Raw genomic sequence first — 137,500 nt, 5'->3', positions numbered from 1 at the left:
TTGCTTTTCCCGGTTTCTTTGTTGGGAGAGCAACACTTTGGTTTTGTCGTGGTTATATTTTCCTAGCAACCCGATTTCAGCTTATTCTTAGAAATGTTAGGGTCTTACTCTGCAGTTCTTACGGAAAGTGTGGACCTTAGGCCGGATTGATGAATATGACTTTTGAATTTTGGAAAGCTTTCTAGAACACTTGCCTGGGACCAAAAAGGATAGTTTTTGCTTGTGTTTCTAAATATTTCTGTTCGTAATTTCAGCTGAGTTTATCATCTGGTTCTTCATACTTGGTATTGTGGTAGAAAAATAGTATCAGATGTGCCTCTTAAGCTTCAAAAGTTCTCTCATTGCTAAGGAAATTAGAGTTTACCCTTTGCTCTTTTCTGAGTAATTACGTTAGAAACTTGATCTACGGCAAAAAAGTCAGCTTTTTGAACTAAGACAGATATATTTTATGACAGCAGTCGATAAGTCTTGATGGGCTGATCAAAGTATATGTCAGACATTTTTTGGTAGAAAAATTCCTTCATGAGATATAGCAGTTTTAAGGTTTAAAGGGGTTGACAACTTCACTAGTAAGGTACATACTGAAACCAAAAATTGGCCGATACCAATTGTGAGACATATAGGGGAGTTTTAAGTAACAGTCAGCTGTTAGCCTATAGTCATCTTCGGCAATAAGGGGTTCACCAACTTTTTCTAATTGGTGTACCTATTACTTTTTTCAGTGTATTTGATGGTATGACCAATTTGGTTCCAGTAGTAAGACATTAGCTTTCATTGACTTTCGTTCTGCCTTTGATACTGTTGACAGAACCTCTTTTTTGGCTAATCCTGAAATCTCGGGGCCTACCCGCAAAGATAGTCAGCCTATTCAAAGAACTTTACTGCAACACAGAAAGTGCCGTCCTGGTTAACGGGAAGCTTTCTTCTTCCCTTCCCAATACAAAATGGAGTATGGCAAGGATGCACTGCTGGACCTGAGCTATTTAACTGCTCCATCGACCACATCCTGAATGAGGCACAACATGCCCACCCTTTTGGCATCAGTTATGCTGGGAGGACTCTGTCTGATGTTGCCCTTCGTGGACGATGTAGCCGTCCTTAGTGACAATCCCGACCAACTTAAGTCTGCACTCAAGATACTCTCCTTCACAGCCTCTACAGTTGGCCTGCAAATCAAATGGAAGAAAACAAAGATCATGCCCATTGAAAAGACTGTATCAGCACCACTCTTAACTGTTGAGATTAAGGGCCAAGCTCTCGATGTCGTAAGGCAGTTTACGTATCTCGGATCAATTACATCCTCAAGTGGAACACTTGACGCCAAAATCTCAGCCAGATCAACCAAGGCAAGCTCTGTGTTCAGACGACTCCTGAGAGCAATCTTTCACAGACCGCAAATTAGCCGCTATACCAAAGCCTGAATTTACAACGCCACAGTCTCAAGCATCATGCTGTACTCATCTGAAAAAATGGCCGATAACCCAGACACAGCTAAAGGTCGATGCTATTGAGGCTAGACACCTGCGCCGAGTCGAAGGCTTCGTATGGTACGACAAGATCCACAATACTGAGATCCTCAAGACCTTCAAGCTGACGAACCTTTCTACCCAAGTAGAAGTCCACTCTCTAAGGTGGTACGGCCACCTAGTCCGTCTCCCGCTAAGTACCCCTGCAAGGGTCACCTTGGATTTCAATCCCTCGGAAAATGGCTGGAAGCGCCCTCGAGGAACACCACGCACTAGACGGGCTGATGTAATAAATCAACGCCTGCTTAATCGCAATATCAACCCAAAGAGGCCCCATCCCTGGCTCTGGACAAGGTTACCTGAGGAAGATTGACGGCATTATCAACCAGTTCCCTCTACGCTGGCGACCCTGCTGAGAAAGAGCGATAAGTCAAGTAATTCAAGTCAAGGTAAGACATGTAGGGGACTTGTAAGGAATAATCGGCTGTTAGGCTACAATCATCTTTACGATGAGACGTTTGAAACTTTTGCTAGTTGCAATGAGGAGTTTACAACTTTTGCAAGTTGCCAGCCCCTTTAACATATTCAGCATTTAATCGAAGCGAGAAAACAAAAGCGGAGTGTTGCTATCACAACACTTTACTCGGTGAAGCCAAACAAAGGTTTTCGCAATGCCTCACGTTGCCCATGCAACGCAGATCTAGTAAACATTGTATTTTTGTTTCTCTGACTCTGTGTGTTTGTCAGCGCTTTTGTGTCTCTCTTACTCTGTGCCTGTGTGTTTGAGTGGATGTTCGCTTTTCTCTATTTCTGTCTTTGTCCGTTTGAATCCGTGAGTTTGCATGTGTTTTACCCCTCTCTCTCTCTCTCTCTCTCTCTCTCTCTCTCTCTCTCTCTCTCTCTCTCTCTCTCTCTCTCTCCTCTCTCTCTCTCTCTCTCTCTCTCTCCTAGTGTGCCTGTGTGTCTGAGCAAGTGTTTGCTTGTCTCTGTGTCCGTCTTTATATCTTTGTGTCTGACTTTCTGTGTGTTTTTAGGTGTTTTCACTCTTTCTGTGTGTCGAAGAGGATGTTTGCTTTTCCCCATGTCGGTCTTTTTGTGTTTGTGTGTCTGACTTTGTGTGTGTTTTAGGTGTTTTTTTGTCTCTCTCTAAGTGACTGTGTGTCTGAGTAGTTGTTTGCTTCTCTCTCTCTCTCTCTCTCTCCTCCTCTCTCTCTCTCTCTCTCTCTCTCTCTCTCTCTCTCTCTCTCTCTCTCTCTCTCTCTCTCTCTCTCTCTCTCTCTCTCTCTCCTCTCTCCTCTCTCTCTCTCTCTCTCTCTCTCTCTCTCTCTCTCTCTCTCTCTCACTGTCCTTGTGGTTCTTAGCGGATGTTTTCTTGTGCTCTAGTCTCTCTTTTTGTGTTTGTGTGTCTGGCTCTGTTTGTTTGTATGTGTTCTCTCTCTCTCTCTCTCTCTCCTCTCTCTCTCTCTCTCTCTCTCTCTCTCTCTCTCTCTCTCTCTCTATCTCTCTCCTCTCTCTCTCTCTCTCTCTCCTCTCTCCTCTCTCTCTCTCTCTCTCTCTCTCTCTCTCTCTCTCTCCCTCTCTCTCTCTCCCTCTCACTCTCCCCCTCTATCTTTCTCTGTGCCTGTGTCTCAGCGAGTGTGTTGGCTGGTTTCAGTGACTGTCTTGCAAGTTTGTTCCGGAATTCGTGTGTGTTTGCTGTCTCCCCCTCTCTCTCTCTCACTGTGCCTGTGTGTCTGAGCAGATTTTTCCATGTCCCTGGGTCTGTCTTTTTCTGTTTGTGTATCTGACTTTGTGTGTTTTTTTGTCTCTCTCTCTCTCTCTCTTCTCTCTCTTTTTCTCTCTCTTTTTCTCTGGACCCGTATGTCCGAGTGACTATTTCCTTGTCTTTCTGTCTCTTTAGCTATGTTTCTAAGTGTTTTGTTTCTATTGTTCTCGATGGCAGTGTGTCTGAGCGGATGTTTGCTTCTCTCTCTTTTTCTCCCTCTCTCTCTCTCTCTATCTCTATCTCTCTCTCTGTTTCTGTGTTTCTGATTGGCTCTTTGCTTGTCTCTCTTTATCTCACTCTGTGCCTATGTGTCAGAGTGGTTGTTAGTTTTTAACTTTTTCTCTGTGCCTGTGTGTCTGACTGACTCTTCGCTTGTCTCTCTCTCTATGTCTCTCTGTGCCTGTTTTTCTGAGCGAATGTTTGTTTGTCTGTGACGATTTGGGAAAACAATTTTTAGCATCATCTAAGATCTCACTAGTAGTATAAATGTCTCTAAAAATACTTTTCTTGCATCTCCAAATTTTTAATCACCATTTTAAATATTCAACTTGCTAGCGTACCCTAAAAATAATGGAACAAAGGAATGCCAAGAAAATATTTTTATTGAAATAACGCCATTTAGAATATTGTAATTAAAATTAAATAAATTACTCTAGTCCCTTGCCTAAAACACTTCATTAAGTTCTTTTGAGATGATACTTATTTCAGTTTGGGGAAATACATGAGTTTTATCATGGTTTCCGCTATAATCCCTTCACACATTTCATCATTGGTATTGTTGGTTTCATTGACTATATCTGTTAGTGATAGCATCAATGTTCACATGTGCTTTGTTTTTCATCAAATCATCTTTATATCCCGTTGTTATATTTTCTCTCAATTCCATTATTATTATTCTTTCGATTTCATTGTAGATTACCACATTGTTTTTACATAGTTTGCAGTTTTGTCACATAGAGAAGATATGCATTATGAGATTAGTGCAGCAGTAGGTCTTTCTTTTTCCCTTTGCTTTCATCTGAATGCTATTACCAGAAAGATGGTGATAGGATCTATCAACAGACAACTTGCTACTAGAGCCATTAACAAGAAGCTGAGCCTCATCGTCAACTATTAATTATAGGCTTGCATTACCTTTGAGCGCTAACGTCTCTGGAAATACTACTTTTGCATATCCAGAAAACAAAAATAAGTATTTCAAAAATAAGTTGCAAGAAAATCAAGGAACTCCTGCAAAACTTGGGATACTATAAGCAATAGATTTAGTAAACGATGTGGTCTAACATATTTTGGAAGTAAGTAAGTGAGTGAAGTCAACCATACGAATTAAACTTAATGATGGAACTTTTAAACAACGCCTACCCCCACCAAGTAATAACAGTGTTTTCTTTCGGCTGACTTCGATGCATGACGTGACTGAAATAGTTAGTGACATGCGAAATAGAGCATCGGGAGAAGATTTCCTATCATTTAAAGTAAAAAGTCTTATCTTACATGTTATTCTTCCAGATTATGTGTCATTATTAAATGGTTGTCTCAAAGAAGGGGAGTTTTCTAACCATTTTGAAAAAGTTAGAGTTGTACCTTTGCATAAATGTAACCGAAGTGATTTCAACAACTATAGACCAATTTCACTCCTACCAATTTTATCACGGGTTTTGGAAAAGATAATATATATCTGAACATATTAATTTCTGGAAAATAAGATTTTAGTTCCACGAATCAATTTGGATTTTGGAGAGCAACGGAATATGCTATACTGTTTCTGACAACTAAAAGAAATGATGCGCTTGATGACAAGCTTAAAGTTACAACTATTTTTGGGATATCCTCAAGGCATTTAATACCGTAGACCATGAGATCTTGCTGAAGAGCCTGGAAAAAGCTGGAATCAGAGGAAACGCCCTGAATATCATAGCATCGTTTTGAAGACATGATCACTATATGTAGTAGTGAACGACGCTGAGTCGGGAGATTTTTCAATAAACTGCGGAGTACTCCAAGGCTCCCCTCTTGGCCCCTCGTTGTTTGTGATTTTTATAAATGATCTTCAACACGTACTTTCTTACGTAGTGACGGATTTGAGTGAAGAGACTGCCAATTTGAAACCAAGAAAATCATTTTTTTTCTGCCAATGACACCAGCCCTTCAGTTATGGTACTTACTGAGTGTCAACTTTTTTCATTAACGAATGAACACTTAGAGAAATGGATAAGACTTAATCAGCTAAAAATTAATTACAACTAGTCTGCCTTTATTGTTTTTGTTACATTGGCAGACTATTACTCGTGGCTGATTACTCGTGGCTGAAAGAGCTTGATATTGGTGAATCGGTAATATCACAAAGAAAAGATGTGAAATATTTAGGCATTCTGATTGATGAAAAAGTTTGTTTTTCAGAACACATTTAGTGCACTTCCTCGAAGATTGAAAGATCCGTAAGATTGTAAAGAAATATGAATTAACAGTGTCCTCAAAAAGGGCTACGGCTGCTGTATTTCTCACTAATTCATCCATACTTATTGTTCTATTGTTCGATGTGCTCTAACTTATTTTTGACACATTTTAAACAGCTGCGGTTATTATAAAACCAAGTGATGAGAGTAATATATGTGGTGGAGAGCCGAACTTCTTTAACATGTCTCTATTTTCGCGTCCAAATACTGTGGTTCGCTGGATTAAGTAAGTTTTATAAGATTTTGATTATGTTTGATAATATTAATCATATTGATTCGGTTTGCTTTCAGAATATGTTTTCTACTGCTGCGGATCTTCACAGTTATGGAACTAGACAGGTAAGTCAGTATAGAAGACTCCTGAAGGTGTCGACATGGTCGGTATTTTCCAGTCTCCATGCTCTTCCAGCGCTGTTGAATAAGTTGGCTTCTTTGTTGAAAAAAGAGTTAGATAGGACTGATTTCCGTTGCCAGTTGAGACGTCATTGCCTGTATGAACATGAGTTTTGATTTTCTTTCTCTCTCTCTCTCCCTCTGTCTCTCTCGAGCAGAATTGTAAAGTTATGTTGGTATATTGGTAGATGGAAGGGGTGGTAAACCAATGCATATGTGTAATGTAGAGTATTCTAGAAGTACACATACAAGCCCAGAGTATTAGGCCTCGTGACTTTTCTGTGTATATTAGTTATTTAATAAAGATCTCTATTATTTAAAAAAATACTTGTCTCATAGTCAAATATTTGTCTTTGTCAGCATTCAATGCAACGATAACTATATCATGGGCACATGTTTTCTTGGAATATAATCATCGTCACTTTTTTTGTCAATATGATGGAAGTATGTATTATCCCAATGTACAAAAAAAAACTGATTGAAAACCTACAATGAACTAATTAGTGTCGATGAGCAGCCTTAGAGCACCACTGGGGTGCCACATAAAAAGAAACAAAGAAAAACATGTTCACCAGCCCAAAAATTCTAAGTTCAGAAATTCCAAGTCCTAAAAATTATGATTCAGAAAAATGAAAGTCTCAATTTTTTGGAGGGAGAGCTTCGAGTAGGGGTATTGGTGTCCTTGGAGGTAGGGCATGGATGATCATAAGTTCTCTCTAAAAGAAGTGTTGATAAAAGCACTCATTCCCATGAATATGATTATACAAGCTGTTGCACTATGCCTATGTTATAGTTGCTGTCATTTAAAGTTATATTAGTAACATAAATTCTATACAGTCAAATTTGAAATCAAATGAAGCGGTACCTTCGTTTGTTAATCTTGCTCAGACAGGTATTTGAAAATGAGATGGTGGCTGGATTACGCTAATAATATATCTCTATTGCAGTGCGGTCATCTAAGTAGTTAGTGCCCAAATAAGGGTGTAAGTTCCAGACTGTGTTTAGCTATACTACTCAAAACCATTAGTGTAATCTCTATATTCTTATCATTGCACCATTAAATTAAAGATTTTAATTGCATGTGGGGCGTCATCGGAACACGTTATGTACCCTCCTTACAATGTTTTTTTGCGGCAAAATAAAACTATTTTTCAGGGCAATTTCAAAAATGATATCTTAAATCGTAAAAAAATTCTTTCATAGGAGAACCTATTTTTTGTGCACATTAGTCAGTTTGGTCATTCGCAGGTCCATTGAGATTAAAAATTTGGCATAAAAAATGTGCTCGCAAGTCACATGAAGAACAGGCAAGACAATATAAGAAACTTGAGCGCAAAAATTAAATTTTTTGGACCTAGTCAAAAGAATACAAAATACACTATTACTACTATTCCTGCGATTCCCTTAGACATTAGAAATAAGCCACCAATATCCTTATCTGCTTTCTCAACAAGCTTAAGCGCACAAAATAAACTTACAAAACTATCCGAATCAACCTTTAAAGAATAATTGTTAAGCATTTCACTACTTCTTTTCAATTTCTCAACAAGAGTTCTAAATCTCTCACACAGTCAGTTGATAGGGTTAGAAATGTGTTCTCGTAGATACAGAGATTTCAGTATTGGCTGCGCGCAGAGCTTCATGAAGATACTTTCTCTAATGACTTTGATCATGAAATTAAAGCCCTGGCAATTGCTTTGGTAGTTTTTTGCTGAATTTTCATATTGTCCATTAGCTCGCATTATATAGAAGTTTAAAGGTCTGGGCTTCTTTGTTGGGTGGAGGCGGGGAATTTACATTTTCCCGGCCCCCGCCACCCCGTCAACACTGTAAATGCTGTAGTTTTCGTTTACTTTTTTTTTAATTCAGTGTTTTTTCAATACTGAATAAGGATGCAAAGACTAATTGAAATCCTGAGTTTTTTTTGCTTTTATAGAATACGACTTCTTTTGCTTCTCTCGGTGAAATTTAAGTCAGTGCTTTGATAATATTAAGGATTTTTTCCATATTTTTTGAATGATAAGCAGGATGAGGGCAACTAATAATCACCTCAAAAGTGCTTTATTACCTTTTTTGGAGGGATATAGCAAATTGACTTTTCCGTAATGCCCTCAAATTCAGCTAATATCAAAACTTTGATATGGTGATCAGTTTATTAATTTTTAAAGAGAAAAAAATATTATTTATACTTTATGTGTTGCATAATGCATAAGTAGCATTTTTGCAAACTTTTTTCAAATTAATCTGTAAAATAATCACTGATTTTATAAACACATTGTTTTTTTTAAATAGTACATTTATATTTTTTGAGGATGCTTTGTTTGAATAAATTTTAAAGTACCTTATCAACGAAATTTTTTTCGGAAAGTGTAATTTATAGTTATAGTTAACAATTCGTGGTAACGAACTAGTAAGGAGCGACCCGGCTCAATAGTAACAGAACCATAAAAACCGGAATTTTGATACCAAGAGTTACATCAAAAGAATTGCATTTTAGTGGTGATTTTAAATATATAAATTCCATCAAGTTTTGTCGTACCCATCAAAAGTTACCAGGCTAAGAAAATGTGCCTTATTTAGAAAATAAGGTGAAACACATCCTAGAAGTCATAGAATCTTAACGAAAATCACACCATCAGATTCAACGTATCAGAAAACCCTATGAGGGTTTTAGCAATGAAGGGTAATGGTCACCCACCAATTATTTTGGTCCCTTAAAATGGTTTTAGAAATTCAAAATTTTGATTGAAGCAGCACCTCTCTATGTCTTTAAGACTACCACTGCTATATAATGTGGCAGAGGGGGGTGGGTGATAAGAAATAATGCATGGGAGGAAAATTGCTTTTCATAAAGTCAATGCAACTGTATTGGTGTTTTTGATGTTAAGCCTTGGCAGTTAAGGCAACGCGGGATATATAATGGGCTTTGATTTTGGACTTCTATTAGCGAAAAGGCTTTAAAATCCAATTTTGCAAATATAAAACAGCAAATGTGAAACGTTCACTTCGTCTGGTTTTAGTTTGTACAGTCATGCTGTGGTCAAACGATGTTAACGTCCAACCGTTTAGGACTTTTTCCTAAATTATCACTGAATGGCTCGAAAAGGGTAATTCATCTTTGTGTGTACACAGACTTAAGGCTACGTGTTGGGTGGGACACAGGCCAGAGAATCTTAATTATTAGCAGGCAATCATATAGGTTAAAATCATTACAACACTACAACTTTGATAAGCTATGAAGTTTCCGTAATTTGCAAAAGCTGTGCTTAATTTATTCTCTTCTTTTTGTTTTCGTCCATAAATAATCCAGTCATAAGAGTAACAACAATTTTATATTAAAAAGTTTGGCTGGAGAGGGGTATTTAGAAGAGATACAGACTCAAAGGTCTAACTCTGAGCCAAAAATTCATATAGATTGAAATTATCAGATATCTTAATTATACAGTATTTTGATATTTTAATTATACCTAGGTACAGACTGGAAAACGAGCATACCAAATCATTACAATTGAACACACAAGAGACTTATATGCATTCATGTCCAACAATGGACTTTCGTCAAAAGTCAATTTTTGCATCTTAAAACTAACTATTAAGTAACGCCGTAAAAAGAAATTTCTACTTCTCTAGCTTCGTTTCAATTGAAAGCTTATTACCAACAGTTATGTTTAAGATATGTATAGTTAAAATATTAAGATAATTTCAAAGTGTAACTCTGATTTGAATAAAGTGTTGCGTGTCCACCTTCCTTTAAATTGTATTTACTGTGTTGTTGTTTTATATGGACAATTTCCAGAATCGTGAGACCATTTTCCAGGAGCCATACTTTCCATTTGACCTTGAATGGACAATATTTGGACTTCTGAAAGTTTTGTTAAAAGTGATGTCTTAAAGCTTCAGCCTGGTGTCATGCAGAGCTGCAAGGAAATCAGGGGGAACAAAGGTGTAAAAGCAGCATCCGGACGCGCCCTTTTTGTAAGATTTTGTCCAATATAGGAACACTAAAAGGAATTTCAATAAAAGGAACTTGTTTGTTTGAAGTTTGAACCGTCTCATTTTTTTCATTATAGCCCTTTAAAGTGGGATGGAGCCATATTTTTCTCAAAGCTTGTTGTTTGACATACGGTCAGTCAAACGGGCACCTAAAACTATCCTTTGACAATGCCTCTGATACGCGTTTAAAACACAAAATAATCAAAACTAACAATACCGGATGAGCTTTGTGTATAACCTAAGACTATATCTAGTCCCATCCATAAGATGGTACACTTTCAGGGATACAAATTAGCATATTTTTAGCGTTTAAAGGCAAATTGAGTGATATGCTCCTTTTTTAGCTTGTAAATTAGTTGAAAAAACTGAAAATGTGCCTATGGAATGTTCCTATGCCGTACACACTACGTATTTTTAGGGACTATAACATATATAAGATAAAGTTAATTGCAAGAAGTCTGCGGGCCATAGCAAAACAGAATACAGCATACAAACAAAACTCAGACACAAAATACAACTTTAGATAGTATAAATAAAAAAAAAAAAAATAACGACAACAAAAAGACAAAAAAATAAACACAATAAGGTTCAACATTTTAACCGACAAACAACAACCATAATAACATTCAATTCCTAAAAACCGTAGCAAGCTATCCCCTCAAACAGGATTCCCTGTATTTAATCTCTAAACGAAGAAACTTATACAACCGTTTTATAGCACATGTGTTCCTCTCAGTCATCCACTCAATTAACCAGCATTCACTCGCAAACAATCTTCCAAAACATTCGTTTTGCCACTCAGACAGCTCTTTACACTCGGATGCAAAATGAAATAAATTATCATTCTCACATCCTTCCCAAGAACATATTTTTCAACTCCTCTTTATTCAGCCCAAATTTACGATTAACCTCCTCTGACAATACTTCTTAGCTCGCGAGTAAAACCCAAAAGACATAGATTATCCTTGTGAGCTTACCACTCTTGGATTTCTTGGTCATTTAGGATTCGCTGGACTTCCTTCCCTACTGACACAGTTTCATCCATCGGGCCTTCTCCTTCATTCCGCATCTCCCAAAGGCCACGATTTTATATGCATTATTTTATTTCGATTCTGTACAAAAATCTAGGACTTTTGTTGCAGCCCATAATTACGCTCTGCGTACCAAACAACTCCATTTAGTGGGCCTTCTAACGCAACAATAGTGGCATCTAAGATATTTTATATATTTTGTAAGATGTCGCCAAATTACTATTAGCTAAAACTTATCAATCAATAATTTTTCTATAAAAAAAAGAAACATAATGCTAAAAATACCAAGAGGAAATAAGCTGTTTATTGCTGTACAAACAGTTTGGAATTACTAACTTAAACGCTACAATAAGCAGTGACTTTATGTGGGGGCTGCGCCTCTGTACTCCGAAATAAAGACAATGCTAAAAAAAAGTAAAATTCCATTTTTATAACAAAATGAGCAGGATTATCAAGAAGCAAAAGAAAAATAAAACATGCATTAATATTAAGAAATGGTAATTATAAACTGCTGTAAAGCCAAAAATCAATGTTTTTCTTAGGCCAAGCAAAAAGTTGCTCGTCCTCAAAATGAGGAGTGAAGAGATCATAAAAAGAATTTGATGGCAACTTGGAATCCCATGGGAGGGAGTAAAGAGTCACAATTAGATTGGCAGGGAAGAAGACCGTGTGCAGCTGGGTTTCAGGTGGCTTGGTGTTAATATGATTTATTATTATTGTTATTATTAGTATTAGTGCCAATCTTTTTTTTTATAAATTATTTCTCATTTTTTCAGTGCATCAAGCGTTTATCAAACATACTTTTCCAACACAGCATGCATTTTAAGGGAGATCGGATGAACAAAAGAATGCTTTTCAGGTTTTCTACAGCTAGCTTTTTTCAGGGACGCTACGGCAAAAACGACATTGTACATTTAAATAATTTATAATATTATCTAATATCATAATAATAATATTTTAATATTTTAAATAATTTCTCACTTTTTCAGTGCATCAAGCGTTTATCAAACATACTTTTCCAACACAGCATGCATTTTAAGGGAGATCGGATGAACAAAAGAATGCTTTTCAGGTTTTCTACAGCTAGCTTTTTTCAGGGACGCTACGGCAAAAACGACATTGTACATTTAAAGCTGCATCTCTCAACTATTACTCTAAATAAAAAATAGATGTTTAAACACATTTTAGAAGTTACTGGGACTTCTAGGGATCTTGAAAACAAAATCAGATGGGGCAAAATTACTTGATTCAACAGAAAAAACTTGCTTTCAACAGAAAAAACTTGCTTAGTTTAAGAGAATGGTGTGACTGTAGCTCTGATATTATTATTAAATAAAATCAGTTGTGCTTAAATTACCGTCATTTTCAGACTTCACCAACAGTCAGCAGAGAGTTTTTGGCAATTGATAACACATTATGGTGTAACACCGTTCTTGCGTCTGGTACTGCCATTGGCTTTGTGATTTATACTGGCAAAGAGACCCAAAGTGCTATGAATAATTCAGAACCCAGAAGTAAAGTGGAACTTTTAGATTTGGAAGTTAATCAGCTTACTGAGGTAAGTTGTTTCTACTGAGCTAATCATTATGAAAAAAAATGCGTTGGAGAAGTAACCACTTCTAGAAACCAATATTGGGAAGAAGGGAGCCCGTATAAGCGTGAGAGAGGATGTTGTCTGTAAAATGGAGAAGAAATTAAAAGGGTTTTCTTGCATTTTAAAATCGAATGAGGTTGCAACAGGAACAGGTTTTTAAGCAAATTTCGTGCGATTGAGAAGGCGTAGTTTATCTTGTCCGGGTTTTCAGCTTCTCGAAATTTAGATAGTTAACTAAGAAATATAGCGAAAATAGGCCCGCTGATATGCTTGCCCTTTCCGAAATAATTCCACCTTATTGGTGAAGTAAGTTAGTTTTGCTTGTAAACACGATAGTTATAGTATACTTCTTCAAAAGACTTGATATTATGTGTTGTTTATTTGTTAATTTATGTACAGATTAATGGAAATTTTAGCAAAGTACAGTATTTATGCAGTGCAAAAGAAAGAAAGAAAAACAGAAGAAAAAGTAAGAGTAAAGCATTTTATATTTCTATACATACATGCAAAAAACAAAAATATAAAATAAATAAATAAATAATTTAATTGCCCATTATAAATGAAGATGAAATGTCACACAATGGAGTATCAAAAGATACTAAAAAGAAAAAGCTTATACGAATGACACACAAAGTTAAGAGAAAACAATTAAAACAAAAATAAATAAAGAGTACATTCAAAAACTCTGGCTACTAGCTCGAAAAAGACTACGCTTATGATCAAATGATGAAGCAGGCCGGTACTTTCGTCTCATTGCTATCATTAAAGGGTCGTATAAATTATACCTGGCTAAAATTCTACTGTTACGTGTCTAAGGTGGTAAACCCAAACACTAGCTGGATCAAATTAATATTTGGCTCGTAAGATGACGGAATAATGAAATATGAATGATTTAATATTAGTAAAATATATTGATGATATTGAAGTTCTTCTAAAAAGCAAGGAACAGTCATAATGACATACTTTGTATTTATTTACCATCTTTACACGTAGCATTAACCATGACGGAGCATAAAATTGCTCACCTCGTGCAGGTTATCAGAAGAATGCTGATTGCCAGAAAGAGACTATGTAAAAATAACGAGTTGACTTATGAAAGATAGCCATGATTGTGCCATCTTCACAGTGGCACGAGTTAGGAAGCTGAACTCTGAACAGCCTAGATTTTCATCAGATAAAATTTTCTAAAACCTGTAAGAATTTTGTTTCACACTAAAATAAAAGTGAAGATGAAAAGTGAGAAAGAGATAAAAGAGATAAAAAGAAATAGATAAAAGTGAGACGTGAAATGGAGGTAAGGTGACACAGATTCATGACGCGCTTCTTCCCAAAGTTTGATAACCTGTGCTATATGTTTTCTATTTAGTTACGTTTGTACCTAAAGCGCGGAATTAGCCCTTGGTATACACAAAGGAAACCTCGTTTTAAACGTTTTAAAGGAAACCTCATATTAAAGGCAACCTCATATTTAAGGGAACCTCATGATAAAACGTCGTGTGTTGGTTTTGTACGTTTCTACTTGAAGGTTACCCAATGCTAAACCTACATTGTTTACAAATCGTTGTTACAAATCTACGTTGCACGTTATCCAAGATTAAAAAGCATCGTTTTTCTATTAAAAAGTGCAAATTTTGGAGAGATTTACGAATTGCCTGAATCAGTCTGTGTCAAACTATGTGTAGACAATGGACAAAATCCATATTTCCAGTTTATACTAATTCCTGGTATCATTCTACTAATAATGAAAAAGAATCTCTGAGTTCCCTATTATCCCAGCCATACCCCCTTCTTGACTGTCAGAACCGTGAGGTAGTTTCATGTTTATATTTGGAAAGAGTCTTTGAATTACCTAGAATTCCAAAAATAACTACTCGCAGTTAATTGGGATCCAACAAAGTTTAAGGGATGAACTCAAAACACTTTTGAAAAAAATAAATTCAGAAAACTCAGCACCTAGAGGACTACCCTATTCTTCTAGAAAGTAAGTAAGTAAGTTTTATTGCGTATAACTCAAAGGGCCATGCCAATGCAAAACAAAAGGAAAATTCGCTTTTAAATAAATGTCCCACAGTACATAACATAAAAAAAGAGACACAAACATTTTTTGCAGTGGTATTACGTAGTATTACGTGTGGCATTCATTCAATTATGCCACCTTATTTATGTATCTTTGCCGTTGTTTTTATCAATTAACGTTAAATAGATCGTCAATCAAGACTTGGCATCTTATTGTTTGTATTCTGAGATGGATATTGGAAAATTACTCGATTAAATCGGTTTCCTGGTCATTTTCAAATCTGGATGAAAAGAGATTAATAATTGATTTTAAAAACTTGAAAGGAGAGGGGCATTTTTATTTTACCAATTGCTGCTAGCTATTTGTATTATTCACCTCTTTTTTAATAGCAATATACTCTATACAGCTTCAATGCATTCTTTCAACCGTCTTTGTCTTTCTTTCAACCGTTCACTATACAATTACTATACTCCGTTAATATAACGGAGTATAATATACTCAGTTAATATAACGTCCCCTAACCATTAATGTACTCTATACAGCTTCTATGCATTCTTTCAACAGTCTTTGTCTTTTTTTCAACCACTCACTTGTCTTTGTGGCTATAAAGCAAGCTTTCTCACATCTTACAATCAGCAAACTTCTCGACTGGGTTTCGTTGAATTAACAAATACCGGATTTTATACTTTCATAATCCCTATGCTAAACATTTTTATGTTTCCTGTGTAATTTTTTTGTAGGCTATTTTCATATATTTCTGGTCTTCATATATAAAAAATGATACAGTTTTATAGCTGACATTCAACTACATTCATCTGCCAGAATTACATTTTAGAAGTTTGGTGTATGTATTTTTTTTAGATTAAAATACGTTGAAATTATATCTTTAGAATTGGCCTTCAGTTGCGAAGTCGTGGTTAATAGATAATAAGGTTGCTAAAATATAAGGTTGTTAAAAGTAGCCACGGGATCCTCAAAGACAGGAAGTGCCATTTTTTTCGTAGCTCCTGCATTTACTAAGGCTAAGATTGATGCACCCAAGAGAAATTTTGGCAAAAAAATTTTGTATCTTATCTTAAACTTAGATACTCCTAAAGGCGACTGTTTCATTGACTATTGTGACAATCCATGAGATTCCAGTTAGAGAAATAAGGCAATCTGTTATTTTATTCGTTATACATGAAAAGAGACCATGCCAGAAGGGTTTAAGATTATTTACCTCTTACCAATTATTTTTCCTAAATTTCCCAGAAACTTCAAACATAGCAAGATTATCTTAAATAAAAATCTGTTACATATTACATTTGAAAATCAATGGTCAAGACAGGTGAGCCTACCACGACGGATTAGCAGTATTATTCAGTATTTAATGTCATTATTTACTTATATAAAGGTTTACCAAACATTATCTTTCAAGAAAATTAATGATTTGAATCGTTCTTAATTGGTAGCAAAATTAAGAAACGTTTTTGAAAGAAAGTATTTTAAGTTCCTCTTTTACATTTTTTTTAGTTTTGTTCAACAATACTTGTTTACATTAAATATTCTTGGTTTGTAATAAGAGTTATTATAGGTGACGTCGCAATTTGACGTATTAAGTTTGCTGAGAAGAATATTTTCCAGTATCCACTGGCATCTGTAAAAAGCCAAAAATTAAATAGATAGCGCTAAATGAACTAATAAATCTATAAAAGGTGATTAATAGGAAAAAAGAAATCCAAGCGTTTGATGACTAGTAGTGAAAAGTCATGCATTTTTTAGCACAATTTGTTGCTATATCTCTGTATCATCGAAGTAACCTTGCATATATCTTTATTATAAGCATGAGATACAGACAAAATTAGTGATTAAAATGTATACTTCCTCTGAGACGTAAGGTTTTTCTTAATTCTTGAACTATATACAATGAAATGAGGCAAAAAATTAAAATAAAAAGGGTTAACAATGTACAGTTCGGCTGTTGTGAAACAAAAATTATAAAATTTTGAAAAATATTTTTAGAACCTTAAAATATTTATTTATAGTGGCCTAAATGTATTTTACTTTGCCCCTCAATCCCCTTTAATGTACAAATATTTAGACCAAAGTATATTATTCCCTGTGTTTATTTTCGTTTCTTGGTTATGGAACGCTTTTGTTAAAATATAATTAACGGCAAGGAAGCAACGTCGACGAGATCAAGAAACGGAAAATAAATGGGAAATATGTAACTTGGGCTATACATGTGTATATTAGTGGTGGGGAGGGGGGTAAAATAAAACGAGGCGTTTTTAGGAATGATACAAGTACGTATTCTAGAATTTTTTAGAGCTTTTTTCGAATTTTAGTGGTTCTTTCTCTACTGCCTCAACTGTACGCTGATACCGAAAAAAGGTATATTTTTAACAAGTCTGTCAGTCAAATAGAGAAACTAGATAAAAGTAGACGGCTAAATATATGCAAAATACAAAATAGAAAGAAATCCAATGAGTAATATTATAATTATATTTATTTTACGCAGACTATCACTATTAAAAATAAAAATTATCATTTTGTATATTTATATAAAGTAAATATAATTAAGTATTATTTAAAACACATTTGCTGCTTAAGAAAAAAGTGTAAAAATGAATTATATTTGAAATAGTAGAAATAATAGAAAAAATTCTAAAAATCTTATGAATTTTAAGTTGTTCCTACTTATTTTGATCTATAATATGAGTTTAATTTTGCTTGTTCTATCCCACAGTTAAAAAGTTACTCCCTGGTTCGCCCTCGCATTTTCTTTTTTATTTTGAAAATGAAGGAACCGAAAGATTTATTTTGCATAAGGTTTCCGGGAAAATCCTCTTGGCGTTCAATTTACGGCTGTTTTTATCAGTGCATAGCAGGAAAGGGAAACTAGGCGATCCAAAGTGTGTGGGGTCCCGCGATGCGGGAACGGTACGCTTTTCCAGTTATTCCCGGAAATTGCTTAGAAGATAAAGTCCTTGATCTTGTAATTAATTGCAGGGTGTGATGAAAATCCAAGAGCAATTAATCTTAAAGTTGATTATCGATGGAGAAGCGAAAATGCTTCGGCTGCCGTGACAAGGGTGTCTTTCGACATTAAAGCTGATGGATTTAAACACATCAGTGAAAAAGCTTTACCATCTTTTTATTATCTTCTCTTCTTCGTATTTTTACGAAATGCAATAATAAATGACAGTAGTTTTATAACCTTCTATAAAGGTTTAGTTATAAACAAAACGCTTATTAAAAAATATTTAGGCTATAAAAGAAATAAAAGTACAATCTGGGCTGTTTCTTGGAATGCCATTTTAATAAGCCCATTTCAAAAATGAGAAAAAAAACACCCCAGCTAAATCAAATGTACTCCACCATCCAAAAATTAATTGCTGTCAAATTCAACTTCAAGTTCCATAAAAAACAAAAAACAAAACACACGTAGGTATGTGGGGTGGATAGATTTGCTCAACTAATAGTGATGAAAGTTGAAGGACTGAAATAGAGACTAAAACTTGTGACTAAAAGATAGCGACTAAAAGATGAAGTAGAAGGTTAATGTCAATTGACTGTTCACTATAAGGTGGAAATGCCTCATAGGCATAGTCATCAGTTGCACCATTTATACTTAGATTACCAGCCTCCCTCTGTTTATAACAGTATCGTCGACAATCTTGCACCAGCCTTGCTCCAAGTGGTAGCAATGTTATGGCAGTCTATGAGATGATCCTTAGGCACACGCAATTGGATAAATTTTATCAGCTCAAGCTTTTGAAAACCCAAAGAAAATGGTTGTTTGAAGTTAGCAGACCCAGACGTTCTGAGCAGATTAAATATACAAAAAAGATGATTTAGGGGGGGATTACAATGACACCATATCTCTTTAAGCATTGACGTCTCGGGCTATCATAGCTACACTTATTCCTCCTAAATACCAATTCATTGAAAGAATCCCTATTTATACCCTCCCAAGAAGTTTCAATATCAGTTAAATTTTTCCGTACAACCTCGTCTCACCCTATTCGGGAACGATCTGCTTTTTTTGGGCCCTATAAGGTTGGCCGAAAAGGACGATCTTTGGATGTTATCCTTTATCTACGGATCGTGTTGTAGTCAAGTCAACCTTTGTTTCATTATAGTCCTAGAAAGCGGGTTAGAACCACATTTTTCGTTTAAAACTTACTGTTTGAAATAGTCAGTCGGACGGGTACCCAAAAGAATCCATCGACGATGTCTCTAGGAGTCATCTAATATAATCATCCTCCTCCATTTTACATGGAGTGCCCAAGTTTTAGTTCCATACTCAACCATTGTCATCACTGTAGCTTCTAGTATTCTAATCTTGATTTGCATACTAATCTTCCTATTCTTCCAAGCATTTTCAACTGTGAAAACATCCTGGGCCTTGGCTGTTCAAATTCTGACATATTCAATGTATCCACCATCTTTACTAATAATATTGCTTAGGTAGGTAAACCTATCCAATTGATTGATGACATCTTCACCTTCACTTAATCTCAGTCTGTGACTTAGTGTTCTTAGCATTAATTTTCGAACCTATTCTTGTGCCTTGCATTCTCAAGACCTCCAAAAAATCACTCATTTTGCTATCATTTTCATCTAGGCTATCCAAATCATCAGTATAATCTAGATTGGGTAGGATTATGCATCCCCATTTGATTCCCCTCTCTTTTGTAGCCTTTGCTGTTCTCCTTAGGATAAAGTCGATCAAAATGATCCATATAAATGGGGGTAAGACGCAACCATGCTTAACTTCTGACTCACCCTGAAATCAGCCCTTAACCTCATTTCCTTCCTTAGCTGCAGCACCATTATTATGGTAGATAGCACTAACCGCTTTAATTTATTTATTTGGTATTCCATAGAAGGATAGGACCTCCATATATATATATATATATATATATATATATATATATATATATATATATATATATATATATATATATATATATATATATATATATATATATATATATGTATATATATATACTAGCTGTTGGGGTGGCGCCAACACCTTGTTGGTGGGGGTGCTTTGCCCCATATATATATATATATATATATATATATATATATATATATATATATATATATATATATATATATATATATATATATATATATATATATATATATATATATATATATGTTTTTAACTACGTAAAACTTGCGAATATACAACATCCTTCGCTGTCCCATTGTCTGTGCATATAAATAGATTATCAGGTTTACCGACTCTTGAACATGCAACATATAATTGTCCATGGGAAAAACAATCCGTATTCAGATCTATACCTCATTATTCTAATGAATTACCCTTGAGCTTTGTTGATGGTGATTGCTAATCGAACATTCCCTGTGTCCCCGTCGTCATTTATATATCCCCCTGTGCCCCCGGCGTCCCCGTTGTAGTTGTGTCCGTGTTTCCCACTCGTCATTTGTATTCCCTGTATCCCGGTCGTCATTTGTGTCCCGGTGTCCCAGTCTGTAATTTCTCTTTGAGTTTCCCGGTCGTCATTTATATTCCCTGTGTCCCGGTGCCCGGTCGTCATTTGTGTCCCGGTGTCCCGGTCTGTAATTTCTCTTTGAGTGTCCCGGTCGTCATTTATATTCCCTGTGTCCCGGTCGTCATTTGTGTCCCAGTGTCCCGGTCTGTAGTGTCATCTTATAATGACGTCATATACAAAGCCTTATATACTTATAATGACGTCATATGCAAACCCACAAACAAACAAACATGCATACCTACAATTTGTTTTTATATATATAGATATAGTTTCTTTTTTGGTTTTTCTTTTTTTTAGTTTTGCAGCTTTTTTAGTTTTCTTAGCTTTTTTTCTTTTCAGTTTTTTACCTTTTTTATTTTTTTCCTATTTTTTAAGTTTTTCCTTTTTAGGTCTTTTCATTTTTTAGCTCTTTTCGCGCCATATTAGTTACGCGCCATTGTAGTTGTGTCCCCTGGTCGTCATTTATATATCCCCCCTGTGCCCCCCGGTGTCCTCGTCGTAGTTTGTGTCCCTGTGTCCCGGTCGTCATTTATATTCCCTGTGTCCCGGTCGTTATTTGTGCCCCGCTGTCCCAGTCTGTAATTTCTCTTTGAGTTTCCCGGTCGTCATTTATATTCCCTGTGTCCCGGTGCCCGGTCGTCATTTGTGTCCCGGTCTGTAATTTCTCTTTGAGTATCCCGGTCGTCATTTATATTCCCTGTGTCCCGGTCGTCATTTTTGTCACGGTGTCCCGGTCTGTAGTGTCATCTTATAATGACGTCATATACAAAGCCTTATATATCTATAATGACGCCATATGCAAACCCACAAACAAACAAACATGCATACATACAACTTATTTTTATATATATAGATATAGTTTCTTTTTTAGTTTTTCTTTTTAGTTTTTCTTTTTTTTAGTTTTGCAGCTTTTTTGGTTTTCTTAGTTTTTTTTCTTTTCAGTTTTTTACCTTTTTTATTTTTTTCCTATTTTTTAAGTTTTTTTCTTTTTAGGTCTTTTCTTTTTTTAGCTTTTTTCGCGCCATATTAGTTACGCGCCATTGTAGTTGTGTCCCCCGGTCGTCATTTATATATCCCCCCTTTGCCCCCCGGTGCCCCCCGGTGTCCTCGTTGTAGTTTGTGTCCCTGTGTCCCGGTCGTCATTTATATTCCCTGTGTCCCGGTCGTTATTTGTGTCCCGGTGTCCCAGTCTGTAATTTCTCTTGTGTCCAGGTCGTCATTCAGAGTGTCCAGGTCGTCATTTATATTCTCTGTGTCCCGGTCGTCATTTGTGTCCCGGTCTGTAATTTCGTCAGTCGACAAACATGAAGTTAGTCGCCAAACAACTTCATGACGGAATAATGCTCAATCCTTATAATGAGGCCAGTCGACAAACATGACGTCAGTCGACACACAAACATGACGTCAGTCAACAGACAAACAACCAACTTATTTATATATATATATATATACTAGCTGTTGGGGTGGCACTTCGCGCCACCCCAACACCTAGTTAGTGGGGGCGCTTTGCTCCCCCCCCAAGCCCCCCCGCGCGCGTACGTCGTTACGCGCCGTATTAATTACGCGCCATATTAATTACGCGCCATTGTAGTTGTGTCCCTGTGTCCCACCTGTGAATATAGAAAGAGATATATATATATATATATATATATATATATATATATATATATATATATATATATATATATATATATATATATATATATATATATATATATATATATATATATATATATATATATATATATATATATATATATATATATATATATATATATATATATATATATATATATATATATATATATGTTTTTAACTACGTAAAACTTGCGAATATACAACATTCTTCGATGTCCCATTGTCTGTGCATATAAATAGATTGTCAGGTTTACCGACTCTTGAACATGCAATATAAAATTGTGCATGGGAAAAACAATCCGTATTCAGATCTATACCTGATTATTCTAATGATTGCCCTTGAGCTTTGTTGATGGTGATTGCTAATCGAACATTCCCTGTGTCCCCGTCGTCGTTTATATATCCCCCTGTGCCCCCGGCATCCCCCTTGTAGCTGTGTCCCTGTGTCCCGGTCGTCATTTATATTCCCAGTATCCCGGTCTATATTTGTGTCCCAATGTCCCAGTCTGTAATTTCTCTTTGAGTGTCCCGGTCGTCATTTATATTCCCTGTGTCCCGGTGTCCCGGTCGTCATTTGTGTCCCGGTCTGTAATTTATCTTTGAGGGTCCCGGTCGTCATTTATATCTCCCGGTCGTTATTTGTGTCCCAGTGTCCCAGTCTGTGATTTCTCTTTGAGTGTCTCGGTCGTCATTTATATTCCCTGTGTCCCGGTTTATAGCTTTCTTTTTCTCTTTTATTTTTCAGTTTTTTTCCTTTTTTTTTCTTTTTCAGTTTTAGTTTTTTTAGTTTTTTTTTAGTAGTTTTTAGTTTGTTTTCTTTTTAGTTTTTTTGTAGTTGTTATTTTTTTTTTTTTGAGTTTTTAGTTTTTTACCTTTTTTTTTTTAGTTTTTTAACTTTTTTAGTTTTTTAGTATTTTATTTTTATTTTTTTTTGTAGTTTTTACCTTTTTTAGTTTTTTTCTTCTTTTGTATTAATGCACCAAACGACGTCATTTGGAAACATGAGTTATATTTTCTGATTTTTGAAAAAAAAAACGCTTAGATTCTGACGTAGTTCCAGTAAGCAAAGTCTTCAATGGCTCTGGGGGTGCAGCCAGTTGAGGAAGTTAAACTTTTCCTGAGGCGCAACACATTGCCATTGTTTCACCATTAAATTTCAAGGCCTTGCAGTAGGGACAAATTTTAGACATAGTCCCGATTTGAACACATCTACTATAATCATCGACTGGGCTGTACTTGAATGCCATGCGATAATTTTCGCATTGCTCTTGTGATTCCTCGGCACGCTTTCTTTTGATATTATCTCTTGAAGCCGCAAGCCTGTTTTCACGTCGCTTTTGTGATTCCTCGGCACGCCTTCTTTTTTCACTTTCTCTTTTAGCAGCAAGTCTGGTTTCGTGTTGCTCTGGTAGTTCCTCGACACGCCTTCGTTGACGGAAATTGCACATTCCTAATCTGGCATTATCTCTTGAAGCCGCAAGCCTGTTTTCACGTTGCTCTTGTGATTCCTCGGCACGCTTTCTTTTCTTACTTTCTCTATCAGCAGCAAGTTTTTTGGCATAGACTCTTTGAGCAGCTTCCTCGGCTGTTGCCATTGAAGGTTCTTCAGTCATTTTACAATTAAACATTTGACCGTCCACGATCTTCTTACAATTAAAAATTTGTCTTTGAACGAATTTCATAAATATCTTTAATGACGTCATCGTCATAACAAACATGACGACAACTAACTTCATGACGACATGATGACATTACGTCACTTGACAGACATAACCCACAAACAACTTATTTTTATATATATAGATAGATACTAGCTGTTGGGGTGGCGCTTCGCACCATCCCAACACCTAGTTGGTGGAGGAGCTTCGCACCCCCAAGCCCCCCCGCGCGCGTGTCTTTACGCGCCATATTAGTCACGCGCCATTGTAGTTGTGTCCCTGTGTCCCACCTGTGAATATAGATAGATATATATATGATTTTAACTACGTAAAACTTGCGAATATACAACATTCTTCGATGTCCCATTGTCTGTGCATATAAATAGATTGTCAGGTTTACCGACTCTTGAACATAAAACGTAAAATTGTCCATGGGAAAAACAATCCGTATTCAGATCTATACCTCATTATTCTAATGATTGCCCTTGAGCTTTGTTGAAGGTGATTGCTAATCGAACATTCCCTGTGTCCCCGTCGTCATTTATATATCCCCCTATGCCCCCGGCGTCCCCGTTGTAGTTGTGTCCCTGTGTCCCGGTCGTCATTTGTGTCCCAGTGTCCCAGTCTGTAATTTCTCTTTGAGCGTCCCGGTCGTCATTTATATTCCCTGTGTCCCGGTGTCCCGGTCGTCATTTGGGTCTGGTCTGTAATTTATCTTTGAGTGTCCCGGTTGTCATGTATATGTTCCGGTCGTTATTTGTGTCCTGGTGTCCCAGTCTGTAATTTCTCTTTAACTGTCCCGGTCGTCATTTATATTCCCTGTGTCCCGGTGTCCCGGTCTGTAATTTCGTCAGTTGACAAACATGACGTCAGTCGACAAACAACTTCATGACGACATACAGCTCAATCCTTATAATGACGTCAGTCGACAAACATGACGTCAGTCGACACACAAACATGACGTCAGTTGATAGACACACAAACTAACAACTTATTTTTATATTAGCTCTTGGGGTAGCGCTTCGCACCCCCCCCCCCCCAACCCCCCGCGCACGTAAGTCGTTACGCGCCATATTAGTTACGTGCCATATTAGTTACGCGCCATTGTAGTTGTGTCCCTGTGTACCACCTATGAATATAGATAGATTTATATATGTGTTTTGAACTACGTAAAACTTGCGAATATACAACATTCTTGGCTTTCCCATTGTCTGTGCATATACAAAGCCTTATGTACTTATAATGACGTCATATGCAAACGCTCTTTTTACAAACAAACAAACATGCATACACACAACTCGTTTTTATATAGATAGATAGATAGATAAATACAATACAAATTAACTGCGTAAAACTTGCGAATATACAACATTCTTCGCTGTCCAATTGTCGCTGCATATAAATAGATTGTCAGGTTTACCGACCCTCGAACATGCAACGTACAATTGTCCATGGGAAAAACAATCAGTATTAAGGTCTATACCACATTTTTCTAATGATTGACCTTGAGATTTGTTGATAATGATTGCAAATGCTAATCGAATTGGGAATTGCAATCTTTTACATTGAAAAGGCAGATCCGTTGGAATCATGGGAATGCGAGGAATAAGAACAGCCTCACCCTCAAAAGGCCCTGTCAAGATTGTTGCCTCTATTACGTTTTCCATTGTTTTTTTTTTACGGCAAGTCGCGTGCCATTGCAAAGCTTTGGTGGGTTTATGTTACGTAACAATATTATTTGTACGCCTATTTTTAGTTGTAGCGCGTGTGGTGGAAACCCTGAACGATCCACGGAATTTAAAAAATTCAGATGGATAATTAACCGCCTCACTTGGTTCCAAAACTGTGTCGACTGACTTGTAAAGGACTGCCTGGTCTCGAATCTTGGTCAAAACAATATTGTTGATTTCGTGGACGTCTATATTTTTGGGTGCAAGAATCGCTCTTTCACTTAGCCATTTATTATTTTTATAATTGTTTAGAATATTCGGAAATACTTTTTCAATCAGTTCATTTTTGGACGTCACTAAATTACAGATTTCAGCAGGTAGTTGTATACGTCCTGAAATTGAGTCTACTGGGAGCTTTCCGTTTCCAATTGCCAGCCAATTGATCTGAAAATGTTTGACCAGAGTTATCGTTTTGCAATCGGACACGCATATTTGTAGTTAATTTTAATGTCTTTATGTGCCCATAAATTAGAATTTTTCAGGCAAGCATTCATTTCGTCTGCAGGGGTTGATCTAGGTATTATAGGTAAAGTTTGCCTGAAATGTCCCGCAAGCAATATTAATGTGCTGCCAAAGGGTTTCGAATTCCCTCGCAAATCTTTCAAACATTTATTCAGAGCCCCGAGCGATTTTTTGTGTGCCATTGTGCACTCGTCCCAAATAATAAATTTGCATTGCTGCAATACTTTACCCATCCCAGATGATTTGGAAATATTGCACGTGGGAGTTTCTGTAGAATGCAAATTCAGAGGCAATTTCAAAGCGGAATGAGCAGTTCTTCCACCAGGCAGCAACGTTGCGGCTATTCCGGACGACGCAATTGCCAACGCTATATCATTTTTTGATCGAATTGATGCCAGAATCAGTTTTATCACAAACGTTTTACCAGTACCTCCTGGCGCATCCAACACAATGCATTATCGTATCATAAATGTCTTTTTGTTCCGACGTTAACTTGGAAATGTTATTTTGTACATACGACAATAGATCACTCGTACTGTAACTTTGTTCACGATCCAATTCTACACATGTCGAAACAGCAGCGGTACGATTAGGTGAAGGCATTCCCAAATCCTGAAGAGGTTTGTTTGCCATACATACGCACAAATCTTCTATAATAACTAAAGTGTAGTTATAAATTTCTGATGTAAAATCAAAAGTCATATCTGACGTCTCTAACCGTTTTCGATGGAGTATATCTTCGGACATTTTCGATCTATATTTTCCCCATTACTCTGTAGGAGCTGAAGGAGAGCAAGTTGTTAGAATGATTCCAAACAATGCACGAATTTGACTTGGAGTTGACGTTTCGCACGGGTCATTGATGCAGTTATCCCAGTGTTGGTCATTCTCCAATAAATTCAGAGCTTGACATGCACTACGGTAAGTGTCATGTATAGTACCGTTTACAGTTCTCAAATACTCAAAGGACGTCGGACCAGGTACATTCACCAAAAGCAGGCGTAGAAAGAAGCATTCATGTTGATTGGGGTGAACGGTGTAGAGTCTTCCTATCGTGATATCTTTGAAGATGGTAGGTTGGCCGTCTACTGACTTACCCTGTTTTCGACGTTTCAAACGTTTAATACGAAGGCACTTCAGTATACAGCAGTTTTTTTGCAAAAGAATCATTTTTGCATAGCGAAAAGAAAGCAGTTAACGTTGTATCCGGTGGATTCAGGGCTCTTTTGATAATAAAGGGGAATATGGAACAACCCACTGGCTATCTACTTCGATGGTGGTACCGTTACGCTTCTTTATTATTGCTGTTTTACCTCCATCTTCAGTAGATCTTCTTCTATATTGTGGGTAACCATCATTGCCAGTAATTGTGTTGGGTACTAAAAGTTAAAGATATTGCTTTGTGCACCTTCCTTTGGCCATGCATGGTGAATTTTCGTTCAGTGCACCGCAAGGTCCATGTATCACATTTTTTACAACAATATCATATAACCCCTTATCGACATTTTCATCAGGTATTTCAGCGGAAACCACATCATCAATTTCATTAGAAGTAATTTTATAATGTAGCCAGATTAGTATATGGTCGTGTGACACTCGTTTTTGCCATTCCAATGAGTACATCCAGCATCGCACTGACCCAAACACTTCAAGTTTTACTTTGTAGTTTATCAGTGATTTCAACTTTTGCCGGAAGACACGGGCCGTAATGTCATGTCTATGAACCGCCGATTGTCCTTGAAGTAAAAGGTGCTGTATCTCGTCCCAAGATTGATTACATGTAAATGTAATCTATATATATATAAATAAGTTGTATGTGTGTTATGTCTGTCTGTCTGTCTGTCGAGTGACGTCATTACATGACGTCTGAATTATTTCATCATATACCAATTCAAAAACGAAAGTATTCAAGCCAAAGTAGCTGAGTTGATAAAGCGTTATGTTCCAGGTTCCAGGTTCGAGAGGTTCCAGGTTCAAACCTTGGCTTTAGCATTAATACCAAAGAAGAAGAAAAAACTAAAAAAGGTAAGAACTACAAAAAAAAAACTAAAAAGAAAATACTAAAAAATCTAAAAAATCTGAAAAACTAAAAATAATAAAAAAGGTAAAAAACTAAAAAAGAAAAAACTAAAAAAAAACTAAAAAAAGGTAAAAACTACAAAAAAAACTAAAAAGAAAAAAAACACTAAAAACTAATAAAAAAACTAAAAAACTAAAAACTGAAAAATAAAATAAATTAAAAAAGGAAGATGAATTACAGACCGGGACACAAATGACCGGGACACCGGGACACAGGGAATATAAATGACGACCGAGACGCTCAAAGAGAAATTACAGACTGGGACACAAATGACGACCGGGATACTGGGAATATAAATGACGACCAGGACGCAGGGACACAATTACAAGGGGGATACCGGGTGCACAGGGGGATATATAAATGACGACGGGGACACAGGGATCGTTCGATTAGCAATCGCCATCAACAAGGCTCAAGGGCAATCATTAGAATAATCAGGTATAGATCTGAATACGGATTATTTTTCCCATGGACAATTTTATGTTGCATGTTCAAGAGTCGGTAAACCTGACAATCTATTTATATGCACAGACAATGGGACATCGAAGAATGTTGTATATTCGCAAGTTTACGTAGATAAAAACATATATATATATATATATATATATATATATTCAAGGTGGCTTTCTATATTCAAAGGTGGGACACGGACACAACTACAATGGCGCGTAACTAATATGGCGCGTAACGACTTACGCGCGCGGGGGGGCTTGGGGGGGCGAAACGCCCCCACTAACTAGATGTTGGGGAGGCGCGAAGCGCCACCCCAACAGCTAGTAAATAAATATGGACGACCATAGAGACGAACATACGCAATAGCATCTTGAGTATATTCATTCATGTGACGGGGACTGCCTGCATATGACGAAGGTAAAATCGTTAATCTTCCAACGTTTGTGGTATTACCGTCATTTACAGCTGCATCTCGCAAATGAATGTATTGTTCAGAGCAGAGCTTGGTCTGATTCAGACGAATAAATAGTAAACGTTCTGATTCAATTTTTGCATACATATCAACGATGTATTGGTGAAACAATTGACGGCATTTTAAAATATAATTGTCTTCATCCTGCCGAATCATTAGTCTATAGGAATAATAATGCATTGCACTGCATTTCTTATTCATTTTTTTGTTAGTGGCTGGATTTATCAATTTAATATTAAAGTGATAGCCGTCGGCTCCATCCCAAAAAATGATAGGATATTGTAGGGCATCGTAGCATCGATGAGTTTCAGCAATTCTTACCAATTGAGCGTTTCGCTTACGAAGAATAATATCTCGAGGTAAAAACTGATCACCAACCATAACGATTGCCACTTCGTCGATGTCAGTGGAAATAACAATTTTATGCGTATCATTAGGTATCAAATCGATGGCTGTTTTGAACAGACTCACTAAATTATTATTTTCGTGGAAAAGATGTTGCAAGTGGGAAACGATTGTCCTTTCAACGTCGGGAGAAATTTCGCAATGTGTATTCAATTCAGAATTTCTATCACTGATGAAGTACAATTGTAAAAATTTACGATTCTCGCCTGAGAATGGTAGAAGGGACCCTGCTCTATGATAAATTTGCCCTTTTACTTTGAAAGTAGGCATAAATTGATCTGGATTTTCGATTTGGGCACCAAACGACGTCATTTGGAAACATGAGTTATATTTTCTGATCTGTGATAAAAAACACTTAGATTCTGACGTAGTTCCAGTAAGCAAAGTCTTCAATGGCTCTGGTGGTGCAGCCAGTAGAGGAAGTTTAACTTTTCCTGAGGCGCAACACATTCCCATTGTTTCACCATTGAATTTCAAGGCCTTGCAATAGGGACAAATTTTAGACATAGTCCCGATTTGAACACATCTACTCAAGCTATAATCATTGACTGGGCTGTACCTGAATGCTAGGCGATAATTTTCAGGTTGCTCTTGTGATTCCTCGGCACGCTTTCTTTTCTTACTTTCTCTAGCAGCCGCAAGCCTGTTTTCTTGCTGTTCTTGTGATTCCTCGGCATGCTTTCTTTTCTTACTTTCTCTATCAGCCGCAAGCCTGTTTTCACACTGTTGTTGTGGTTCCTCGGCACGCTTTCTCTTCTTACTTTCTCTATCAGCCGCAAGCCTGTTTTTATGCTGTTCTTGTGATTCCTCGGCATGCTTTCTGTTCTTACTTTCTCTATCAGCCGCAAGCCTGTTTTCTTGATGTTCTTGTGATTCCTCGGCACGCTTTCTTTTCTTACTTTCTCTATCAGCCGCAAGTCTGTTTTCACACTGTTGTTGTGGTTCCTCGGCACGCTTTTTTTTCTTACTCTCTCTATCAGCCGCAAGGCTGTTCTCTTGCTGTTCTTGTGATTCCTCAGCACGCTTTCTTTTCTTACTTTCTCTATCAGCCGCAAGCATGTTTTCTTGCTGTTCTTGTGATTCCTCGGCACGCTTTCTTTTCTTACTTTCTCTATCAGCCGCAAGTTTTTTGGCATAGACTCTTTGAGCAGCTTTCTCGGCTGTTGCCATTGTAGGTTCTTCATTCATTTTACAATTAAACATTTTTCCGTCCACGATCTTCTTACAGTTAAAAATTTGTCTCTGAACGATTTTCTTAAATACGTTTAATGACGTCATCGTCATGACAAACATGACGACATCTAACTTCATGACGACATGACGACATGATGACATGACGTCACTCGACAGATAGACAGACAGACAGACAACTTATTTTTATATATATATATATATAGATATACTAGCTGTTAGAGTGGCGCTTCGCGCCACCCCAACACCTAGTTAGTGGGGCGCTTCGCGCCCCCCCCAAGCCCCCCCCCGCGCGCGTAAGTCGTTACGCGCCATATTAGTTACGCGCCATTGTAGTTGTGTCACTGTGTCCCACCTGTGAATAGAGATTGATATATATATATATATATATATATATATATATATATATATATATATATATATATATATATATATATATATATATATATATATATATATATATATATATATATGTATATATATATATATATATGTTTTTAACTACGTAAAACATGCGAATATACAACATTCTTCGCTGTCCCATTGTCTATGCATATAAATAGATTGTCAGGTTTACTGACTCTTGAACATGCAACATATAATTGTCCATGGGAAAAACAATCCATATTCAGATCTATACCTCATTATTCTAACGATGTGTCCCTGTGTCCCGGTCGTCATTTGTGTCCTGGTGTCCCAGTTTGCAATTTCTCTTCGAGTGTCCCGGTCGTCATTTATATTCCCTGTGTCCCGGTGTCCTGGTCGTCATTTGTGTCCCGGTGTCCCGGTCTGTAATTTCTATTCGAACAATTCCTGTTTGCCGGTCGTCATTTATATATCCCGCCTGTGCCCCCGGCGTCCCCGTTGTAGTTGTGTCCCTGTGTCCCGGTCGTCATTTATATTCCCTGTGTCCCGGTCGTCATTTGTGTCCCGGTGTCCCGGTATGTAATTTCATCAGTTGACAAACATGACGTCAGTCGACAAACAACTTCATGACGCATACAGCTCAATCCTTGAAATGACCTCAGTCGACAAACATGACGTCAATCGACACACAAACATGACGTCACTCGACACACACACACAGTAAACTTATTTTTATATATATAGATAGATATGTGTAGATATGTATCTATATGTATATATTCCAATTATTTAAAGTAGTTAAGAAATTCAAAAACAAAGAGAGAATTAAAAATCTCAAGATGAAGAAACAAACGGCACTACGGCTAGTAAATGGGAAAATACGAGCTCAAACTAATCTCAAGTCTCAAACTAAAAACAGAAAAAAGAAATAAAAAACAAACCAATATCTAGATCTATATATGACATGTAATATCCATCTATCATGGTTGGCCAGTTCGGCTTTAGATCTTCTGTTAAAACTGTCATGGCCCCAGAAAAAGTAAGGGGTCATACTAGTGCAGGTCAGAGAGTAATTCATCTTTTCAAGCATACACAGAGCACTTAAACCGGTACATAACTGGACGGCAAGTACTTGTTGGGACTTCCAGTTGAACAGAGACTTTGTGAAATCCTGGACCAATAGCTGTCGCTACATGTTTTCCACACTTGGCGATGCTTTTCTATGAATAAGGGTCGACGTCCTGTAAAAGCGCAACTGATGTATAATTACTCTAACCAGTCCCCCCTTACAGGACAGCCCGCTAAATATAGCCTAAGTTGGCCGTTTTTATTAGCCACGAACGTAGTCAGGATTACATTTTTGTGTGAATAAAGGGGGTTCGATAATAGCTCTATAGGGTGTGGTGCTCACACCAAGAGAATTTTTTGCAGTCACTACATAGGATTTTCCAAACGTTAGTACATATTTCGTGAAATGAGATGCTATTGATTATTTTGGAGGGATATTTGTTTTAGAAAGCCAATTTGAAGAATATGATAGCGAATCAGTGATCTCTAATAGGACCCAGCATCGCTTTATGAAGTAACTGAAAAGTTTTTGTGACTGTATCTGTAAGGCCTCAACTTCACGAACAAATACTTAGCGTTCGGTTTAAAAAAAATACGCAGTGACTTTTAAAATACCCTGCTCTATTAAAAATATTCTCCTTTTGGATTGGAGGTCTGAGCATCTAAAACCCTCAGTTCCGCCCCTGTCATCAATAGGAATCTTACTATCTGCTAAAATGAAACTCAATCTGTCTAATTCCTTCCTCAACAGGGCCCTCAGCGTGACGCCTTAAATGAAATCAAAAACCAATTGTAATCATAGGAAGCAGTAGAAGTCGGTATTTGCACCTTTTTACTCTACCGCCTTGATAATTGACGAGAGCGTTAAAGTAAAAAATCAAATTTGTCCCTGTCACTTCAACACTCAATCAGTTTCTAACGGCAACACAAAAAAGGGAGAGCTACCGAGCTACTAGTCCGGAAAAATATGGGAAATTGTTGATGGAAGAACTTTTCTTCTTTCAAAAGGGAAACTTTAAATTCTCTTCATAAAGAACAATAAAGGAGATTGAAAAGAAAAAAGAAATGACCGATTTGGGGCTGGAAATGAAATGAATTTCTTACTCTCCTTGCATTGTTTTGTGAATGGCTGTAAATTGTTTTCTTTTATGTTTGTATTTTTAGTTATCCACAAAACAGTTCCAACAACAGAATAATGTCAAAATTATTTCTTGCTGCGGAGTCAAAATGGGAGGCGATTATATTATGTCTCAGTCTAATAGCTTCTAGATTATAATTTACAAGCCGAAGAGCTGGCTTCATCTACACTTTTTGTTATTATTAAACAAAACAAAAATTTTTTTTCACCTGAAAGTAAGAAGCATCATAAATGATATAAAAGGAACAGAAGGTACTGCGAATATGAGGAGGGTTACTCCCTAATAAATACCCAACTCTTTACGCTACAGTATTAGTAATTTAAAAAAAGCTTCTGATTCTAATTATCGGCCCTTGTGTTTCATGAATCGCTCTTAAAGAATCGGGACAATAAGTAAAACTTTAGCGTAAAGAGAGGGGTATTTAGGAGGGGACAGTCTTCCTCATATTTTGTATAGTTTCTGTTTGTTTTAAGTTTTAATGCTGCTCTTTACCTTAAGGTGAAAATAATTGGTTTTTTGTTTGATTTCTGACTGTTTTTTTAATCAATTCCTGGAAATCCAACTCCCTTTTCTATGGAAAAACTCTTCTTCTGTGAAAAATGCCTTCATGGGAAGACTTTTTCAAGTACCCCCCCCCCCCGAAAAGTGTCTTTATGCTTCCCAATAGTCGATGCTATGTGTAAACGATGGGCAAAGCTCATAGCTTGTACCCCTTCCCCTGGGGGCTGTGGGGGGGGGGGGGTCATGGTATCCTCAAAAACATAGTTAGGGTGTTAGATTTTGACTATGTCGATTATGTTACATCATAGTCGACCGTGCTCAACAAAATGGCTATCTCAAAATTTCGATCTGACTACTCAGAGAAAAAATGGGAGTGGGAGGAGGGCTAGCTCTTTTTCCAATATTTTTGGTCACTTAAAAAGGGCACTAAAACTTTTCATTCCCTGTCACATGAGTGCTCTTCCGATCTTCTAGGATAACTGGTTAGACACGATCACAACTGGGAAAAAGATATAAAAAAAATAAAGACGCATCCGTGATCTTGCTTCTGACAAAAAATGCGAAGTTCCACAATTTTGTATGTAGCAGCTTGAAAGCTCTACAGTGAGGACCTCTGGCATGGTGAATCTGATGGTATGGTTTTCATTAATATCACTTGATGTTTGATGGATTTTGTATGTTTTCAATAAAGCATCAAAATTCGATTCTTTTGATGTACCCATTGTTACCAAGACTCTGTTTCTAAGAGTTTTGGTTACTATTGAGCCGCAACACTCCCTACTTACAGTTCGTTGCAACAAATTGTTTGAAACATAGCTTTATACCAAGTATTTAAATGTATCTAGAGCAAACAGACTTATTGACAGCGTTCAATAATGCACTCTGTATATAGTGTCATACCCCTGTTTATTGCAACTTATGCATCTCTAACATTTTTTTTTCTGGAAGCAAAACTTCACTAATGTGTCCAAGAGCACCGGCAGAAAAGTTTCCAGGGGGGGCAAACGCCCAAATATCAGTGGTGATTGGGTGACAAGAACTAATATTTCAGAAAAAGTTTTTCGTAGGAATACGTTTATTTTAAATACTTTTGGAAAAAAACTCTCAAATAAAAAGAACAATAAATTGTATGCAAAATGAAACAAAATACAGCAAATTTTAAACGACAAAGATTCCTGGTAAAGGGATCAATTTATTTCATCAGTTTAATTATTATGCATTTAATTTTAAAAGAAAATCAAATTCAAATCGAATTTACAGAAAGATTTATTGCTTCTGTAGATTATAACAGATGCAGACTTGTCTTTATGCAATTTTCTATTCCTTAGATAACTCTACCATCGAGGTTTCAAACTCCAACCTTCAAAATGTGGAATTTCGCATTTTTTTTTCAGAAGAAATATTGTTAATGCATGTTTATTTGTTTAGTTTTTTTTCCAGGGGTGATTGTATCAAACTGAAGGTTCAAAATAATTGGCAGGGAGCTCATTCAAACATAAATTTTAAAGTTCTTTTTCAAGTGACCATACAGATTGCGTCAGGGGAAGTCTTGTTTTCTCGTTATTTTGGGGGACCCATCTACGACTTTACCCCAAAGAAGATAAACTTGCCATCAATTTCAAATTCTTATGAGGCAATTGATTTAAAAGTATCAATAACTATATTTTAGGCTTCCCAATTCCAAAAGAAGTAATGTCACACGGTGGCAGTACTGGAGTCAACCAAGTTGATTCGCTTTATTTGTAATGAAATTAGGCTAGGTTTGGTAATATGCAATTGTGTAGCTATAGTGAGGGTGAGAGTGAGTTATTATTTAGGTGGGGTAGGCTAGATTCCTAAAAAAGTACATTTTAATAAAAAAAAACTGCTTACTCTTCATGAGGTTTCAGATAAATGTTGAAAGAGGTAGGGTGGGAGTATGGAGTTTCCATATCTACTAGCACAGAGGTGGAAAAGGCAAGGCAGGTCATCATTACCCCTCCAGGAGACTTCTTGGGGTGGCAAATACTGCTAGGAACTAAGTTGTCAGCAATTTTTAATGGTGTTATTTTCTTTTTCTATTTATACGAAGTAATTTAATGTATTTAAAGAAATGCATGTAATGTATTTATCAATAAGAAAATCCTTTTGTAGAAGTTGTGATGGGTTCAGTTATGTAGAAGATAAAATGTCTCACAGAATTTACGTCCATACGAACAATAGTACTCATTTTCATCCAACCAAAATTCTTTAGTAGTAATATTAACAAGGTCTTTTTGCCAAAGTTACTGTTCACCGCTAATTCTTTAAGTATATTCAAATTCTATCCAAAATTGATATTGTAAATTTAAACGTAGTACGGTAGGCCTACTAATCACCGTACATTTATTATTTACACATTTTAAAAGCAATTAACCACGGATTTAAGGGACCGGTACTTCAAATTACATCTTGGTTATGCCTGGGTATGATTTGGAAAACAATAATAAACTAGACCTACGTTGCCTGGGCAACGTGAAGTGTTGCGGCAACCTTTGTCCGGCTTTGCCGATTAAAGTGTTGCGAGAGCAACACTTTGGTTTTGTTTCTTCGCTATCGGTTAAATGCTGAAGTTGTCAAAACTATCAAAGCTTTCAAAACGGCATATTCAAAGAAGAACACAATCAGTAATCACATGATCACACCCCAGCGTTGAAAAAACAACAACAAAAGAATATTGAAAGAAAGGACTAAATTGACTTTGCAGCCAGTTGAACATTATCTTTTTCAATCGTAGACATCGTAACGGATGAAAACTAGGAACAATATCTTGTATAATCTAGTTGGTATTAATTATAAAACTATCCGGAGCTTTTCAGGATCAAAATACCATAGATGACATTCTATTAATTATTACGAAACTACCTCATTGTTTTGTATTATTGTTTGTACCCGTTGCGTAACATCTTAATTCTAGGTTACAGTGATTGATAGACCATCGATATGAACTTTCTTACCGACAGATTTACAGGGATCGAATACAATGTGCACCAATTTGGACAAATTTCTAGCCTAAAGTGAACCGATTTTTACTTACAAGTCCCTCTCCCGAGATAGACATCAAGTTCAACCGGAAACAAATAATGGGTACACCAACAAGCAAAAGTTGCAAACTCCTCATCTCTGAAAATGATTGTAACCTAACAGCCGATTATTACTTACTAGGCCCCTAAATGTCACTTTGCAGCCGGTTGAACTTTATCCTTTTCAATCGTAGACATCGTGACGGATGGAAACTTGGAACATTATCTTATGTAATCTAGTTGGTATTATAAAGCTATCTGTAACTTTTCAGGATCAAAATACCATCAGGGACCCATAAATTTCCTGTAATGACTCGCCATCCAGGATCGCTTATTACTGGATGGCGAGTCATTACAGGAAATTTATGGGTCCCTGATTCCATAGATGTGTACCAATTTGCACAAATTTGTAGCCCCTCGTGAGCCTCCTCTTGCAACCGATTCTTACTTACAAGTCCCTCTCCCGGGATATACATCCAAGTTCACCGGAAACAAATAATGGGTACACCAACTAGCAAAAGTTCCAAACCCCTTGTCGCTGAAGTCATTGTAGCCTAACAGCCGATTATTACTTACAACTCCCCTACATGTCTTACAATCGGGAACCAAGTTGTTCTTACCATCAATTACACCAGAAACAGATAATAGGTACACCAATCAGCAAAAGTTGCAAACCCCTCATTGCCAAAGATGATTATAAGCTAATAATCGACTGTTGCTTGGAAGTCCCCTACATATCTCACAATTGGTATCGGCCTATTTTTGGTTCAAGTGTGTACCTTACCACTGAAGTTGTCAACCCCTTGAAACTTTCAAACTGGTGTATGTCATGAAGGAATTTTTGTAACAAAAAATGGATGACATATACTTTGATCAGCTCATCAAGGTCTATCGATTGTCATTGAAAAAAAAATCCTATCTGTCTTAGTTCAAAAGTTGACTTTTTTGCCGGAGGCCAACTTTCTAACACCACCACTTAGAAAGGAGCAAAGGATAAGCTCTAATTTCTTTAGCAATGAGAGAACTTTTAAAGTTTAAGAGGTATATCTGATACCATTTCTCTATTGCAATCCCAAGTAGAAAAAAAAGAATGGTAAAGTCAGCTGAAATCACGAACAGAAATGGCTAGAAATAATAGATGGCAGCACTTTCGGACCCGTGGGAAAATCGCACTTTTTTGTTTCTGTAAATTTTTCTATTTATCACTCAAAGAAGATATATTGGCTGTGGGGCCGGGGAACTACCGCATATATTTAACACTTATAGATTTTAGTCCATCTTCAATTTGAAACTGGTGCCTGCCTGCTTGCCTGCTAGAACGGAGCTTTCCACTCGAAAGCAGAAACATGGTTTGATGAAACGAAAGCTTGGCTGCACAACTTCAGATACTCCTCTCTGACATAGGCTATATAACTCCACTTCACTTCGCACACCATAGGCTCGAGGACAAGTAAAAACCTTCCTTTTTGGCCCCAGGCAAGAGTTCTACGGAGCTTTCCAAAATGTAATGTCATATTCATCAATCCGGCCTGAGGTCCACACTTTCCGTAAAAACCGCACAGGTTAGACCCTTACCAGTTTCCAGGAATAAGCTGAGATCGGCGGCATAGGAAAAAAAAAAAAAAAAAAAAACCGGGACAAAACCAGTGTTGCTCTCGCAACACAATTAAGTGAAAAAAGAGCTTTTCAAATGAAAGAAAGGAACAGATTTAAAAGCTATTGGAACAGATTATTCTTTATATAAAGGGGACTATCTCCTCCTTAGCTCCTTACTATTTACTGTGAAGTTTGCCTATTTTCGAATTTTTAAAGAAAATTTGCAATTGGAAAGATACGATTTTTCAAAGCACTAAAAAACTTTTTTTAATGAGCAAGGTGTTGAGAAGGGGGCAGTCCCCCAAACAGAGTAATTTATATTTGTTTTAAGTTTTAAACTTGCTCTTTACTTTAGTTGAAAAACTTTCCTATTTGTTTAATTACATTAAACTGTAAAGTTTTATGAATACATTACTTTTGGTAACGCATAGAAAACGATCAATATTTAAATGATGTCGATTTGGATTTTGATGGGTAATCAAACAGTTCGTGGTGACGAAGTGTAAGGAGCGAGCAGGCTCAATAGTTATTAAAACTACCCTAATTTGATACCGAAATTTTGATGCCAATAGATACATCAAAAGAATTAACTTATTATGCTGATTCCAAATACACAAGTTTCATTAAGTTTAGTCTTGCCCATCAAAAGCTACGAGCCTGAGAAAATTTGTCAGATTCTCAAAAAAGGGGAAAAGTACCCCCTCCAAGCTATAGAACTTTAATTATGATCATACCTTCGGATTCAACGTATCAAAGAACCCTACTTTAGAGATTTCAAGCTCATGTCTTTCATATTGAAAAGAATGCAAACATTTTTCGGGTAGGGAGGGGAAGACGAATTTTCTGCTGGAAGGATTTTGCACTGAGAGATTTTTTCATGGAGAGGGAAATTTCTAGGGGGTGAATTTTTCAGGGGGAGTTGTACACTGGGTGAATTTGCAAGAATTCCTATACGAAATTTCTTCACATGTCTTGCTTTCTCTTTACCAATTCAATTTTAGGCGTGGAGATGCTAAGGGTAATTGTCCAGGGTAAATTTTCGCCAGGATTGACTTGCCCAGAGGATATTTCCGTGGGGAGGGGGATTGTTCCGTGAAGGTGAAGCTATGTATTTTGACGTTATTTGAAAACGATCAGAAATTAAATTTAAATAAAAAAGTTTTTTTCAACTGAAAGTAAGGAGCAACAATAAAAATTAAAACAAACATAAATTATTCGTATACGAGGGGGCTGATCCCCCCTCAACACCTTGCTTCTTACGCTAAAGTTTAAATTTGCTCAATTCTCTAAGTAGCTCCTGAAACACAAGACCAATTAGAACATTAATTAGAACAATTAGCAACCTTTTTTTAAACTACCTAAAAACTGTAGCTTGAAGATTGAGGTGTTGAGGAGGGGGGTAACACCCCTTATATGTCTAATAATTTCTGTTCGTTTTAATTTTGTTTTGTTGCTCCTTACTTTCAGTTGAAAAACTTGTTTGTTTTTTTCATTTAATGAAGCTTAGAGACAAACGTTTTTCTAAAGGTAATGGAGAAAGTTTGTCAATTAAAGTAGATAGATAGATTTATTTATTCACACAAAAGCCTAATTAGGCCCTGGTGACATACACAAAACAAGCAGAAAATTCAGCAACAAAACATAAACTGAAATACACTGAAACTAATTATTTAAGAAAATCGTCACGATACCTCATACCTACCCGGACAAACTTTCCAATATTATTTATATTTAAGTAACATCTAATTCTCAAAGTTTCCAAAATTAAACTCCTCCCCCGACCTGCCTATCACATATTTCCAAGCGCAGTAAAAGTATATAAAAATGAAAAAAGTTGTTAATCACAAAAAAATACACAAAACAAAAGCCTACTTGCAAAATCTAAGATATTAACTCCCAGCATTCAGTTCTGTTGAGAAATGTCGAAGCGTTGGACGGATATTTTTTAACAACATCAACAGTTGTGAACTTGGTTATCAAACACCAAAATACTTAATGCCTTTGGACTCTGTAAAAAGTGACGCATTATCAAAGCAGTCTGTTCAAAGTAAAATATTAAAACTAAAATTAAGAAAACCAAATAGAAATTTTTAATTCAATATTTTTAATCTAATTTTGAATACCAAAAACCAATATATTCGACACCTTCATACTTCATAACTGTAAAAACTTAAATTTTTTCCAAAGTGACTACTAGATAAATAAAACAACTTCTTGAAAAAAATAATAATAAAAATTAAAAAAAGCATATCCGTTATAGGAAAGATACAAAAGTTCCTAGCATTCCGTTCAGGAGAAATATTTTTGATTTTGATATATCATATAGTGGCTTCATATATCAGCTCATGGGTACTCTTGCAATGGAAGCAAAAAATGATGGCATATTTTTTACTGAAAACTCGCCTTAATAAGTTTTTTTCCTTTGTGTTTTCTTGTATACTAAACAAATAAACTTTCTTGTATACTAATAACTGCACTAATTACTAAAAAGAACATATATATTTAGTATCACCACAAAAACCTGATTCTTTGATTGAATTTTATCAATAGTTAGGCTCTTACATTTTCTTTCAAACAGTTCGTGGTAACGAACTGTATTAAGGAGTGACCGGGCTCAATAGTAAACGAAACTCTAACAAACGGAATTTTGATGCTAAAATATACATCAAAAGAATCAGGTTTTCATGCTGATTTTAAATATATAAGTTTTATCAAATTTAATCTTTGTCATCAAAAGTTACGAGCCTGAAAAAATTTGCCTTATTTTAGAAAATAGGGGAAAACACCCCCTTAAAGTCACAGCATCTTAACGAAAATCACACCATCGCATTCGGCGTATCACAGAACCCTATTGCAAAATTTTCAAGCTCCTATCTACAAAAATGTGGAATTTTGTATTTTTTGCCAGAAGACGAATCACGGATGCGTGTTTGTTTGTTTGTTTTTTTTGTTTTTTTTTCCCCAGGGGTCATCGTATCGACCAAGCGGTCCTAGAATGTCGTGAGAGGGCTCATTCTAACGGAAATGAAAAGTTCTAGTGCCCTTTTTAAGTGACCAAAAAATTGGAGGGCACCTAGGCCCCCTCCAACGCTCATTTTTTCTCCAAAATCAACAGATCAAAATTTTGAGATAGCCATTTTGTCCCTCATAGTCAAAAATCATAATAACTATGTCTTTGGGAATGGCTTACTCCCTCACAGTCCCTGGGGGAGGGGCTGCAAGTTACAAACTTCGACCAGTGTTTACATATAATAATGGTTATTGGGAAGTGTACAGTCGTTTTCAGGGGATTTTTTTTTTGTTTTGGGGTGGGGTTGAGGCGAGGGGGCTATGTGGGTGGATCTTTCTTTAGAGAAATATGTCATGGGAGAACAGAAATTCAATGAAAAGGGCGCAGGATTTTCTAAAATTACTATAAAAAAACAATGAAAAAATAAACATGGAAAAGTTTTTTTCAATTGAAAGTAAAGAGTAGCATTGAAACTTAAAACGAACAGAGATTATTACGCATATGAGGAATTCTAAAAATACTTTAGCATAAAGAGAAAGGTATTTAAGAGGAGATAAATACCTCGCTCTTTATGCTATAGTATTTTTAGTAATTTCAACTATTTATTCTACAGCCTTTCTGATTCAGGGGTCATTCTTAAAGAATTGGGAGAAAACTTACGATTTAGTGTAAAGAACGAGGTATTAACGAGTTCACAAACACTCTCATATACATAATAAAAATTAAAGAATATAAAAGTCTGTTACGTAAGTTACTTCTTAAGTTACGTATATTTTTTTACTAATAAAAAAATTCGTTAAAAATTAAAATTTATGGTTGCCTTTTTATGTAACCGAAAAATTGCATGGCAACTAGGCCTCCTTCCCCATCCCTTATTTCTCAAAATTGTGATCAAAACTAAGAGAAAGCCATTTAGCAAAAAAAGGAATTAATATGCAAATTTTATTTTAATAATTTATGTGTGGAGAGCCAAAATCAAACATGCATTAATTTAAAAACGTTCAGAAATTACATAAAAAAAACTAGTGTTTTTAACTGAAAGTAAGGAGCGACATTAAAACTTAAAACGAACAGATATTACTCCGTATATGAAATGGGTTGTCCCCTCCGCAATTCCTCGCTCTTTACGCTAAAGTTTGACTCTTTGCCACAATTCTGCTTTTTAAAACAATTAAAAGCTTTAGCGTAAAGAGCGAGGAATTGCGGAGGGGACAACCCATTTCATATACGGAGTGATTTCTGTTCGTTTTAAGTTTTAATGTCGCTCCTTACTTTCAGTTAAAAAAACTAGTTTTTTTTATGTAATATTGACAAGGATCGCTATTTACTTAACATTCATTACTACGAAAAAATTGATTTTTCTTTGTTACTCCATCCAAATTCTATAAAAAACATGTTTGTGAAAAACTGGAAAGGGGTCACTCAGACAGAGAACCGAACTTAAATTTTCCTTATTAAGGGTCAAAATCTATTGGCAGGCAGCCAGCCAGCCAACAATGGGGCAACACAAATTTTTTCCTTATTTTTCTCTTTTTCCTTTGGTTTTCTTATAATTTCTTTGAAAATAGTTATACAAACGAAAATATTTATACAATGCATTTATGTAAAAGCGATTTTGTCATGACATCACATTTTGTCTAATTTGTATTTTCTTGGTTTTGAGATTTATTGCAGAAAATCCCCATCTTCTAGCTAGATTGGTTTAGCTGCAGATCCCTGAACGGAAGAACAGAAAAAAGTTTGAATTTATATCTACACATTCCTGAAGGTTTTATCGCATCTATATACTAGGATTAGGAATTACATTAAATATAAATTCTGACAAAAAAGAAAAGCAACGAGCTTGTTTCAACGCACTTATTCCTCCTTATTTAATAGTTATTCCTCCTTATACCTCCTTTATCATAAAGTAAATATGAATTATAACAAAAAAAAGAAGCGTTGAGCTTGTTTCAACGTAGTTATGCCTCCTTATTTAGTAGTATTCCTCCATTGTAAGTATTTTAAGTATTCCCTTATTAGTTATTCCTCCTTTGTTATTTAGTAAATGTAAATTCTGACAAAAAGATAAGCGTCGAGCTTGTTTCAGCTTAGTTACTCCTCCTTATTCCTCCTTTATCATAAAGCAAATATAAATTTTGACAAAAAAGAAGTGTCACGCTTCTTTCAACGTAGTTATTCCTCCTTATTTAGTAGTTATTCCTCCTTTATTATTTACTAAATATAAATTCTGATAAAAAAAGCGTTGAGCTAGTTTCCACGTAGCTATTCCTCCTTATTCCTCCTTTGTTGTTTAGTAAATATAAATTCTGACAAAAAAGAAAAGCGTCGAGCTTGTTTCAACGTAGTTATTCCTCCTTGTTTAGTAGCTATTCCTCCTGATTCCTCATTTATTAATATAGTAAATATAAATTCTGACAAAAAAAAAGTGTCGAGCTTATTTCAGGCTAGTTATTCCTCTTAATTTAGTAGTTATTCCTCCTTTTTAGCAGTTATTCCTCCTTATTCCTTTTTTGTTATTTAGTAAATATAAATCTGACAAAAAAGAAAAGTGGCAAGCTTGTTTCAACGTAGCTATTTCTCCTTATTCCTCCTTTATTATTTAGTAAATATAAATCTGACAAAAAAGAAAAGATTCGAGCTTGTTTCAACGTAGTTATTTCTCCTTATTGAGTAGCTATTCCTCCTTTATTATATAGTAAATATAAATTCTGCTAAAAAAGTTTCTGCTAAATAGTTTCTGCTTAAAAAAAAAGTTTCAATGTAGTTATTCCTCCATATTCAATATCATGGTTTATTTTCAACCCCTTTTAAGAAACCCCAAGTTTCCACATACTTTTTACAGTTACAGATAGTTACGAAATTCTTTTTCATTTCTCAATGTTTGTATTCTGCTTCTATAAATAACAACCCTCAATAAAGTTGCTTTAATGCTTTTAAATCTTGATGTTCAAAGACCTACCAGTATATCAACTTATTACATACTACAATAATCTAACGTGTGCTCATGGCATAAAAAATATGAATTTACCAATAAGTTTAAAAACAAAATGACGATTTTCTTCAAGATTGTTACCATCCAACTTATTACACTTGCAAATTCTAGTCACTTTGTGACCTCGAAACGTTCAAACAGCTGGTCTAGAGGTTGAAATATCATCGTCAATATCTTAGCTTAAATTTGCTTATTATGGAGTCAATAAGTCCACAAGTTTTGACAAATCCTGTAAAATACACCACAAAAGATCAGTGAAATAGTTTTAAGAGCAAAAACAAAGGGTTGAATTAGAATTACAATTTTTGAAAAGATAGCATCGAAAAACACCATTCTACTCTAAGAAACAGAATAAGTCGAAGAATTGATGCTAGTTTATAACCTAAAGTCAGATTACGGATGTCAAGCTATAGTGGCAACTGCTCAGGAACATTGCCTGGGAGTTGCTTGCCCAAGAGGTCTACATTCAAGACCGTATCTAGGGGAGAGTTAGGGGGCTTAAACCACCCCTGAAATGTTTCTCTGACTCTTAAAAACGTGACAAAAAATGATATAAAAAATTTGATACTTTTTATAAAGTTTTTTTTTTGTAACCCTCCTCCGACAAGATTCTTTGCAACTTGGAGTAACTATGAATAGCATTTTTCCTACTGCCACTTGGAGTAAAGCTGTGCTAAGAAATGCTATTTTACAAAATTAAAGTCACACTGTTTAGCTAAAATTAGGTGACTCTTAGCTAACATGTTAACGGTGTCCAGCACCCTCGCGATATACGATTGTAAAAAAAAAGAAAAAAAAAAAGAAAAAGGGCCATCAATTTAACCATACAGAAGTTTTTTTTTATTCCTTAAATCAAAATCAACAGAAGCATCTGCATCGCTGTTTTGAGACCCGTTCCATTCGTCTTGTCGACAGCAAAATTGGCAAACAGGTAATAAGTATTCTACTTGCAGGCTTGGGACGACAGTAAGTTGACAAAAGATGACACATTTTTTGACCAGTGTTTCAAATGACTCTTCACATGGCACTATATAGCCCAATTTGGTAGTACTTCTTAGCGTAAAATTGTAAATATTTACTACATAACGTATTTTGGAAGTGAAATGAATATTAATCATCAAGATAGAATTGACAATTTTATGTATATCTCTTGTTAGTGTTGATAAAATTTAGAGCTTTAATTTAAAGCCAAATATTCCGGTAGTGGAAAATGTTGACTTTTTATTTGTAAGCTTTTGGCCAATTTTTGGCGTTTATCTGCCGATAGAATTGAGAAAGGACATTTTTTTTTCTGTCACTGATTGACGAAATAAACTTCTAAATGTTTGTGGATTGACTCAAATCAAACCGGTTAATGTCAAAATGAAGCTGACTCACAACTATCTTGCTATTTCCAAGCGGCACCTATTATCGCTAAAAAAAAAATTGTGTAGGATTGCCTTAACTATTCCATATCTCTATACTTCTAAGTAACCGATCAAGAATAAAGTAAGATTAAGTATTCCTAGTTATATTTAAGCTCAAATAAACAAAATCTTCCTTCTACTTGCGTCTTCATTTACAATGACTGCTTTCTAGTCGTTTTCATTCAAAGATTTAAAGCACCGCCATTTCAGAAGGTCATAAAACTGAAAAAAGTTGAAATCTCTCCGAGTTAATATTTCTCAGTCGCATGGGTACGATGAGATTTCCCTACTTTGGCCGGTGTGGAAAAGTCTCAGGGCAAGGACGGCGGTAATATAAAAGTTGCCTGATTTTTGACAGCCCCCTAGTGAACACTTTCAAACAAGATTCTAAAAATTGGTTTGCTCGTTCCTTTTTTAATCGGAGTATAACGGACCCCTAAGGGATATGAGAAACAGCAAAACTTGCGATTAATTCGATAATAAAGTTATGCAGGAGGAGATTTACGAGCCTTCTTTCTTTTTTTGCAAGTCGGAAACGTTGAAGATTGGCCTGTGGAATAACCTATTAGCAAGTGGCTAATACTGACAAGTTTTCTTTTGGAAGAGATTTGAGTCCCTTGAGAGCGCCAGGGTAATCTGAACAGGATTAAAAAGAATTTAGGGAGGTACCCAAGAGAGTAGGCAGTTATGTATATATTTGTCGTCTTCCACGGTTTCTTCGGAAAAGTTGTTTTATAGTTAATTCTATGCAAGGTCAGTATAAGGTCCCAATTGGGAGGTAATATTTGATAAAATAAAAAAAAAAGAAAATTTAGCAACACAGCTGGTGATTCCTGGTTAAGCACACATTGGCTAATCCTTGGTTTAACCAATAGCTCTAATATTTACCATCTTGATGGTTTGGTTTTGTTGTTTGAAAACTGATTATAAGCTTGCAAGCAAGAATTAATTTATATAATGTATATATAATTTATATATTATATAATATATATGAATTTATATATTATATATTATGCAATGTATACAAATTTTTATACATAAATATAATTTATATAATGTAACGTGTGTCCCAAAGAAAAATAAAGATCCAAAGTCATGTGATTCATATAGACCAATTACAGTATACTCAGTTTTAAAAACTATTTGAAAAGATATTATAGAGAGAAATTAGTCATAAGTGTGACCACGGGGACCAGCAGTTTGGGTATCGTGAAGGTCTTGGTGTCCAAAATGCCCACGCAGCTTTTCTTGCTATTTTTGAACGACATAAGCATTCGAAAAAGAATCTTTACGTTTGTGCTATTGACATGTCTAAAGCCTTTGATAAGTTTCTACATTCCCAAGGGATTTTATCTCTACTAAGAAGTGGTGTGGACCCTTTCATTTGTGCATGTCTGTGAACACAGTATCGAAAAGCATCAATTCGCGTGCGAGTAGGAGACCATGTGAGTAACCGTATTAATGTTCGTCGTGGAGTAAAACAAGGTTCAATGCTAAGTCCTGTGATTTTTAATAATGGTATTCGTTCGGCTACTCGCCATTTACCGCCATATCCAATTGAACCATGTGTAGATACAAGTAATTTGTCATATGCGGATGATATTCCTCTTTTGTCTGATGACCTCCAAGGGTTACAAAAAGCTGTAGACAGTGTTTGCGCTGCTCAAAACGGAATCGGACTTTCAGTTGCCACTTCTAAAACAGAACTTCTTGTTTCCGGTTCGGGTTCCCAAAAATCCCCAAAGGCGGCTATTCAAGTTGGCCCTGCTACTGTATTTGCATCTTCTTCACTCAAGTATCTTGGTCTCCCATTTGAGAGGTCGATTAAAGCTGCTAGAACACTTATGATAAACTCGCTGAAGGAGGAACTGACAAAATCCTATGGGTTGCTTGCTAGGGTAAAAGACCAATTTGATAAGCGAACACTGGGCCGGCTAAACAATTCATTTTTTGCACCACATGTATTTTTCCTGATATCAGTGTGGCGATTATTTTCTCAAATTGAGCGTAAACAGATCCGTTCAGCATTTTTTCAGTTTTGCAAATATTTTCTATGTATACCCATTTGGATACGAAACACTTACATTTCTAGGCGCTATGGAGTGTTTGAAATATGTGAAAAAAATGGATGTACTCGCCATTAAATTCCGAGTGTTGCGACAGAATTGTTGATTTTCTTCTTGTGTACATTCTGAACTAAATATATATCACTAGTGTTGGACCTATAGTTCATGTTTTTTCTTATTTTGTATTGTTACGCGTGTATTTTTTCTTTACTTTTTCTTTCTTTATTAACTCCTCTATGATGCGTCACGAATATTCATGATATTCGCTTCTGAAACCCGCTACGAAGAGATATTACACCGAAAGATAGAGCCAAGCTTAAAATGAACACAAGTTACTATAAATTCATTTTGTGTTGCCACCACCCATAAACCCCGTTCAAGATTAGTATCGTTTGCCCTTGGTTGAAAGCTATATAGATAACTTAAATTCAAAAATGTATCTGAATTCAAGAATTCATTTTCGGCATTTCCCATGTTATCATAAAATTAGAGAACTATTCAAAAATCTTATTTTCAGTATATTTGTAAATGACAATGTAGCCTCTAAGAAGGGCATCCTGAGCACCTTGTCCTGGTCTACCACCCATTCTCTGAACGGCTCTGTATACACCACCAATTTTCGCTGATTTTGGATCATTTTGTTTGAGTTCACTGTTTGGTCAATCTCCGTTCGTTTTGGTTTCACTTCTCCATCCACACTAATTTGTGTTCGTTTTAAGTTTTTCTTCTTATGAGAGTTAATTTCTCCTCACTTCAACTTTTGCTATGGTCCCATACATTCCGTTTCTTAATCGTAGTGATATATTGCTATAGCAGTAATGTAACACTCTTTATTAGCGATAACACTTATCTTTACTGTGTAACATGTTAGAATTAACTACGATAACAGCAGTTTTGGTAGCCAGTATGGTTTGCTGTGGTGCGAATAATTTGCTGGATGGGTCGTCTCCCCCTTAGTTACCCCTAGGATATATTATATATTTCAAAATTACTCTTTCCGTCTGGGGGAAAACTAGACTTGTTAGTTTAATTTTTGCCATTTTTATACATTAATAGTGGATATAGAGACTGTAATTAACTTATCAGAACATGACATATCCTTAGTAATAATAGTTGTGTAATGTTGCTTAATCATAGATAAGGTGGTAATAGTCACGATGGAACTAGTCGTGGTAAAACGTAAAAGCGGTCAAAGGAGAGGCAGTTGTAGGACTAATCATGGTTGGAATAGTCCTAGTTGGAATAATCGTTATTTGAGTAGTCTGGGACAGTTCGGACTAATCAAGATTCAAATTATCGTTGCAGGAACTGTCGTCGTAGGAGTGGTTACAGTAGTAGTAATAGCAGTAGGAGAGCTACTGTTTTTTAAACAGTAATGTGAACAGTTTGTTTATGTTATTTTTACCATAAAAACCCGCATCCCTACATCAAGCCTACATCAAAAGACTATGTCTCTCGTTTTAAGACCTAACATAGGAAATTCGCTAATTTCAAATTTACCCGTTTCAAGCCTGCTAAAGTCCACTGGTTTTATATTTTGTAATTGACGGAGTTGAGGGAAAATCCCCTAAAGCCTCCAAAGACTATAGAAACACATTTTCTGACATTTCGACCCTTCTAATGGAAATGGTTATCTTGAAATTTGATCCGATGCCATGTACGACTGAAGTGACACCATAGAGCACGAATCGTGGTTGGCTGACCTCCGATTCGATTCGAAACTTTTTGATTTACGAATCGTTAATGTTTCTTTTCTTTCTTTATCTTTCTTTCCTTAAAGAATCTTTAATTTTCAATTCAAATCAATTTGCGAGTCTCCCAATCCTCCCCTTGTGCATGTGGGGTTAGAGTGGGTTGATCTCTACTTGGCATCATTCGGTGGGGGGTTGGTCCCAGCAACCGCAAGACCGACGCAAGGACATTTTTAGTCAAGAACCGTCCTTACTCCATAAACTAGATGAGCGATTCCCGAAGTATTTTTGCCCATCCGTGATTCTGCGAAAAAATAGCCATAAAAATGTAATGCATGAGAGACAAATCGCTCTTTACTAAATAACGGTGCCACATAGACTATGATGAAAAATTAGACACGCACGCAGTTGCTGTTGTATCAGTGGTTGTGCTATATGCAGATAAGTGGCAGGTTTCGTTCTGCTTTTTTTCTAAGTTTTATATTCACAGAAATCCTCCATGTTGATTTAAGTAGTGTTTTTCATTATTCAAGTATAAAGGATTGCGTTTAAAACTTGAGTAGAACCCTGCCTACCAGAGCTAAACATGACAAACCTTTCATCAGCCATAGCAGTGCTAAATTCTTTAGAAAGGGAGGGGGAAAGATTATGTGATCGAAAACTCTAAGTTCCACATCTGGAAGTAAGTTCATTCTTGGCTACCTTGAGCGTAAGACTACCTGAAAACATTTTTCTAAAAATGATTTTGTATATTGATAATATTTATTTACACATATATAATACAAATTAAAGAACGAGACATGATAATAAATTTTTCTTTGGCACAACTTAAAAATTTATATTTTCCGCTCCGTAAAATAAAAAAAAAGTTCACTCCAATACAATTACGTGTAAAATAATTTTATGTAATTCATCCATATAATTAGTATAAATAAACAACTTATCACGGGAGCACTACTCAGTTCAGTTATACGAAATCACATTTTCTATTGAATATGGCATCAATACTTTGTTCGTTTTCTAAGAAAAAGCTCTACTTCCTCTTTCAACTAATATTTTATATATCTACCATTTGTTCAAGTTAAGAAAACACGAAAATTCAACATTTCAAAATTTTATTTCAACACGAAATTTTTGTTCAAGACTTATATTTTCTAGATTTTATAACAACTTAATAGCTGTAATTACACCCAATAGACAAGATACTTATATTCGAACTCGTTTGTTTCTGATTTATCCATTCACTTAGCCAGAATTATGAAATTACCACAAAAATTTTCTTAAAAAATGATATAAACTCTCCTAAAAATGCAACAATTTTCATATTTAGGATGTTTCTGACGTATTTTTTAATTTAAAAATAAAATCCAAAACAAACGTCAAAATGTTGATCAGCAACTGGGTGAAGGTGTATCCCAACTATTCAATGATAGCCAGTGACGGTGTTTGGGGGGAGGGGGAAGGCGGTTTTCCCTCCCAACAATTTGGAGAAAAAAATACTATATAGTCCATGCCCCTTGACTCTCCAGATGTAAATCCCTCTCACCTCCCCCCAATAAAATGCTGCAGCTACGCTACCGATAATAGAAAAAATGTCATCACACATTGAAACATTGAAAGCTAATGACTACAGAAAATAATATTCCAAAAACTGAGCCAGGGAGCATTAGCCTTAAAGCTTTGGCTAATGAAGATGGATGTTCTGGATGTTCGCATTTAAAATGCAAAAACATAGTCCACGCTTGTATTGTATTTCTCAAATATTTCCAACAATGAGTTCAAATTGTCCCTCTAACATTGGGATTTGTGCTTTCTGTAAAATATACGACTACCATTTAGCGAGAAATAATTACTATATTGCTTATACTTGCTTTAAAAAAGGATCTGAAATGCTTAAAAATGAAAAAAATGTTATTTTTACACGTTTCGCTAACCTTTTCAACAATCACAAATATGGTTTAAACTTGCTTATATGTTAAAAAAATTGTCCTAGTTTTGTATACTTCTGATATATTTTCAATATGTTTTTCAATCTTAAAAAATCAATAAATTTCATAATATAGCTTGGTTAAGGAATAAGCTTAATCTCAGTTGTTAAACTATAGCTAAATTATTGTCTTATGTTTAAACTCCTGGATTGCAGGATGGCAGAAAAATCACAAACTCGCAGAGAAAATATAGCTCCAAGTCATATGCAATTGTTACACAAAAATGGGCGAAAACTTCTATCGGATTTCATTATGGTGCAATCTGAGATCACTTGACCTAGGAGAGTACATAAACCTATCGCTTTTACTTTTATAATAATGATCAGCAGTGGTAGCAAATTATAATAATGTTGAGAAGGGGCAAAATATATTTTCAAAATCTAGGTGGGGCATTAAAAAAAGTTTCTCCCCAATGAAAATGCCCAAATATGGTATTTTTTAATGGTAAAACCAAAAAAGCTATTATTTGAATTCAAGGGGGGACAAAAAATCCAGAGAAAGCAAATACCCCTGCCCTCGAATTACCACCAGTGATGAACAGGTTGATTTTCAAAAGATTTGCTAGCCAAATTTGACTTTTACTAGCCCATGTGGTACTAATTTAGTAACCTAATCTTGCACCAAACTTTGTAAGCAACAAATAACAAGACAGATTACAAAATTGAACTTCTCGCCCCTCCCGGATTTGGAAAAGGGAGTTGAAGAGTAATACTGTATTTTTTTAAGTGGTGGTAAATTTTAGAATCTGTGATATCGCTCGTAAAGAATAATCATAAGCCAGTTTAATGTAGCCAGTAGTGTAGGCTTTATAACATAAGCCTAGGTCCCGGCAAGTGTCGTTTTCCACTATGAAATAATGCTCGATTATGACCAGATAATTACATCATAATGAAGCATTATGAATTATTTCTTGTTACAATTTATACCGCACGTAAAGTGTGTTTTGGCTTTCATTGTTTGTTTTTTTTTGGGGAGGCGTCCAATAATAAGAAAAACTAAATATTATAGACAATTTCAATAAAAATCGCTAAGAAACTTGGCTGATGGGGGTGGCCCTAAGGTTCTCCCCCCTACATGCGTCCCTCCAATTATTGGCTAGAGGTTGGTTATGGTACTCGTCTGAACATGCTCTAAGTTGGCAATTTGAGGTATAATGTAGCAAACAACACAATATACAGTAACTTTCAATACGGTCTCCAAACAGCTTTGTGGTTCGAATTTACCTCGTTAGGAGTTGACTTAATATCACTATCTGGATTTGGACTAGAAATTTCACACTGAATTGTCTTAGGTTTAACATGTTGAAAGGCCGATTTAACTTCAGGTTCCGAATCTGACCTAGAAAGTGTTCTTTCTGGGCTACTTAATGATTGTGATCGTACATGTACTGTCAGTGCTGCCGTCGATGTAGCCCGCGGCGATTCTGTTAAAGACTGTTCTGAACCTGGTCTTGACTGATTTCTCTCATTTGGTGATTTATTTTCAGGTTGTAATGAACATCGAGCTGGCAGCAGCGACTCAGAGCTGCTCTGAATATTCGCGTAAGGAAACATAGCTCGGGACCTGCTGTACGGATCACTGTTTACTGCGTTCATACTTTGTAATAGTGAAAGAAAAGGTAGTCCTGCTTGAGGTCGAGCATACGGCAATAGGGCTGGGGCTGATAGTTGTTGTAAATTCGCCATTTGTGGACTATGGGGTAGTTGCTGAGACAGTGAGCCACTTAAAAGAATATCTCCTCGAAGGCTGTCTGAAATTGAAGGAAGTCCAGATGTAGCTAAAAAGGAAAAAAAATAGTCAGAAAATATACGAAAAACAAGTACAGTGAAGCCTAAATACCTGGAATACTGAAACAATTCTGGAAATACGAGTCGACGAAAGATTCAACAGGGTCAGATTGGAAAAATCTTGGACTTAACTATGAAAAATTCAATTTTGTAGGTTCACATCACTGAGCCAAATTTTTCCTCTTTTGTTTGCCAAAAGAACACGAATTGTGTTTATTAAATCATTTTTACCAAAGATTTTTGTTTACAAAAAATAGAAAATATATATTTGGCAAAAATGATGCTTCTATTTTCAAATAGAAGTCAAAGAGGTGTGCAAAATTTACTTTCTCATATACCAGCGAAGTTTGTCCGCAGTAAAGGATTTGGGGTAAACAGTTTTTTCCCTCGGGGATACAAAATTCGAATCGTGCAAAATAAAACATTTAACCAATCGTTTTTTTTTTACAAATCAGTGTAAACAAATCAGTTTCATTTGCTTCTATTTTCATATAAAAGTCATAGAGTTGTCCAAAATGTTAGTTTTTCGTTACATCCGCAAAGGGTGTCCGCAATAAATGGTTTGGGGCTACTCTAGCATTTCCCCTGGGGATTCAAAAATTAGAACGAAAGATTTTTTTTCCAGAGAGGTGCCTGAGTTTTCTAGACAAAAACGAATTTACTTTATTCATCATTTTCAGCCTATTTTAAGCTATAGACAATGGTGTTTCTTCTTTTCGCAACTTCAGCTCCTTACAAAGGTCTTACTCTTGTTCACACTCTCAAGGATTGTTGTTGTCAATGCAAAATTCCCTGGAGGAATTTTCCGCGGAGGGTAAATTTCTGGGATAATTTATGCGGAGAAACGCTGGCTCACGGTCGATACAGCTCCAATTTTTCTCGGGGTTCTTTTCCTGCCCAAGAATCTTTATTGAACAATTTGAGCAACAGCAATAACCTAATTATTAAGTCACATTATCTGACATTATTTTTGTACTGCTCCCTGCAACGTACGGTAAGATTAGTGGCAAATCCAGAAGAGGTCATAACCTACCCCCTCCCCCCACATCGTCCATGGTTTGGCTGAAGTTTTACTTGTTTGTGGGTTGCAGATACATACATACGTATCTATATAGTAAAAATAACCCTGCCCCCTTCAGATTCCTGCTTCAGTCACTAAATAGCATTGAAAACACATTATCTTAACGTAATTTTTGTATTTTCCTAATGAGCTCATTCAAAACTTTAGAGTAAATTTTAATTAGCTTTTAGCCCATTGTATCCGACTTGGCTGCCTTTTTTTCTGCCATTTTTTCAACTTTACAAGGGCGGCTTCAAATCTCACTATGGGAAATTTCTCTTAGTGCAGTTTTTTCCCTCTTTAATATATGTTTAATCTTTTAAAGGCTAGAGGATTAAGTAAACTATAGGTTGACGACCATTTGTTTGCAGCGTGAAATGGAAGATAGATTCGATTTAACTGTGTGTTTTTAAACAGTATTTCCTATTGCAGTTCTTGGCATTGAAACACTAAATAAATAAAAAACCCTGTTGAGATTATTTCCTGTCTCCAGTAAAGCCAAATTGACAATATAGCGTTGAAAGTGAACGGTGGGCCTTCATGAATGAGATTAACAGTTCGCATCTATGAGAGAAACATTAACTATTTGTGTAAAAAGAAGAAACGAAGCAAAATTAAATAATAAAAAAACAAGTATTATTCAAATAAAGGTGAAGAGTAAAGTTAAAACACAAAAGAGCAAATTGCCCCAAATAAGAGAGGGACTGTTCCTCTGTTTGACCCCCTCCCCTCTTAGAGTCCAGATATTTGCTTGCACTTTACAAAAATTTATTACAGCGTCCATGTTTCAATTACAAATGTAGTGTTATTAATGTACAAAAAAATTTACGGAAATCTACGGAACCGTCAGCAGCAGCAACAAGAAACTGCTGAAGTAGTTGATAATCGAACGTATGTAAAAACTTGTGCTTTAGATTTTTTTTTTTTTTTTTTTTTTTTTTTTTTTTTTTTTTTTTTTTTTTTTTTTTTTTTTTTTTTTTTTTTTTTTTTTTGTGCGGAAAGGTGACAAGGTTCTAAAATGTTTCTGGCAGAGGGGAAAGCCAAAAAAGGAATTTGCTTTGGAACTGTTTTTTTTTTGGAATATTAGTTTTGGTATGTATATATTTTTGTTTAAGGGGTAGGCAAATGTCTGGCTTGAGTTGCCTTGTATTAAAACTCATATTTGTCCTTAATCAATAATTGTATAGTTTAAAACTTTGCTAGAGCACATACAAGTAAAATTAACAAGACCAAGACATATTTTGAGAAATGAGATAAGGCAGCAGACATTATTTGAAGGGTGGGGCCTGAAATATCTAACGAGAACAGTGTCATGTTTATTTGCACGCCCCTTTCTCCCTTCCCTTGTAGGAAGCTTCAATGACAAAGGATTTTGCCTCAACTCACGAACATTATCTATCAAATCTCCCTAAATTACTTAATCATGGAATAAGTAGTCCCCTTTGTCAATGAAATTTGGTTTATTTCATTTTAAAGCTCCGGATTACAAGGCTCTCGCTTTAAGCTTGATTTAACAAAACTAGATTGTGATCTGCGAACAATTGTGCAAATTTCTCTGGGGCTAAACACGTAGCCTCAGAAACCTTGTCTAGTGGATTTCCGTTTACCAACTGCAACATAAACTACAGAAATGCCTTACTTTGATGATTATTTAAATGAGCAAAACTAATATTTTCTGAGATAATACATTTTGATAGCTTTGGCAACTTAGAGTTGGCGAATAAAGCGACTATTACATACACAAATGACTGAGATGTTTCAATTAACTCAAAATTCTCACCGAAATTATGCTTAAAAAAAATTGAAAAATCTGTAATAGTGTGAAAGGCGAAGAAGTTGGATTTGAAATATAATTTTAGGAAGTCTAAAACGTTCAGAGATACATATGAACAACACTGTTTTCTTTTGTTATTTTTTATAGATTCATCTTCTTTCAAGATTTTTCTCAGTACAATATTAATGCATTATTGATGTAAAAGTTTTATAGTTTTATTGTCCGTTACGAGTGATATATGATATTGATAATTTTCGAAAGAAAAAAGCACAAGAAGCAATTAAGTAACACTTTAACACGCAAGAAAATTTAATTAATTAATTAAAAAAAAAAATAAAGAGCTCCATTACAAACCAAAAAAATATTTAAAAGACTTGTTATGTTTTGTCGGAAAACATAACATTATAACATAATGAGAGTTTAATTTACCTTTAACTAATGGTCCTTCCGTTGCTGCTCTTCGTAGGTAATCGAGCGGTAATCCCATATGCTGACCAAGATTACCTAAGCTCATGTTGAAGTTTAAGCTTAGATATGTCGGGTCAAGCCAAGGTGAAGGAAAAAAGGGGAAAGATCCGAATGGTGGCGGATGTCCTAAAAAACAAAAATATTGAAGTTTTTTAAAAACTGTCTCACTCTCTCTTCCTCTTTCAAACAGTTCGTGGTAACGAACTGTAGTAAGGAGCGACCCGGCTCAATAGCAACCAAACTCTAAAAAATGGAATGTTTATACCAATAGCTACATCAAAAGAATTGCATTTTAATGCTGATTTTAAATATATAAGTTTCATCAAATATAGTCTTACCCATCAAAAGTTACGAGCCTGAGAAAATTTGCCTTCTTTTAGAAAATAAGGGGAAACACCCCCTAAAAGTCATAGAATCATAACAAAAACCGCACCAGATTCAGCGTATCAGAGAACCCTATTGTAGAAGTTTCAAGCTCCTATCTACAAAAATGTGGAATTTTGTATTTTTTGCCAGAAGGCAGATCACGGATGCGTGTTTATTTGTTTGTTTGTTTGTTTGTTTTTTTTCCCAGGGGTGATCGTATCGAACCAGTGGTCCTAGAATGTTGCAAGAGGGCTCATTCTAACGGAAATAAAAAGTTAACGGACCAAAAAATTGGAGGGCACCTAGGCCCCCTCCCACGCTATTTATTTTTTCAAAGTCAACAGATCAATATTCTGAGATAGCCATTTTATTCAGCGTAGTCGAAAAACTTTATAACTATGTCTTTGGGGACTTACTCCCCCACAGTCCCCGTGGGATGGGCTACAAGTTACAAACTTTGACCAGTGCTTACATATAGTAATGGCTATTGGGAAGTGTACAGACGTTTTCAGGAGGATTTTTTGGTTGGGGGGGGGGTGAAAAGAGGGGGATATGTTGGGGGAACTTTCCATCGAGGAATTTGTCATGGGGGAAGAAATTTTCCGTGAAGGAAGCGCAGGATTTTCTAGCATTATTTAAAAAAACACAATGAAAAAAATAAATATGAAAAAGTTTTTTCAACTGGAAGTAAGGAGTAGCATTAAAACTTAAAACGAACAGAATTTATTACGCATATGAGGTGCTCACCTCTTCCCGATACCTCGCTCTTTACGCTAAAGTATTTTTAGTAATTTCAACTATTTATTCTACGGCTTTTGTGATTCAGGGGTCATTCTTAATGAATTGGGACAAATTTAGTGTGAAGAGCAAGGTACTGACGCGGGGATGAACCTCTATATATATGTAATAAAAATATGAGAATACAAAAGGTCGTTACGTAAGCTAATTTATAAGTTACGTTTATCTTTTGCTAATAAAAACATTCGTAAAAAATTAAAAGTTCTAGCTGCCTTTTTAAGTAACCAAAAAATCGGAGGGCAACTAGGCTTCCTCCGCCACTCCTTTTTTCTCAAAATCAGTCGATCAAAACTATGAGAATGCCATTTAGCCAAAAAAATAAATATGCAAATTTCGTTTCAATTATTCCTCTGCGGAGAGCCAAAATCAAAACATGCATTGATTCAGAAACGTTCAAAAATTAAATAAAAAACAAGTTTTTTTAACTGAAAGTAAGGAGCGACATTAAAACTTAAAACGAACAAAAATTACTTCGTATATGAAAGGGGCTGCTTCCTCATCAACGCCCCGCTCTTTACGCTAAAGTTTTTTACTGTTTTAAAAAGAAGAGTTGAGAGAAAGAGTCAAACTTTAGCGTAAAGATCCCGGCGTTAATGAGGAAGCAGCCCCTTTCATATACGAAGTAATTTCTGTTCGTTTTAAGTTTTGATGTCGCTCCTTACTTTCAGTTAAAAAAACTTATTTTTTTTATTTAATCTATTTAAGAGAGGAGAGAAATATATATGCACATAGAGAAGGAAATTCAAAGGCAATTCTGGCATGGTTCTGTTACGACAGGGCTTATGAGACCTCAAAGCCACTTGACGTCTTTTATTCGCTTTATCATATGCCTATGCCTACTTTTTATAAAGTTGGTTGCAGAAGAAAGAAGCTTAAGTAAACAAAGTAAACAAAAAGGAAACAAAGTAAGTAAAAGAGCTTTATCAAGGCAAAATAGGCTACAAATATGAAATATTAAGCTTTAGATAAATCTAAATATGAATATTGTGATAATATAGCGAACATTTTCCCGGCAGTTCCGCAGCATGATTAAGTTTCGGAATTTTGAGTACTCCTCCAAAGGAAAAAAAGAAAAAAAAGTAATTGAAGCCTCTCTTTAATCTAATAAACATGTGTTTCACATAAGAAATTTGAAATAAGGGTTAAAAGCAATTTAAATTTGTCGTACAAGAACCTAGCTCAAATTTGGACATAATATGTTTCCAAATGATTAATCGCTAGTACTGTGCCACTCAGTTGTCAATACATCTTAAAGTCACGAACCATGGAGACACTCTGTCATCAAAAGACGTACATTAAAGACCGATTTTCAAATTATGTTCTTGGTCCCCTGTCACCACGTATCATTTAGTAGCAGTGGGCCCTGAATTCACCCTCTGAATCAATTTAATCGATTGACATAGCAGATGCCCTGACCGGGGGGTGAATCGGAAACAACTGGAAAACTTGATAATTCACCAGGAGCTTACTGTATAAACAATGCACTTTCTAATGATTCGGTTCTATGTTGCCGACACTCTTTGGGTTGAAGTTCAGGCGTTATGGAGAAACAACATTCTTGACAAGAGAAAAAATTGTTTAGTAAAATATTATTGGTTGAATTTGGCAGGGTTGTATTATGTACTGTTTGGTTTTTGTGATGGTTGAATCATGTAAAATTGAATCAACAAGGAGTGTATAATTTTTAGGGGGGGTATGCGGTCTGCAGCAAATTCTTGGGAAAGTAGCTAAGGTCTAGAAAATGGTTGTTTTTGTCCAAGATTACCGATTTCTTTTAACACTACAGTTTTGAACTTTGTATTTAATTTTAGCTGTAATTGCATTTAAATTTTTTGTGCTTAAAAAGGGAAGTAGTTGAAAACTTGAATGTTCCTCAATTAGGAATGGGCTATACAACGGCACTAAATAGTGATCGATTAGTATTATTACTAAAAAAAAAAATCAACATTATAACGCCTTGTGTTAGTAATAGCCTACATAAATGCAGCATCAATAGTAGGTGCCACTAACAAGACAGTTTTTAATATATAGTCTTCAATCTCCCTTCAAGTTCTTCAATCTTCCGATTTGAAGCCCCCAACCTTTTCTCGAAGATGAATAAATCCTCCACCAAAATGAGTTTTGCTTATGTCCCTAGAATCAGCCGAATTACTTTGGCTTATAGTCAGCCACTTGTTAAGATAAACCGCTACAAAATCTATTTGTCTTGTGTAAAAAGTAACTAAAATACAACAACAATCGTTCAAACAGCTCGTACTAACGAACTGTTACCACGAGTGATAACACACTTGGCAACACGAGTGTTAATTATAATATATACATCAAAAGAATTTATTTTGTATGATCATTATAAATATTAAATAAAAAAAACAGGTTTTTTTTTAACTGGAAGTAAGGAGCGACGTTAAAACTTAAAACGAACAGAAATTACTTCGTATATGAAAGGTGCTACTTCCTCATCAACGCCCCGCTCTTTACGCAAAAGAAGGCCAATTTTCTCAGGCTCGTAACTTTTGATGGGTAAGACTAAACTTGATGAAACTTATATATTTAAAATCAGCATTAAAATGCGATTCTTGGTATAAAAATTCCATTTTTTAGAGTTTTGGTTACTATTGAGCCGGGTCGCTCCTCACTACAGTTCGTTACCACGAACTGTTTGATGTAATATTCGTTAAGGTTGAAGTTACCTATCAAAAGTTGCAAGATTGTCAAAATTTGAGTGAAAAAGAAATAGAGGTATAACATCCAAAAATAGGAAAGCTATAATGACAAAAACAATATTCCCTACAACGGAGATCCCTACGTTTAGATCCTTACAACGGAGGTTGCAAGTCCCTATGTACAAAGATGTGGAATTTGTATTTTTCAAGAAGGATGATCGTAGATGTGTGTTTATTTGTGTTTTCCCCTCAGGTTTGGTCGTATCAAACCGCTGGTCACGGAATATCAAGAGAAGGTTTCTTCAATTGGAAATTGAAAATCCTAGTGTCCTTTTAATTATCTTAGAAAATTGCACCACAGCAACGTGGTTTTTTCTGCTATTTTACGGCACAAGACAACAATTTCGGCCCAAAGAGTGAAATTCTATCGAGCTAAAATTCTAAGACGGCCAACCGTTTTGGAATTATAGAGCTGCACATTGAGCTTCTCAATTTTAAATGTCATAACAGCGCGTGGTGACACATTTGTTTCCAGAGATATGCATATTGCTTACAAAATAAACAGTTATTTTAAAGCTTTATTTTACCTGAGTTGATTCCCTTGACACTTCCTAAAATAGCTTTCAGGGACGCATCAGTTATTGTGGAGGAAGGTTAGTTGATATTCGTGCATTGAGGGGGGGGGGGTCCTGAAGCCTCAATGAGTGTGATTTGTGCCCAAAATTTCGATTTTTCAGTGAACCTTTATATAAATATAGAAGAAGGGATAGAATGTCTCAGGATTCAATCTCTAATTTCCTTTTATTCCCAGGATAATTTTCAAAATAAGCCTCTGATATGGGCGCTTTGAGGTTACAACTTCCGTGTTGTTGCAGAAAAATATTGTTATTTAACATAATATATTATTTTCATATGCTTACCACATGCTAGGACCTCCCCTTTAGGTGGGAAGGGCATCGAGAGTACCAGACATTATCCGAGAGGGGAGAGGGAGAAGCACTACCATAAGTTTCTTTTTACCAAGATTTAAACGTGAATATCTCCGGTTTCATGTTTTATACATTTTGCTACCAATGCTTTAAAAACGACTGATCAAACAGTTCGTGGTAACGAACTGTAGTAAGGAGCGATCCAGCTCAATAGTAACCAAAACTCTAAAAAATTGTATTTTGATATCAATAGCTACATCAAAAGAATCGCATTTTAATGCTGGTTTTAAATATATAAGTTTCATCAAGTTTAGTCTTACCCATCAAAAGTTACGAGCCTGAGAAAATTTGCGTTATTTTAGAAAATAGGAGGAAACACCCCCTAAAAGTCATAGAATCTTAACGAAAATCACACCATCGGATTCAGCGTATCAGAGAACTCTACTGTAGAAGTTTCAAGCTCCTATCTACAAAAATGTGGAATTTTGTATTTTTTGCCAGAAGACAAATCACGGGTGCGTGTTTATTTGTTTGTTTGTTTGTTTTTTGTTTTTTTTTGTTTTTTTTTTCCCCAGGGGTCATCGTATCGACCAAGTGGTCCTAGAATGTCGCAAGAGGGCTCATTCTAACGGAAATGAAAAGTTCTAGTGCCCTTTTTAGGTGACAAAAAAATTGGAGGGCATCTAGGCCCCCTCCCATGCTCATTTTTTTCCAAAAGTCAACAGATTAAAATTTTAAGATAGCCATTTTGTTCAGCATAGTCGAAAACCATAATACTATGTCTTTGGGAATGACTTACTCCCTCACAATCCCTGAGGGAGGGGCTGCAAGTTACAAACTTTGACCAGTGTTTACATATAGTAATGGTTATTGGGAAGTGTACAGACGTTTTCATTGGGATTTTTTGGTTTGGGGGGTGGGGTTGATGGGAGAGGGCTTTATGGGAGGATCTTTCCTTTGAGGAATATGTCATGGGGGAAGAAAAATTCAATGAAAAGGGCGCAGGATTTTCTAGCATTACTATAAAAAAAAAACAATGAAAAAATAAACATGAAAACGTTTTTTCAAATGAAAGTAAGGAATAGCATTGAAATTTAAAACGAACAGAGATTATTACGCATATGAGGGGTTCTAAAAATACTTTAGCATAAAGAGCGAGGTATTTAGGAGGAGATAAATACCTCGCTCTTTATGCTAAAATATTTTTAGTGATTTCAACTATTTATTCTACGGCCTTTTTGATTCAGGGGTCATTCTTAAAGAATTGGGACAAAACTTATGATTTAGTGTAAAGAGCGAGGTATTAACGAGGGTACAAACCCCCTCGTACACATAATAAAAATATAAGAATATAAAAGTTTGTTACGTAAGTTAATTCTTAAGTTACGTATATTTTTTACTAATAAAAACGTTCGTTGAATATTAAAAGTTCTAGTAGCCTTTTTAAGTAACCGAAAAATTGGAGGGCAGCTAGGCCTCCTTCCCCACCCCTTATTTCTCAAAATCGTCTGATCAAAACTAAGAGAAAGCCATTTAGCCAAAAAAAAATTAATATACTAATTTCATTTCAATAATTTATGTGCGGAGAGCCAAAATCAAACATGCATTAATTCAAAACCGTTTAGAAATTAAATAAAAGAAACTAGTTTTTTTAACTGAAAGTAAGGAGCGACATTAAAACTTAAAACGAACAGAAATTACTCCCTACATGAAATGGGTTGTCCCCTCCGCAGTCCCTCGCTCTTTACGCTAAAGTTTTTAATTGTTTTAAAAAGTAGAATTGTGGCAAAGAGTCAAACTTTAGCGTAAAGAGCGAGGGACTGCGGAGGGGACAACCCATTTCATATACGGAGTAATTTCTGTTCGTTTTAAGTTTTAATATCGCTCCTTACTTTCAGTTAAAAAAACTAGTTTTTTTTATTTAATTATAGACAAGGGCAATTGAAATCGGATATAAAGCGTTTTTCACAAATCCTCGAGAACAAAAGAGCTTATTGATGTGCATTTGTTCAAACAATAACATTTTAATAAAATATTTGTAATTAAGGCAATAGCAATTGCTCATTAAGTATATCTGTTGCACTCATAAATACTTTAAGTTCTAAAAAAAACATTAGCTTAAAGAGCAGGGCTTGAAGAGGGGACAGCCGCCCTCACTATACAGAATAGTTTCTCTCTTTTTAAGTTTTAATGTCACTATTTAATTTTATTTTGAAAACTTTTTATCCATTTAATTGATAACAAGATCTATTTATTCTTATTTGGAGTTGAAATACTTAAAACCTTGGCTTACATTTTTTTCTGATTAAAAATCTGGGAAAGTAAACAGACGGTCGAGTCACTGCAAAGCGTGGCTTATGTATCAGTCAAAAGGGGAAAGGGATTCCAAAATGGAATTATTTGCCAGACTTTCTATCCAGCTGTTTCTTTACAGTCTGCTTTTCCTTTTAGCTGTCCAAATCGAAACAGATAATATTGTCTTGCCTAAAACTATAGGCCAATGCTAACATTCTCATAACTTGAAGTGAGGGTGAAACCTAGATTTAAATTTTTTTCTTGGAAACACTATTTTTTGTATTTGAATATTTTGTATTTGAATAAGAAAAATCTAAGAAATTATACTCTGTAGGAGACTATTACAGCTCCATTTTTGTATTCATTCGCACAGATGATGAATGGAATGTAAAGCTTTAGCCAGAGGTACTCGAGTTTCAATCCCAGATTGTTTCTTTATGGTTTTAGAAGGCATTACAAATATAACTAGTCGACAAAAGCTCACCCAAAGCACTTATTACGAACACAGCAATATATATTAGAAAAGATGTTTTGGTTTTCCTATGAAATAATATTTCCTATAGTTACTTTCGACATGGGTTTTAACAGACGAATTAAACAGTTTTGACCTGCTTTATTCACACAATATTCACTTTGTGGTTACTTTGCAGTTACAATTTAAGATGTAGTTACAGCAAGCATTCCCTGACTCCCTCCCAAGTGGCACTACCGTTTGTCGTATCCTTGAGACATAGCTCCGAGGGTACTGGAGTTACTCTGTAATGTGAACCCGCTTGCATACCCAGACTCGGGCTCTCTTGTGTGTGGAAACTTCTGATACTTGAAACCACATGTTTTACTTCATTCCAACTTTAAATTTAAACAGTTTGAAGTAACTATCAATCAGTAAGATAAGTCTTCAAACGGAGAATAGGGCTTTAGAAGCCAGAGTAACAAGTGGTCAGGCATGGACCTGAGACTCTGGACTTTCGAAAGTTTGAAGAATATTTGTTGAATGCTTTCTAGAGAAATTGTCTGAAAATAGTCTTAAGCAACAGTTTCAATGAGCGTAAATCAGAAAAATAGGCTGTTCGAGAAACGTGGCTCTATTTTAGTGTTCAGGGCCAAAACAAAACAAGGTTCAAATATGACTAGGTCAGGTCTAGAAGATCAAGGACAACACGTTGCCAAAATCGTTCTTTTTGGCAATCCATCTGGGGGCAAATGAAAAATAGAACATTTATGAATGGGTAGAGTAGAGACTTAAAGGAAATAAGATCTTCACGGGACGGAGTAAAGAGCAAAGCTCTGGGCATATTGGGTGGAAAAGGAATGGTCTCAAAAAGTTTTGTGCTGTGAAGATTTGTCAGTAAGAATAGACATTTTTATCTGTTTTGTATCATGATTTGCCATTGACTATTTTTGACTATAATTGGAGGGTCCTGGTGCCTCAGCTCATTCAACTATCCCTCTAAGTTTGTAAATGTTGACATGCTGTGACTCGTGAACGTTCAGGGATCATTCAGATAATTTAAGAGATAAAACAAGTTCTTTCAACCAAAGGCGTAAGTTCATATTGGTTGATTTCCTCAAAACTAAAAAATAATTTAAAAAAAGCAGTTTTTTCGAGGGAAGTGAAGAGCGACGTTGAAACTTAAAACGGACAAAAATTATTACCTCACAGCCTATCTAATATATAACAATAAAACTAGCACAAATAAACCAAATAACTATATTTCCCAATACTTTTAGGATTATAGAAAACTAGCGCTTTACTGAAAACACAAAATCAAAGCATAAAAAAACAGGAATATTGATTTGGGAGTCAAAGGTGAGTATGTAGCCAGACAACAATAAACGAACCTATAAAGCTTTCCACTCTCCAAAAAAAGTTATGACATCAATAACTTTCAGCATACAATTAAAATTATCTTGAAAACCTAAGCGCACATTTAAATATTTTTTTTAATAGCCGGAAAGTAATTAAACAGCATACAGAAATATTGGATGGGTTTATCAGGTAGCATTTTCTTCTCGCCAGCTATAATACCAGTAGCGAGTAACACCAGTAGTGTAATACCAGTAGTTATATATAATCTTAAATTGTATGAAATATGGTTTAGTATTACTTGAAATGAAGATCAAACAAGACATAATATAAACTCTGGAAATCCTGTTATTTCTTCCTATACAACAGTGAATTTCAAGCTATGATACAAATTCCAGAGCTAATTTATAGTCATTCATTTTTTCTATATAAAATGGATTGTTCCTTTATCTTAAAAGGGATAGATCCTAAAAGGGATTGGCAATATTTTTATTCTGTAAAAAGTGTTCTTAATTGGTTTGTTTTTACTGTACCATAAATTCTATATTATTTTGTGTTTTCAGTAAAGCGCTAGTTTTCATAATCCTAAAAGTAGAGGGAAACATAATTGGTTGTTTTATTTGTGCTAGTTTGATTGATGAATATTAGATAGGCTGTGAAGTAATAATATTTTTTATATGTTCTAAGTTTCAACTTCGTTCTTTACTTCCCTCGGAACAAGTTTGTTTTTTAAATTCAATATTTGTTTATTTTCCATTAACATTTAATGTAGAAACAACGCTGTCATGACCTTTTTTTTTAATTATACGCAATAATGTATGTTTGTTTTAAGTTTTAATGTCACTCCTTAGTTTCAGTTGAAAACTTATTTTTAATATAATTTCTAATTATCACCTATCTAGGGGAGATAAGACACCTCTTCAGAATAACATTTTTTTTTCCTCTGAGGAGTTGATGTTCCCTGTGTTCTGTTCATGGTGTGTGGTTGTCTTCTCTGCGCTTGACTCCCAGGCCTCAGGTATGTTCTCTATGTTGTTTTTTTTCTAGTTGTTTCTTATATTGTATCCCCCTTATATATATTGTAGTTATTGCATGTATTTTTTATCCTCCTTGTATCCCTGGCCATGGAGCCTTTCAAGGGGAATTAAGTGTATTTTAATAAGTGTATTGTAATTCAATTTTGAATTGTATTTTGCACTGTCTTGTATTTAATAATAAACTTCTCTCTCTCTCTCTTTCTCTCTCTCTCTCTCTCTCTCTCTCTCTCTCTCTCTCTCTCTCTCTCTCTCTCTCTCTCTCTCTCTCTCTCTCTCTCTCTCTCTCTCTCTCTCTCTCTCTCTAGAAAATACTGCTGATAACCCTGACAGCTACAAAAAACTTTCAGTCTATAACGTGAAGTTCAATACGTATACTTCACAAAACAATATATGTTTTTCAGGAATATCTGTTTTCGATGAGCAAAAAGCTGTTTTTATTCGGCCGACTTCGCCTGAAAAAGCTATAATAAAGACAGGGCTTTATAAATCGGTTACTGACTAGCAGAAATTAGAAGGGCTACTGTAACAAAAGAGACATGTTCAAGGGCTCATTTAAAAGCTTGTATTTATACCTAATCGCTTTTTATAAGTTTGACTTGATAGCACATTCCCACAAAGTGTCTTTTCCAATGAAATGACGAAAAAAGGTATTTTTCAAAACCTAGGCAGGAGCAAAAAACTAAGAGGGCAAAGACGTCCCTTCCCCTCAATTACCACTATTAGAACTAGCACACAGGCTTCATCGTAGACTGAAGTTTGAAGGTTCAATTCAAAACTGCTGATCATTCACGCTTAATTTTTCATAGATTCTAGTTGAAAACTATTTACTATTAGTTAATTTGTTTTCGCAATAATCTTTTTTTAAGATGATAAGAGAGCCTGGAGGAGGAGTATATGTGAGGGATTCTTATAGACTCTTTCACTTAGGAAGTGAAACCAAAAGTGCTGTTTTTAGTGCTACATAGCACTTATGGATTGTAATATTGAAAAAAGAGCACGGATATATGAACAATAGGCTTAGAATGAGTCTTCCCGGGATGTGCTTTAAAAAATGTGTGCATCACATTTGCAAAAATAGTGTATTATCTGAAACGTAATCCTAAGAAGGGACAAACCGGGATTGAAAAAAAAAAAATCCAAGTTGGAATCGAAAGCATGATAATAATCTAATTTGAAGTCCACCACTGTATTAACAGAACCACGCCTCTAATAATTTAAATTAATATACTGGTGTTTGTAAGACTTTAATAGACTTGACTTTGACGTTTATGTACATAATAAATAAAAATATAAACTGTTACAGATATCAATCACTACGCTAGGGAAAAATTTGAATTTTGCTAACCAGTAGCGATTAACTACATAAACATTCCTAAAGACATCCTAAATTAAAAATAATAATAAAAAAAACTACATAAATGTTTCTAGAAGCATCCTACACTAAATAAAATAATAATGAAAGGAAAAAAGAAAAAAGACAATCACCATCTTTCAAACACCTCAAGGGTAGCTTATTAAGGGGGGCTTGAGGAGGAATATGCGGAAGGTGATCGTGCAAACCTCCAGTTAAAGGTTATGGCGGAATTTATAGGAAGAACGCGGTTATAAGCAATATTTTTTATATGAGCAATCAAAAATCTATATAAGATGTTCTGGTAGCCTGCTATCCCCAACCCTTGAGAAATGGCATAAAAAGTGCCTTTTTTCGTGCCATATAACACTCGCAGGTTTCAGAATTTATATAAACCACGTAAATATGAGAAATTGCTTTAGGATGAGCTCTTAAGCACATCTCTATGATTTTTTAGTAACCCACCAGGCCTTGAAATAAAAGAAGAAGGAAAAAAGGATTGTATTAACGTTTTTTAACTTTTAGTTACTACGGGCTGTGGTTCGCTCTTTACTAGGTTGCAGCTAATGCTTCAACCATTACGAAGAGCTCATTACAATTTCTTCCAGGAAACTAGTTAACATTGAAATCTCTGAAATCTTATAGATGGTAGAATTTGTAAAAATCTAGTAAATATAAGGAATGGCTTTTAATTGAGCCATTAAACATCTATCTACGATGGTGTGGTAGCCTGCTAATATTTCAGTAGCTTACTGAAGAGCGGACGATTTATGAAAACTTACTAAGGGGACTGGGAGGAAGAGTGTACGGAAGGGGTTCTTGTAAACTTTCAGTTAAGGGTTCTGGAACATAACTATTACAATAGTACCTGTTTTGTACTTCAGAGCTTTTCCGCTTAGAAAGTGGCACCAAATGTGTTGTTTTATGTGCTTTATCGCACTTACGAATGGTAGAATTGAAAAAAAACGTAGATATGAGTAATAGCTTTCAAATGAGCCGTTAAACATCACTCTTATAAGTTCTGGTAACCCACCAGCCCCAGCTTTTCCACTTGAGACATGGCTCTAAAAGTGTCGTTTTTAGTGCCGTTTTGAACTTACCGATGGTGGAATTTATATGAAGAACGTAGATATGAGCAATGTCTTTTAAATGAGCTATAAAAATATGTCTACGATGTTCTGGTAGCCTGCTAGTGCCATTCCTTGAGAAATGCCACAACAAGTGCCATTTTAGTGCCATCTGGCGCTTGCAGATGGTGGAATTTACAAAAAGCCGTAGACATGAGAAATATTTTTTGAATGAGCCATTAAGAATCTCTCTATGATGTTCTGGTAGGCTACAAGGCCTAATGAAAAAAAAGAAAAAAAAAGGGAGACAGATCAGTGTTACCGATGCAAAAAAGCGATTTTCCTTGTTGTTCAAGGAGGGGGACTATAATTTCTTAAAGTAAAAGTTTTACTATAAAAGTAAAACTTTTACTTTTAAGACAAACCAAAATAATAGTTACCACTCCTGAGTCAGTGTAAGATGGCAATTTTTTTTTCACTGGGCAGTTCTTTTTCAAAACGCGATTTTTAACTTTTGGATACTATGGGCTGTGGTTCGCTCTTTACTAGGTTGCAGCTACCGCTGCAACCGGGATGGTACTAAGTGAGCAAATTTATGTTTACTAGGATATTGTTGTAACTATCATTCAGATGAAGTTACAAAACATTTTTGTCGGTTAAATTTCGAATGTATTATAATAACTTCATTGTTGATATATACAAGTTTCAACTGAGCATGCATATATATGCCAGATTTATTCCATTTCAACATTGTCAGTCCTTTCAAACGGAAAGTTTCGTTTAATATTGATGATAAATTTGTCACTGGTTTTATACTACTGTTCCAGCTCTGTCCCTTCTCTTTGGCAATTGTTGTTCCTAAATTAGGGGATAGTCGAAAAACAGCAACTGGAGAGATTTGAGGGTAGATTGGGAAATGCTTGGTTTCAAACATTTGCATATATTAAATAGGGCTTGTCTTTTCTCTTGAATGTTTTAGAGGGAAAACTTAGTCGCAGACCGAACTAAGCTAAAATCACCACTGGGGAGGGGGGACGGGACTAGATCCTTAGCATGATTAGCCGAGTGATGGGTATGAATATGGGAAATTAAAGGGAATCAAAGAACACATCGCAATATAATAGTCTCATATATATCGAAATGTTCAACTGAAATAGAATAATTTACATTCTCAACAACAATCAAGGACTTTAGCCTCTAGCCCATTCCATACACTTATAGTAATGGATAAGGGACCAACACCATTAAATTACACCCTGCCTTTACACGCCTAGGAGCCTTTGGGGGATTAACACCAGGTATTCATTGTATTCTTAATTAATTGTGAATAAATCTTATCTATCTAAACAGAAACAATAATAAATAACGCCTAGATATTCTGAATTAAAAATAGTTGCAGTTGAAAGTTACAAGGTAGATGGAATTGCTTATATATGCTCTATTTTGATCAAAAATTTATCGAATTAATCGTTTGCCTTTATCTAGCAGTCTCTTCCCCTAAGCACTACATGAAGGATATTTCTGTATTGACTTAGTATTCCATGTCGGGGGCCTGAAAAACATAGAGTGTACACACTGGTTGGTAGAGTATGCAATTTATAAAAAATGATATGACAACAATCAAGACTTGTATGACGCTCATTGTAGTATGACGATCAACAAAAGACAGCATGTTCACACATTCTCTAATAATAAACGAAAAATACAGATGGAATATACAATATTAGTTCCTCAACGATTTGTCTTTGCGCCTATCTCAGCTAAGTTGGGCCGACAGCATGTGGCTTATCGCATAATTTTTGCTGTATACTGTAAAATCGAAAGTTTTTGCGCGGAACTATGAGTTTCCTAGGGTTAGGCACTTGTTTCTCACTTAAATGGATGTTTCCATTTAATGGATTAAATGGATTGTTTAAATGGATTGTTTCTCACTTAAATGGAGTGGAAATAAACATCAGTGGCTAATTTAGCACAAGCCTATAGAAAATCGAGTTTTATTTCAAAGATTAATTTTCTTGGTACACTAAGGTTTCTACTTACCAAGGGGTTATCCAGGATTATTGTTCGGGGCAAGGGGTTTTTCGGGAGGGGCAAAAAACTTAACAAAACACGTCAAAAGTTTTTTTATATACTTTTTCGTTTTACTTTTTTACGAATTGGATCAAAAATTTCGATCTTGAACTATGGTTAAAATCTCTTAAGACCCCTTCCTGGATAGGACCTTGCTACTTACTATGTAACATTTCGAGCAATTCTGGAAGTTCTGAGTCAATAGCTTAATTGGTATATGCTTTCAAACATCTATTAACTTTTATCGTTATTCCAATTACCGTGTCTATTGGCTGTAAAAAAGAGTTTTATCATAATTAATTATGATATAATGGTCCTAAGAGCTTTATCATAACTCATTTCCCCACCACCCCGATTTCCTCTACTCTGGTCCTCCTCTAGTGTGCAAGCATGTAATGTAGGACGTCTGATGGGATATCTTAGGGGTTCGATAAAAGGATTTTAAAAATGGGCAACAATTTTTCGAAAAACTAAATTTACAAGTTTCTACGAAAATATTGGCTATACTCCAGTCAGTGAAATAGGCTTTATGCCTTTTTTTCAAATAGGAGACATCTTTCTTAGACATCTCCGGGTTTGACATCTTAAACTAGCAAAAAATAAATCTGAAGACGATAATTGTAACCGCTTAAATTGAAGTGTTCAATGATGTAGGGGGACCTACATTTCATTCACAAAAATATAGAAGGGTAAATATTTTCTTAAAATGAAGATACTGAAAAATGTGTTTTAAAAATCTAAGGGGTAATAGCATTTTCCTGCTTGAAATTGCACCCCTGCTTATCTTTTGCCTTAAGATTAAAACCTAGATAATTTCATTCCTCGTAAACATCTACCTCTCGAGATTCAAAACTAAATATCACCAACTGTTGTTTGTAAAAGGTTACCACATTTTTCTCTGTGTTTATTTCAAAATTTTCTCTTTATTTCTTACAATAAAAATATTTATTTCTTACTTTAAAAACAGGAAAGGGAATCGATGCTAGATTATCGCTAGTTTATTTTATATTTGTTCTATTATTTCGTAGAAAATATATATATATATTCTAAAGATTAGATTGACTCTGGGTTAACGGAAAAATCTGCATGACGGTGGAATCTTGCAGAATTTGGCCTATATTCTTTTCATATCATCAAAATTCTGAGTTTCAGCCGCAAGTGCAGTGTTGTCAGCAACCACTAGCTTACACAGACTTGACAAAATTAATGACAAGATTAGCACTCAATTTTGATCCCAACTGCTGTAAAGTATTTGTATACATATGAAACAGCTTAGGTAATAATGCGCAACCCTGTTTTATCCCCTGCCTGTTGTAAGCACCCTGGCAAGCGAACCTCTAACCTGTACAATTTGTTTCGCAAGCATACAACATTCAGTAAAAATCTGCTCTAACACATTAGTCCCTAAAATCTTCCCTCCTTTTAGGTTGAGGTACTTTATTCCTTTACTACACGTTTATATTCTTGAAAAAACATTCAATGAAAACATAATGTCTATGTACTCTCACTCTTCTAAAACTTGTCTGACCTGAATTAAATTCTCATTGTTCCCCTACTATATTTTAAACTTAAATCTCAAGCGTTTCAGAAGTTCTTACGGTGTGAATTTTCTAAGTGCATCCCCCTATGGTTTCCTTGTTCTTATTTAACCCTATTTTTAAATAGGAGTATCAAACAATTCGTGGTAACGAACTGCAGTAAGGAGCGACCCGGCTCAATAGTAACCGAAAAACTAAAAAACGGAATTTTGATATGGTACCAATAGATACATAAAAAATTGAATTTTTATGATGATATCAAATATACAAGTTTCATTAAGTTTAATCTTACCCATCAAAGGTCAAGAGCCTGAGAAAATTTACATTTTATTAATCATATCTGAAAGGTCCAATAGCTATGCCTTTTGATATATCATGACCTCCCCCCACCAGAGCTCTGAAGAAAGGGCTTTAAGTTATAAAAGTTGCCCATTGCTTATGCATGGTTTTTATGGCACTTGGTATTAACCAAGTGACATATAGCAATCGCAAATTCTGTCGTCTGTCGGTCAGTCTGTCGGTCCCGGTTTTGCCACTGTAGGCACTTCCAGGAAAGCTAGGACGATGAAATTTAGCGGGTGCATCAGGGACTGGGCCAGATTAAATTAGAAATAATATTTTTCCTGATTTGACCATCTGGGGGGGGGGCGGTTAATTCGGAAAAATTGAAAAAATGAAGTATTTTTAACTTACGAACGGTTGATCAGATCTTAATGAAATTTGATTTTTGGAAGGATATCGTGTCTCAGAGCTCTTATTTTAAATCCCGACAGGATCTGGTGACATTGGGGGGGGGGGGGGTTGAGAGGGGGAAACCTAACATCTTGGAAAACACTTAGAGTGGAGGGATCAGGATGGGACTTGGTGGGAAAAATCAGCACAAGTCCTAGATACATGACTGAAATAACCAGGACGGATCTGATCTCTTTGGGGTAGTTGGGGGGGGGGGGAGGGTTAATTCTGAAAATTAGAAAAGATGAGGTATTTTAAACTTACGTACAGGTGATCAGATCTCAATGAAATTTGATATTTAGAAGGGTATCGTGTCTCAAAGCTCTTATTTTATATCCCGACCGGATTTGGTGACATTGGGAGGAGTTTGGGGGAGGGGGTGAAACCTAAAATCATGGAAAACGTTTAGAGTGGAGGAATCGGGATGAAACTTGGTGGGAAAAATAAGCAGAAGTCTTAGATACGTGATTGACATAATTGGAATGGATCCACTCTATTTGTGGGAATTGGGGGGGGGGTTAATTCTGAAAAATTAGAAAGTGACGTATTTTTATATTACGAAGGAGTGATCGGATCTTCATGAAACTTCGTATTTAGAAGGACCTCGTAACTCAGATCTCTTATTTTAAATCTCAACCGGACCCAGCATCATTGGGGGGAGGAACGGGATCTCCTGGAAAATACTTAAAGCGGAGAGATCAGGATGAAACTGAATGGGAAGAATAAAAACAAGTCTAAGATACGTGATTGACATAATTGGAACGGATTTGTTCTCTTTGGAAGAGATGGGGGGGGGTGTTAATTTGGAAAAATTAGAAAAATTTAGGTATTTTTAACTTAAGAACGGGTGACCGGATCTTAATGAAATTTGATATTTAGAAGGAATTCACGTCTCAGAGCTCTTATTTCAAATTCCGACTAGATCTGTTGACATTTGGGGGATTTAGAGGGGGAAATCGGAAATCTTGGAAAACGCTTAGAGTGGAGAAATCGGGATGAAGCTTGGTGGATAGAATAAGCAATTGTCGTAGATACGTAATTGAAGTAACCTTACTGGATTCACTCTCTTTGGGGGAGTTGGGGGGAGGGGTTCAGTGCTTTGGCGAGAATGGTGCTTCTGGACCTGCTAGGATGATGGAAATTGGTAGGCGTGTCAGGGAGTGGTGAAATTGAGTTTATAAAGTCGTTTTCCCAGATTCAACCATCTGGGGGGCTGAAGGGAGAAGAAAAACTAAAAAAATTTTGTTAGAGCTCATACCATATGAGCTCTTGGCTCTTAGCTCTTCTGGCCTCGTCACAAGTGCCATATGAGCTCTTAGCTCTTGTTGTTATTGGGGAACATGAATACATTTTAGGGTGGGAAGACGGATTTTCTGCTGGATTTTTTTTCATGGGGGAACTTTCCATGGGGAGGGAAGTTTCCAGGGGGTTAACTTGTCAGAGGAAATTATACGCTGGGGAATTTGCAAGAATTCCTGTGCAAAATTGTTTTATATTTCTTGCTTTCTCTTTTCCGTCTCAATTTTATGCATGGAGTTGTTGAAGGTAATTGTCCTGGGTAAATAGACACTGGGATTGAATTGTCTGTCTAGAGGATATATCCGTAGGGAGGGGGTTTTTCCGTGGAGGTGGGGCCAGATTTCCTGTAATTATTTAAAAAAAAAGATCAGAAGTTAAATAAAAACGAGAGCTAAGAGTTCATATGGCACTTGTGACGAGGTCGGAAGAGCCAAGAGCCAAGAGCTCATATGGCATGAGTTCTAGCAAAATCCTAAGAATCAATAGATTGATTTAAAAGGAAAATCAAAGGCTTAATGCCGGTCGGGATTTAAAATAAGAGGTCTGAGACAAGAGGTCCTTCTAAATATTAAAATTCATTAAGATCCGATCACCCATTCGTCAGTTAAATATACCTCATTTTTTCTAGTTTTTCCCCTCCCTTCAGCCCCCCAGATGGTCGAATCCGGAAATAGACATTTATGAAGTCAATTTGTGCAGGTCCCTGACACACCTACCAATTTTCATCGTCCTAGCACGTCCAGAAGCACCGAACTTGCCGAAGCACTGGACCCGCCCCCCCCTAATGAAAGTGGATCCAGTCCGGTTACGCCAATCACGTATCTACGACATGTGCTTATGCTTCCCACCAAGTTTCATCCCGATCTCTCCACTCTGAGCCTTTTCCTATATTTCCGGTTTCCCCCTCCAACTCCCTCCAGCGTCACCAGATCTGGTCGGCATTTGAAATAAAAGCTCTGAGACATGAGTTTCTTTTAACTATCAAATTTCATTAAGATCAGGTCACCCGTTCGTAAGTTAAGATTTCCCGTTTTCTCCTCCCGCTCCCCCCCCCCAAAAAAATCACCGGATATAGTCGGATTGAAAGGAAGAGCTCCGAGATATGAAGTCCTTTTAAATATCAAATTTCATTAAGATTCGATCACCCATTCGTAAGTTAAGAATACCTAATTTTTTTAATTTTTCCTCTCCCTCCTGCCCCCCCTCCTGCTGATGGTTGAATCGGGAAAACGACTGTTATCAAGTCAATTTGTGCAGGTCCCTGAAACACATACCAATTTTCATCGTCCTAACACGTCCAGAAGCACCGAACTCACCAAAGCACTGGAAATCCTCCCCCAAAGAGAGAAGATCCAGTCCAGTTATGTCAACCACGTATCTAGAACTTGTGCTTTTTCTTCCCATCAAGTTTCATCCCCATCTCTCCACTCTAAGCGTTTTCCAAGATTTCCGGTTTCCATGATTATCGTTTCCACCCTCCATCCCCTATTTCCCCGGATCCGATTCGAATTGAAAATTGATTATCTGAGATATAAATTTTTTCTAAATATCAAGTGTGATTAAGATCCAATCACCCATTCGTATGGTAAAGATACCTCAATTTTCACGATTTCCCATCCATCCAGTCCCCCTCCCCAGATGGTCGAATTGGGGAAACGACTGTTATCAAGTCAATTTGTGCAGGTCCCTGACATGCCTACCAATATTCATCTCCCTAGCACATTCAGAAGCACTGAACTCGCCAAAACACTGAAAAATCCCCCCCCCCTCAACTCCTTCAAAGAGAGTAGATCCGGTCCGGTTGTTTCAATCGTATGTCTAAAACTTGTGCTCATTCTTCCCACCAAGTTTCATTCCGATCTCTCCACTCTAAGCGTTTTCCATGATTCCCGGTTTCCCCCTCCAACACCCCCCGATGTCACCAGATCTGGTAGCGATTTCAAATAAGAGCTCTGAAGCAATAAGAGCACGAGATCCTTCTAAATATAAAGTTTCATCAAGATACGATCACCCGTTCTTAAGTTAAAAATACCTCATTTTTTCTATTTTTTCCAAATTAACCGTCCCTCTAATCCCCCCCTCCCAGATGGTCGAATTAGGGAAAAGAATATTTCTAATTTAATTTGATCTGGTCCCTGATGCGCCTGCCAACTTTCATCGTCCTAGCTTATCTTGAAGTGCCCGAACTAGCAAAACCGGGACCGACAGACCGACAGACAGATAGACCGACAGAAATTGCGATCGCTGTATATCACTTGGTTAATACCAAGTGCCATAAAACAAATTTGTTCAACTGTAAGTAAGGAGCAATATTAAACCTTAAAACAAATAGAAATTATTACGTATATGAAGGAGGTTGCCTCTTCCTCAGCATCTCGCTCTGTATGCTAAAGTTTCAATTTTTTTCCAAATCCTTAAGAATGACTTTTGAAACAAAAGGGTCATTTAACTGGGACAATAAGAAGCTTTTCTCAAAAGTACTAAAATCTTTAGTGTACAGAGCGCGGTGTTGAGGAGGAGGCAACCCACTTCATATACGTAATAATTTCTGTTTGTTTTGAGCTTTAATGTTGCTCCTTACTTTCAGTTGAAATAACTTGCTTTTTTTTGTTTAATAACTATCTAGTCATTCGATTTACTAGGTGTTGAGCGATGGATTTAAATATGGAAAAGACTCCGTACAGAAGGTTGAAGCCAAAAAAAAAAATCAAAAAAAAAAAAAAAAAAAAGTAAAATAAATGCTTAGGCTACCTGAACATACTTTAAAGCTAAAAAGGTTACTCAAGGATAAATTCAAATAGCTTTTATCCAAATTTAACATCTCTTCTTTACGATCAATAGTATAATCACGCCTGATATCTTTATATATTTGACGTTACTGAGTACAAGTGTATTTACAATTGTTAAAAATGGTTTTCTAAAAAAAACTGGAATTTTCTCTTAGACTCCAACAAAGACCATCTAACTTTCATCAAATTTCATTAAAGTTAAACCTATTTAAACATTTACCAGGTGCTTTTGTGAAAATAGAAGACAAATTTAAACAGTCAACTGAAGCAATCTTCCGTGGCATGGGACATTGCTTCTGATCCCGCCACAGTGTGGTTTGTTGAGATTAGAATTGATTGTGTTAAATGTACTAGAAAAATAAATGGATGCCAGAAAACGACAGAGCTAGGTCCTTTTATGGTTCTGGAGGGAAATGACTGGTGAAATCGGGGAAATGGTCCTTGGTAAAGTTCTGGGACCAAGAGAAATGAAGCTAATGTCTATCGGAGTTAGATAGTTGCTTTGTCAAACGTGGCAGGTTTATATTGATTCTGGGGGAAAAAATCCATTGGGCAGTAAAACGCGTCCATCACTATGATTTAAAAGCCCTTTCCTAAATTATGTCGCTTTGCAAAGGACAAAGGGATAAATCAATTCTGGTGGATGATATAATTATTTAGATCAGACTAGAAGTTTATATTTAAACCCAAGTAAAAAAAATTAATTAAATTCTTCAGTAATAGAACATGAGCTCTCACGGGGCTGAGGGGTGTGCGTAGGCATTGGATCAAACCAAAAAAAAAAAAAAAAAAAAAAAAAAAAAAAAAAAAAAAAAAAAGTTGGTGCAGCTACAATCTCATCTTCCACTTCACATTGTTGTATAGCCCTTCCATTTGGAACGTCAATTAGATCCACAAAACAGCTTATAATTGATTCTTTGAAAGAAAAAGTAAGAAAATCTCGTTTCTCGCCAAGGTAGAGGGCCAGCTTGAACAGAGAGTCTTTGGTCGGATATATAACGCGTTTTTGTCACAGCGAATGTTGTTTTTGATACCTTTTACGAAACTTTTCTCCGCCTCTGGTAGAAAGCAAAGCAGATCCGATTGTCGTTCTTTGGGTTCTGCAAGTGTATTCTCAGTATTCCGTTTAGGACCCGTAATAGTTATATTTAACGACGGTACGGTGTTTTTGAGATTTGCCAAGAAAAATTGATTAACTGTCACGTAGGTTTGGTGACTGCTGCAATAGAATTGTCGATTTTTTACTGATTTGTCGTCTTTCAAGTGCCTAGTGTACTTGACTAGTGCCTAGTTACTTTGAGAAATGCTAATAGCCTACCAGAGTTCAAAAGTAAGATTAAAAGCTTCTTATTGGAAAATATTGAATAGATCCTAATTGCTTGTACCGATAGTTTTCTATGTTTTGTTTTATTAATTTATGTTTGTTTTCTTTATTAATTAAATAAATAAAAAAACAAGTTTTTCTAAATGAAAGTAAGGAGCAACATTAAAACTTAAAACGAACAGAAATTACTCCGCATATGAAAGGGGCTTTTCCTCCTCAACGCCCCGCTCTTTACGCTAAAGTTTGACTCTTTCTCTTTTCTACTTACTACTTTTTAAAACAGTAAGAAACTTTAGCGTAAAGAGCTGGGTGTTGAGGAGGAAAAGCCCCTCTCATATGCGGAGTAATTTCTGTTCGTTTTAAGTTTTAATGTTGCTCCTTACTTTCATTTAAAAAAAACTTGTTTTTTTTTTTATTTAATTTCTGGACTTTTTGAATAATACATGTTTTGATCTTGGCTCTCCGCACATAAATAATTAAAGCCAAATTGATATTAATTAATTGCAATTAATCGGAAGATTTTGACAAAAAAGGAGTGAGAGAGGAGGCCTAGTTCCCCTCCAATTTTTAATTATTTAAAAAGGCAACTAGAACTTTTAATTTTTTACAAACGTTTTCATTGGTAAAAATTATACGTAACTTACGAATTAACTTACGTATCGAAATTCTATATTCGTATGTTTTTATTGCGTATATGAGGGGGTTCAACCCTCGTCAATACGCTCTTTATACTAAAGCTTAAATGTCCCATTTCCTTAAGAATGACCTCTGAATCACAAAGGCCGTAGAATAAATAGTTGAAATTACTAAAAATACTTTAGCGTAAAGAATGAGGTATTACGAGGAGGTAAACCCCTCATATGCGTAATAATTTTGTTCGTATTAAGTTCATATTAATTTTTGTTCGTAATAATTATAATGCTGCTCCTTACTTTCAGTAGAAAAAACTTTTCATATTTATTTTTTCATTGTTTTTTCAAATAATGCTAGAAAATCCTGCGCCCCCTTCATTGAAATTCTCTTCCCCCATGAGAAGTTCCTCCATGGAAATATCCTCCCACGTAACCCTCCCCCCCTCAACTCTCCCCCCTAAACCAAAAAATCCCCCTGAAAACGTCTGTACACTTCCCAGTAACCATTACTATATGTAAACACAGGTCAAAGTTTGTAACTTGCAGCCCCTCCCACGGGGACTGCGGGGGAGTAAGTTGTCCCTAAAGACATTGTTATTAGGTTGTTCGACTATGGTGAATAAAATGGCTATCTCAGAATTTTGATCTGGTGACTTTTGGGGAAAAATGAGCATGGGAGGGGGCCTAGGTGCCCTCCAATTTTTTCGGTCACTTAAAAAGGGCACTAGAACTTTTAATTTCCATTAGAATGAGCCCTCTCGCGACATTCTAGGACCACTCAGTCGATACGATTACCCCTGGGAAAAAAAAACAAACAAACAAATAAACACGCATCCGTGATCTGTCTTCTGGCAAAAAATGTGAAATTCCACATTTTTGTAGATAGGCACTTGAAACTTCTACATTAAGGTTCTCTGATACGCTGAGTCTGATGGTGTGATTTTCGTTAAGATTGTATGACTTTTAGGGGGTGTTTTCTCCTATTTTCTAAAATGAGGCAAATTTTCTCAGGCTCGTAACTTTTGATGGGTATAACTGATCTTGATGAAACTTATATATTTAAAATCAGCATTAAATTACAATTCTTTTGATGTAACTATTGGTATCAAATTCCATTTTTTAGAGTTTCGGTTACTATTGAGCCGGGTCGCTCCTTACTACAGTTCGTTACCACGAACTGTTTGATTTACGTTTGATGTAAAATCACATATAAGTTGACCCTTGTTGAATGAGTGCTTAAATATTAAGTTGTCAATATTTGTACGTATGTAGGTTTTGTTTTGTAATTGTCCTTTTCCTTTTTCTTCATACTCCTTTTAGTACGTCTTCGTTATGTACAGAGGGGACCAACAAATTAGTATTATTATTAATAAAACCCTTTTAAACTGATTTAATAAATTATTATATTATTGATAAAATCATTTATGATAAAAAGATTTGGATGACAGTATTTTTAAATGCAATGGGGCAACGTTTGTTTTGTGAAGTTTTTAATGCTAACCAAATCAATTTTATTTTAGTAAATACAGGTTAGATTGTTTTTATTTAGTAATGTGATCATCCTCGCCATTTTCAAAGGCCTCACCATTTGATCAAATTTTCAACCATATTATCTTCATGCCCTGTAAGTTCAATCTCCAAACAAATAGCAATCTAACTATAATTTATAATACTATATTTTGTAATAATATGTTTTGTACAATATGTTTGAATAACAATCTGTCTAATAATATGTTTAAATAATAACATGTTTGAATAATTTGTTTTGTATTGTAAACATGTTTACAATATGTTACGATTTTGCGCAGTCGAAGTAAAGTAAAATGTCCAAAGTATTTTTTTTCTACAGTGTTTTTACATACAAAATAAAACGAATCATCTGTAGAAAAAACACTTCTTAGCTTAGCCACATCTATTCCTAATTTGTTGCCTAACACTGTTGCAGGCGGCCAATAAAAAGAATCAAAGCCTGCCTTTTATTTGAACATTAAAGATTTTCTCCAGTTCTTGTGGTGTGGGAACATTTCGGACTAGGTTTATTTATCTAAAGTCGGAACAAAGGGAAGCCGGGCGCACTCGGCGGTTGGCCCGTACATCTGCCTTATCTCGGGAAAAGTAATTTAATTCGGCACAATTTTTAGAGATGAAAAACAGGGAAATGGGTCCCTCGTAAAACCGGATACTGGTACCAGCGGTGGTCCTGACTAGGACAGAAGGATTTTTACGATGTATGCTAAGTCGTAAAGTGATGAAGTTATGATGTCGGTAAATTGAAAAAGGAATAAACACAATCTGAAGATAAAAATATTATGCGCTTCAACTATGTCGCCTTGTTATATCTTCTAGACACAAACAAAGAATTCGTCTTTTTAAGAAAAAGGACGTCAGAAAAAAAAACAGTTTCCATATCAACAAAACTTAGCTGACGAAAGCTAGTTGTCCTCAGAATCTTTCCTCTCCCCCTTTTTTGGATATGTCTCAAGACCATTCACTAGTCGCCTTTTGGGTGTTATTACAATCACTGTGGGGTAGTTGTACATGTTCTACTGCCTTTAATTCTGCTCCTATTTTACCCTTTAATAATATTCACATTGTAAATACTACACTGCTCGTAAGACCCTCATTTCGCTATATTTATGCACTAATCAAACAAAACAAAAGTTATGGCTACACCCTGTGATACATTTTTTTTTGAAAAAAGAAAATTGAAATTAATTATCGTACACCAAATCAGAATCGGAATCGCATTTGTCGGAATCAATAACGAGTATTTAGGCTAAGAATAGCAAAGTAACCCATTACTCCGTATGTCCTTAAGCTACCCCTACTCATTAAGATGCTTGGTCAGATCAGTGACGAGCTACTAATCGAAGCAGACTGATCCAAAGGATTATATTTGAGCCAAAATCTAAAATTTTCACCCTTTCTGGTGCCTTTTTTTTATTTATTTGTCTCCTTTTAAGTATACTACACACAACGGTCTACCTTGTGCCGCTTAGTTTTTTTTCTAATTTTATCTCACGTTGACTCTTCGCTGTTCTTCAATTAAATACAAATCAACAAATACATAAAAATAAGAAGTGAAAAATGCTATTATTTTTAGAATAAATGACTGCACGATGATTGTTTAAATAACTAGTTATTTTTTTACTTAGTGACTGTTTAGGGCACGTTTAGGTTAAATGTCTTATAATTCTTGTTCCTCCAAAAAAAATGCAGACTTGCCTCCTCCCTTAAAAACTCATGCAGGGGCTCTTGAATTTAACTAAAACGCTTGACAAACAAATATTTCATTTGTTTGATAGTGAGATTTAGGATAGACTGACATGTTCACAAGCAATAACAGCATAACAAATCAAGGCCAATAAACTGGTTAAGCCATAACCACGAGTAAAATGATTTAAAATCCAAGATAATAAAACCCCAATAAAGTATGATGGACCTTACTTGACTTCGTTCTTGGCTCCCTGGGTCCATCAACAGTGACTTTAATTGCTTTATTGTAGGTACAGACTTGAACTGGTGTTGTACTGATAATTATTGATAAGCTAAAACTCTTTCCTGAAAGAAACGATATATAAATTAAAACAATACTTATATTCTATACTGGAAACTATATTGGCCTTAAACTGTTTTAAATGTTCAAAAACATAAAGTCAAAAATTTGTTTTTCACGAGACCTATTGGTGATGCTGGACATGAAATTCAAAAGTTCGGCCTTTACAAGGTTGAAAGAAAACGGCCAAATTAGCCACCCAGCCATAAAAATATTCTTGATGAATATTAATCGACAGTTAAATATCGAAACACCTTCCCTGTTAAAAAAAAGTCTTAAAAAGTCTTACAACCCAATAATCTGTTTTAAGCTATAACTTGGAGGTCCCCGTCCTAAGGGAAAGACTTACAACCCAATAAACTGTTTTAAGCTACAGCTTAGGGGTTCCGTCCCTAACCTTGAGAGACCAAGTCGTGGTTCCTTAGATTCGTAGATACAGCACATGGTTTGAAGAAATGAATAAATTGCCGTAAAAGTTTACATTATCGAATAACTAACTTAGCTTAAAATTATACAGTTACTTGGAGTAAGGTATTGGAGATAGCTTAATGCCCAATGGGCACAATTGTCCCTGGTTTTGAATTGTTATTTGAGAGCTTTAGAGATAAGGAATCTCAATCTCAAGTCTGGAATTTAAAATAGAGGGAATGGATTTTTGGGTGCCTTGTATTTTGACCTAAATACTTCTGTTTACTTTGATATTGCCCTGTCAGCGCAGCCTTAAAACTGTTTTATCCAAGGCACCCCAAGATGTTTTAACTTGGCTGTGGAACTCTGGCAGTTTCATCTTGTGTTATTGTTGTTATCGACCCAGCTATGTTGATTGGAAATCTATAGATATATACCTTTTCTTACAACTCCTTGTTCAAATTTTAATTGTTAAAACATTGTTTGGAACGGTAATTGTTTCCATCCTAGGTGCAGAGTTTTCATGAAATGAAAAAATTGCGTCGCATCCACAGCCCTAGACATGTAACTTTTCAGGAAAACATAATGCTTGACAAAAAAAGTTGGTCATTTTTGTAGCTGATTCTCTTGCTTATTAAACTTAGAGGATTCTCAGATGGACAGGCATTAGTTCATTTTCGCGTATGGAATTGCCACTTATTGCTTTGAAAACACGTGATGTACTACACATCAATTTATGAATCTATGCGTCTGCATTTGCAAAATCAACATTCGATTAGTTTACGATTGCTGGAAACGCGCTTTAAAAACAGACAAAACAGTCTCAGCAAAAAATTGTTTAATGTTTTTCCAAATCGTAACTTTCTCATGGAAATAATGCCCTTAGTAAATTATTTAATTAAAGTAAAACACTGAAAAACACATGTCCGTTTAATTTCTATAGAAAAGTCAAATTAAACAGAAAATATTGTGAACGTATGTCCGTTGAACTCAGCTTCGACAGCCTTCTTGCTCCAATTATATTAATGTAAGATTCTTGCTGATAAAGGGAAGCAGGTAAAATTACCGGGCAAAGTCGGGTTTGCTCGTGTGCAAACCATACCAACCAATATAATTGTCCAAAATCAAAAGGAATTTGACTGGACTGTTTCTTTTCGAGAAGATATCGCACAACACCGCAACAGAAAGAACTGTTCTTGGACGTATGCCTGTTCGTACTTTTTTTTTACACTTAATCGAAAGCCATTTTAGAGCACTGAATCAAAAAAAATATACTACTTCACAAAAAAAAGAATATCAGAATTACTGTAATTTGATTTATGGGCTGTCGTGCAGCCATCATTTCACAAAAACATAAGAGGAGGAAAGCAGAAACTCACCTAAGGGACGCCTCAAACTATTTCCTCCTGAGATATCATGAGTTTTGCAATTTATTCCCTAACATTCATGATTTTACTTTTAATTTACTTTTTTCTCCCTCTCACTCCTTGAAAAATTCACACCTGAGGGTGCTGATTATTATTTTTTGATTTAAGTGGTGCCAATAAAAATGCCCCGTAAGATATTTGTATCTAGGGGGGTCAGACAGATCTTGGGGCAGATTCACTGCCTACCCACCATTACCATTGCTGATAAGATAACAAAATAGACCTATAACCTATTCGCAATACCCCCAAATGAAATCTTTCTGTCTAGGCCAGGGATGTCAAGTGGCCAAGCTAATGCTGTGGATTGAATACTTAGCTTGTTCTGCAGCCTAATTACTGATTTGTGTCTAAATTCATGTATCTTAAAGGTCAACCGAGTAAAACTGATCATGAATAAATACTCTTCTATATTTTGTACTTCATATATACATAAGAAACGTCTAAGCATTTATCTGAAAATCCTTCAACAGGTCATTTACGTTGTTAGTAAGAAATAAGCTCCTAAGATGTGTACAAAGAAAGTTCCATCTTGGGAAGATTATTCCCCAAGGGATAACTCTGTTCACTTACGTTAGATCATTAGAGAATAACTTAATCTTGCGTTTAAAACCTAAGAAGGCCGAAATTCATATCTTTCGTATCTACAGAAGGAGAAGATAAACTTTCTTCTCTTATCAGTGTAACGCATACAGTGGAATCAATTAACGAGGCAAGGGAGGAGGGGTAGGCCCCCATTTAGCTTCTGAAAAATACTCGTTTTTGGGTGTTTTATTTTCAAAATACTAATGGTACTTTCGATGAAAAAGAGACAATTCCCCCCTCCCCAGCTAGATTTTGGAAAATCACAATTTACTCCCTCTTAATTTTCGTGAAATGACGCCGCTGAGCATATAGTAGTAGTATTGCAGTGTAAGAAAAGGAGCAATATTTTTGTTATATCTGCTGTACAGCTAACGAGCCTTCTAATTTGGAATCGTTTTTTGAGCAAAACAACCTTTTGAAGTGATGTACGAAGGTTGATAAAGATGTCAGAGTGAGTCTATAATGTGGATTAAATAAAAAAACAAGTTTTTTCAACTGAAAGTAAGGAGCAACATTAAAATTTAAAACTAACCAAAATTATTACGTATATGAAGAGGGTTGCCTCCTCCTCAACACCTCACTCTTTACGCTGAAGTTCTTAATATTTGTGTTTCAGGAGTTGTTCTTAAAGAGTTGGGACAAAATTCAAACTTTAGCGTAAAGAGCGAGGTGTTCAGGAGGAGGCAACTCTATTCATTTATGTAATAGTTTCTGTCCGTTTTAAACTTTAATGCTGCTTCTTATTTTCAGTTGAAAAACTTATTTTTCTATTTAATTTCTGATCGTTTTTTAAATAATGCCAGGAAATATGGCCCCACCTTTATGGAAAAATCCACCCACGGAAATATTTTATAGACAATTCAACCCCGGTGAAAATATACCTGGGACAAATACCCTTGACAACTCCAAGCGTAAAATTGAGACGGGAAAGAGAAAGCATAATAAGCTGATTCTTTTAATATAACTATTGGTAGCAAAATTCCGTTATTTAAGAGTTTAAGTTACTATTGAGCTGGATCACTCCTTACTTACTGTTCGTTACCACCAACCGTTTGAAAATATAATAGGGTTTTGATTACAGGACCACCATCTGAGTCCCCTTTATAAATGTTGCATTTCTATTGAAAACATCTCCTAATAATGTATGTGTGTTTGTATTCTTCAAACGATGTTCTTTGAATAAAACTTATATTTTAATTAAAAAGTTTATTATAGTTTAAAAATTGAGATATTTTTGCTGGCTGTGTCAGGCAGAGTGGGAAGAAAAAGGCAAGGTTATAAGTGTCTTCATCTTAAACAATTAAGTCCTTAAGCATCACGAGGACTACCGTCTGAGTCAACCCCCCCCCCTCCCCTTCATATGTTCCTGATTCTAGAGAAAACACTTTTTGACAATGTATAATTATGTGTTTGCACCCTTCACATGATCTTTTTGTAATTGATATTGTAGTTTAATTAAAAAGAAGCCATTTAATATCGCAGATTAATTATTGACTAAAAATAATAAAATTGGGATATTTTTGTTGGCTGTGTAAGGCAGAGTGGGCCTAAGTTGTTAAGAATCATGGCTGCTGTACAGTCAGTACTGTTGAGAAGGAAGCAAATTAATAGAAATAACAAATCTTTTATATTAACATTTAATTTTAATGTTGAAAAATAATATGAGATAGAATGCAATTAAACAAAATGGCAATCCTTTTGAAAGCATATACCTTTTAATCATGAGATCAGCGTTCCCTTATTCCCAAAGGGCTGGAAAACCGGAATAATGCAACTATTTTCTATTAATAAAAGCACTCCGTATTTTGCCGGCAATTACACTTTAAGTAAGCCTGTTTTTGAAAATTGGAATTTTTCACCAAATATATTCTCTAAAGCTTGTTATGCTAGAGCTCAAGATCTCCAAAAGTAACATTTTCAGACCGACAATCCCTCAACTAGCTTTACTGAAAACCGGGTAAAACTTCGACTATTTCTAACTTGGAGACCCACCACCATATAATTTTTCTCTCTTTTGCTTCCGATACCTCGAGGAAATGGAAGGATTAAATATTCACTTTTTGCTTTTGCAAGTTGTTATATTCCATATTAGCGTATTTATAGAAATTTCTAGTCTCTATAGGTACATTTTGCCAGAGGTCTTAAATTTTCAAATAAATTTCCCTGACACACTCCCAGACAAACAATTGATTTTTTAACTTTATTGTATACCAAATAATATCAAACAGTTCGCGGTAACAAACTGTAAGTAAGGAGCAACCCGACACAACAGCAACCGAAACTCTAAAAAACAGAATTTTGACACCAACAAATATGTCAAAAGAATTAGATTTTTATGCTGATTTTAAATATATAAGTATTATTAGGTTTAGTTATACCCATCAAATGTTATAAGCCTGAAAAAATTTGCCTCATTTTAGAAAAAGGGGGAAAGACCCCTTAAATTTGATAGAATCACACCAGCAGATTCAGCATATCATAGGACCCTACTGTAGAAGTTTCAAGCTCCTATCTGCAAAAATGTGGAATTTTGTACTTTTCTGCCAGAAGAAACATCATAGATGCGTGTTTTTTTTTCAGGGGTGATCGTATCAGCCCGGTGGGCCTAGAACATCAGAAGAAGACTCAGTCTAACAGAAAATAAAAGTTCTAGTACGCTTTTTAAGTGACCAGAAAAAATAGAGGGCAAGTAGGCCCCCTCCCCCACCACTTTTTTTCCCAAAATCGTCTGATCAAAATCCTGAGATAATTATTTGGTTCAGCATAGTTGAAAGGCCTAATAACTATGTCTTTGGAGATAACATGGCCCCCGCCCCACAGTCCCTGGGGAAAGGTCTAAGTTATAAAATTTGTCAATTGTTTACATATAGTATTTGTATAGGATTGGTACTTTGGGAATTATACAAGCCTTTTTATGGGTGGGGAGGGAAGACTGAATTTTTCGCTGGGGGGATTTTGCACGGGGAACATTTTCCATGGAGAGGGAATTTTCCAGGGGATGAACTTTTCAGGGAAAATTGTATACCGGGGGAATTCGTCGGAATTCCTATACGAAATTTCTCTATGTCTTACTTAGTCTTTACTGGCTCAATTTTACGCGTAGAGGTGTTAAGGGTATTGTCCGGGGTAAAGTTTCACCAGAATGGAATTGTATAGAGGATATTTCCGTGGGATGGGGGATTTTTCTGTGGAAGTGGAGCCAGACTTCCTGGTGGTATTCAAAAAAATTATCAGAAATGAAATTGAAAAAAACAAGTTTTTTCAACCGAAAGTTAGGAGTACTATTAAAACTTAAAACGAACAGAAATTATTACGTATACGAGGGGTTTGCTCCCTCCTCAACACTTCGCTCTTTACGTTAAAGTTTAAATTTTTTCACAATTCCTTAAAAACGACTCCTGAAACACAAGGGTCGTTTAATTAGAACAATGATTAACTTTTTTTAAATGCCAAAAAGTTTAGCGTGAAGAGCGAGGTGTTGAGGAGGGGGCAACCCCCTTGCATACGTCATGATTTCTGTTTGTTTTAAGTTTTAATATTGCTCCTTACTTTCAGTTGAAAAAAACTGTTTTTTTTAAATCTGAAATTATAAGAGTTTGATTTTTTTTAACTACGCATGGCTTACTTTTTGTTAATATTTATAAAATCCACAGAAAAAAGTCAAATATTCTTATATTTTAAGGATGTGTTATATATACATTGCAGCCAGGCATGTACACAAAAAGTTAGCTTAGAGCAGAATACATTTGAGAGGAGAGGCATTTGTCGAAAATCAAAAATAGAAAAATTAACTAAATAGAATTAAATAGAAATAATTAATTATTTCAGTAGACATAATAAACTATGTCTAAATAGACATATAACATAATAGACATATAAACATAATAGAATTATTTCTAAATAGACATAATAGAATTAATAGACAAAATTAGTTAAATAGACAAATTAGGAAATTCGGTTTTGATTTTGTACAATCTTTTCGCAAGTTTTGACTTTGCCAAGTAGTGAAATAGAATCTCTGTATTTTCATTTAATACTTTCAGCTAATGAGTTATGAGTTTTCCGGTGTGGGGATTAGCAACAATTAGTGAATTGGTGATTCTTTTGCCAAAAAGACGTTATGTTCTCCCAAATATTACAAGATTATGTATTATTCTTTGCTTTTCGGTTTTAGGAGAGGAAAGGGAGTGGGGACTGCGCCTTGCTGTGAAGCCTCTTCATGCTTCAAAAAAAATTAAGCATATTTTGGCTACTGGAATTGTTTCTTAAGCTGAAATTATACGAATTTCTTAACCTTTTTTATTTAGTAATATTTCTTTTTCTCTTGCCTTAAACTACTGGTATGTTTTGTAGCTAACTAGTCTACATATAATACAATATAATAGCCCTCCTCCTGCAAAACACCCTTTACTCCTTAATTAAACTGTGTATAGTTACATTCTGCATAGGTTGGTTCCATTCTGTAACAGCTTCCATTCGGTATATCAGAACATGTACAATCTCTACTAAATCGTTTCGACGGTTAGTTAGAAAATTGCAACTTGGATGCAGCAGAAGCATTTGTTTCTTTTATATTTATAACAAAGTTTTTTGACCAATTTCTTTTCCATCTTTTAATTTTATGCATAATCATTAAAATGTTTAGTTACCCGACAAATTAAAAAAAAGACTGTAAAACGTGAAAAGTCATGATACAAATACTGAATTGGATACCCCTTATTGGAAAAATTATCCCTTCCATTCTTGCGTACATACCCGATTGTATCCTCAAAAGATCAAAATTTTCTCTTCTGCAATTTTCATAATAATTACAAATAGAAAACTATCGCTTGACGAAATTTTACCGAAGCAGAAACATATTCTGTAAAATTAGTTAATACTAACACCCTGACACCCACAATTAATTCACAACTTCAATCACCTCATATTTAGATTTCACTTTATGGCCCATATCATGAACTTGTAATGGAATCTCTATTTAAGCAGAAGGGGGAACAGAAACTTATTGCAAATGGTTACTGAGTTTCACAAGTTAGGCATATTGACATGATTTGAGAAAACTATTGAATTAGCTGAAAGGACTAGCCTGGAGTTTGCTGAATTATTTGATCAAGGCTACAAATTGGCATAGTCTGATCGAAATTAGATGCCAAGTTAGGACGGTCTTTAGAAGCCAACTTGGATTTTAGTCAAACGAAACTTGATCACATAGTTAATTACATTAAGGTCAAGGGAAAAGATGAACGCAAAATACACTGCATTTTAAAGGGAGAGAATTTAGCAATAACATCTACAAAATATATACCAGCTACGATAACTGTCATATTTTTTTCAGAAGCTGAAGAAAAATTAAGAGCAAAATCTACTGGAGGTTGAAAACACTTTTTCATTGTAGCTATTTGATACTCTTTCCGAGCTTTTCTGTAAATAAGACAAGGTAAAATGTCCCTATGCATAAAACAAATAGAAACATCCAGGATGATATAGTTTTTTCTTGGTTGGGGAGAGGGTGGCAGACTCTTGGACACTCACCAGAAATTGGTAAATTAAATTAAAACTATGATAAATTACAGGGGAAACCGGAAAAATCTTGAGATGTCAAAGAGGGAGGGGCAAAAAATCTGCGAATCTGACTTTTTGATGACTCCGGTCTTTGCATTGAATAAACAGCTAAACTATTAAATGTAAAAATATGGCTCTTTCCTGGATTAATCTTACAACAACAAGAGTGATTTATTTGGAGCCGTCTTAAAAATAAAGTCATTGAAACACAGCCGAGATAATTCGATTTGGATGACGTTATGTGAGAGCTGAAGGTCCAAGCACTGCTCAAAACAAACGAGTAAGATTTGCAAGGGTCGAAAGCCTACATATTTCTCAAGAAAATTGAGAGTGTAATTTCCGTGGGATAAGGGCTCAAACAACGCCTAAGTGAAGCGAGTGCTATTCATGAAGACTAAAGGCCCAAGGTGCTGACTTTGGCGAGGAAAACAAACGGAGGAGGTAAAAAAGAAAAACAAATGAAGCGGTCTATTTTTAGCTGAAGAGATGGGCACTTTTTGCTAGTTTACAAAAAGTATCACAAACATTGGGGAAAATATACGCTAAAAAGTGTTAAATATAAGTTTACCTATGACTTAGAAAATCACTTGCTTTTTGTCACCTAACCCCCGTGAAATAAATAAAAAAATGTATCACCTTTTCAAGAAATTTCAGCTGACCAACAGCCCAAAATCTTTAGACACAAAGTTTTCAAACTATAAAAATGTAACAAGCATTTTTAAAGGTTTTTGCAGACATTTCTGAGCATTTTCTTACGGTTTCTAGAAGATGTTTTTTATTCATATAGCTCATTTTACTGATGTTTTTAAAGGACACTACAGCCTATTGGTCCTCGAATAGCCTTTAATGATGTAAAATTCGTTTCGGTTTGGGAGTATATCCCCTAAATGGTGAAGCTTACGAATAAAGTATTGTCAGTATTTACGTATACAATTTAGCAACTATAGCTTGGCATTTGCAAACTGTATATTATTAGCAACATCGTATAGCTTAAAATCGTCCAAGTCTTTATCATTTGGCCCTCCTCCCTCCTACTGAGAAAAGAAAGTTTCCATAAGAAGCTTAAAGTTATTATTTAATTTTTCTATAAAATCATGAAAAGGGTATATTAGCCATTTTGCTTTAGGCATGACCATATAACCTGTTTTTGAGTCATGAAGAAAGAGGAAAACACGATGAACGATAGAGACTAAGAATCTTGAGAACCAAAATATACACTGGAACAAACCACCATGCTTAATCATTTTTGATTTTCTACATCAAATGCATGTGTTATGAACAAATTGATTGCTTCAGGCAATATCTATAAAGTTCAGTCGTAGTTTCACTTGGGTAATATTTACTTATATTATTGTATTATTATATTTAGTGACCCCATACACTGTCATTTGAGATTTTCAATATTTCTGGGCATGTTGAGTATTGGTCAGCTCAGCACTAGTCGAAATGTTAGTAATACACAACATAAAAAACTGTTAGTGAAAGCAATATTTAAAAAGTGTGTTATCAAATTATTGGCAAAAGCTTAGATATTTATTAACGACTAAGAAATAAACGTAAAGATAAATTTATATCGATAACTTTAATTCATTTAAATATCGATTAAAAAGTGGAAGTCAGAATAGGCTCTTAGAATCTTGTCAGTGATGCAATGATTCAAAGGCTAAAATAAATAATGTTCCCCGATGTCTATAAATAGTAAGGCAGGGTGTGGCAAGTCTTTTATTTTTGCTAGAAGATAGTTGCCATCAATTCTCATAGTACCCGTCGATTTTTTTTTTATAGGAGAAAAATTAAAACAAATTTTTCTAAGTCGAATATTTTGTTGCCAAGTCTCAGAAGCCTAATTGAAAACTCAAACAAGTGATTTTGCAGTGAAATATGCTTCCGATCTAAACGTCCCCGACGGGCTATTTTGGTTGTAGCTTGATGATCAACCCAAAAAATGGCTAACACCTGAAGTGAGTGCTGGGATTTTCTTACCTCTACCACTTCTCCCAATGAATCTGAGGTCACTAAATTTTGCCACTTGATTTTTCATCACAGCCGTATAATTTCTCAACTCCCCACAATAGTTGTCATCATTTCCTGCTCTTACACATACGATGGTGCCATCTTCTACGTCCCCTAAGGCCACCACTCTAAATGCAATCGGAAGGGACTTATTTGAGCGCCAATGGTTTGGCAGAGAGGTACATAGGATAGAAGGGCTACCGGTTTGAACAAGTTCTCCTGTATGATCTGGCATGTAATCATAGTGGTTTGGCGGCAGACGATCTTGCACCATCATGGTGTCCATAATTAACAGCTAACTAGATCTGAAATTAAAGTTGTGTAGACAATAGTTTAAGCTGGTAAAAGTTGAAACTGCAACAGGGGCATATCTATATCAAAATCTTGGGAGGGGCAATGTGACAAGGGTACCAATAAGTAAAATCTTGGGGAGGGGCTCAATGTGATAAAGGTGCCAATGATTGTCAAATTGACAAATTTATATTTTTTAAAAAGTAAAAAAAAGAAGGAATGATGGCGTCAGAAAAATCTTGAGATGGGCAGGATTTTCCTGGACCTCCTGGATCCGCCCGTGAACTGCAACATACTTCAATTAATAAAACGAGCATTGCATGTGCTTAATTGGGAAAATGTGTCAGATCACAAAATGACATTTGGAATTATTGCTATTGCTCCATAATTTAATGTTATTGTCTTATATTGGTCTTATAGCGTGAACTCCATCTAAAAATCAAAAATAAATGATTCTTAGTAGCTGTTGTCCGATATACAGCTTAGCTATCATAATTCTACCACCCATAGTCTTGTCTCATTTTCGCTAGATTCTTTGGGAGAATTCAAAATTTGTATATTTTTTTTTAGCCACACGCCAAGTTTATCCCTTTAGGTTTTTCCTTCTTACAAACAAAAATTATTTCCATTTGCTATAAAAAGATAGGCGAAAATTCAGTGACAAGCACAAGAAAACGTCCAGTCTTATTAAATATGACGTTGGGTGGCAAAAAGCACCGATGTTTCACACAAAGTTATGCATAAGTGTTTCAAGATGGAAACATATCGATATCCTTAGAACGGTTATACGATGGGGTTTTTCACTGCTCCCCTCAAAGCTTAAAAATATTGAAACTTTCTTATTATTTTTTTCTCATTATTTGTCGTATGAACTTTCTCTTGAAATAAATTCCTGTTAGTACCTGACTACATTACTTTAGCAAACAAAAACACACCATAATGCCTTTATGATCAAACAGTTCGTGGTAACGAACTGTAGTAAGGAGCGACCCGGCTCAATAGTAAACGAAACTCTAAAAACGGAATTTCGATGCTAAAAGATATATCAAAAGAATCAGACTTTTATGCTGATTTTAAATATATAAGTTTCATCAAATTTAGTCATTGTCATCAAAAGTTACGAGCCTGAGAAAATTTGCTTTATTTTGGAAAATAGGAGGAAACACCCCCTAAAAGCCATAGGATCTTAACGAAAATCACACCACCGCATTCGGCGTATCAAAGAACCCTATAGAGAAAATTTCAAGGTCCAATCTACAAAAATGTGGAATTTCGTATTTTTTGCCAGAAGACAAATCACGGGTGCGTGTTTATTTTTTTATTTTTTGTATTTTTTTCCCCCAGGGGTCATCGTATCGACCAAGTGGTCCTGGAGTGTTGCAAGAGGGCTCATTCTAACGAAAATGAAAAGTTCTAGTGCCCTTTTTAAGTGACCAAAAAATTGGAGGGCACCTAGGCCCCCTCCCACGCTCATTTTTTCCCAAAGTCTACGGATCAAAAATTTTGAGATAGGCATTTTGTTCCACATAGTCGAAAACCATAATAACTATGTCTTTGGGGATGACTTACCCCCCACAATCTCTGGGGGAGGGGCTGCAAGTTACAAACTTTGACCATTGTTTACTTACAGTAGTGGTTACTGGGAAGTGTACCGACGTTATCAGGGGGATTTTTTTGGTTTGGGTGTGAGGTTCAGGGGAGGGGGCTATATGGGAGGATCTTTCCTTAGAGGAATATTTCATGGGGGAAGAGAAATTCAATGAAAAGGGAGGAGGATTTTCAAGCATTACTATTAAAAAAACAAAACAATGAAAATATAAACATGAAAAAGTTTTTTCAATTGAAAGTAAGGAGAGGCATTAAAACTTAAAACGAACAGAGATTATTACGCATATGAGGGGTTCTAAAAATACCTTAGCATAAAGAGCGAGGTATTTAGGAGGAGAAAAATACTTCGCTCTTTATGCTAAAATTTTTTTAAGTAATTTCAGCTATTTATTCTACGGCCTTTCTGATTCAGGGGTCATTCTTAAAGAATTGGGACAAAACAAGATTTAGTATGAAGAGCGAGGTATTAACGAGGGGACCAACCCCCTCATGTATATAATCAAAAATATAAGAATATAAAAGTTTGTAACGTAAGTTAATTCTTAAGTTACGTATATTTTTTACTAATAAAAACGTTCGTTAAAAATTAAAAGATCTAGTTGCCTTTTTAAGTAACCGAAAAATTGGAGGGCAAATAGGCCTCCTTCCCCACCCCTTAATTCTCAAAATCGTCTAATCAAAACTAAGAGAAAGCCATTTAGCCAAAAAAAGAATTAATATGCAAATATCATTTTAATAATTTACGTACGGAGAGCCAAAATCGGACATGCATTAATTCCAAAACTTTCAGAAATTAAATAAAAAAAACAAGTTTTTTGAAATGAAAGTAAGGAGCGACATTAAAACATAAAACGAACAGAAATTACTCCGTATATGAAAGGGGCTTTTCCTCCTCGACACCCCGCTCCTTGCGCTAAAGTTTGATTCTTTCTCGCAACTCTACTTTTTAAAACAATAAAAAGTTTTAGCGTAAAGAGCGGGGCGCCAGGAGGAAAAGCCCCTTTCATATACGGAGTAATTTCTGTTCGTTTTAAGTTTTAATGTCGCTCCTTGCTTTCATTTCAAAAAAATTATTTTTTTATTTAATTGACATACAAAAACAATTCTGCTGTAAGAGAAATCCAAAGCGCTACCAAAGTTTCTACTAATAATACTGAAACTAGTTTACTTCATCTATTCCTTCTCCATCTAATCCTATTCAATACTTCTATTTCTATATCTATCTTTGCCGACATCCAAGAAAGTTACTATAGTCAGGGCGCCACGCTTGGCTATCTCGCTTATTTCAAGAATGGGGTACGGCGGAATGGGGTTATTATGAAACATATATCAAAAGATAGCCTAAAAAACGCTGACGCCGAAAATAAAAACGGCAATTTAATACAAGGGGAGGAGGAGAGTTAATTGAATTTTGATCTGAACTCAAGATTTCCAGAAGGGTGCTATCTAGCGAGCAAACGCCACAAACACCGGTTTCAGACGTCATTTTCTGATGTCCTTTAGAAGAAAAAAGTAAGATTGGTATTGTTTTGACTGCTTTTGTTTTAGTATGAAGATCGAATAAAGACAACAGAAGTGGAGAATGAAGTTCCTGGTGATAGTTCTTGGTTTATTTAGTGGAGGAAACTACGAGAGATTTACCAATGAACTGAGCAGCAAACATGAAGTAGCGGATATCTTTGTCACTCTTCACACGGATTTCTGTGCCAGGACGGGATGCACGGATGTAATTATGGAAGCAAAATGACCCAGATATTGGGGTTATCTTGCTTCAGTCTTTTAAGACGATTGAAAAGTAAAGCCATGTCACCCCCTGATAATTTGGTTCACTTGTGGGACAAAGTAACTTCGATTACTGAATTTGTAAATAGACTCCCACCGTCTCTAGTGAATTTATTCGTTGTTTTTTTGCACGGTTTCACCGGCTGTGATACTATGAGCTTCATTTTCTCCAAAGGAAAGAAGATGATCCTTAGAGCAGCTGTGCCGTGGTTACCTCGAATATCTGCACTTACTGAACAGATTTTGGAACAAATCGACTGATTAGTTGAGGTTGAGGAAGATATTATTAAGCTGTGTTGCGAGATTTTGATCACCTCATACAGAAAATCGGAGAAATTTTAATTTTGAATGACCTCTTTGTTCACTTGTTCCCTCGCCGGAAAACGCTGAAGAGCCTGCTCTTAACCGACGACTCCTTTGCCTTACATGTGAAAAGGTGCATTTACCAGCGGTCCATTATTCTGCAGGTCCTTATGCCTCGCCCCTTGTACCTTTCTCCACTTGATTTTGAATGAGAGAGGAAGGACGTATACATAGTACCCATTAAATCAAACTTTCCTGCTTGGCCCTCCACTCTTCAGAAAACTTCGCTATACTGCAAGTGTAAATCCTGTGGAAAAAAAATGTCCATGTGAAGGTAGTGGTTGCGAGAGTTTGTGCTCGAGGGAAGTGCCTGTGATTCAGACGAGAAATAATTGTGCGTGGTTTGAAATGGAGGGATACTAGGAAAATAAATCGTGATGAATTTCGGAATGTGAGCATTAAATAAATACTGTTAATTCTGACTTTGTTTAGTTACTTTACCTGTGTCATTGCTGCCATTTTTTCTAACTAATCGTGTTAGTTTGTTATGAAGACATTCTATGGCCTCTAGGCATTTCTTTCTAGTATTTGAGCAGAAAACTGCACCTGCAACTTTCTGGAAGATGCATTTTCTTGCAGGAAACACCAAAGTATCCTAAAGTGTCAATCTTTGGAGTGTTTCCACCCTTGCATGCAAGTGCCGTTGGTATTTTTCAAATCATCAAGGTTGATTCAAGGGGGGGGGAGGCTAACTCTTGTACCTGCCCCATTCCGTCTTGGTATGTTTCACATTTTCAACATCTGGCACCCGGACTACTAGCCTTCAGTCTCCGAAGATGGTTCCAAATTCAGATTTGGGTGCCAAGTCTTCTTCTTTTTTTTTAAACGACAGACAAAGAAGTTGTTTCTCGACACGGTCGTTTCTAGGGTTGGTTGCACTCAGGGCAAAATTAACCTCAAACCCTCTCAGAAATTTATGTTGGGTAGTAAATAACTATCGCAAATTGTGGCCACATTGCCGTAGAGTGACGGCACATCGAGCATGTTGCTCTAACTGCACCCTTTGAGCGGCCCTTAGACTTGGTCACTCTTGATTCTTTATTTTCTCATTTTAATAAATCAGACCCGAGGGTTTGTGTCTTCATCGTTCTAATTTTTTTTAGAAATTCAAAAGAGTATTTTTGTTTTCTTCTCAATCCAATGTTTTTATTTTTGCTCCTCGTGTTTTAAGACATAAACGGACATACTTATAAATGTATGTTCTCTTATATATACAATCATATGCTTTGGTGCATGTATTTTCCTTTAACAAACCTTTACCTGAATTAAAAAAAATAATGAAATGGGTTTTTAGATCATTTGTTGATATCAAAAAAATTGAAGTGCAAAGTGAAAAACGGACGTGTTATTAATTCCGTATTGAATCTCTGTCACAAAACTATGTTTCCTATTTTTTGGAATTCAAGTAAAATATCTAGTACATAGATTCTTGGCATAGATACAAATTTTCGCTTGACTACCATATAGGATGGTATTAAGTCAAAATATTCAAAAAAATGAAAATCTTTTTGTACTGAACAGAATGAAAATGTCAAATTTGTTTTAAGTTAGTTTCTTTCTAACGACCACCAACTCTTTATAGCTGAAGAAGTTTTAAGCCTATATTTTACCAATTTTACCAACATTTTAAAAATATTTTACCAATATTCGTCGTTTTATTAAGGGGTTTCAGATAGCAGGGATCCATGGAAAACAAGAAAAATTCACTTTACTAGTACAAAAATGTTAATCGAAAATAGATTGCTCAAGATAAAATAGATTGAAATATGTTCTTACTAAACAAGATTAAATCATCATATTTGTTTTCGCATAATTTTCTATTTTCCTCTGGAAAACAATCTTTATACAGCCAAGGAAGTATAAGCGGCAAACATTCGTCATTTTTCTATGGAATTTTAGTCAGCAAAGATTCGTCATTTTGCTAATGAAGTGGAAGGGATTGAAATAAATTAGCGAACATCTCACTATAAACTAACAAATTAAAGAATCTACAGCATGGATTAATTGCTTGAACTTTGGGAAAAGTGACTGTCGTTGTTGTCAAATAAATTTAAAAAAATAGTTAAAAAAAGGAATGAGGGTACTAGAAAAAATGCTGGGGGGGGAGGGTCGTCAGGTTGCCCTGGATCCACCACTGACTATAATAGGCTTAGGACCACGGTGATTTCTGCAGCTTTCATTTCGATCTGACACCATTTTTGGGAACTTCCAGGCTATTTTCACAGTTCCAATAAATTTGTCCCTAATAGACTTTTGCTACTAAGGTCTACAGAAACAACAGTTCATGCCCCTCATTCCTGAATCAATTTCAAATGGTGATTATTCCTTACTTCATAGGTGTTTTTAAGTGTTTTTAAATTTCGGTTACTATGGGCTAGAATTCGTTCTTTACTAGGCTGCTTCTACTGCTGCAGCTATGGTATAGACCAGACAAAAAAAAAACATACGCGAATAAATAAAAAGTCACCAGGCATCTGACAGCCAACGATACAGCCCATTATAAAATTATATAAATCTTACTAAATTATCTTAATAAATATCTTATTAAATTTGATCTTTGTTAGGTGCCCAGTTGGCTAGATTAGCAATCCGAAGGCATCCAGAGCCGTTCCTATGGATGGTGGTGCCTGGCAAAAAACCAATTACAGCACCTCCCTCCTGGCTCAAATATAAGCAAAAAACCGAATCAAAGTGAAAATATTGATCAAAGCGAGTAACTTCCAGCCACGACACCAGGGTTAGTTTCCCCAAATAACCAGACCCTTGAAACGGCTCTGAAGGCGTCTAAAGCTGAATAGCAGCTTCCTAATCCTGATACTTTAGGAAAATAAAATAAGAAAGTAGATGGTACTATTGTATTTCTTAGCACATAAATATTGTTAGATTGTTGCTAATTTCGGGAACCAAAGGGACCTATCCAAATACGTTCCTCTAAATGAATATGAGTCAAGAGTAGATATCTTCACAATATCCTATGAAAATGTGTAAAATCTCGGAATCATATTTTCTAAATTTTCAAAAGCTCTGTTTGCAATGCTTCAAATATTTGTTTTATTATTATTAAAAAAAATTACCTCGGCTGAGTTTACTTTGAATTGCTCATTATATTCAATTCTCTTAACATTAATTTTCTGTCTGAAACACAGAATACCAATATAAATTTATTGATTTATTTTCGATTTATTTTCAGATTTATTGTTAATATTTAGAGTTTCACCTAACCGGAAGGAAAGACTTAAATAAATACAAGAATAAAATCCCAAAGTTCTTACTTTTAATGTGGCAGTAGTCTGTTTCGGAGGGGCCCAAAACGCGAAAACTTATAATATATATATATATATATTTATATGTACCTCCTCCCCCTCTTTTTTTCTCAAAATCATTCGATCAAAACTATGGGAAAGCCATTTAGCCAAATAAATAAATATGCATATTTCGCTTTAATTATTCATCTGCGGATGGCCGAAATCAAAACATGGATTAATTAAAAAACGTTCAGAAATTAAATAAAAATAAACAAGTTTTTTTACCTGAAAGTAAGCAGCGACATTAAAACTTAAAACGAACCAAGAAATTTCACCATAGTAGCTTGTTGTATAATATCATTCCCATAAGTCAGGTTGATTGGCTCCTGTATGGCTCCTGAATGAAATATGGGTAGAATATTCCATAATTTCTTCTTTTTAAACTTAATTAAATAAATAAAAACAAGTTTTTTTTACCTGAAAGCAAGGAGCGACATTAAAACTTAAAACGAACAGAAATTATCCCGTATATGAAAGGTGCTGTTCCCTCTTCAACACCCTGCTCTTTACGCTAAAGTTTTTACTGTTTTAAAAAGTAGAGTTGAGAGAAAGAGTCAAAGTTTAGCGCAAAGAGCGAGGCGTTAAAGAGGGAACAGCCCCTTTCGTATACGGGATAATTTATGTTTGTTTTAATGTCGTTTTAATTGGTTTAAGTTTTAATGTCGCTCCTTACTTTTAGTTAAAAAACTTGTTTTTTATTTATTTAATCTTAAGAAGGCATGAGGGTTATTAGTGGTACACATGTTACTTTTTGCTCGTTTTAAGTTTGACTAGGTTATTTATTTTAATTTTTGTTCGTTTTGTTTCATTTATTTATTCATAGTGATTTGCGATAATTTCACACTTGGAAGAATATTTGACTATATTTCTACTCATTTTTGGCGAAGTAATAATTTTTTTTGGAAAAGTAAATTAATTCCTTCAAAAAGCGATCGTTCACCCACACAGCATTTTCACTGTTTAGACCAGTAGTTCTCAGCCGATTTTGGGCCATGCCCCACCTAGACATTTCTTAAATCCTAACGTCCCCCTCGTGATATTTAGATTTTTATAATCAAATTTTTACGCGTATTCACATGAAGGAAGCTTAAAAAGCCAGTAACTTGGAATTTTTTTCCTAGGTATATTTTATACCAATCCAAAATATTGCTGGACTATAATGCCGTTTATACAGTCTATAGCGTCATTACAATACTGTCATGTATCTTTTTTGTTCTTTAAATGCGTTTGAAAGTGTCATCATTAATATACAAAACGTTTTTTTTTTTCAAACTAAGGTCCTCAGCCGATGGGAGCACGTCTTGCGCATGACCCATCAAAATATTGCCATGTCCCGTGACAAATTTTAGATGAATGTTCTAGACGGATCTGTGATGTGTTTTTTTCTTCCTTATCTTTTTTTAAGAATACACATATCAAATATGCAGAAACCGCTTCATTACTTTGACGCTGGAATTCCAAAATCCAAACCTTTTTCGTGCCTTGAAATTTTGAAGGATTTTTCAAGCACTTGGAAATTCAAGATTAGCCCCAGTATTCTAATAGAATAATTCTTCGAAAAGTAGTGAAATTGTCGCTAGATAAGTACCTTGAATAGGATGACACAAACACTTTTGTAGCTAATATAGACTGAAATCCAGGGAGAAAAGGGTGTCGAAATTCACCGAGCTATATTTAATTACATTCTCTTTTGAAACACTCACGCTTTTCAAACTAAAGCAAAAGTTTAAGCGGAAGATAAGAAACTTTATTGTCTTTAGATCAAATTTAGTTTTTAGAATGACAGGCTATATAAATTTATGGCACTATTTATCAATGAGATTCACCATAAACATCTTAAATTTCGTTTAGGATAACTTTTTTTTTCATATTCATATTTTTCTTCGTATTTGCGATGGCTGGAAATAACAAATGAAGTTAAAGAAAAAAAAGACACAGTTGATACACACGATTATTGAAAGCTTTCTTAGCAGAAGAATTATATTTTCTTTTATTTTTTTAAATGCTCTGTTCACGCTGCAAACTGTTAAGTGGGAACGATTCAAAATAATGGCATGCTTAAAGTTGTATATTTTAAGGAGGCTACCGCACTCTTAATTTTTTGTAAATAAAAAAGTCCAAATCCTTTGTAAAAATGATATAATGCAATTGCTCCATTGGATATGGAGTGTATAAAAAAAAAAACTTCATTCGCGTTTTTGACCGTAGTTATAATTTTCCATGATCGGTTTATTTTCACTATACCTTTCAAGGTTTCAGCGGTAGCTGCAACCTAGTAAAGCCTGAACGACGGCCAATTGTAACAAAAAATAAAAAACACAAAAAACGGACAAGCGAGGAAGAACACCTTTCATCTTTTACATTTAAGTGCTTGTCTAGTCAATAAAGCATAATATTAAAAATGAAATCTGTGCGCTGAATCTGACTGTGGGATTTTCATTAAGATTCCTTGACTTTTAGGGGGGGTTTCTCTCCTTTTTCGAATATCAGATAAATCTTCTCAGGCTTGTAGATTTTGATGGATAGCACTTAACTTAATGGATCTAATGTATTTAGAATCAGTAAAATAAGCTGATTGTTTTGACATATCTGTTAATATTAAAATTCCTTTGAATTTCGGTTACTATTGAGCCCCGTCACTTCTTACTTACAGTTCGTTACCACTCATTGTTTGATAACATCTCAAATACTTACTGTATTGCTTTTTGTTAATAGTACTGTCCCACCTTTTTTTTATTATCTAGGACTGGGAGTCAGAAATAAGCTCAGTTTTGCATCGTTAGTAAATTAAAATTGCCGTAAGCTTCATCTCATGTTATTTTTGTACCTATGAAGAATATGTAGTTTTATTAGAGCAAATCTAATCTGAATCATATTTCAAGAACAAGTAATATTTGACCATACATGAGATACACTTTACCGGATGATGGACTGTAGGAGTCATTGCGCCTATTTTCTGACAACAAGAGTCTATGTAGCGATTTTTTTTTTCAAAATGTTTTGCTTAAGACTCTCTTATTCCTGTCTAAATTAAGCCTATAAACCAATGAAAAAGTACTTAGATGTGGTTTTCCAAATCTGCGTTCTGAAAAGTTTCCTGGTTCTTTTTTTATTCCCATTTGGCCAAATACATCTTCTATATTAGACTCTCCTTAGCTCCGGGACTTGCGGCTCTAATCCTCAAACTGGCCAAGAACAACAAGTTTTTCGGCCCACTCTCAAAATGTGTGGTCCCCTCCGCCAGCCAACAATCTTTGAAGGCTTCAAGGCAATCATAGAAAAAATGTTTGGCCCTGTTTTAGGTCCTTACTTTCGGAATGGGAACCGTATCCCCAAACTCAAACGTGGACGCCTGATCCATGGGCTTCCTGTTCTTCCACACCCTCTAGCAATTTCTTTCCTACAAGGAAAATGTGTGATCGTCTAAGCCCACAGAACAATCCTTGAAAGTTTCAAGCCAAGCAGATACCTAAGATCGAACATGTCCTCTCACCCTTCCCCCTCTTCCTCTCAAATGCAGGGAGAAACATTTGCCATCCTATATTTGCCTATCCCCGTATTTTTGGGAAAATATCCTTTTTCGTGGGGGGGGGGGAGAAAATTCCTATTTTCATTGAAAGAGAAGGACATGAATGCCCCTCATATTATAAAAACAAGTTTCGACACCCCCCCTCATCTCTCAATGTTGTGAATTAACAAACCTAGAGCGCAAGCACGAAGAAAGACTCAAAACAGAAAACATCAAATCTCTGGTTAGGAATCTTTCCAAATCCGTTAAGATTTAAAAAAAAGCCTAATTGATAGGGCTCAGCTAACAACATCTCCTAGTAGGGGGCATTTCCATCCCTCACTTTGAGAAGCATCGCCGACATTTTGATATTGTATCCTGCCGAGTCGACTGTTGACAGATTATCAAAAGAGACCTTCAGGGGGAATAGTCGAGAGGTTTGCCTCTGCAATTTTTCCAATAATCGAATCCGGAACAAAATACAGTTGATTATCATTTGAAGAAGGGTCATACAATTGGAAATCAGAGCGCTGTAAATGGGGAAGGTTTTTGATGCATTTGGTTCCCCGCAAAGGGTGCTTTGAATTCAAAATAGTTTTTTCTTCCAAATTGTAGGCTACCCCTAGGCTTTGTGGAATGGATCAATATTCTTAATCTCTACGAAATTCTTTTCATGAGGTTACTTGCATTAGGCGTACTTTAGCCATTTTTCATGTTATATAAAAGAGAAACTAAGCTTAAAAAACAGAACTATTCTCAGTGACGGCAAAAGTTTTATACTGATAGTTTGGCTGTAGAATTTGTTTTATTGATGAGATTTTTGAGAATGTTTGTTTTCTTTTTATTTCATTTGTTTTGTATTTCCCTGATGATGGCTGTTGCAGGTTTAGCCGAAACAGCCGCTAAGATTTTATTCACTATGTTATTCGCTTTTTTCACGAATTTCCTCGTTGTCTTCTCTTTCTCTGTCTTATTATGTTGTTGCTGTTGAGTTTGTGGCTAGACAATATTCGAGTTAAGTGAAAATGAAAAAAAAATTAAAAGAATCTTTTTTGGTACATCGGTATGTCGACACAAGAACGTAGCTGCAGGGTAGAAAAAAAAATGAAAGACATAATCATTTTAGGCACTTTTCTTCTTCTTGGGGTATAGTTTGGAAATTTATTATCGTTAGGGTTTATAGTTCCTATACGGCTAATTATCGTCAGTGGGCTAAAAACGTTACTTCCAATGAATTCCAATGAAGATATATTAACTAATAAAATAAATAAGGCTATTGAAACTTGTAAAAAAAAACTAGTTCAGAAAAACTTCCCAAAATAATTTTTGCGAAGAAAATTAGAGTCATATTAAAACCAAAGGCAAGCATAAAAAATTTATGTAATAACCCAAGCTTAGCACGAACATAAATTACTACATTGAATGAATGAAACCAAAGACATATAAATTTAAATGAACAATCAAGCCAAATTTAAAACGAAGAAAAATTACCACCAACAGTAACAGGAGTTGGCGATTGCAGGGGTGGATTTAGAGAAAAATCTTGGGGGAGGCACTGGACCGAGGGTGCCAATATGGTTCGAGGGTAATGATAGGGGGTAATGATTACGCTTTCGTCAGTTCGTTTGTGTGAATCTGGTTGGTGCCTATGTGAAATGACAAAGAAACCTCTTTGAAAGCCAATAATATTTTCCTATAGCAGTAATTGCGTATTAACAACGGACGTGAGCAGATTCTTGGATGAATAAATTACTATGGCTTCATTGAGACTTTTTGAATGAGTAGACCAGACTAATTTTTCTTTTTTTTCTTTACGAGTTGTATAAAAAAATCAATTAATGGGGAAAATAAATTTTTTTATCATTGCCAAAGAATTTTTGGCAACCTGGAATTTTTTACTCTTTGACAACCAGGAGCACTTACACTCTTTTTTTATTTAAATTGAAAGAGCAGAAGTGGTAATAGTAGCCGAAAAAGTTTCAAATTAAATCTCCCTGTCGTTCTCGATATATTGCTAGGTTCTTATTAGCATCCATACTTACAGTGCTTTTTGATATGGTCATTATCTATTTATCCCCCACAATTTCGGGGTAATAACAAACGAAATATGGAGGTAATATCGGGGTAGTCAATGACAAAAGGGAGGGAGACAAGGGCAATACAGAAAAGTCCATAGTCTTCCAAGTTGTCTTGCAGGGACGATAGAGCTTGAGATAGTTGATACTTGTGAATCAGCCAGTCTACGTCGACCTTATAAATCTGGCTAGTTTCTAACTTCCACATTATGTTCGGATAACATAGACAGCATTCCACTAGGACTTTGTCCTAGGAAGATAGTATTCTACCCTGCATCTTACTACAGTCAGGCAGCTCAATAAGATAGAGCATGTGAATTAGCCCTCCCAAATCCCACTTGGCAAACTCAAATGTCCAAAACATTTCCAAAAACCCCCTCTATAATGTGTCTCCCCTCCCGTGGCCCATCCTTATCATACCCCTATCAATGACCCCCAGAAACCGTACCTAAATTAATGGGCTCTTAAGAAAGAGAATAAAAAAATCTGAAAAAAGAAAAAAAGAAAACACAATCTGAAGATGAAGATCTAGCCAGCAACTTTAATTATTTGATTAATATTTCCTGAAAACAAGGTTAACCTTGTAATTTTATGACGAAATGATTCGTAAACTGGTCGTGCTAGTAGTTTCATGTCTGAATCTCTAGCAGATCAAGAGCAAAATCTTGGGTAAGGGGGTCACTGGACCAAGGGCGCCAATGTGACTCGAGGTGGGCACCAAATTAAAAAGTTATTTTAAAAAAGATCAAAAAAGAAAGAAAAAAGAACAGAATAAGGGTACCAGAAATATTTTTGGGGAATGGTCACCCCCCCCCCCCGATCCCAGGGATCTCTTCCTGGACTAAATTGCTTTTAACTCTTTCATTCATCAAATTTCAACAAAATTAGCTTTATAGTTAAAGTAAATAGATAGAAAGATTTATCACAAGAAAGCCCTATTGGGCCATTCGCTATTTAATTGGTCACAAAACTAAGATTAAGAACTTTTTTGAGTGGAGAGTGGACAGGGGCAGTTCAAAAAATTACTCCTTAACATAAATTAATGTTGTAAGTTGCCTTGTCATATCCCCATCATTGAAGCCCAGACACCATACCCTAAATCGACAGGCTCACAAGAAAGAGAATAAAACAAATGAAACAAATGAATTATGAAAGGGGCTGTTCCCTCCTCAACGCCAAGTTCCTTACGCTAAAGTTAGACTCTTTCTCTCAAATTTACTTTTTAAAACAGTGAAAAACTTTGAAACGAAACAGTGAAAGAGTGGGGCGTTGAGGAGGGAACAGCCCCTTTCATATACGGAGTAATTTCTGTTCGTTTTAAGTTTTAATGTCATTCCTTACTTTCAGTTAAAAACCTTGTTTTTTTAAATTTAATTTCTGAACGTTTTTTAATAATGCATATTTTGATTTTGGCTCTCCGCACATGAATACATAAAACGAAATTGGCATATTATTTTTTTATTTGGCTAAATGGATTTTTCTTAGTTTTGATCGGACGATTTTGAGAAAAAAAGGGTGGGGGAGGAGGCCTAGTTGCCCTTCAATATTTTGGGTACTTAAAAAGGCAACTAGAATTCTAAATTTCTTAAGAACATTTTATTAGTAAAAAATATACGTAACTTACGAATTAACTTACGTAATGAACTTCTATATTCGTTTATTTTTATTGCTTATATGAGGGGGTTCGCCCCCGCTCTAATACCTTGCTGTTTATACTAAAGCTTTAATTTTGTCCCAATTCTTCAAGAATGACCCCTGAATCACAAAGGCCATAGAATAAATAGTTGAAATTACTGAAAATACTTTAGCGTAATGAGCATGTATTTAGGAGGAGATGAACCCCTCATATGCGTAATAATTTCTGTGCGTTTTTCTATTGCTACTCCGTACTTACGGTTGAAAAAACCTTTTTCATATTTATTTTTTCATTTTTTTTTGTTTTAAATAATACTAGAAAATTCTACGCCCCCTTCTTGGAAATTCTCTCCTTCCATGACAAATTCCTCCATGGAAAGATCCTCCCACGTAACCCCTCCCCTCAACCCCCTCCCTAACCAAGAAAGAAATTCCCCTAAAGACGTCTGTACACTTCCCAATAACCATTACTATATGTAAACACTGGTCAAAGTCTGCAACTTGCAGCCCCTCCCCCGGGGACTGTGAGGGAGTTAGCCGTTCCCAAAGACATATTTAGCATGTTTTTCGACTATGCTGAACAAAATGGCTATCTCAAAATTTTGACCCATTGACTTTGGGAAAAAATGAGCGTGGGAGGGGTCTAAGTGTCCTCCAATTTTTTTGGTCACTTAAAAAGGGCCCTAGTACTTTTAATTTCCTTTAGAACGAGCCCTCTTGCAAGACTCTGGGACGACGTGGTCGATACGATCACCCATGGCAAAAAAAAAACGCACCCGTGATCGGTCTTCTGGCAAAAAAATACGTAATTCCACATTTGTGTAGATAGAAGCTTGAAAATTCTACAGCAGGGTTCTCGGATACGCTGAATGTGATGGTGTGATTTTTGTTAGGCTATGACTTTTATAGTGTATTTCTTCCTCTTTTCCAAAATAATGCAAATTTTCTCAGTCTCGTAACTTTTGATAAGTAAGACTAATTTGATGAAACTTATATATTTAAAATCAGCATAAAAATCCAATTCTTTTGATGTATCTATTAGTATGAAAATTCCATTTTTTAGAGTTTTGTTTACTATTGAGCCGGATCGCTCCTTACTACAGTTCGTTACCATGAACTGTTTGAAACTAACAAATGAAACCAAATGTGCAGCTAAATTCTACCGAAGCAGTACACAGCTCCGTTCTATTGCGGGATTATTTTGAATGTAAAGTAGAAACTTCGCTCTATGCTCACCTGCAATGAAGTGGAATGGAAAGAGAAAGGGCATTTCATCAGAGCAGCATTTTTTCAACGACCCTAATTCCTTTAAAAGTTTTAAGCTCTGACCTGCGATTGTGTTTTTGGAATTTTTGTATAGCCCCTTTTGGTGTCGTGTAAAGAATATTATGTCAGGTGGTCTTTGAAAAACTGCAGAGTTTTTTTTTTTTACTCTGGGCGCACGCACCCAAAGGTGATGCAAGAAAGGATTCCTTGGTACGATTTTAGAGGAGACACATTAGACATAGATGATTTCGATATTGCTACTTCTCTAAACGTATACCTTGCAGCTCCTAAGCTATATATTCACAAAAATGGCGCATAATATTTGGAATAGTATCTTCCAATCTTTGCCAGTCCTTCCTGTAGTTCGTGAGTCAGACACACCCCCAGGTGCTGCACCCAGGGACGAAGGCCTACGAAGGGATTCCGGAGCACAAAAACTAATTTTTGGTCCTGAGACACCTTTTGGTCTTGGGTATAATGCTGTTTTTGTAGGTCTAATTTATAAGCCTGAATTCGGATAATACATATTTATTTTAAGTTTACTTTTAGTTAAAATTGCTTTTTTTTTTAGGATTTCATTGAGCTTACATACATATGTCTCCGATACTGTTACAAAAGGTTAATGGCACAATTCAAATTTGGCCATAATTTAAATAAAATAGCCAAAAAAGTAACCATCTAGATTTTGCGTGCAGTATAATTACTCAAAACAAAAATTCAGAACAATTCAGTCGACGCAATTTGCTAACCAAGCCCCGACACAAACCCACCATTTGTTCAACAAAAAAGGCCATCATCGTGACAAAAGAAGTGAGCGACAATGGACTACTCGAATTCAAAAACACTTGGGTAATTATAGGTCATCGTATTTACCGATGAAAATTTTCAGGGGTAAAAACACGAAATCCACTCATTTGTGGTACTTGGTTTGAATGGCGTCGATTCGTCCAATGTCGTGTATTTCTTGCAATTTTCTAACATGTTTCCAGACATCTGGCGCTGTAAAATCCACTTTAAATAATAGAAAAACAGGACTTGGACATTAAAAACTGTTTGCATTATAATAGAAGCATATTTTTGAGATCGAAGAATAACTTCAAGATGAAGTCAGCTTAGCAACCAATTCTTTTCACTTCCCTTCTTTTTTTAAAGTAGAACTTACTTTGTTTTTTTTCTTCATTTGATACTGTTCTTTGAATTCAAATAATTCTTGGCATATTCCATTCTTAAAAATTATTAGTTTGCATGATTTTAGCTCTGTTAGATTTCACCCGTTTTATTCGTTTCTTTATAGCCTCTCTCTTTCGCTGTAAATTTTTTTTTATTAACATTCTATTTTCTTCTACCATTTTTGTATCCGGCAAAAGCAAATTTTGGAGTTCTGATTCGGCTATAAAATGAAAGTGTCTTACAAAACGTTATGGAAAAGATCGCAGAACATATTCCCCCTTAAAATTTTAGGGGGAAGGGAGAGCCTTCAAACATTTTATTGGGGGAAGTAGGGCTTAAAAATCCATTTACCCCAAAACGGGTGAAAATCCAGTCTCTTTTGTATGTTCATGGTCCCTCAGTAGGGATGGGAGTTGGCAAATGCCTATGAGTCCTATGAGAACCACTAAAAGTTATTCCCCTTTTCTTATTTACTTGTATTTTTAAATCCCCCCCACTACCTGGTGCACAGATGAGACCATGACTTATCCTGCCATACAGTGCACAATATCACCTTTGTGACGCGCGCCGTCTGGTTGGTCGATTTCTGAAAGTGAGTAACCTTTTGAGAAAAGCCTTGCGGCAAAACTAAACTGTTTCATAATGTTAATTCGTGAAGAGCAAGGTGTTGAGTAAGGGACAGCCCCCCTCATATGCGTAATAATTTCTGTTCGTTTTAATTTTTAATGTTGTACCTTACTTTCAGTTGAAAATACTTCTTTTTTTTAATGTATATAAGAAACCGTTTACTCTATATAAACCGCTTGTATAATCCGGGACGAAATTTGCCACCTTGCGGCAGCATATCTCCTTTACGGCATGACACCGTAACAATCTCTTTCGTACTACTTAAAACCAAACGGTGCTACGCCAAAGTACTCAACCTAATAAAACGTTTAATTTTAATTAAGTAAGAAAAAGTTTACTATTCAAATTAAAAGAGCTGGGGTAACGACATGACAAACAGTCCATGGTAATGAATTGTGGTGAAAGAGCGATCCTCGTCAATAATCAACCAAAATCTATAAGCCGGAAGTTTGAAAACAGAATATAAAGTCAAAAGGATTTACTTTTTATGCTGACTCCAAGTATGTATTATTCATTATGTCGAAAGCTAGCTATCAAAAGTCATTAGCATAAGAACATTTACATAGTTCAAGAAAAATATAAAAGACTCCCCCAAGAAGGGATTTGGTCTTGATAAAAAAAAAAACATACCACTAAATTTAGCATATATTACAACCAGGCAACTAAGGTTTTGTTTAAAAAGCCGTTGTTAAAAAAAAACTTATATAATTTTGCTTCATGGATAGGCCTACATATTTAATCTCTTTCTTCTTTGCTTCACTATTTTTTTTTTCTGAGGGATCGTACGCAATCAAAGATTTTCACATGTCGGAAAAGAGCACATTCGAACATAATTTTTTTGGCTCTAGTGCAGCCCTTAAGTTACAAAAGAGATTGTTACGGTGTCATGCCGTAAAGGAGATATGCTGCCGCAAGGTGGCAAATTTCGTCCCGGATTATACAAGCGGTTTATATAGAGTAAACGGTTTCTTATATACATTAAAAAAAAGAAGTATTTTCAACTGAAAGTAAGGTACAACATTAAAAATTAAAACGAACAGAAATTATTACGCATATGAGGGGGGCTGTCCCTTACTCAACACCTTGCTCTTCACGCTAAAGATTTTCGGCACATAAAAAAAGTCACTTATTGTTCTAATTTAACAACCCTTGTGTTTCAGGAGTCGTTTTTAAATAACTGGGACAAAATTAAAACTTTAGCGTAAAAAACGAGGTGTTGAGGTAGGGGCAACTCCCTCATATACCTAATAATTTCTGTTCGTTCTAAGTTTTAATGTTGCTCCTTATTTTCAGTTGAAAAAACTTGTTATTTTATTTAATTTCTTATATTTTTTTATATAACACCTGGAAATCTGGCTCCAACTCCACGGAAAAACCCCATCCCCACGGAAATATCCTCTGTAAAATTCAATCCTGGTAAAAATTTACCCCGGGCAATTGCCTTAACATCTCCACGCGTAAAATCGGTAAAGTCGGTAAAGTGAAAGCAAGACATAGAGAAATTTCGCACAGGAATTTTGGTAAACTCCTCTAGTATACAATTCCCCTGAAAATTTCACCCCCTGAAACCTTCCATCTCCAAGGAAAATTCTCCTCGTTGAAATTCCTCGAGGAGAAAATTCGTCCTCCCCTCCCCACCCAAAAAATGTATGCATGTTTCCCAATAACAAATACTATACATTAACAATGGGCAAGTTTTACAGTTTAAAGATTTCCCCAGGGCTGTGGGGAGTCATTTTATCTCTAAAGACATAGTTATTAGGCCTTTTAACTATACTGAACAAAATAGCTATCTCAGAATTTCGACCGGACGATTTTGGAAAAAAATGGCATGGGAGGGGGCCTAGTTGCCCTCCAATTGTTTTGGTCACTTATAAAGGGCAATAGAATTTTTAATTTTTCTTAGAATGATTCCTCTGCCGATGCTCTAGGACCACTGGGTCGATACAATCACCCCCGGGAAAAAAACAAAACCAAATAAATAAACAATTAATTCCAACAACAAATAAATAAACAATCAATTCCAATTAATTCCAAACAATAAATTCCAACCTATAAAGTAAGGTTCTCTGATACGCTGAATCTGATGGTGTGATGATTAATATTCTTTGACTTTTAGGGGGTATTTCCCCTTTTTTCTAAAATCAGGCAAATTTTCTTAGGCTCGTAACTTTACATGGGTAATACAAAACTTAATGAAACTTATATATTTAAAATCAGCATAAAACTTCAATGTTTTTGATACACCTATTGGTATCAAAATTTTGTTTTTTACAGTTTCGGTTACTATTGAGCCGGGCCGCTCCTTACTTATAATTCGTTACCACGAACTGTATGATACCATTTTTTATTTTATTTTTGAGTGGCTGTATACTATTGCTCAGTTAAACTTTAAATTTTAGTGTAGAGGACTCTTGGTGGGAGGCGGAAGTCTTAAGGTAAAATTACACGTAGGGCCAACGTTTTTCGTATTTTGTGGGACTTATGGCAGAATTTTCAAATTAGTACATTATCAAACTAATTTGATTTTATGTTGATTGCAACTACACCAAACTCATTAAAGTTTAAAATTACACATCAAAAATAATTATGGATTTGTACAGCTTTAGAAAATGGGAGAAAACGCCACCTAAAAGGTGGTGAAATCTTATTGGAAATTACCAATCAAATGCAACATATCTGAGGGTTTTAGAGCATAGGATTCAAGAATTATTTCTAGAAATATGAAATATATATGCAAAATTTGATTTTTTTTCAACAGTTACTTTTTTGTTGTTGTTTGCACCAGGTGTTATCATGCTGAACTATAAGGCGTTATCATTATAAAACTATAATTTATATGTTATACTAATTTTACTCGTTTTTTAAACTTGTATTTTTAGGCTATAAAATTTAACAATAATTGAAGCAAAAGTTAGATGAGCAATTTACAAAAAATAAAAACGAAGAGTGACACTGAAACTTAAACAAACTAGAAGTATCCGACTTTCAATGGGGCTGATACTCCTTCTCAACACTTGCCCCTTTTACTAAAATTGGGTTTTTGTTTCATATCAATTCTTCAAGTATATATGCTTTAGCACGAGAGCAACGTGATAAGAAGTTTAACATAAAAAAGAATTTGCCGTTCAAATGTTTGCAAGTGCAAAAAAAAAGAAAAAGAAGAAAAAAAAATAGTTTTGCAAATACCAACCTCCTGTATTTACATTGTAGTCTTAAACGTAGAGTAAGAGGCTGAGAGGGATGGTAGCTCCGTCATATCAATAATTACTTTTCGTTCAAAATTTTTAAGTTAATCTTGTATTTCATTATGCAAAGTAAAGTTTTTTATTTAAACTGAAGTATTAAAAAGCGTCAAAACATATTTTTTTGTATGAAAGTAAAGAACGAGGTTAAAAACTAACAATAATATAAGTAATCAAAAAACAAGGAGTGCTGCCGCCTTCCTCAGCCCCTCTCCTTAGACCCAAGTTTAATCCTCTCTTTAATGTAAAAACTAAATTTTTAACGTTTACATATATAGTAGCCTACACACGACAACTTGAAAGTTGTTTTTAGATGAATTGTAATTTTAATTGTTGTAATTTTTTTTAAATTGTAATTTTATTTTAGATGAAAGGCTTATAATCCTGGAATTGAAAAAGCAAATATATCCTGTAATTAAAACTAGGAATAAGCAGCAAGCAATGTTTGTTGAATTTCATTAAGCTTTCAGTATAGCCCAATTTAAACACTAGGGGAAATAGTGATGAGTTGTGGGAGCAGTAGCCCCTCTCACACTGTTTGAAATAACTGATATTGAATATTTGAAATTCCGTCTATTTTGAATCTGTTTGCAGTAAGTAAATTATAAAATTGACAATTTTCCATTTAGGTCGGAGCGCAACACAACGAGGAAGGGTTTAACCTGGAAACTACTAGGTTTCTGAATAACTTTTGATGCCACGAACCAAAGGGCTGTCTCAGAATTTTTGACCTTGTGACATTTCAGCCCAATTTTGACTAAAATCATCACTCGGAGGCCCGCAATGGCATATAGCACGATTTCATTAAGATTAATCTTTTTTGCTACTTCAAAAGGTCACTAGAAGTTAAAACATTACTTGAACAATCATTTTCCTTATTTTCGACGACTTACGAATCGATAAGACAAGCCTTGGAAAAATTCAGCCACTTGGAAAAAAAACTCACACAAATGCCCTTGAAAGAAACACACACTTTAGTTTTTACCGACGGAAAAAAAGCTCAACGCCGAACGCGAACCCGCAGATCCGAGATTGGTAGTCGAATACCTTAACTTTACGCAAGCCACACCTGTTAGTTTGTTTTACCCATTCACTGTAATTATCTATCCTTTTCTTTGCTAAACTTCCCCTTTCTTTTAATCCCTTTTCTTAATAAACGGACCCTGATTTGTTGAACTAGCAGATAGGTTCAAACAAAAGGCTTAGAAGGAACAGCGATCATGTTGTATTGACTAAAAATATATATCATGGATTTAAACAACAAAGTTATTTATTGTGACGACGGAATGCAACAGCATCTTTGATAATTACCACAGAAATTAGGCGTTAATTCTATGATATGTATGAAATTCAATTCCATAAAATAATAAATATAATGTGTTTGTCCCATAAGTGGCTTAGTGGGTTTGATCTTAGTTTGGTAATACGGGACCCGAAATCCGAACCCAGCAACACACTGCAGGACCTGCAACACACTGTAGCAACACTGCAACACACTGTAGCAACACTGCAACACACTGTAGCAACACTGCAACACACTGTAGCAACACACTGCAGGACCGGCGGAAGGACCTCAGCAGTCAAGAAGCTTCGTTAATCCGACATTTTTTATTATGTTCATGATGTGTTTAATTATAAACACGACAGACTCTACGTATTTCTTCTTAAGCAGTTCGTCTTAGCAGCTTGATAATTCTATTATTATTTATACTCCACTTAATGGCAAGGCAAGACGAATGTGCAATTTCATCTTACAGCTTTTGCTTCAATAAAATTTTAATACAATTAAATCCTAAGTAACACTATTGATTATATTGTTTAGTAACTATTAAAAAACTAAACAGACTTTTTTGTTTATGTATTTTCTGCTCTCAATCCTGGTTTTAAGTCTGTTATTAGTTTTTCCGAGTTCTGCAAATATGTCTATAGAGAAATTTCACAAGTCAATTTATGTGACACATATTTTTTTTCGAAAATATGCAGCATAAACTGTGAAGCTGTAATTTTTGTTCGTTTTAAGTTTCAAGTTCGCTCTTTGCTTTCATTAAAACTTTGTTTTTTAAAATTACTTTTCGTTTATTTTTTAGGTTTTTAGACTTGGCTGGGAGGGGAGCATACGAGGAAGGGGATTTTATACTCAGATATAAAATTTTCGACCATAGCTATCATGACGGTACCCTTATCATTTTCCCAGGCCTTTCCATTCCTGAATTGGTTGCAGAAGTTTACGTTTTGGGTGTTTACGACAGTTTATGATGATGTTATGTTAAGTCGAATTTATGAAAAATGAGTAGATGTAAGAGTTAGCTGTCAAATGAGCCCTTAAAAACAACTCTTTATGATGTTTTAGTGTCTGCTATTGGTGAAGAAAAATGAAGAAAAGAAGAAAAAAAGAAAAGGGACAGGTCAGTGCTATATATGCTATTAAATAAAAAAAACTGATTTTTTTAGCTGAAAGTAAGGAGCGACATTAAAACTTAAAACGAACAGAAATTACTCCGTATATGAAATGGGTTGTCCCCTCCGCAATCCTTCGCTCTTTACGCTAAATAAAAAGTAGAATTGTGGCAGAGTCAAACTTTAGTGTAAAGAGCGAGGGATTGCGGAGGGGACAACCCATTTCATATACGGAGTAATTTCTGTTCGTTTTAAGTTTTAATGTCGCTCCTTACTTTCAGCTAAAAAAATCAGTTTTTTTTATTTAATTTCTGAACGTTTTTGAATTAATGCATGTTTGGTTTTGGCTCTCCGCACATAAATTATTAAAATGAAATTTGTATATTAATTCTTTTTTTGGCTAAATGGCTTTCTCTTAGTTTTGATCAGACGATTTTGAGAAATAAGGGGTGGAGAAGCAGGCCTAGTTGCCCTCCAATTTTTTTGTTACTTAAAAAGGCAACTAGAACTTTTAATTTTTAACGAACGTTTTTATTAGTAAAAAATATACGTAACTTAAGAATTAACTTACGTAACAAACTTTCATAACCTTATATTTTTATTATGTATACGAAGGGGTTTGTACCCTCGTTAATACCTCGCTCTTTACACTAAATCGTAAGTTTTGTCCCAATTCTTTAAGAATGACCCCTGAATCAGAAAGGCCGTAGAATAAATAGTTGAAATTACTAAAAATACTTTAGCATAAAGAGCAAGGTATTTATCTCCTCCTAAATACCTCGCTCTTTATGCTAAAGTATTTTTAGAACCCCTCATATGCGGAATAATCTCTGTTCGTTTTAAGTTTCAATGCTACTTCTTCCTTTCATTTGAAAAACCGTTTTCATGTTTATTTTTCATTGTTTTCTTATAGTAATGCTAGAGAATCCTGCGCCCTTTTCATTGAATTTTTCTTCCCCCATGACAGATTCTTCCAAGGAAAGATCTTCCAACATAGCCCCTTCTCCTCAGCCCTACCCCCAAACAAAATAAAATCCCCCTGAAAACGTCTGTACACTTCCCAATAACCATTACTATATGTAAACACTGGTCAAAGTTTGTAACTTGCAGCCCCTCCCCCAGGGATTGTGGGGGAGTAAGTCATCCCCAAAGACGTAGTTATTATGGTTTTCGACTATTTTGAACAAAATGGCTATCTCAAAATTTTAATCCATTGACTTTGGGAAAAAAATGAGCGTTGGAGGGGGCCTAGATGCCCTCTAATTTTTTTGGTCACTTAAAAAGGGCACTAGAACTTTTCATTTCCGTTAGAATGAGCCCTCTTGCGAAATTCTAGGACCACTTGGTCGATACGATGACCCCTGGGAAAAAAAATAAAAAAAAAAAAAACAAATAAACACGCACCCGTGATTTGTCTTCTGGCAAAAAATACAAAATTCCACATTTTTGTAGATAGGAGCTTGAAACTTCTACAGTAGGGTTCTCTGATACGCTGAATCTGATGGTGTCATTTTTGTTAAGATCCTACGACTTTTAGGGGGTGTTTCCGCCTATTTTCCTAAATAAGGCAAATTTTCTCAGGCTTGTAACTTTTGATGGGTAAGACTAAACTTGATGAAACTTATATATTTAAAATCAGCATTAAAATGCGATTCCTTTGATGTAGCTATTGATATCAAACTTCAATTTTTTAGAGTTTTGGCTACTATTGAGCCGGGTCGCTCCTTACTACAGTTCGTTACCACGAACTGTTTGATATGCTTTTATATAACCTATAGTCAAAACGTACGTGTGTTATTTTTTAGTTTTTCAACCTCACCAATTACTATGGAAGAATACATAATATATAATACATTTAACGCACAGTTAAAAAAACTGTAATTTGTCTTGATTTTGAAGGGCTTATCTAAGTAAATTTGACATAGATCTTGAATTAAATTTTAGTTCCATCTATAAAAATCTTAAAATTCTAAATAAGAAGTCAGCAATGTAACATTTACAGCTATAGCATGAGCTAAACACTTTTTATTTTTTCTTGAAGAATTCTTAAACGATACAAGCACAAAAATCATTTTTTTTGTTCAAAAATTTTTTGCTAAACATATTCCGATATTTTCTTGAAGAATTCTGAAACGGTACAAGCACAAAAATCAACAATATTCCATTTAGTTTTTGTTCTTCTTTTTTTTTTTTTACTGAAGACAGTTAATGAAAATTGTATGGAAATGCTCATGAGTGCTGAATAGAAAGAATTAAACAGCATTTTCCAGATAAAGCTTTAAAAATTCCGCGTTTTTACCCATCTATTGTGTACAAATCAAACGAGTTTGCTATTGGTGAAGAAAAAAGAAGAAAACGAAAAGAAAAGGGACAAATCAGTGCTTCCACTTCAAAAAGTGACTTTGCTTGTTGCTGAAGGTGTAGGGCTATAGTTCTCATGTCTTGGGTTTTCAACCATGGAAACCCCAATGAGGCACTTCTTGTTTTGATCTGACACCATTTTCGAAAGGTTTCATGCTCTTTTTTTTTAAATTTCTATAAATTTATTTTTGTAATAACATTTTACTAATGAGATTAATCAAAATAACAGTTACCGTTACTGAGTCTGCTACAAACGGCAACCTTTTTTTTACCACAAGGTACTTTGATTATTATGGGCCGTGGTTTACTCATTACTAGGTTGCAACTATCGCTGCAATTATGGGACAATATAAGGAATAAATGTATGTTTAGTATTAGCTAAAGTTCATTCTATCTAAATAGTAAACAAGACACACAGGGAAATTGTGGATTCTTATCCAAAGGGGGATTGAAAAGTACACAAAGAATTGTTTAGAGGTGTTTAAACGTGGTTACTTACAAGCTGGCTTAGCCTTCCATCTGATATTCCCGACTAGAGGATATCTGCCAGATTAATATCCATGAAGAGAAAGGAATTAAGTAAATATTTCAACTGGACACTCTTTTTCATGTCGTCTTTGCTTACCATTGGTTATTCCCTACTGTCGTTTTTTTTATCGTTAAGCCAAAGCTTGCCATGTATAACACTATTTAGTGTCAGTTTAGTTGGATTGTGTGACAAAGCGTACAATTCAACGTTGAACAAAGTCTTGATATCTAACTAAGCAGAGTTTCGAAGCACAAACCCTTTAAAGTCTTGTGAATTTTTTCATCGAAATATTGCTACATTAAAATTATAAAACACAATATAATCTTCCTTTTGAATCATAAGCAATTCTGCCTCCCAGTGGCTGAATTATCACGCCAATTAGCGGTAAAAAGTTAGATAATCAAACAGTTTGTGGTAACGACTGTAATTAAGGAGTGACCCGGCTCAATAGTAACAGAAACTCTGAAAAGGGGAATTTTGTTACCAATAGATGCATAAAAAAAATTGGCTTGTTATGCTGATTTCAAATATATAAGTTTCATTAAATTTAGTCTTAGCCATTAATGGCTAGGAACCTGAGAAAATTTGCCTCATTTTCAAAAAAGGGAAAAAGACCCCTTAGACGTCATAGAATCGTAATGAAAATCACACCATCAGATTCAGCGTATTGGAAAACCCTATTTCAGAGGTTCCAAGCTCCTAGCTGTGAAAATGTGAAACTTTGTATTTTTTGCCAGAAGAAAGAATACTACTACTTAGTACTAACAACTCACCGCAGCACGAAGCCACCTGAGGCCAACAGAGCTACGCACGCTCCTCCCCATCCCATCTATTTAAAAGCCCCCTTACTTAAATCTTTCCTTACTGCCCCCACCCCAACTGCGGACGACCTGCTTTTCGTTTAGCCCTAAAAGGTTGGCCGAAAAGGACAATTATTGGTAATCGGTCATTCTTCATCTGCAGAACGTGCCCTAGCCATCTCAACCTTTCTCTCATTATATCCCTAGAAAGCGGGATTGAACCACACTTTCGTACAGCCTACTGTTTAAATAGACAGCCGGGTACCTATAAAAATCCGTTGGCAATTTCTCTGGGAAACATCTAGTAAATTTTCGTCCGCTTTTTAGAGCGCACATACTTCAGAGCCATACTTGGCTACTGTCATCACTGTAGCTTGCAATATTCAAATCTTGGTTTGCAGACTTATCTTACTATTATTCCTAACTTTTTTTTTAACTGTGAAAAAACACCCTGATATTGTACTTTAAGCATCTTCACTGCTCCCACCGTTTTTACTAAAAACTACCAAGGTAAGTGAAGCTGTGCACCTGATCAATCTTTTCGTTACCCAACGTCACCTTTTCATTTTTAATTATTCCTACCCATAGCAACTTAGTCTTCGTAACATTTGTTTTGAAACTTATTCTAGCATAATGAATTCACAATACCTCTAAAAGTTCATTCATTTTGCTCACACTTTCATCTAGGATGCTTAAATCATCAGCATAATCATCCAGGAGAGTTTTTCCTCCCCATTGATTCCGTGGTCTCCCATTGCCTTTCCTGTGCTTCTTAAGACAAAATCCATCAAAATTATTCATATAAAGGGGGAGAGAACACAACCTTGATTAACTCCTGATTTAATGCGAAACCAACTGCCAACCTCATTTTCTACCTTAGCCGCAGCAGTGTTATTCTCATTCATAGCGCAAAGCACTTTAATTTATTTGCCTGGTATACCATACCAGGATACAGCCTTTGCTAAAACTCTTCTATCAACAGAATCAAACGCTTGCTCATAATCTGTAAAACTGAGGACCAAAGGTGTTTGACAATTCAGGCACGAAGAAAGATTACGGATGTGTGTTTATTTGTTTTTGTTTGTTTTCCAAGTTTTTTTTCCAGGGGTGAAAGTATCGACCCAGTGATCCTACAATATCGTAAGAAGGCTCACTCGAACGGATATTAAAAGTTCTAGGGCCCTTTTTAAATGACCAAAAAGATGGAAGTGCAACTAGGTTGAGATGGCCATTTTTTTCATCATAGTTGAAGGGCCCAATAACTATGCCTTTGGATGTAACATGCCCCCCACAGCCCCAGGGGATATGTATTTAAGTTATAAAATTTGCCCATTGTTTACACATAGTATTCATCATTGGGAAGCATGCATATATTTTAGGGTAGTGGGGGAACAAACTTTCTTCTGGGGTTTTTTTCACGGGGGAATTTTCCGTGTGGAGGGAAGTTTCCAGGGGAACTTGTACGCTGAGGAAATTTGCAAGAATTCCTGTACAAAATTCTTTTTATATGTCTCTTTTTCGTCTCAATGATACACGTGGAGTTATTAAGGGAAATTGTCCTGGTTAAATTTCCACCAGGATTGAATTGTCTAGCGGATAGATATTGTCCAGATTTCCTGGGATTATTTAAAAAATGAATAGAAATTAAATTAAAAAACAAGTTTGTTCAACTGAAAGGAAGGAGCAATATTAAAAATTGAAACGGACAGAAATTATTACGCATATGAAGGGGGTTGCCTCCTCAACACCTTGCTCCTTCCGCTAAAGTTTGAATTTTGTCCCAATTCTTTAAGAACGATTCCTGAAACACAAGGGTCGTTTAAATAGAACAATAAGAAGCTTTTAAAAGTACTAAAAAACTTTAGCGTAAAGAGTGAGGCTGTGAGGAGGAGGCAACCCCCTTTATATACTTAATAACTTCTGTTCGTTTAAGTTTTAATATTGCTCCTTACTTTCAGTTGAAAAACTTGTCGTTTTTTCTGTTTTATTCCAGCCGAGAATGATGAAACAAAAGAAGTGAGCCTGGTCAATTGCTTCTATGAAAATTTATCACATTTGCAAAACACTGCCGAAATATTTTGATGAATGGAAATTAGGACCTAGTTTGTCAATATATCAAAAGCTATTCTTTTTCATCTGTGTTGGACAATTGGTACTTTTAAAGTTCCAAAAGAATTGATTTGCTCCACTTCAATGCTGAGCTCTTCATTTAGTTTGATTCTACCGAGCTATCCCAAGATTTGGATAATGAATAATAAAACATAAGGGATATATGGAAAATATACAAAATCAAAAGAAAAAATGGATTGTAATTTTCTTAATTGAAAGTTTAGTTTGTTACTTATAGTGTTTTATTTCATTTATAAATGAAAAGGCAGTGGGGCCTATGAAATTATTTATGAAATTTCAGAAAATTTGTAAGTCTGGATATTTGGAAGACACGGGTATACTGGCCCGAAGATACAGACACGGCTGGTGTTATTGCACGATATTTCTTCACACTAATCTCTATATTTAATAAGCTGATGACTCAATTTTTATCACTTCCAAAACATTAAGAATACTAATTAGAATACTTTTGAATATGCAGAATATATGCATGTTCAAACTAAATATTGACGGTTTCCCAAAACATCCTCTGGTTAATCAAAATAATAACAGTTAAAATAGGTCTGCATTTAACATATTTCTAACACTTTCATGTTGCTGCGACGGACTCGGCGACGAATATTTTTCCTGGTTTGGCCCGTTTTGTAAATTGAAAAATTATTCTTAAAATACATCCCCTTCGGAATCTTATTACATTTTCCAAACATCAAGTTATAGATTCAAATCACACTGCCAGGAAAGTAAAATTTTGCTCTAGTAAGGTAAATTCAGCGTAAATGACGATCGCGCAGAATGTCCGAAAATCACAGCATTCAATATTTTGCCACCAATTCTAAGATCTAATCCCTTGTTGCACACAAATTATTAAACTAGAATTCTATGAAATGATTGAAATTCCAGAAAGTTAAAATATAAAAACAACCAAAACATGTACCATCAGAAAACAAATTAAAACGCATTTGAGTCTTATTTATACAGTTCACATAAAACAGTCGGAAGAAAATTTGAAGCAATTAACTTGCTTTGCGCTGTGCTTAAGCAATATGTATTTGCAACTTTTATACCGATTTCATCTATTCCATTTTTGAAACAAACTACTCATGGTTCATGGAACGGTTCCTCTCATTCCAGGGCCATCTTTACGGCTCTATGGGCCGTAAGCAAGATTATGTTTTAGGTTTAAAAATTATTGCTTATTAACACCTATGTAGTACAATTGATAAATTTGCAGAATAGTGACTTTCCAGACGGACACATACTAATAATACCTCACCACTTTTAGGATATTCCATATTATATACATTACCAAGTCATAAATTGTAACGCTAAATTACAAATTTAACAGACTGAAATTGATACAGCGGATAAATAGTTATTCTTTGGAGACTTATTTTCATTTTAATGAAGGGGTTTAACCGTGACTCAGACAATTCATTGATACTGACTGAATGAAAAAATTCCAAGCGCACTCATTTGTTTCAAATGTTGAAGCAACTCCTTCAAAACAAAATAATTTTTTTAAGAATGTCAAAGAATTCTCAAACCTTGTAAAAGAGCCTCTGATGTGGTTATAATCTTTAAAAAATCACGAGCACTAATGAAGAGATTCCCGTATAATCACTGTCAGAAAATCCACATGTACAATTAACCAGCTCTTTGCTAAGCTTTTCGGTTTCTGAAAGCCGCGATTCCAGGCCAAGAAGGATTCCATGAACACGTCCTCAGTACAGGCTGTATTGTGGCCACAGACAAGCCAGGGAGGTTGGACCAACGTTTCCCATTGGCTCTCTATCCACCCTTTAGCATTGCGCTCCAGTAAGCAAATGCTGGAAAGGAAGCGCTATCAAAAATTCATATTGCATTTCTGAAAACCTGCGATATCGGAATCCGCTTGATTCGGTCAGTGGTGTGAAGCTGAGAAAATTAAAATGTGTTCCCTACTGATATTAAAAAGAGTCTCTCGCTTTGGGGATTTTGATTTATCGGTGGCTTTATTAACGTTGTGAACTGAACCAACAAATGGTGCCAGGGATTTTTCCTTTTAAATTGGAAAACAGAACAAGGCCTTTGTGTCACCTTTATTGCTTTTTTCTCTTGATGAGATGAAATATAATGAACTTCTTTAAAGCTAATATGGATGCATGTTACTCACTGTTAGGCATTCCGCAAAAAAAGGGAATAGTACGCTTTAATAACAACTAATAAGAAGGGAACAGGTTTACGTAAAAGGATAATAACACTGAGGAACAGGATTACACTTTTTCTGAATGAACAGCCAAAAATTATAACAAAACTGTTGATACTGATGCGTAAATACATTCAGAATGTTTTCTGCACGAACCGAATAAGATTTGGCGCAATAATTTGTTTAATTTTTTTCTCCTCTGCAGAAAAAAGGCCTTTCAACTTCTTGAAATGAATTTTATCAGGGGTTCCGTAATCAATTTGGTGGGATGAATTAAAAATATGGTGCTTTATTGCTAATGGTTTTATCCACAAACAAATTCAGATACTTTTGGTTTTTTAATGCTAACTTAATTTTGAGAGAAATAAGTCATGTTTTGGAGTAAAAAAAACAAAAAAAAAAAAAACAATGAGACAAAAAAAGAAGAAAAAACTAGCCATGGGGACTTCAAATGACAAAAAATTCTGATACTAGTTCTAATTCATAACAAAAATAAGCTTGGAAGCGCAATATGACCCTGTTGGGTCTTCTCAGCGGGAGGGGAAAATATAGAATTAATTTTCTGGGTGGGGTGGGGGGGGGTTGCACTAACAAAACCTTAGTTCCCTCATTGGTATTATTCACCACTCCACCCCAGTAATTAGTACGATCTCCAATATTCTAGGGGGATGGCATGGGCCCGATAACCATTTCCTGGAGTCCCCCTACACAATGCACCCTAACTTGCACTGTGATTGCAAGAATTTATGCAGTTGGGGAAGTTCAGTTTTTTGTCATTGTCGAAGTGCCGATACTACTGCATATAGCTGAAACTTATACTTCATAAGTGTTATCCAGTGTATTCATGAACTCACTTTTAACTCATGTATGACCCTATTCAAGGCCGTATCCAGGGGACTGCCGAGATTGACCCCCACCCCAAAAAAAAATCATGTCTGGTTCGTACAAACATAACAAAAATGCCTACAAACAAATGTTGATGTTTTTTTTAAAACCTTTTTGTAAAGACTCGGAAATCTACCCCGCTCAAACCAAAATCCTGTATACGCCTCTGATCACCATATTTCTGAAGTTGCACAAATATGCAAGAATATGCTATTGCAAGAATATATGCAGTTGGAGAAATTCAGTTTTTTGTCATTCTCGAAGTGCCGTTTCCATTGCATATAGCTGAAACTTATACTTCAAAAGTGTTCTTCAGTGTATTCACGAACTCACTTTTAATTTATGCATGGCCATAACCAAGGCCGTATCCAGGGGTCTGCCGAGACTGGCCCCCTCCCCCCGAAATTGCTGTCTGGTTCGTAAAAACATAACAAAATTCATATAAACAAATGCTGGTGCGCTTTTTAAAGCTTTTTTGTAAAAACTTGGAAATCTACCCCCCTCCCCCTCAAACCAGAATCCTGGATGCGCCTCTGGTTGCCATATTTCTGAAGTTGCTTGACCGACATATTTCTAAAGTTTCCAAAAATTTCTGATTTGCTTACATTGTAATTATGAACCAACTGCATTGGCTTTGTTTTGGTTTATTGTTTTTAATTAAATAAAAAAAAAACAAGTTTTTTAAATGAAAGTAAGGAGCGACATTAAAACTTAAAACGAACAGAAATTACTCCGTATATGAAAGGGGCTTTTCCTTCTCAACGCCCCGCTCTTTACGCTAAAGTTTGACTCTTTCTCACAACTCTACATTTTAAAACAGTAAAAAAACTTAATCACAAAAGCCGCAGAATAAATAGTTGAAATTACCAGAAATACTTTAGCGTAAAGAGCGAGGTATTAGGAGGAGGTGAGCCTCTCATATGGGTAATAATTTCTTTTCTTTTTAAGTTTTAATGCTGCTGCTTACTTCCAGCTGAAAAAAAGTTTTTCAGTTTTTTTTTAAGTAATGCTAGTAAATCCTGTGCTCCCTTTATGGAAAATTTCTTCCCCTATGACAAATTCCTCAATGGAAAGTTCCCCCAGCATATCCCCCTCTTCTCAACCCCTGCCTCCAACCAAAAAATCCTCCTGAAAACGCCTGTACACTTCCCAATAACCATTACTATATGTAAGCACTGGTCAAAGTTTTGAACTTGTAACCCTTCCCACGGGGACTGTGGGGGAGTAAGTCGTCCCTAAAGACATAGTTATAAGCTTTTTCGACTACGCTGAATAGAATGGCTATCTCAGAATTTTGATCCGTTGACCTTGGGAAAATGATTAGCGTGGGAGGGGGCCTAGGTGCCCTCCAATTTTTTTGGTCACTTAAAAAGGGCACTAGAACTTTTCATTTCCATTAGAATGAGTTCTCTTGCAGCATTCTAGGACAACTGGGTCGATACGATGACCCCTGGAAAAAAAAAAACAAAAAAAAAACAAAAAAAAAACAAACAAACAAATAAACACGCATCCGTGATCTGCCTTCTGGCAAAAAATATAAAATTCCACATTTTTGTAGATAGGAGCTTGAAACTTCTACAGTAGGGTTCTCTGATACGCTGAATTTGATGGTGTGATTTTCGTTAAGATTCTATGACTTTTAGGGGGTGTTTCCCCCTATTTTCTAAAATAACGCAACTTTTCTCAGGCTCGTAACTTTTGATGGGTAAGACTAAACTTGATGAAACTTATATATTTAAAATCAGCATTAAAATGCAATTCTTTTGACGTAGCTATTGGTACCAAAAATTCCATTTTTTAGATTTTTGGTTACTATTGAGCCGGGTCGCTCCTTACTACAGTTCGTTACCACGAACTGTTTGATCTTGCCGGAAACTTATCATGTTTCTCCTTGCAAATCGGTGCAGTTGCTGACGACCTTTTATATCACTTGCTTTGGCCATACGCATGTACGAAGGAAATTTTTAAATAAGGGATAGTAGTTGAGTGCACGGACTTGATAAAACTGCAAAAATCGGCAAACTACAATGAAAAATAAATATGATAGGGAAGTCATAAGAATTTCAGGGTTTCGGGGGAGAGCACGGTCTCGAAGCTCTTCACATGCGTGTCTCTTCGATGGTTTTTATTTCGGAAGTTAAATTTTGTCACCTAGTTATAAATTCACTTCAAAATATATTCTTTCGGTATTAGCTAAAAAATTGTGTTTGATAAGCTTTTTGTTTTCTTTTTGTTTTGTTTGATAAGCTTTTTGTTTTGTTTGATAAGCTTTTCGTTTTGTTTGATAAGCAAAGCTATTTGATAAGCTATCTTGTCTTATTTTGCTGTAATGTTGACCTGACTGGCAGCTAAGCACCAAGGTGATGACAGTTGAAGATCACCGAGTGTAAACGAGTTGAGAATTCTGAGCTACACCAATGCTTACACGAAGACAACCGATTTCCACATCAACATTTTTCATAAGACAAAAAAAATCATGAACAACATCAAGAACCAAAGCTGACTTCTTAAAATATATTAACCAGCCTCAGCTCCATTAATTACCCTTTTTAACATTACTGTTTTTAAATATTTTATTTTCAGTTTTTCTTCTAAAAAAAAAATTAAATATATTAAATGGGACTGGTGAAGGTAACGGAACATAAATAATCCAAAAAAAGCATACTGAATATTAACTTCTAACACTTTCTAAAGGCTTTAATTTGTTTTTTGCTTTGTCATAACCATTTATTTCAGTATTGAAGAGATTACCTTTTTTGACATTTTGTCTGATATCATTCTGCGTTGCCCTGTTATGTCACCTGTTTTATTGTGCCATCCTACGGCTACTTAACAATTACCTTAAATTAATTCCTCTCTAACGTTCATTGGTATTGATAATTAGCCGAGTCAAATATATTAAAAGGAAATAGTGTGTGTACTTTTAAGCATATCGGGAACCAAAACTAAATACAATATTAGCCATCTACTTTAACTTTTAAGCCGATATAGTTATACACCAACCCCAACTCACAGTTTTTATGCTTTACTATTTTCATTTTTTCCTACAATTCACAAGTTTTTTTCAATTTTGGTCTGTCACAAATTACCACCTGCCCCCCCCCAAAAAAAAAAAAATCCTTGACCCCGTGCATAGTCAAGGTACCCAACATTCAATTTGCAGCTTCGTTAAACGTGTACTTTTGTTGTTTTTTTTAGCATCTCCTTTATTTTCTATGGAGAATTGTCGTTGGTTTTTAGGGGAATCTCAACTTCCAAAGCTGGTCTATTGAAGTGTCCACTCGCCCTTTTTTCTGACATGTTCCGAACTCCATAAAGAGCAAATGGAACTTGAAGCAAGCACAACACAAGTAGCTTGCATTATGCAAGAAAAGGTTTTACTATGAATAAATAAAAAGAGGACAAAATCGGAATAAAGACAGAGGACCAAACTTAACTTGACATTGAGAGGATTTTCGTGAAAGTCCAGTCTGGTGTTTCTTGAGAATTTGAATGCAAAGGGGTGTTAAAAGATAGAAAAAGATGCAGGATTAAATAGAATCTCAGTGCCTGTTGGAAGTGTATTTTTGACATTACCTACAACTTAAATTAATGCTATCAGAAAATTTAGAAATTATTAACCGGGATAAACGACGTTGGGATTGTGGCTTCAGTAATTCTATACATTAAGACAAATTGTTTATTTTGTTATACTATATTTATTCTTTTCAAAGAGCTTGCTCATAGAATTTGTTATATTTTACAAAGAAATTTATTAGTTCTGGAATATACGCTATGTTTATAATACTGTTTTAAATTGCCATATTCTTCTGTTTTTTTTTGTCTTATTTGGCATTCATTAAAAGTAATGGTTTTCATGACGTGACTGTGACTTCAATATACACCCGGTATATATTTTCTGAATGGAGATTGATTTCCACCAAGGTTGGGATTTAATGGTTTATGTGCTTGTTCGTTACAAATCTGAGGTTAATAGTCCAATACAGAAGTAGAAATTAAAAGCATGGTTGGTGGTATTCTAAAATTTTTTGTTCACAATCACAGGCTAACACTGTAAATAGAAGTCCAAAGTCCAAATATGAAAAATACAAGTGCAACAAATTGATTTTATTTTTACCAGAATTCTCTTTTTTGAATTCTCTAGTTTTCTCTTTGGCTAATATTTTGTGATACAAGTCCGAATCTAAACCCTTCAAGTAGCTGGCATATTTCACAGATGGTACTGGGCTTCCAGCAAAGTTGGTATGTAAGGATGGATAAACTTTTTGACAACAGATCTGATGCTATTACCGCAACTTAGAGGTCTAAAACCACAACAGTCAATTCATGCATTATTCATGTTCCCACAAACGATATCTCGTTTTCACCAAAGTGTAAATCATCCGGACTAGTAGTGCCGCTACTACTGCTTATGAAAAGCTTGTTTACACTATCCCTAATCACAAGCCAGCCCTTCCCAACTCGACAGTTTATGCTATGACTGTTCCGACCAGGAATCAGCCTGCCAAGACTGTTATTACGCCATTGGTGCAGTACATCCTCTCCTCTAAAGGAGAAAGGAACAGTAGCACCGTTCGACTCCCTAATCAACACTGTTCCCAAATATAATGGTTGCTACCGTGACAATGCGCCCCATACCTTCCTAATGGTACCATATGTAGCTCTAAATAAAATATTTCTCCATTGTTCTTCATCGCTTGAATTCATTGCTTGGGTATGTGTATTCTTAACGTGCATACAGCATTAAGTCAATGTCAAAGAACTGAGATGATTTGGATAAATATATCATTTAAAAACTGTTTCAAAAAGTGGATAAAACTGGAAGGAAAAATAGAAATCTCACCAACAGAAGCTTTCTGCATACTATAAAGTAAGAATCCCTTCATTAGTGTGTTTTCATCTAGTTTTGTGTATAGCCTAGTGCTATATCTGGTGCTATTAGGGAGGGGGCATATCGTACTGGTAGTAACCATTATATTTCGAAAGATTGTTGATTGAGGAGTCAAACGGCATTATTCTGTTATTATTATGTAGGCTCCTTGAAAGGAAAGGACTTGCTACATCGGTACCATTCTTACGACACCTACTTCTATCTCGATTCACTGTTTTACTGAACATAAAAGGAAAATAATGACGATCTCAGTCAACTATAATATATCCGGCTTTATAGTTTCGTATTATCCACATATTTTTTTTTGTAGGTTTAACTGATTTGCTTTTGTAAACAATCAAATACCACTTAAAAAGCAAACATCTGCCCGAGTGCAATGCACAAAAAACTACATTCCGCCCCCTCTTCAGTATTCATCGGAAAGTCTGCCCATTAATAAGCGAATCACTGAAACGATTACACGACTATTATATCTTTGTGGGCCTGTCCGACCATGTGTCATATATCCAGTTTTAGAAGCTACTGTATCCTTTTCAATAGGCTTGGGTCCGTTCCTTTCACCTAGGATACCGCATGGATGGGTAGCGTTTAAAGGCATAATAGACTGAATGGAGTGGATGGATAAAAAGGTTACAAGCCATGCGGTATTTGCATTGACAGACTGATGAAAACTTTAAATATCTTCGCTTTAAGGTGATTTCGAGGAATGTGAAACGGAAAAGAAATTAGCTAAGATGACTTGGAATAAACGAAAAAAACTTCACGTGGCTGAAAGTGTTTCTTTTGAAGTCGAAAGTTTGCAAGTTTTTGAGTTGAAAGTCTTTTCTTTAGGCTTCTTTTTGGTAGACTCAATTTCTACACAGCTGCTTCATGGTGCAACTAAACCATGGTGCAGCATATAACCATGTTTTACCAATGCCTCCTTCTTTTTTTCTCTTACACTTCAAGACAGTTGTCTTTTGACAATTTGAAAGCTGCGCTGTCATTATAATTTGGAAGAGTGTGTTTGGTGAAACTTTAAAATAGGAAAAATTGATGAAGCAAAAAAGTAGGCTACAGACCACTTCTCATGGAAGGGGTGGTCATAGAAATTTGGGAGGGACTTATTTAAAATAGCCCCTTCGTACAAAATAGTTGAAGAGTAGATAAATTTGCCTCCAGATTTTACATGATCCCACAGCCTCTTGGCCAAGGGCCGTACAAAATAAAATTGCTAATAGCTTACACATAAATTTTATAGTGGAAAAGGGGTTTGTTTGATATTGGCTGTGCGAGTGGCTCTTAGTTTTCAGGTTTCGGTCTGTTGGTAAAAAAGAGGGTATTTTTTTGGGGGGGGGGGGGGTAGGGAAAAGGCTGAACAAATTTTTGTCCCTGATCCTCTTCAAATTTACAACCGTAAGCGTATGGGACAAGAAAATTTTGGCTCACACTAAATATTCAAGGGCAACTAACCCAATAACGTTGCTGACAAAAACGGCCCCAAAGCTTTTTCCCTATCAGAATGATATTATACATTTAACTCCTTAGGCTAAGGGTACCCAAATTCATAAATGAAAATAGAGTAAATCGGCTCCCCAAACCAAGGTCCGAAACAGGGCCAGAAAAGAGGAAAAATTCTCTTTTCAATTAGTTTCGAAGGTGTTTCCTTAGTGTTTTTTTTGTAGCAAACAGTATATATTTTTTTGTTAGTTTTCTTGTATTTCTGTGTTGTTTTTATAGTATTTATGGTTTTCTTTTGTTTTTCTGGTGTTTTTTATTATTATTATTTTTTTTTTTAGTTTTTTTCTTACTTTTTAGTTTTATTTAGTTTTGTTTTTCTTCTTTGTTTTGTTTTAGTCTTTTGTTTTTTAGTTGTTTTTTTTTGTTTTTTTAGTTTTTTTCTTAGTTTTTTTTTCTTTTTTAGTTTTTTTCTTGTTTTTGTTAGTTTTTCTTTTTTTTAGTTTTTTTTTGTTTTTTGTTTTTTTCATTTTTTTTCTTTTTTTGTTTTGTTTTTTTTTCAATTTTTTCGCTTTTTTAGTTTTTTTTCTCTTTTTTTATTGCTTACACCTTACGATAACGTAAAGGATAAAGCTGTGTCTCTTGATTAAAGATTGAGCGGTTCGGTCCCACGTGTCGCAAGGAATATGTCAAATTAAATTTGGTCAATTGCATGCAATTCTCCAAAAATGTGTGTAAAACATCATCCTAATGGAACTAACAGGGGCATTGCTATAAACATCACGAACCAGGAAAACCATAAAGGTCTCCAGGCAAATTTTAATTCGTATTTTGGATTAACCCTCTGTGGCACAAATTTTACGAATATGTACAGGGCAATAGCCCATGCTAATTTGTTCTGTTCGTCTGAAAATCCATATTTTGTTTAAATAGGGTCAACCATAAAAAATTATGGTGCAAAATATGGCAACCAAAACATAGAAAAACTTAAAAAGTACTGACTTGTATGGAATCAACATTCGAATAAATTATCTTCAGTCGAAGCCAATTATGTACACGCTTCTTTCTTTCCATTCCCCATACTTTTACCACTGGTTTGAGCATACACAATTGTGTATTGAGTTCAGGGAAGCCAAAGTTTCCTCACCAAGAAACTGTGATTGTAACAATATCCTTGCATCTCAAATTAATCACTTTTTTCCAATGTGTCGTCGCACGAAGGGGTTGTAGGGCACTTGGACTTGCTAAGACTGCCACCAATTGAAAACTTTAGAAACCAGCTGTTTTAAACTAATTGGACAATTATACTCTATGGGTGATTAGCTTTAAACGCGAATACAAATTCCTTTAATCCAATCAATAATGTACATAGTAGAAGGGACTTACCTCATTCCTCTAAGAGCAAGAGGTTGTCTGACAAGGGCTTGTCACAGAATATGACGCAATCGTGCACAAAATTATCTTTCTGGTCTTCTCTCCTTGTCTTAACAGGTATGTTAATTCATGAAAGTGTAGGGAGGGTGTATATTTCAAAATTTAGAGGAAGAGTATTTTTTTTCTAATTTTTCATTGAAAAATAGGTATTTTTCAGTGAAAACGCCAAAAAGGGTATTTCCAAAATCTAGGGGTAATATGGGGACTATTATCCACCCTCCTCCTCCTACTTATTGACACCCCTGTGTTTTAGTTTTCTGTTTGAGGTGTAGTGTATAATTCTGTGATTGAAAAGAGATAGTAGCAAATGCTTTGGTCTATTCTTGGTCAATATTTTACGTAGAATCACGTTGAGTGGCGCTTGCTCAACATTTTGTTCTGATATATCTTTCTTTATGTGGAACACTTTGTTATAAAAAAGGAACGAAATATCAAAGGAACTATAATTCGACATGTTTACTGATTTCTAAAATATCGTTCTCTATATGAATATATGGATGATGGATATTTTTTCGTATATGACCAATATCACTGAAATTTATATTTATGTTTATGCCAATTATTGATATTATAAACATTATCAACTATACAATTATAAAATTCTATAAATCATCCGAGGGGCCACTTTCTCTCATAAATCATGTACACCAGGTGATGCGCGCCAAGCGTGGCGGAATCGTGCAGCACACATGTTCCGTTCCGAGATGTACACCATTTTCCAGTTAGTGACCCCCTTCAAAATCATCGTGATGAAATCATCTCAGTCGTGTGAAAATGTTGCTTTGAACGAGTAAATAGGTGTATTATTCTCTACTGTATTTTACAAAACAATGAAAAAAAATGGCCAAGTCTTATTTACCAAGTAGTTATATTTAATTTAGCTTTTGAGGGAGAGAAAGAACTGTTGCAAATTTATAACCTATAATATAGATCTGAACTATGGCAGTTTAACTTGACCACCTAAATTTGGGCTGGTCCCAAATTTCCAGTTAGTCACCCCCCATTTTCACCTCACCATTTTCCAGTTAGTGACCCCCTTCAAAATCATCGTGATGAAATCATCTCAGTCGTGTGAAAATGTTTTTTCAACGGAGTAAATAGGTGTATTATTCTCTGCTCTATTTTATGAAACAATGAGAAAAAATGGCCAAGTCTTATTTACCAAGTAGTTATATTTAATTTAGCTTTTGAGGGAGAAAAATAACTGTTGCAAATTTATAACCTATAATATAGACCTGAACTATGGCAGTTTAACTTGACCAGCCCAAATTTGGAAATTATAATTTGTTAGAGGTAATTATTTGGTTAGAGAAAAAAGAAGAAAAGAACTTACCTCCTACTCCAGTAATTGAGATAAACGAGCAAATGAACGAGGCCTTGACCTTACTTGTCTAAACGGTATAACCAACCCGTCAACCAAATCGAAATGTCCGAATCCATGCAAAGTAGTCATTAATAGATGTAATCCGTTGTAAATTTACAAGCAAAGGCCCCTTAAATCTAAAGAAATATTTACAAGTGGTTACCTCCCATTAGGGCTCCTCAGAGGAATATCTTCTTTCATTCATGTTATCAATTTTCCATTAGTTTTCATTTTGAAGCAGAAGAAGCGTTTACCCCTTTTTTGTGTCAAGGTGAACTGAAGACGCGTGAGAACAAATAAGATGAGTATAATCCGTGTCACCTATTTATGACACAATATCGTAAATAGCTGCCTAACGTAATGGCATGTGGTTAGAATAATAACTGTCTTCTTAATACCCTTGGTGGAACTCCAGCAGACAGCGTTTCGAAAACCCTTATTTATGATTAAGGCTTGACCTGACTATTAATCTTGTTTTACAGCCGCAATCGACCTAAACTGATGAGAAATGCAAAACTTTGCAACAGTATGTGAAAATATGTTTCGTGGCAATTGTATACATGTGAGGCGCAGGTTTGTTTATTTTTCAAGGCAGCATCTACTGCCTCTAAAACAGATATTTTCCATTCTTTATACCCAAACATGATCGATAGTGTTGATGCTGTTTGGCTAAATCAATCCAGGGTGTCACGTCCCAGTTGCTTGAGGAGCAGTGTTTTCTTCATTGAACTCAGTTCCAGGATGTACTATTTTTAGCTGCATAGTACACGCAAAAAATGAAAAAAAACACATAAAAAACAGTTTTTTTTATTAATTAATTTTTCTTACGTTTTTTTTAGTCGGACAAGCATATTTTTTTTTGGAGGTGGGTCAAACCCTCTAGCCCCCCTGGATACGGCCTTGCACACTCCTAAACGAAATTGTTTAGGAGTATATAATATACTCCTAACGATTTTTGGTCAATGTTGTTAAATTTAAAAAGCCAGCCCATAAATGAAGTTTTCAGAGTGGAAATTTCTTGACTTTTTTTTCCTTGTACATAAAAGGTGGATATTATGTTATGTCCCTGAAATGTAATTAAATAAAAAAAACAAGTTTTTTGAAATGAAAGTAAGGAGAGACATTAAAACTTAAAACGAACAGAAATTACTCCGTATATGAAAGGGGCTTTTCCTCCTCGACACCCCGGTCTTTACGCTAAAGTTTTTTATTGTTTTAAAAAGTAGAGTTGCGAGAAGGAATTAAACTTTAGCGCAAGGAGCGGGGTGTCGAGGAGGAAAAGCCCCTTTCATATACGGAGTAATTTCTGTTCGTTTTAAGCTTTAATGTCGCTCCTTACTTTCATTTCAAAAAACTTGTTTTTTTTATTTAATTTCTGAAAGTTTTTGAATTAATCCATGTCTGATTTTGGCTCTCCGTACATAAATTATTAAAATGAAATTTGCATATTAATTCTTTTTTTGGCTAAATGGCTTTCTCTTATTTTTGATCCGACGATTTTGAGAAATAAGGGGTGGGGAAGGAGACCTAGTTGCCCTCCAATTTCTCGGTTACTTAAAAAGACAACTAGATCTTTTAATTTTTAACGAACATTTTTATTAGTAAAAAATATACGTAACTTAAGAATTAACTTACGTAACAAACTTTTATATTCTTATATTTTTAATTATATATATGAGGGGGTTGGTCCCCTCGTTAATACCTCGCTCTTCACACTAAATCTTGTTTTGTCCCAATTCTTTAAGAATGACCCCTGAATCAGAAAGGCCGTAGAATAAATAATTGAAATTACTTTAAAAAATTTTAGCATAAAGAGCGAAGTATTTATCTCCTCCTAAATACCTCGCTCTTTATGCTAAAGTATTTTTAGAACCCCTCATATGCGTAATAATCTCTGTTCGTTTTAAATTTTAATGCTTCTCCTTACTTTCAATTGAAAAAACTTCTTCATGTTTATATTTTCATTGTTTTTTTTTTAATAATAATGCTAAAAAATCCTGCGCCCTTTTCATTGAATTTCTCTTCTCCCATAAAATATTCCTCCAAGGAAAGATCCTCCCATATAGCCCCCTCCCCTGAACCCCACACCCAAACCAAAAAAATCCCCCTGATAACGTCGGTACACTTCCCAGTAACCATTACTGTATGTAAACATTGGTCAAAGTTTGTAACTTGCATCCCCTCCCCCAGGGACTGTGGGGGGTAAGTCATCCCCAAAGACATAGTTATTATGGTTTTCGACTATGCGGAACAAAATGGTAATCTCAAAATTTTGATCCGTTGACTTTGGAAAAAAATGAGCGTGGGAGGGGGCCACGGTGCCCTCCAATTTTTTTGGTCTCTTAAAAAGGGCAATAGAACTTTTCATTTCCATTAGAATGAACCCTCTTGCAACACTCTAGGACCACTTGGTCGATGCGATGACCCCTGGGGAAAAAAAAAACAAAAAAAAAAAAAACAAATAAACACGCACCCGTGATTTGTCTTCTGGCAAAAAAATACGAAATTCCACATTTTTGTAGATTGGACCTTGAAATTTTTTCTATAGGGTTCTCTGATACGTTGAATGCGATGGTGTGATTTTCGTTAAGATCCTATGACTTTTAGGGGGTGTTACCCCCTATTTTCCAAAATAAGGCAAATTTTCTCAGGCTCGTAACTTTTGATGACAAAGACTAAATTTGATGAAACTTATATATTTAAAATCAGCATAAAAATCCAATTCTTTTGATATATCTTTTAGCATCAAAATTCTGTTTTTTAGAGTTTCGTTTACTATTGAGCCGGGTCGCTCCTTACTACAGTTGGTTACCACGAACTGTTTGACTATTGAAAATATTTTTGAAAAAAGGACGTGTTGGGAACGTCACGGAGTTATTTATTAGCCAAATATTGGTTTTAAAACTAATTATGCATCTCCGCCTTACACAGATAATGGAAAATAACTCGACTGATTGTATAGAAACTAAAAAGATTGCGACTAAACGGGGAAAAAACTACAGAGTAGGAATAAAATATTTCTCAGGAACTACACTTGAAATTTCCGAGGTTATTTGAGAAGTGAGAGAAAAATATTGTATCTTGAATAATAATATATAAGAAAGGAGATACCTAGTGAGTCGGCGGGCATCATCAAGAAAGGAGATACCTAGTGATTCGGTGGGCATCATCAAGAAAGAAGATACCTAGTGATTCGGCGGGCATCATCAATCGAAGCAGCAGATAGGATTTCTGCACACGGTTTACTTGAGTCAAAAACCATTTTTTGAAGGAAATAGGTTTTCATTTTGGAAAGCCGTAATGTTATAAGCACTAATGAATGTAACAACCTTATCCCCATATTGTCATTTATCTTTACCTAAAATGAAATGTCACTTCTAAGCTGTCAGTCTGCCCACTTTATGACATTCAGATGACAGTTACATACACATTGCTCAATCGAGCACAAGAGGCCTGAAAAAAAATTAAAACGCCTCACTGGCGCATTGAAGAAACCAAATTGAATAAGTTTTAATTTGACAAGTAAGCTCTGGGTATCGGGGCTCCCACAATCCTCTGAATAGACTCGATTTTAGACAGAAGAAGGGGGGATAGGAAGAATGATTTAACTCACCAAGGGGTTGAATGCACTAGGTTGCTTCTTGTACATCAGTGGGACTGAGCAGATCTACGAGAAATGCAAGTAGAAGTAGACTGGGGTTGAAGCTCAGAGGAAGCAG

General features: G+C 35.5%; 1 protein-coding gene across 1 annotated transcript; it reads right to left on the bottom strand.

Annotated features, from left to right (window-relative positions):
- Positions 1 to 51,104: 51,104 nt before the first annotated feature.
- Positions 51,105 to 123,301, bottom strand: LOC136026443 (segmentation protein Runt-like). The gene is made up of 5 exons (XM_065703037.1): positions 123,131 to 123,301; positions 92,486 to 92,820; positions 82,415 to 82,528; positions 56,232 to 56,396; positions 51,105 to 52,958 (listed from the first exon to the last, which is right to left on the bottom strand). The coding sequence occupies exons 2-5, from the start codon at positions 92,799 to 92,801 to the stop codon at positions 52,366 to 52,368; spliced, it is 1,188 nt and encodes a 395-aa protein (XP_065559109.1). The 5' UTR covers positions 92,802 to 92,820; positions 123,131 to 123,301; the 3' UTR covers positions 51,105 to 52,365.
- Between the last annotated feature and the right edge of the window lie 14,199 nt (positions 123,302 to 137,500).

The sequence above is a fragment of the Artemia franciscana genome, chromosome 4 (assembly GCF_032884065.1).
Source record: "Artemia franciscana chromosome 4, ASM3288406v1, whole genome shotgun sequence".
In the NCBI taxonomy this organism is placed as follows: domain Eukaryota; kingdom Metazoa; phylum Arthropoda; class Branchiopoda; order Anostraca; family Artemiidae; genus Artemia; species Artemia franciscana.
This window is presented reverse-complemented; position numbering and strand designations above follow the sequence as displayed.

Bases quoted from the DNA above. Each gene is read 5' to 3' on its own strand.
- LOC136026443 (XM_065703037.1), bottom strand. From the start codon at position 92,801: ATGGACACCATGATGGTGCAAGATCGTCTGCCGCCAAACCACTATGAT. The intron at 82,529-92,485 runs GTAAGAAAATCC...CGTTTCTTTCAG, and splicing joins CATTGGGAGAAGTGGTAGAG to GAAAGAGTTTTAGCTTATCA. The intron at 52,959-56,231 runs GTAAATTAAACT...TTTCCTTTTTAG, and splicing joins GGAAGGACCATTAGTTAAAG to CTACATCTGGACTTCCTTCA.